Source organism: the organism of the source record quoted next, unplaced genomic scaffold (assembly GCF_019419815.1).
Source record: "Pyrus x bretschneideri cultivar Hongxiangsu unplaced genomic scaffold, Pyrus_bretschneideri_v1 Contig4, whole genome shotgun sequence".
Lineage (NCBI taxonomy): Eukaryota > Viridiplantae > Streptophyta > Magnoliopsida > Rosales > Rosaceae > Pyrus > Pyrus x bretschneideri.
This window is the reverse complement of record NW_025999723.1, coordinates 776,140-911,980: the sequence shown is the minus strand read 5'-3', so window position 1 is coordinate 911,980 and position 135,841 is coordinate 776,140. Positions and strand designations below refer to the sequence as shown.

At 37.4% G+C, this 135,841-nt stretch overlaps 24 protein-coding genes, 1 long non-coding RNA gene and 1 pseudogene across 29 annotated transcripts in view; 13 read left to right on the top strand and 13 right to left on the bottom strand.

Annotated features, from left to right (window-relative positions):
* Positions 1-1,382, bottom strand: part of LOC103951645 (protein IQ-DOMAIN 17) — a 2,763-nt gene extending 1,381 nt beyond the window's left edge. The window contains exons 1-4 of one of the 2 annotated variants that reach the window (XM_048565585.1): positions 1,223-1,382; positions 959-1,118; positions 358-672; positions 1-233 (exon numbers count right to left, since the gene is read on the bottom strand). The exon at positions 1-233 is cut by the window's left edge and continues 7 nt beyond it. In XM_048565585.1, the coding sequence (XP_048421542.1) occupies positions 1-233; positions 358-672; positions 959-1,084 (674 nt within the window). In that variant the 5' untranslated portion in view covers positions 1,085-1,118; positions 1,223-1,382. The remainder of the gene's footprint in view (positions 234-357; positions 673-958; positions 1,119-1,222) is intronic. The other variant, XM_018648467.2, reaches the window with a different exon arrangement.
* A 2,007-nt stretch (positions 1,383-3,389) lies between these two features.
* On the top strand, positions 3,390-5,416 carry LOC103951596 (small heat shock protein, chloroplastic). The gene is made up of 2 exons (XM_048565079.1): positions 3,390-3,841; positions 4,842-5,416. Exons 1-2 carry the CDS (start codon positions 3,598-3,600, stop codon positions 5,276-5,278), a joined length of 681 nt encoding a protein of 226 aa, XP_048421036.1. The 5' UTR covers positions 3,390-3,597; the 3' UTR covers positions 5,279-5,416.
* A 494-nt stretch (positions 5,417-5,910) lies between these two features.
* LOC103951595 lies at positions 5,911-6,587 on the bottom strand. Its single transcript, XM_009363015.3, has one exon. The coding sequence runs from the start codon at positions 6,525-6,527 to the stop codon at positions 6,147-6,149; it is 381 nt and encodes a 126-aa protein (XP_009361290.2). The 5' UTR covers positions 6,528-6,587; the 3' UTR covers positions 5,911-6,146.
* A 4,551-nt stretch (positions 6,588-11,138) lies between these two features.
* Positions 11,139-12,773, top strand: LOC103951594 (probable RNA-binding protein ARP1). Its single transcript, XM_009363014.3, has 5 exons — positions 11,139-11,376; positions 11,526-11,664; positions 11,900-12,008; positions 12,097-12,136; positions 12,288-12,773. Exons 1-5 carry the CDS (start codon positions 11,182-11,184, stop codon positions 12,504-12,506), a joined length of 702 nt encoding a protein of 233 aa, XP_009361289.2. The 5' UTR covers positions 11,139-11,181; the 3' UTR covers positions 12,507-12,773.
* Positions 12,774-13,251: 478 nt separating this feature from the next.
* LOC103951593 (polyadenylate-binding protein-interacting protein 11) lies at positions 13,252-16,607 on the bottom strand. Its single transcript, XM_009363013.3, has 11 exons — positions 16,256-16,607; positions 15,514-16,137; positions 15,101-15,211; positions 14,960-15,004; positions 14,796-14,868; positions 14,587-14,699; positions 14,406-14,465; positions 14,278-14,325; positions 14,122-14,190; positions 13,706-13,767; positions 13,252-13,572 (listed from the first exon to the last, which is right to left on the bottom strand). Exons 2-11 carry the CDS (start codon positions 16,042-16,044, stop codon positions 13,515-13,517), a joined length of 1,170 nt encoding a protein of 389 aa, XP_009361288.2. The 5' UTR covers positions 16,045-16,137; positions 16,256-16,607; the 3' UTR covers positions 13,252-13,514.
* A 9,408-nt stretch (positions 16,608-26,015) lies between these two features.
* Positions 26,016-30,993, top strand: LOC103951590 (serine/arginine-rich splicing factor SR34A). The gene is made up of 12 exons (XM_018648497.2): positions 26,016-27,873; positions 28,310-28,375; positions 28,500-28,574; positions 28,671-28,782; positions 28,908-28,954; positions 29,033-29,090; positions 29,262-29,311; positions 29,391-29,447; positions 29,692-29,771; positions 29,881-29,964; positions 30,061-30,109; positions 30,653-30,993. The coding sequence occupies exons 1-12, from the start codon at positions 27,787-27,789 to the stop codon at positions 30,671-30,673; spliced, it is 786 nt and encodes a 261-aa protein (XP_018504013.2). The 5' UTR covers positions 26,016-27,786; the 3' UTR covers positions 30,674-30,993.
* Positions 30,994-31,496: 503 nt separating this feature from the next.
* LOC103951591 (60S acidic ribosomal protein P1-like) lies at positions 31,497-32,957 on the top strand. The gene is made up of 3 exons (XM_048565867.1): positions 31,497-31,713; positions 31,867-32,074; positions 32,592-32,957. Exons 1-3 carry the CDS (start codon positions 31,645-31,647, stop codon positions 32,822-32,824), a joined length of 510 nt encoding a protein of 169 aa, XP_048421824.1. The 5' UTR covers positions 31,497-31,644; the 3' UTR covers positions 32,825-32,957.
* Positions 32,958-34,243: 1,286 nt separating this feature from the next.
* LOC103951584 lies at positions 34,244-35,785 on the top strand. The gene is made up of 2 exons (XR_667799.3): positions 34,244-35,409; positions 35,484-35,785. It is a non-coding gene; the product is annotated as an uncharacterized LOC103951584 (long non-coding RNA).
* A 37-nt stretch (positions 35,786-35,822) lies between these two features.
* LOC103951585 lies at positions 35,823-38,835 on the bottom strand. The gene is made up of 6 exons (XM_009363005.3): positions 37,805-38,835; positions 37,409-37,571; positions 37,113-37,289; positions 36,947-37,030; positions 36,691-36,772; positions 35,823-36,565 (listed from the first exon to the last, which is right to left on the bottom strand). Exons 1-6 carry the CDS (start codon positions 38,131-38,133, stop codon positions 36,099-36,101), a joined length of 1,302 nt encoding a protein of 433 aa, XP_009361280.2. The 5' UTR covers positions 38,134-38,835; the 3' UTR covers positions 35,823-36,098.
* A 4,295-nt stretch (positions 38,836-43,130) lies between these two features.
* Positions 43,131-45,892, top strand: LOC103951586. The gene is made up of 3 exons (XM_048565304.1): positions 43,131-44,164; positions 45,189-45,289; positions 45,386-45,892. The coding sequence occupies exons 1-3, from the start codon at positions 43,310-43,312 to the stop codon at positions 45,528-45,530; spliced, it is 1,101 nt and encodes a 366-aa protein (XP_048421261.1). The 5' UTR covers positions 43,131-43,309; the 3' UTR covers positions 45,531-45,892.
* A 150-nt stretch (positions 45,893-46,042) lies between these two features.
* On the top strand, positions 46,043-47,956 carry LOC103951587 (transcription termination factor MTERF8, chloroplastic). 2 transcript variants are annotated; one of them, XM_009363008.3, is made up of 2 exons: positions 46,043-46,484; positions 46,556-47,956. In XM_009363008.3, the coding sequence occupies exons 1-2, from the start codon at positions 46,199-46,201 to the stop codon at positions 47,881-47,883; spliced, it is 1,614 nt and encodes a 537-aa protein (XP_009361283.2). In that variant the 5' UTR covers positions 46,043-46,198; the 3' UTR covers positions 47,884-47,956. The 2 variants fall into 2 exon arrangements, with proteins under 2 accessions (XP_009361283.2, XP_048421260.1); XM_048565303.1 differs by having other exon boundaries at positions 46,294-46,480.
* A 135-nt stretch (positions 47,957-48,091) lies between these two features.
* LOC103951588 (ribosome-binding factor PSRP1, chloroplastic) lies at positions 48,092-50,166 on the bottom strand. Its single transcript, XM_009363009.3, has 5 exons — positions 49,797-50,166; positions 49,008-49,151; positions 48,644-48,904; positions 48,441-48,549; positions 48,092-48,340 (listed from the first exon to the last, which is right to left on the bottom strand). Exons 1-5 carry the CDS (start codon positions 50,037-50,039, stop codon positions 48,210-48,212), a joined length of 888 nt encoding a protein of 295 aa, XP_009361284.2. The 5' UTR covers positions 50,040-50,166; the 3' UTR covers positions 48,092-48,209.
* A 4,006-nt stretch (positions 50,167-54,172) lies between these two features.
* LOC103951583 (two-component response regulator-like APRR5) lies at positions 54,173-57,974 on the top strand. The gene is made up of 8 exons (XM_009363004.3): positions 54,173-54,496; positions 55,192-55,353; positions 55,457-55,587; positions 55,683-55,823; positions 55,944-56,112; positions 56,209-56,551; positions 56,655-57,402; positions 57,524-57,974. The coding sequence occupies exons 1-8, from the start codon at positions 54,286-54,288 to the stop codon at positions 57,638-57,640; spliced, it is 2,022 nt and encodes a 673-aa protein (XP_009361279.2). The 5' UTR covers positions 54,173-54,285; the 3' UTR covers positions 57,641-57,974.
* A 3,939-nt stretch (positions 57,975-61,913) lies between these two features.
* On the top strand, positions 61,914-62,968 carry LOC103951582 (NDR1/HIN1-like protein 26). The gene has a single exon (XM_009363003.3). The coding sequence runs from the start codon at positions 62,066-62,068 to the stop codon at positions 62,699-62,701; it is 636 nt and encodes a 211-aa protein (XP_009361278.2). The 5' UTR covers positions 61,914-62,065; the 3' UTR covers positions 62,702-62,968.
* Positions 62,969-66,040: 3,072 nt separating this feature from the next.
* LOC103951581 lies at positions 66,041-67,181 on the bottom strand. The gene has a single exon (XM_009363002.3). The coding sequence runs from the start codon at positions 67,096-67,098 to the stop codon at positions 66,274-66,276; it is 825 nt and encodes a 274-aa protein (XP_009361277.2). The 5' UTR covers positions 67,099-67,181; the 3' UTR covers positions 66,041-66,273.
* A 2,969-nt stretch (positions 67,182-70,150) lies between these two features.
* LOC125468950 (RING-H2 finger protein ATL1-like) lies at positions 70,151-70,675 on the bottom strand. Its single transcript, XM_048565781.1, has one exon. It carries the CDS (start codon positions 70,673-70,675, stop codon positions 70,151-70,153), a length of 525 nt encoding a protein of 174 aa, XP_048421738.1.
* A 7,743-nt stretch (positions 70,676-78,418) lies between these two features.
* Positions 78,419-79,279, bottom strand: LOC103951580 (E3 ubiquitin-protein ligase RHA2A-like). The gene has a single exon (XM_009363001.3). The coding sequence runs from the start codon at positions 79,133-79,135 to the stop codon at positions 78,584-78,586; it is 552 nt and encodes a 183-aa protein (XP_009361276.3). The 5' UTR covers positions 79,136-79,279; the 3' UTR covers positions 78,419-78,583.
* Positions 79,280-88,609: 9,330 nt separating this feature from the next.
* Positions 88,610-91,927, bottom strand: LOC125468954 (annotated as a pseudogene).
* A 7,204-nt stretch (positions 91,928-99,131) lies between these two features.
* On the top strand, positions 99,132-103,782 carry LOC103951523. The gene is made up of 5 exons (XM_018648484.2): positions 99,132-99,580; positions 100,565-100,758; positions 101,311-101,595; positions 102,103-102,341; positions 102,446-103,782. Exons 1-5 carry the CDS (start codon positions 99,390-99,392, stop codon positions 103,364-103,366), a joined length of 1,830 nt encoding a protein of 609 aa, XP_018504000.2. The 5' UTR covers positions 99,132-99,389; the 3' UTR covers positions 103,367-103,782.
* Positions 103,783-104,593: 811 nt separating this feature from the next.
* On the top strand, positions 104,594-110,247 carry LOC103951524 (altered inheritance rate of mitochondria protein 25-like). Of its 2 annotated transcripts, none has more exons than XR_007251170.1 (12): positions 104,594-104,862; positions 105,338-105,988; positions 106,338-106,424; positions 106,901-106,942; positions 107,029-107,073; positions 107,301-107,366; positions 107,465-107,521; positions 107,634-107,695; positions 107,820-107,940; positions 108,196-108,339; positions 108,473-108,550; positions 108,646-108,708. XR_007251170.1 is itself a non-coding variant. In XM_009362930.3 (12 exons), exons 2-12 carry the CDS (start codon positions 105,386-105,388, stop codon positions 110,038-110,040), a joined length of 1,299 nt encoding a protein of 432 aa, XP_009361205.2. In that variant the 5' UTR covers positions 104,594-104,862; positions 105,338-105,385; the 3' UTR covers positions 110,041-110,247. The 2 variants fall into 2 exon arrangements, 1 of the variants encoding a protein (XP_009361205.2); XM_009362930.3 differs by lacking the exon at positions 108,196-108,339 and adding an exon at positions 110,010-110,247 and having other exon boundaries at positions 108,646-108,752.
* Positions 110,248-111,357: 1,110 nt separating this feature from the next.
* On the top strand, positions 111,358-112,786 carry LOC103951525 (gluconokinase). 2 transcript variants are annotated; one of them, XM_009362932.3, is made up of 4 exons: positions 111,358-111,504; positions 111,682-111,724; positions 112,083-112,162; positions 112,243-112,786. In XM_009362932.3, exons 2-4 carry the CDS (start codon positions 111,684-111,686, stop codon positions 112,671-112,673), a joined length of 552 nt encoding a protein of 183 aa, XP_009361207.2. In that variant the 5' UTR covers positions 111,358-111,504; positions 111,682-111,683; the 3' UTR covers positions 112,674-112,786. The 2 variants fall into 2 exon arrangements, with proteins under 2 accessions (XP_009361207.2, XP_009361206.2); XM_009362931.3 differs by having other exon boundaries at positions 111,358-111,541.
* A 110-nt stretch (positions 112,787-112,896) lies between these two features.
* Positions 112,897-116,041, bottom strand: LOC103951526 (cell division cycle 20.2, cofactor of APC complex-like). The gene is made up of 5 exons (XM_009362933.3): positions 115,091-116,041; positions 114,541-114,810; positions 114,156-114,425; positions 113,480-114,061; positions 112,897-113,381 (listed from the first exon to the last, which is right to left on the bottom strand). Exons 1-5 carry the CDS (start codon positions 115,187-115,189, stop codon positions 113,241-113,243), a joined length of 1,362 nt encoding a protein of 453 aa, XP_009361208.2. The 5' UTR covers positions 115,190-116,041; the 3' UTR covers positions 112,897-113,240.
* Positions 116,042-116,170: 129 nt separating this feature from the next.
* Positions 116,171-118,610, bottom strand: LOC103951530. The gene is made up of 3 exons (XM_009362936.3): positions 118,366-118,610; positions 116,940-117,142; positions 116,171-116,684 (listed from the first exon to the last, which is right to left on the bottom strand). Exons 1-3 carry the CDS (start codon positions 118,459-118,461, stop codon positions 116,345-116,347), a joined length of 639 nt encoding a protein of 212 aa, XP_009361211.2. The 5' UTR covers positions 118,462-118,610; the 3' UTR covers positions 116,171-116,344.
* A 1,254-nt stretch (positions 118,611-119,864) lies between these two features.
* LOC103951529 lies at positions 119,865-121,979 on the bottom strand. Its single transcript, XM_009362935.2, has 6 exons — positions 121,701-121,979; positions 121,244-121,465; positions 120,811-120,977; positions 120,615-120,699; positions 120,284-120,352; positions 119,865-120,196 (listed from the first exon to the last, which is right to left on the bottom strand). Exons 1-6 carry the CDS (start codon positions 121,833-121,835, stop codon positions 120,026-120,028), a joined length of 849 nt encoding a protein of 282 aa, XP_009361210.2. The 5' UTR covers positions 121,836-121,979; the 3' UTR covers positions 119,865-120,025.
* A 1,978-nt stretch (positions 121,980-123,957) lies between these two features.
* Positions 123,958-127,380, top strand: LOC103951527 (late embryogenesis abundant protein At5g17165). Its single transcript, XM_009362934.2, has 2 exons — positions 123,958-124,126; positions 126,778-127,380. The coding sequence occupies exons 1-2, from the start codon at positions 124,023-124,025 to the stop codon at positions 127,052-127,054; spliced, it is 381 nt and encodes a 126-aa protein (XP_009361209.2). The 5' UTR covers positions 123,958-124,022; the 3' UTR covers positions 127,055-127,380.
* A 5,225-nt stretch (positions 127,381-132,605) lies between these two features.
* On the bottom strand, positions 132,606-133,187 carry LOC125468949. Its single transcript, XM_048565777.1, has one exon. The coding sequence runs from the start codon at positions 133,185-133,187 to the stop codon at positions 132,606-132,608; it is 582 nt and encodes a 193-aa protein (XP_048421734.1).
* Between the last annotated feature and the right edge of the window lie 2,654 nt (positions 133,188-135,841).

The window sequence follows — 135,841 nt, the reverse complement described above, 5'->3', positions numbered from 1 at the left end:
TCCCTTCTGTCTGAGAAATGTGATCCCCACAAGCCAGTGGGATCACTGAAAATGGACTCTGCGCTGCCTTCGTGCGAAAGCCTCTTCGTTCGTTGGTCAAGAACACGATCTTGCACTCGAACCAGAGCCTGCATGTATTGCAGAGTCATCTTTGCCCTCTTTCTAACATTGTGGCCTCTCACCAGTGCTTGAAGCTTCACCAGCCCCTTCAGCGCCCGAAGAGCTCTTCTCGCCTTCAAAACCGGAATCAAATTAGTTAATGCTCAGTTGCACCAGCTAGCTAGCAAGCAATGTCACATTTAAAGTACTCTAATTCACGGGAACTTCATTAATTTATGACTAATTGTAGTTAAGTACCAGATATCCTCTGAAGGCAGTCTGAATAACAACGGCAGCATAGTCTCTAACGAAAATGGAAGGCCTGCAATTAGACTTAGCAAGACGAACAGCTTTGACAGCCGCTTGCACCATGACAACTGCTGCCTGAGCCGCCGCTTTCGTGGCCACCGCCATTGCAAGAGCATCACCAGCCTCACCATGAGCTGCCATAGTTGCATTTTGAGCGGTTGCTCCGCCATCAGCAGCGGAGTTTGGACTCTCACTATGTTGTACATGTATAAACGTTTCTTGGCTCGTATGCTTCCTAAAAATCCATCTCCGCTTTCCTCTCTTCTGCGAAAATCAAACCCGAAACAAAACTCATTTACAGATCTCATAGAACCAATCAAGCAACTATTTTGGTTTTTAGCATACTTCAAAAAATATAGAGAAACATGTTGAGAAATTTGGTTCGGCAGATATTTTCACTCTCCCTTTTACTCCTTCTGCACTACTTCTCTTGTTCTCTGATTCTTCTTCGATTTATTCAATTCGAAGGTTATTAAAGGAGGAGCGCAAAAAGGAGACGAGAGTGCGAAAATCGCTCTTCTGCATACAAAACCTGCAACGAAGTTCGTACCTTTTCTTCTTCCTCTTGTTCCTGCAGTTCTTCTCTCCTCCTAGTGTTGATTCTGTCACTCTTGGTAGGAGACCAGAAAGCCCTTTTGACCGCAGTCAACCAGGAGCTCCCTCCAGTCTTCCCCATGAAAATGCTGACCAGTAAAATAAACCTCAAGAAACTACAAAAATGGTAAATACCAGATGATGAAACAATGAAGCGTGAGGATTTCTTTATAGGAACTTCTTGTTTGAGAAGTTGATATGTTTTGAATATATGCTTTACCTTCAGACGCAGAGATGTAATTAATGAGAGGGGAATAGAGAACAAATTATGGCTCTGCAAGTGGGGTTTTGCTTCTGCTAGTCCATGCATTTAGGAGCAGCAGCAGCTGCAGTGCAGGCCTTGTACTGTACATATATATATATATATATATTGTATGCATATATATACATGTAAGTGTAACGTTAATATATGTTGTAGTATATATAATGATAACGGGAAGGAATGGTGTTTTCTTGTGGCATGGAGGATTTTAATGGGGCACTGTGTCACTTGTTAGAGAGAGAGAGTTTATAGACAACAAGAAAGAGTGAATGCTCTCGATACTGCAGAAAGCTGAAGCAAAGATGGGGAGGAGGGTTTTTACCCTTTGCTCTTTTGCTTTATACGTTTTTTCATTAACAACTCACTGAGTCATGAAAGAATTGTACCCTAAAGTAGGGGCGAGATTTACATGAAACAGAGATGTTAAGATCATGGTGCCTCAGACCTTCAGGACTATAAGTGAGTCCTTCTAAATCAAGAAATAAACTTGTGTAGAGGCGCTCAGACCACATCATTGGTAAATTAACTTTTATGAAAATATGAGACATCATGTGATTTGGTCCCCACCCAACTCCATGTTGCTCCCAACCAGTATAAAAATTATCCTAATCAAACAGCACAATCCAAATTTCTCAAGCAAATCATTGACCATGCTACGAGTTTGTGTGATAGACTTGGGACAGATGCTGCAAGCCTACAGAAGTGTAAGATAATTAAAAGTTAGTACAGTAAATTGTGATTAATCATACAATCATCAATTTCTTACGCGTGTTTCCTTTGAGGATTTGGATTTCTTGATAAGAGTTAAAGATGAGATGCAGTTCGAGTGCAGGGTTTTTGGATTGCAGAACAGTCAAAGTTTATCGGATTCTCTGAACTCTCTGTCTTCTTTGTTTCTGTGTGTTTAAAGGTAGGTGAATATTTAAAGTCAGTCGCTGGACAACAGTCCTTCCATAAACATCACCAAAGAGAAACAACAAAACAATGGCCAGTGGCATATCGTCTGGAATTCAGATTCATTCCGAATCTCACGTTCCATAACTTATAGACCGAGTAATTCAAACCGTTTATTAGTTCATCTAACTACTCCACCTCACGCACATTCTCTCTTCAATACCTACATATCTCTCTCTTAACCGATTGGGATTGCCCAATTCATAAGTTTCAGAGTGTGAGATTATACGAGGATCTGAATTCATCTAATTTGTGCCAAGTGCCAAACCAAAAATTAAAAACTTCAAAAAAGAAAAATTAAAGAAAAAATTTCCGGCCATAAAAAGCAAAAACTCTGCTGACTCATAGATGGGCCCCAAATTGTCCACAGGTGGTCAAGTGGACTCAGAGTAGCTCCTATTGCTAGCTCGTGAATGATTATGTCATGTTGATAGGGCACTATAATGCCTAATTAACTTTGGCAAATATCCCCTATAAACAAATCAAGCATGCCTCTAATGTCTAATTAACTTTGGCAAATAATTGTTACAGGCTTACAAGTGTGTGTTAACTTTCTTGCATAAATCTATTTATAGACATGTGGTATATTCATTTTCATGAAAATATTTTAATATCATAACATTGAAGTTTGCACGAAAGTTCTTCTTTTTCATGCTTATTAAAAATATTGACACGTAGTATTTTAGTTGTACGAAAGTTATTCCCCTTCCGGCTACGAGAGTTACCACTTATACTTTTCTTTAATTGGGGATGTTCTTATAACTTTCCATTACATGGGTAAAGAGATAAGTAGCAAAAAGACAGAGATGGATTTGTGGAGAAGGCAGAATCACAACCTTGTGCTGAAAAACACACTACAAAACAAGGGTTCGTTTGAGAGGAAATGGATCATTTTCGGATCCTTCTTTTTAATTCATCAAGTTCGGAAATCTAAACCATTAAAATTTGATCTAACGGCTACAAACAAGGATCCACTTTAAAAATTATAATAATTTTAACCGTTAGATCAAATTTCAATGATTTGGATCTTCGAACTTGATGAATTAAAAAGAAGAAATCGGGAAAGAATCCATTTCCTGTTTGAAAATATCTTAAAACTAGAAGGGTCTAATAACAAAATCACAATCTTTATCCATACAGAGATGGATCCTTCCAGACGGACCAAGAAAAATGTAAAATTTACAAGTGTTCGGTCCATAACTCTCTCCCTCACTCTCCCTCTCTCTCTAACATTCAAGACCCTTCTCCAAGCTTTCTTCCCGCAATCCCGTTACCTCTATATATACACAAAGATAACTCCCCACCACACCAAGAAATCTGAAGGTTGTGCTTACCCACAAAAGAGAAGCTTGCTAACTTTCTGTGTTACTATTAGTTACATGGCTTCAACATTGGCTTTGTCTTCTTCGTCACCTTTGCTTTCAAACAAAGCAAGGTCTTCAATCACAGCAAACGCCACTCTGCCATCCTCGGCCGCCTTTCCGTTGCGGCGGAATAGGCTGCCGGTGGTGAGAGCTCAGGCCGGTGGAGACGGCAAGTTGGACGTGCAAGTCAATCAGGGCAACCAAGGGACTGATGTGGAGAGGAGGCCAAGGAGATTGGCCGTGGACATTTCTCCTTTTGGTAAGTCTAACACCCTCAATTTTGACTTTTTTGAACCGAGGAAAGTCGTGTGATGGGAAAACATAGGAAGATTAGTCCGGCTATAAAACTAACGTCCATTTTTTATATAGAACGAATTATTTATGTAACATGTGACATAGTATCTATCAAAACCTATGATGCATACTCAATAAAATTGATATGATATCCACGCATGAATTTCTAAGTTCGTCTTGGTCTTAAACTTTTCACTTGAAGTCGTACAAATTCTCTGTGCACAACGTTTTGTTTTTAACACTGTGAAAACTTCTTTTATGCTAAAAAAAAATTTAGCTTTTGTATCATTTATTACATGATTAATTATTAGCGGTGGATTTGTGACATTATTTTTTCGACACAACTTTTCACACACATTTTTCTTATATTTTATAACGATTAGAATGGTTTATCTTTTAGAATATTATTCATAAATTATTTATAAAAAAAGATAGATGGATTTAAAAGTATTACGACATTCATTTGTAATGAAGAAAATAGACAAATAAGATTGTACAAATAATGATTTCTAGGAAGACCAAAAATATAATCGGTTCGGATGCTTTTAAATATTACAAATTGGGCTTCACAAAAACATGTGTATAAAAAAAAAAAAATTGGTGCCATTGGATCCGGATAAGGATTGTCTGCCGTTCCATTTTCGGTGTCTTTACGTGTCTTCATGTTTGTGTGGTCACAGTTAAGCTGCGTTAATATTTTATATTACTATTTATTTTTATCTTATTATCTTTATAAAAAAAATATAAAATATTGACGTGACTTAATCGTAATCAGGCAAACAATTCTTCTCCATTGGACCTTGATTATTTTTAGGTGATTTAAGTTGCCAAAATTTGGTACTTAAAACTTAAATCCAAAGCTTTTAACTAATCAGATAATTTAAAGTTACAACTCTGAATTATCCTAAGCCATCAAATACTGCTTAGTAAAAATCATCTAAAATGAGGTGCCAATTAATTTGCAGGTATTGCAGGTCTATTAGATCCCATCTCCCCAGTGAGAACAATGCGGCAAATGCTGGACACAGTCGACCGGCTTTTCGAAGACACGGTGGCATTCCCGGGAAGAAACAGAGCAGCAGGGGAAGTGCGCGCGCCTTGGGACATCAAAGACGACGAACACGAAATCAAAATGCGGTTCGACATGCCGGGGCTTTCGAAGGAGGACGTGAAGGTGTCGGTCGAGGACGATGTGCTAGTTATAAAGGGAGAGCAGAAGAAGGAAGAAGGTGGCGACGATTCGTGGTCGAGCAGGAGCTTTAGCTCCTACAATACCCGCCTTCAGCTGCCGGATAATTCGGAGAAGGACAAGATCAAGGCGGAGTTCAAGAATGGTGTTCTCTACATAGCCATTCCTAAGACCAAAGTTGAACGCAAGGTTATTGACGTTGCAATTCAGTGAAAAAGCCTAAGCCTCCTCTGGTTTTGTATGGACGTACACTAGATATTGTGTGTTGTTTTGGTCTGTTTTCTTGTGCTTTGTTACATTGTGTAAAGTTGCTTCTAACATGGTAATAAGTATTTTAAATCCCGAATTAAATCCAAGATTAAATTATCAACCATTTATACGGATGACAAAATGGATGGAAAAGTTGCTTAACAAACGATATTATTTATGTTAAGGGAGAGATGATGTGCTTAGAAATAATATCGTTCAAACTTGCTTTTGACAATAATCGAATTTACGATTTCTCATTTACAAATGAAAATAAATATCATTAAATCGTAATACTAAATGACATGTTGTGAGCTTAATTTGGATCTCGAGGCCCAAACCTGCAAAGTTTGAATTTGCTGTGCTAGATTCAATTTTTACTGTTCTAGATTTATATCCATTACGTCCTCCGATGGGCATCTTCAACAATTTTACCTTCTAAAAATGTTCCAAATACATTGGCAAGAACGTGAATCCATCTAACCTCTAATATTTGGGGAAAAGCCAAAAAAACATGACTGATTTCTTTGATAATACCTAAAATCAAACTTGAATTATTTAAAGGAAATGTTTAAAAAGCACGCAAACACTTCTACTAATTAATTGTTAACCATAGATTTTGTGTCTCGCCGAGTGCTTACTAAGATCCAACCTAACAAGTCCACAAAAGATCGTGCTGCATGACTAGAAAATATTAATGGCCATTCATTCATTACGTGTTTTACAAGAAAGACTAAATTAATGAAAAGCTAAGAACGTTTGACTCAAAGGTGTATATGATCAGCCATAGATCATGAACATGAAGATTATACGCCGGAACGTAACCATAGTTACTTTACTCGATTTCTTCGGGGATGGATCTGAGCTTCGGTTTCCAAATTTTTGAATCTGAAAGTACCTCCTGTACTGATATTTTCTTTGTCAGTAGCTCTTGAAGCTGTTGCTTTGTTATGACCATCTTAATCCTTCTTGTAGCAGCACTGTCATTTTCTGCAGAACCCGGAAGGGGAGTCATATAGTAAACCTTCCCAAGCTTCAGTTTGCAATCAGGGGAAAGCTGCTCCGAAGCTTGCTTTGATAAACCGATACCGACGCCCGAAAAGTTTGATAAAATGTCCTTAACTAGGGTTGGTGCTCTGAATTCTAAAACCTTCCCGTCTGTCTTCAAAACCCTCAAAACTTTGTCCTCCTTGGAGAGAACTAAACAGTTGCCCATTTTTTCTCCACGGCTAGAGCTAGTGACAGAGATGTTAAATATATATAGCTAGAGGGAGAGAGAGAGTATTAACAATCGGTGGTGTGAAGGAGCAAGGGTGACACGTATAGTGTGTGAGAGGAGGAGGAAATTAAGGCGAAATATATTAAGGGAAGGGCAGAAGGAATGAGGGGGTTTGTTTGTTTTGTGCGGAGTGGAAAGAAGTAGGCAAAGAAAACTGTCTCTTTGAGAAGGGCAATTTGGAGTGGGAGGGAATGAGATATTTATAAATATTTGGTCTTGGTCTTTTGGAGTAAAGAAGATAATAAGGAAAAGACAAATTTGTCAACACGCATGCACAGAGAGAGAGAGAGAGAGAGAGAGAGAGAGAGAGAGAGAGAGAACGTGGTGGGTGGGTTTTTTTGGGGGGTGGAGTCGGTTAGTGGAGGGTGGTGCATGGCATATTGCTCATGTCCATGGAAGCTTTGAGCTTTATTGATTTCTAGTACTAGAAGAAGTTTAGGTCATGTTTGTTTACAAAGAAATAGATTTACAAGGATTGAGTAATGTATAATTTGTATTCAGTATTTGTTATTAATCAAGGTTTTGAAAATGATGCCTATTTACTAACAAGGAATGAGAAGAATGTGAATCCCCAAGTACCTTATACCTTTATATCTGAAAATCAAGGTATAAAATTATTAAAGAGGAGTTTGTATATTCCTTGCCCAATGCTTCATATCTCTATCAAAATATAGAATTATTGAAAATTACTTTATATATTATGCACTCAATTTTTCATATATCCCTATTTATTCTGGTGATAAATAAACTTGTCCATAATATTACTGTCAAAAGTCACATAGGCAATCCATCTCTATTGATTTGTTTTATTTGTTTAGTTTTTATAATGTACAAGTGGCATAGCAATTGTAGGATGGACACTACTTTAGACTGTGTGAGTTTTATATTGAGGGATGGACCAAGGGAAATCTTGTGTTGAAATTTTATACAGCTTATTTGGGAGGCAGGCATATACATCATCCTCATCGTTTTGGTGATGTTAAAGAACAAAACAAATGCATATCTATATATCATAAGGGTTATAATTTTTTTCTTTCTTAAAGCATAATTCGCAGGATTAAATGAGATTAACTCTTTTGTAATAGTCGTGTGAGAGAAATCAACTCTTCTGTATAGGGGCGAGGACCATTACATTCAGAAAACCCCATACCCTCTCTTCATCGGCCTAATTTTTTTTATTAATAAACTAAAATAAAAGAACTAGATATTCAAGTGGGGTGATCGAACCAAAACCCTCAAGGAACAGACAATCAACAAAAACGAAAATAAGGATGCAATAAAATATCTTGAGCATGGGCATAGAAACACAAAAAGTTGATTACATTGTTAATGCACTTTTTAATAAAGATGGGTTTTGTGCTTGTATAATTTATCTTTTATTAGATAGTGTATCACCAGTGTGATCATTTTTGTGTTTAAGTATTATTACTCATTAATGGAATCTGATTTTAATTGGTTGTACTGCACTGAGTGCATATCATCATCAGATTAGGAAGAAAGAAGTGAAATCAGAAGACAAATATCTCCTATAATTATGTAGTTTAGTGAATTGTTAACTTACTAGGTTATTTAAAAGGAAAACTAATGAAAATAGTTTGAAAACTTTGAGTTTTAACGATAATGACAAAATAAAGGTTAAAATAAATAGTATCAGGATTGACTTTTTAGTGTAAAAATGTGGTTTTTCGTTAAAGTGAATAGTACCGGAAGTTTTTCGTTAAAGTTCCCATATTTAAATGGGGTGTGTTATCTACACACTCCTTTTTACTTCTCATACATCTTTTGTTAATTTATGTCATTTAATTTTCTTCAATTCCTCTAATCCGACAACCGAAAATAAGAAGGATGTGTGAGAAGTAAAAAGAGGTGTGTATATTACATCCCTATTTAAATAAGTCCATCCCATGAACCTAATCCTAGACTTTGGCCTTCTCATGGGTCATCCCATTAAATTAGCTGGCGATGTGCAAATTCGATTTTATTATTAGGACACCTTGTGGACGATTTTGATACATGAATAAGGATATATTCTTTTGTATGTATATCTTAAGTTAGATGTAAGAGTATATATCTTCGATTTTATGTAAGAATTACTTTGATAAGTTTAATTGAAAGACGAAACAACTGCATACGAAAGCAGATTTCATGAAATACGTAAAATCTGTTAAAGCTAGCTTTGAGCTAGGTTGCCACATCTAGAACTTGGAATTGGAAACAGAAGGGAAGATGGCGTGGAGGAGCCTATGCGTGAACGTTTTAGAAAAGCTTAATTTGAAGGCATTGTACCGACTCACACTCCAATTTCAATGAATCTAGGATTAGGTTAACTGGCTAGGGTAGAGAGTTTAACAAGTTTGAATTTTCCAATTTTATAGATTTGAGTAATTAAGGGTGGTTTGATAACATTTCTTTTGTAGTTTTTTTTAGTGAAAACTCGTTTGATAATTATTTTCTATTTCAGGGATGAGGATTCTCTTTAGATTCTTTTTGTGAGGATCCTAAAGTTTCTCACATTCTAGCCGTTCATCATACATCATACAAGCAATTTTTTTTTTTTTTTTTAATTAGAGACATGTTAGGATTACATGTGGGTGAGGCTTTGGAAAAAAAAAAACAAAAATTTGGTTGTGTGAAATTACATTTATGCCCCATATTTCTTATTCATGTTCTGTTTTAATTAGAAGGTTAAACTGATAATTTTATAGGATTTTGGTTGACAATGAGTATTTTATTAATTAGTAGCGTAAGCGTTTTTGAAAAACTCTATTTGAAGGCATTGTACCGACTCACACTCCAATTTCAATGAATCTGGGATTAGGTTAACTGGCTAGGGTAGAGAGTTTAATAAGTTTGAATTTTCCAATTTTATAGATTTGAGTAATTAAGGGTGGTTTGATAACATTTCTTTTGTAGTTTTTTGACTGAAAACTCGTCTGATAATTACTTTCATAAGTTTGAATTTTCCAATTTTATAGATTTGAGTAATTAAGGGTGGTTTGATAACATTTCTTTTGTAGTTTTTTGATTGAAAACTCGTCTGATAATTACTTTCATACTTTAGGGATGATGATTCACTTTAGATCCTCTTTGTGAGGATCCTAAGATTCCTCACATCCTAACCGTTCATCGTACATCGTACGGCCAATTTTCGTTAGGTACTACTAGCATATAGGCACATACAAAGTGTGTGAGAAAAATTTTTATTTTTATTTTTTTGAAATAGAAGGAGAGAGAAAGAGAGTGATAGAGAATGTGAGAGGGTGAAGTTTTTTATTTTTTATTAAATATATGTTAGGATTACATGTAGGTGAGACTTTGAAAAGAAAAAAAAGAACAAAATTTGGTTGTGTGAAATTACATTTTTACCTCATATTTCTTATTTATGTTCTGTTTTAATTAGAGAGTTAAACTGGTAATTTCATAGGGTTTTGGTTGCCAATGAGTGTTTTATTAATTAGTAGAGATTTGTGTTTAATTTTATATTTAAAATTTAAAATAATTTTTGGCCGCACGATGTATAATGAACGGTTAGAATGTGAGAATTCTTAAAATCCTCACAATTTCGATCCAGATGGGATCCAAATCCAATTTTGAAAACTCAACAAAGTAGCTTTCAATTTTTATTTATTTGAAAACTCTAAACTGAAAGTAATTAACAAAGAAGTTAAAAACAAATGTGAAAAATGAAAACGAAATAATCATCAAACCCCTCATTAGAATATTGTCTTGTTAAAAAATATAAAAATTCAAGCCAACGGACAACTTAAAGTTAGTGACTTTTTTGTGTGAGTGCGCAACAGTATGAAGGATAAATTTTTTAGTTTGTCAAAAAACAAGACTTGGTACACCAAGTGTCATAATACAATTGGATGAAAAAAAAATTCTTCAAGTTTTCAACCAATTGTACTATTACACTTAGTTTACCAAACTGTATTCCAAACACACTAAAAAATCTTTCTAGTATGAAGGGGGCTTTCAGAAAACGAAAGAACTGTGGGCCTGTTGGTACAGTATAACAAGTGATTTTTTAGTGAACACATCCTGATAACCAAGTGTGTTATTACAAGTTGTTTGAAAATTGAAAAAAAAAAAAAAAAAAAAAAACAAACCCAACCAATTGTAGTATGATTCATGAAACTTGGTGCATGTGGACAGTGTTTTAAGCACGCTAAAAAATTTCTTCAGCGTAACAAAAAATGGACATTATTCAAATATGTAACTTAAACTTTCACTAGAGAAAATTCTCAATGTGTATATGCTCTGGTAATTTCCACTTTAGTTACCTCTTTTCTTACCTCCTTTTATATTAATATCTTCACCTTTCCTAAAGCATATCCATTAATTTTCTTGTTGAGGGTATCTTTGCTCTCGAATCTTTGGCTTTACGATGAAGATCTAGTAAGTTATGCGAGAAATAGCAAGAAGAAAACACAATACGACAAAAGATTAACTTTCCAAAAGGTTTGATTTGAACAAACGGATATCTATGACTTTTAAAGCTTTGCTATATTTATATATATATATATATATATATATTTGTCCCGACTCTCTCAAAGCCAAAAGCGTATGCCATAGGTCCATATCAGTAAGAATGATCAAGGTCGGAGCAAACGGTTACAGTGGCAAACAATTTGGTGATACAACCAAAACCAAGATCTTTGTCGGAGGATTGCCGTGGGAGACTCGAGTCGACACCATGAGACGCTATTTCGAGCAGTTCGGGGAGATCCTGGAGGCCGTTGTCATCACTGACAAGTTCACAGCAAGATCAAAAGGCTATGGTTTTGTAAGTTTACTGCTTGGTCTGTTATGTTACTGCTTTAGGTTAAAGTTTTATAGGTACATATCGATACAGATTGAACGTCATGCACAAAGAATTTATGTTTTGAGTACTCCCGTTATTAGTTTTTAGATATATTGTTGGTTGTTGATTAGGTGACGTTCAAGGATCCAGAATCAGCTGTGAGAGCTTGTGAAAACCCTAATCCTATCATCGATGGAAGGCGAGCTAATTGTAATCTTGCAGTCCTCGGTGCACAGAAGAATCGTCCAACCACTCCTCAGCCTCAACATGGTCTATCTCTTCTTTAGTTTCTATGTTTTTTGTGAGAAAAACTTCCATGCTCTAGGGATTTCGAGGCAACAGTATCTTAAGTCAGTCACATACATTGTTAAGCCGTTATACAAGATGGTTAAAACACGTGGAAGTGCGTTATTGACTTGAAATACTGTCGCCCTAGCATTCCAGGTGCACGTAAGTTTTTCATGAACTCTAGTTTGACCTAATCTGGTGTGTGTTAATCTTTCAGAAGTTGTTGAGGGAATGAAGAAAACCAGATCATCATCCATACCTTTCATCAACACCTATTTCCATCACTCCAACCCCCAATATGCATTAATCCCTTATTCGACTTACGGGTAAGAAGATATAATTAGTGAAAAGTTAAGACACTTAATTACCTAATTATCTTCTTAGTTCTGATAATCTGATCCTCTTGGCTTTCAGGCATCCAATTTACCAGCAAGACAATAACTTTACATTAATGGTTAGTTTCCTTCTGTTGTTTAATTCATCTAACGTGGATTAGACCGGTTGGTCATGGCATTGTGCCTGCCTCCCAAGTTCGAATTCCCGCCCCGCATCTGCACTAATAGATTCGTTTAAGCTGACAAGGACTTTTAACATATGAAATGCAGAATTATAATTACACCGGATATGGTGGCTGGGGGCAACAGCAACACTACTATCCTTATCCTGGGGTGTACTATTATCCGTGTGTTCCAGTACAAGCACAACCTGGACATAATAGTCCAACAACATCCAATCCCAGACCCAAACTACAGAGCTTACCACTTGCACTTCCTACTACTACAGTCACAGGTACTTACTCCAACTTTGGTCTCTACTCTAACTAGTCCAGTGCATGCTAGTTATATATCCAATGCCAGCACAATCCATTGCCGGAACCGCCAACAACTGCCTCCGATTCTGCGAAGAGTTCATCGACTAATGTCCGGTTACAAAGTTGGGATAGAAAGGGCCAAAGAGATGCAATAATACATTCCCTGTTAGACTATGTTCTTTTAGCTACTTGATTCATTCATACATTTTTTTTCATTGTCAATAACCAAAAGGGAGCTTATAACAAAATTTCGTAGATATTTTCGGTTTTTGTTTTCAAATACTGAGTTTTCTGTGGTCTACTTGCCCCTTGAGGGCGTTGTTCGATGAAATTTGGAGTCCAATGATCAAACCCGGTTGGAAAATAAAGGATATACGACCAGGTACAAGGCAAATTATCTCAACAAGAGGACAGGGAAGATGAAGCCGGTTAGGCAATTGTCTCACTTAGACCTACGAAACCACTGGTGCGATATCATAAACCAATAATGCACTATCTTTTGTTTAAATTTTGATATTTTTGTGCGTTATTAGTTTTGGACACTGCCATGGTGGCCTCCCAAGTGTAGGTCAGTCTCTCCCACAAAACCTACCTCCATAGCAAGTATGTGGGAAGATATTTGGGATCAGGGATCTCAATGTCAACCCAACTCTTAACAACTCGAAAGCCAGATGTGGGTGAGATTAGAATGCCAAAAGAGCACCAAGAAAAGTTATGACCGGCGAGCTCTTAAGAGTTTCCGGTCGTGAGAAGCATCATAAGCATTTGAGATTTTCAGGATTATCCCTCTAGATTTCATAACAAAGTAAAATTAAACCATTAAACTCCTCAGTAATCCATCCAACTCTACAAGTTTAAAATAAACCCACAGATAACCCCATGTAGGTCACATCGATACCTTAACAGTAACCTAGACAAAAGCATAGATAGACACGATATGCCGAAATACAAGTCTCTGTGTATGCTTACGGTTGATATATCTATCAGCAGCAGATTAGTCAAGGAAACATGCAAAGGTGGTTCACTGCAACGGAGAACGAGGGGTACGGGGTCGAACTGGTGTCTTTGAGGGGCTTACCCTGCATGCATAATACATAAGAATGACTAGGATGTCCAAAGTAAATTGCTCCTAAAAGAAAATTTGAGGTGTGGGAGGTGGGGGATGTTGTGGGGAGATGTAACGAGTTAAACTAAACAATCTGCGAAACTGACCTTATCGGCAGCGATCCCAAAACCACACCACTACAGTTAAGAGCTGCAATTGCGCTTTCAGCCTGCGAGAGTGAAACCAGATAGCACAACAGAAAGTATGAGTAGACTAAAAGACAACCTTTAATCTAACCGCACTTCTTTAAACAACAGAAGGACCATTTCCTTGTTCAAAATAGTTTATGATCTTAAATCAAAATATTATTGGTGACGGTGATTCTGAACATGTATATGTGCAACAACAGACCACATCAATGATTTGCAATCAATTCGGTGTTAGCCATGCCCATACAACTCCATTTCAGCATGTTTGAAGAGCAGATCGGATATGCATACATGCTTACAAAGCACAGAACAGAGTGAGGCTGATGAGTGCTCAAAAATCCAACTTACATAGAGAAGGGCCACTAGATACTTACCACAGTAAATTCAACAAAAGCAATACGAGTGGAGTGCTGATAGTCACCAAGCAGCCTCAGGCGCTGAACCTACACGAGCCAGAAAAAGTCCATACGATAAGATTGCAATTTTAGAACAAGAAGTAATCAAAGTTTGTCACAGAAAGAAATACCAACCTCTCCACAAAGTGATTCAAAAAAGAGTTTGACATCAGCTTGAGTAACCTGCATAAACAAATAAAATCAGGAAAAGGCACACCAGTTCTGGTCCTAGAACCCAAACGAGATTGGAAAGTTGAAATTACCTTCTTGTCAATATTCGTACAGTAAATAGTCCTTGAGCACATCTCACGCTCATCCTCAGACTAAATAATATAAACAGAAGAAACCCAAGTAAGAACAGGTAAAGTCAGCGCAATTCAATGAATCACTTTTTAACACTCTTGGCAAAAATGTTGATGACAAGCGGTAAAATATGGTCCTCACCCTTGGCAAAAATGTTGGGTTAACAGGTGCAATTGCAGTTTTTGAAGGCAGCACCCTTACTGGGTAATAGCCAAGCATGGTTCCTGACAGAGTTAGAGCATTCCTTGCACCTTCTGCAAGGGTAGATAAAAAAGTTGATTCAGCACATCGAAATCATAACAAGACCCAGACTTATCAATGAACTTAAGTATGTCAGATTTTGATAATACCTTCATCTGTGAACTCAATGAAGGCAAATCGAAGAACTGAATTTGGATCACCGCAGACACGACAGTCCACAACCTTTAGGAAGGAAAATTCAGATTATAATCCACCATTCTAGCATTATCTATATAGAACCAGTACAAACAAGAAAACGAAAAACTTTAGTTACCTGTCCACAGCCAAGAAAAAGAGCAGCCAGGTTCTCTTCAGTAACCTGATACAAAGTAAATCGAGTGTCGGTCATACAAAGATTAACATTTGCTGTATAAAATTTTTAAAATGTGACAACAAACTACAACGCAACTATTACCTGTTGATCAATGTCAGATACATACACAGTCCTCCTAATCATTTCCTCCCTCTGAGCCAAATTCAATTTGTAATAGTTCTTACGCCGACCTTGACTATAACCATTCTTCTTCTGCAGACGAAGAAAAAGGAAACAAACAATAAGCAAGGCACAATTAAACAAAAATTGGTAGTTGATCAATGAAATTTCTAGATAACTAAAAGTCGAAAAAGAATAAAAAATTTCATATGAACCATCATCATGCAATGACCTATCAGTGTATCTTTCATTTTTCAGAAACCAAACACAAGGAAAAACAACCAAGCAAAAGGAAAACAACACCACTTTGTTGGTCAATTAATTTCCTGCATTTTCTCAGCAACCAAACAGAAAAATTTTAAACTTTGGTAAGGAAATGGAAGAACCTCACATACCTTCCTACCCATTAGTCCATTGGCATTGCCAGAGTTACTGTGCAGTACAAAACCATTAGTATATCCAAACCCACCAGCAAAATCGAAGCCGCCATTGTTGTTGATAAGGGAAGGAGGCACAAACTCCTCAGCCATGGGATTCAACTTAGACAACAAGTCCGCCAAATCTCTCATATCACGGTTGTAATTCTCATCGCCTTCGCCATTCAACCTCTGATCAATCACATAACCATCAGACTTGGCCTCCTCCGTCTGATGGTTATCGACCCCATTGGAATCAAACCCATTTGGGGTCTGACCCGATGGAGCTTTGTGATTGTTAGTGGCGACTGAGAAAGTTGTCACTTTCTCCTGCTCCTGAAACTTCCCCTCGACACTTTGATCGTGTCCGTTGGACTGTACATTGGGCTCAGCACTCAGAGCAACAGAGGAATCGACTCTGGGTTTTGGGTTTCCGAGATCGTTCTGTGCATTCGAGTCTGACGACACTGCTGTGTTGTCGAAATTTGGTGCATTCTCAGCAACCGCCATGATCAAAGAACAGCAACCCTTTTATTCGATTCAAAGACTGGATTTTTATTCTTCTCGAAAATTTATCACACCAACAAAGACCAAATTGGATTTCTGCAAAATTGTTACCCAACACTACTGGTCATAAAAATTAAAAAAATTTAACACCAACAAAGAACAAAATTGAATTTCTAAACAGACCCAGATGATGAATTTCACGGGAAAAACTTACCCGGCTTTTTCTAGACCAACTCCATTGAAATGAAATCAAACCCACCTCACGATCGCTTAAGTACAAGAGATTAAAAAGGCAAAAGCAACAAAAAGAGCAAAAAAAGTCTGCAAATTTGATAAGGAAATGGGTAATAAAAAACAGAGCACTACCTTTTCTTTTTTTTTCTTTCTTCTTATTCCCTCTTATTTATATTAAAAGATTATAAATTTCAGTAACGATGAGAGTCTCGAGAGCGAGAGAGGAGAGAGAGGAATAAAGGGTGTTTGTTTTTGGTGCTTGGGATCGTCCGTTTTACGCAGAGGAGAGAGAGCGAAAGGGCACTGCCTTTTTGGACCTTCTCTTCTCTCACAACGTACCAAAATGTTGATGATGATGACGATGATGCAAAAATTTAGATGATTTGGAAAGAAAAATACCCACCAACCCAATTACCATTTATTTTTTTTTTTTAAATTTCCATAATAACCCATGTGTTTTCTTTTCTGTACTTTCCCCATATATTTATACACAATTAAATAAATATTATATTCAATATGTAAAAATTATATATTATTATTTCTATTAATTAATAAAACACTCATTGTCAACTAAAATCCTATGAAATTATTAGTTTAACCCTTCAATTAAAACAGAACATGAATAAGAAATATAGAGTAGAAATATAATTTCACACAACCAAATTTTGCTTTTTTTTTCTTTCAAAGTCTCACGTACATGTAATTCTAACATATCTCTAATTAAAAAAATAAAAATAAAAATAAAAAATAAAAAAATTCTCACTTCCACATTCTCGATCATTCTCTTCCTCTCTTCTTCTCTTCTTCTAATTAAAAAAAAAAAATTCACATATTTTATGTGAGCCCATATGCTACTATAGATAATGAGATGCTTCAAACATGTGTGACCTACATACATGCGTTGAGATGGATTAGGGAGAGCAGATATGGAAAGAAATTAAGTAGGCTTCATATTACTTGCCATATCAATAAAGTTTTGGATATGCATCCATCCCCACAACGTTTTTTGCATTTTTCTGGTCAGAAAAATAATTTTTTTAGTGAGGTTGTTACGTTATAATCCAAAAGAAGTTGTCAATTTTAAATTTAAATTGCACCAACAACAAGGTTTTAACCGGTTAAGTAGAGTTGGTCGTATAAATCCTAAAACGTCAGTAAGCTTGGTTTGCTCTATGTCTTTCCAACGAAGGATTTAATGCAAAATAGAGCCTACTAGTGTTCTAGAATTTATATAATCGACCGACTCAACCCCACTTATGATATAGTGCTTTGTTATTGTTGTTGGTGCAATTTAAATTTCAAGTCAACAACTTCTTTTCGATTATAACTAAAAACCTCACTCAAAAAAACTATTTTTCTGACCTGAAATGTAATTATCATTTGGACCAGTGATACAATTTTATTTAAGGAAAACTAATGAAAAAGACTTGAAAACTTTGAGTTTTAATGATAAAAACAAAATAAAAAATAAAATAAATAGTACTAGGATTGACTTTTTAGTATAAAAATGTGGTTTTTCGTTAAAATGAACAGTGTCGTGAGCTTTTCATTAAAATTCTCTTTTATTTATTTATTTAGTTTTAAGCATCTCACAAAAGTATAATTGTTTTATTTATGAAAAAAAATGGAGAAATCGAATACAGAAGCATGTTGGAGTTTTTACATGCTTGAAAGTTGACGTTGACAATGGAGGAATATGATTTGCTTTGGTTTTTGTTTTTGTTTTCGTAGGTGATCAAAACAAACTTTGGATTGTTATCTGTTTTATTTGAATAGAAAACAAATGCCCCTTTAAAAAAAAAAAATAGAAAACAAATGAAAATTTGACCATGTCGCCTACCAATTTAAGTATTATCTTTTCTGTTGTTGGAATTTAAAGTAGGGTAGTAACATTTACACATTTATATTTACTTCAAATATATCTTTTTTATTTTTGATCGTCGGATCTAATAAATAGAATATAATTAATAGATAAAAATTAACGAAAGTGTGTGGATAACACTTTCTTTTAAAGTATAGTTGACAAAGAAATCAATCCAGCAACAAATGATATGAGCGGTATAGTTAATATAGAAACAAGTAATTGAATCTAAAATCTTGAATGTGTAAGTACCCTGAACCAATTGAGCTATATATCTTTACCTACTTAGTTTATTTATTATAAATTTTGTGCATATAAGTGTGTATAATATAATAAATAAACAATAACTACTGTTGCTTAGTTCAATTTCACAATTTTTCAGGCAAAAAAAAAATAATGAAAATGACTTAAAAACTTTGAGTTTTAATAATAATGACAAAATAAAGGATAAAGTGAATAGTACCAGAATTAACATTTTAGTTTTAAAATATGATTTTTCGTTAAAATGAACAGTACCGGAAACTTTTCATTAAAGTTCTAAAAAAAAAGGATGTTAAGATATAGTGGCTATGTTTGGGTATGGGAGTTCCAAGCCTCCACGGATGGAGATCAAATTATTAAGAAATGGACCATAAAATGTTAGATGGAGAGGATTAATCTTTCTCATATCTTTGTTATGCTCATGGCGAGCATTTTTAATCGCCTATATCGAACAAATTATAGTTATTTAACTATCTTGGAATTTGGAAAATATCTGATCCAAGCATAGGGGATAGTACCTGGACAAGCACTAGGTCAAGTCTGTTGGTTGGAAAGGGTTGTGACTCCATCCGTCGAACGATTCGACCTACTCAAACTTTGATGTTTCAAATTTTAAGTCGGCTGATTAGAACACATTAGTCATTTCATCTATCAAGAAGTTGATCAAACCAAATTGGATTATCATGTAACAACAACTCGACATTGCAAGCTCGTTCCTGCGTCTTTGTTTTATCTCTATAATTGTTCATAAACAACCAAACAAAAGCATAAATTCAAATTGAAATTAAGCAACAAATAGATCAACGCTATTGAATAGGTAACATATCTAGAAACATTTCTTTAGCACAAGAAACAAGATAAATAGGTAAACGGACAACTAAATCAAGAGAGAAAAACTCCCGGAAAAAAAAAATCACAAATCATAAATACTTGAAGAGTGATGAAATGATAACTCGAAGAGTTTTGATAAACAAGGAAAATTTGAAAAAAGACATTGAGGAGGCGAGGAGGAGAGCAAACATCAACCCTAGATAGAGGAGGAAAGGTGTTCAAGCATAGCGGTGTATATGAGACGAGAGAAAATAGAGGCTATGTTTTAGGGTTAGAAGAGTGAAGGTCATACTGTAAGGAGATGACCACTACAAGAACGCATACCCAATAGAAACACGACGCGTGTCGCAAGATTCTAGAAATGAATATAACTAGTAAACCGGTTAGGTTCACGCACTTAACAAAAGTGAAACTCATTATTCAAATTGCCAACAAATGTTACTGTAACCGTGACACCAACCTTGTTTTACTGTATTAGGTTAAACTAGTTAAAATCGAATTAGACGAGTAATTTCGAACCTTTGCACAACCCTATCACAAGTGACACTTGATGTGAAGATTTTATGACAAAGTTATCATCCACTAAGGAAAAATGGAAAAATGTTTACAAACGTGCTAGAATGAATTCATAGAAGCCTTTATCTCAAATCTCCATAATTAATTTGACATCATAAAAGAGAAATCCATAATTTTCTTGGAGAGATTTTTTAATGTGCGGATAACACGGCCAAATACACCAAATATCATAATACAAGTTGTTCGATATATACTTACAAAAAAAATTTCACCAACTTGTATTATAACACATGACTACAACCCATGTTTCCGGCATGCTACAAAATTTTCTCATTTGCTTGTTGGTCATACTTAAATGTTTCATGTGTTTATTACTTGGTGAAACAAATGGTTTTGTAATCAAGAAGTAATTATTCTACTTATATATTATGGCATAATTTACAAAAAATACATGTCGATAATTAGATGCCGTTTTGAATTCCCAGACAGAATACCAAGTTGGTGCCCGACCACCAAAAGAGAAAGAAAACAAAATATATATCATCACAATGTTCCCAAATTTATTTTCCTAAACAATTACAAAAAAATATTGAAATAAAAAACACACAACAAATAATATAATTTGCGTAATTTTATTGAAATTTGAAGGATAAAATTTCATCGACAATTGAAATAAACGCTCGATGGAAGAGGGCGGTTTCTGCAGGCAGTGGTCCTTCACCTTGTTGCTGGTACTATTCAACGACAACAAGATGAACTCAGTCATCATCACCCCCATCGCCGAAACTTCCACAAATTTTATCTTTATTTTTCGTCTTTTTAGGCAAAATATAGCAGCTACGAATTTGGATTCTCTCATTTTTCAGTTTCTCTCTCCTCCTTATTCTCATCTTATTTGATTTTTTCAATGCAATAGATAAAAAACCATAAAAGTGCGCATAAGTGAACAATAATGTGCAGTAATCATTTTTCATTGGACCTGGCCTCTCTGTTTTCTCATTTTTCATACACTTTTATTTCTTTTTATTTGTACGATATCGGTTAAACCACGTTAACATTTTATATTATTATTGCTTTTTATCTTATTATCTATATAAAAAAATGAATATAAAATATTAACGTAATCTAACCGTGATCGCACAAAATAAAAGAGAATGAAAGTGTATGAGAAGTGGAAGGACTGAGAAGTCGGATCCTTTTTCATTTTCAAGACAATAAAACATGTTTAAAATGATGGGCATTTTGGGTTGTGGTGGGGGGGACTTCTTAAACATGTTCTGAATTTTATGATCCATCCATTTTCTTGCTAATTTGCGATCACAAAATCGACCATATTTGTTTTGGTGGGGGACCACGCCAGATAATGATGGGGGCCCTGCCAATATTTCAGTTGCCCTAAATTTGTTCAAGGGTTACCTTATTGCCACGTAGTCCAAAGTGTTCTTGCTTATTTCTTTAAGGCAATGAATCTGACTGTGACATCCAATTAGTCGCCATGCTAGATTATCCACTCACGAAACAAAATTAACCAAAACTAGTCGAACCAAATCTTTTGGCTTTATTGACAAGACTAGTCGATATGCATCCACATATCCTTCCTGCGCTTTCATGCTGGTGTATCGAAGGGTGTGTAGTGCTTTGGCTTAGGTGTTTACACCGTTACTTTCTATATGTTTGTTTTTATTGGCACTGTTGCATTTGTGCTATGTATTCCCATGAGCTTCTTGTGTTTTGTGGAGGCGGTTTGTGTGGTGCTGTTTCAAAGATGATGGAGCTCTGTGTTCATTCCTTCTTGGGGGCATCGTTTGCTCGAATTTTAGGTTGAAGTCTGGTGGTGGATCTCCGATACTATGGTGGCGGAAGGGGCTATTGATTACTTAGGGTTTTTTTTTTTTTTTTTTTTTTTTTTTTGTTTTGTGCTGGGATCTAATGCTTAACTTGTCTCGAGACTTCTATATTTATACTTGTTCTTCGTTGGTATAAAATTTACCCTATGACCGAAAAATAAAACTTATGCCTTTTACTGCCAATTATCTAATCAGTTGCAACTATAAAGCCAATTAACATGTAACTAATCCACCCGAGTAGGAAAAGCCAGAGTGAATTTAGCAAACCAGTGATCTAATGTTGGAATTGGCAATGATCTTGGCAGCAAAAATTGATCTTTTTTATTTATCAAATTAACAATATTCATCGAAAAATCTCAATAAGAGTGTAAGACATGAATATCAACATTAGTAAAATACAACAACTGAAAAGCAAAACTAAAGTACGAAAACTCGATTGTAAAGGTTTTAAGTGGTGTCCTTTTCAGACCATATCTCATTCATATTGAAAAATATTAAAGTCCCACTTCAGAGGCATAACAAAACTATATACAACTTAATTTGAGTTGTTCCACCACTAATTGCATTAATATTTTGTTGTTATAAACTCTCATACCTATTAACTAGTAGTATAAATCTTTATTTTTGTGCCCACTCACCCTTCTGTTTTTTCGCCCCTCCAGGTCCTAGATAGCTGAATTACTTTGTGGTGTACAATGATTAGGCAGCGATTCTGACATATTCCTATTAAGTGTAGGAACTTATCCCGTTGTGTATTAAGTACTTAATTAGTTTCATCTACGCTGCTTGTGTTATCTATGCTTTGAACATTTGTATTCTTTGGGTTCCACCCACTACTGCACACTCACTTTAGTAGTTTAAATATGTTCTAGTTTGGTTCTAATTTATTCATATTTTTACATCATTCACGCTTTGGTTACATCACCTTCGGGTGATGGCCACCATACCTTGACTCCGGTCAGGGTGTGTCAGTTTGGTATAACAAGTGATTTAGTTTAAAACAACATTAGTGGTGAACTAATTAGCAGTGGACTATTAAACCACTAGAAAATTAATTCAGCAGCTAGCTAAGGAGTTGAAATCCTTTTCGGATCTCTGTGTCTGGAGCAGCTGGAGTCGGAAATTCGAGTCGTTTAAGAGAGAGATCTAGGCCGTTGAAAGATTTCATTTTCTGTGAGATGAGTTAGTGAGATGGGCTAATGAAGATTGCATAATTTAGATTAAGCAGTCTGGATTTTTGAATTCAATTACTCCGAACACAGAAATCAAAAGAGAATCTCAACTTCTATCTGGGGGTCCTTCTTGGGTTTAGCCAACATATTGCAATTTCCCAATGCATGCAGTTTGAGGCTAATAGACAACAACTGAAAGTGGGCTGGTCAGGTGGCTTCTCTAGCAACAGTGTGCTTAAAATGGATCAACGATTCCGATAGTTTCACGCATGGCTTCTGCATTGCACCATCAAAGCAAAACATCAAAATGTAAATAAAAGGGGTTGTAATTTGTTGTTACCGAAAAATATGTAAACAAGGGGGTCACTTTTCCTCGCACTCAGTCCCAACTCTCGGTTATTTTCGAACTCAGTTTGCACTACAAGTAAAAGGTAGGGGTAAATTTGATACTCTGAACGTTATTGTAAAGGTTAATGAGAGGTCTATCCACGCATCTATTTTTACTTTTTACACATTCATTTCAATTTTTTGCTATGGATCAAATACATATTCAGTCCGGTAGAACATGGGTCTCCAAAATCCGACGTCGTAGGTTCAAATCCTACACAGTGTGATTCCATCTTCGTCCCAAGCTTCCATTGTTGGGCTTTGTCATTGTACCACTATCTTTGTATTCTAACACGAGCCTGGCGATGGCAGGCGCGGGAGTAAGAAACCTTTGAACAAAATTAATGACAAAAAATTAATAATGATGAGTAGGAAGTGAAAATAATGTGTGAATAGCATTATCATAGTAAATCCGTGTAAAAATGATTCATGGAAAGGAACTGTTTGGTTTGAAAATATGTAAACAATGCTCAAGATTTCGGTGTATAGTACACGCTAGAAAATTCTAATAAATAGCGAAAATTCTACCATGTTACAAGAGACGACGTACTGGAAGAATGAAATATTAGATGTGCAATTAAGAATGTAACAACTAAGGATCCAATCGACTAAGAATTCCAGTGTATGCTATACGTCGGTGCATATTAAAAAAATTCTTTATATAGCAAAATTTATGCTATACTTTGTCTTAGACATACTATGAATAAATAAATAGTTAGACGTGCAACTAGTGATTTCGGTTTATACCCTACACCGATACATACTATAAAATTTCTCTATACAGTAATATTTTCATATGTATGGTCTATGTAGGTCGATTTTGTCTGTGTAGGGATGAAATTATTCAACATTCCGCGTACGGTGATATGCATGCAGGTCAAAAGTATTCCTCATGAGGCCAAGCCGTTTAAGTTAATTAAGCTTACGTTAATATATAATAAAAGGGTGATTCAAAGTTAATAAGGTTATCTGCTTTGTGAGGGCTGGAAGATAATTTATCGTATGCAATCTTACCTTTATTTTATAAAGAGACTGTTTTTCTGACTCGAATATGACATTTCGATGATAAAAGAACAACATTTTCATTGCATTAAAACTCGTCGTTTTTACATTAATGATATATTGAATTATTTAAATGTCCTCCCTCTCCCATTTAAATCGAACCCGTTGGATGGATCAACTTGTAAGCTGATAATTTAGAACCAACACACAAGGTACGTGGAATGTGGATAGTCTTGGAAAAAAGAAGACTAACTTGACAACCAAGACTTCTTATATGGTTAACTTTTGTTAACAAACAGATTAATTGGGGAGAGAGAAGGGGGGGGGGGGTGGGGTGGACATTGCAAGTCAAAAACTTTGAAAAACGTTCCCAAGGGGACCAGAAGAATAAGAAAAAAGAAGAGGAAGCAAAATAAGGGATGTAATGTTATATTTAGTCAATAAGGATAAGTACAAAATGACATTAGTTTTCAACGATGACTAGGTAATTGGGGACAAATCCAATTCACACGACACGTCCTGAGTTCAATTTTTGGCATCATTGAATCACACGATGGTGCCCAAGAGGATGTTGAAAACCTCTATGAGTCTTTCCAGTCTCTCTTAAATGGTAGACTACCGTGATGAAGTTACCAACTGGTCCCCTTTATTAAAAAAAAAATGACATTAGTTTTCACGTGTTACTTATTTGACTTGGGTACCGAAACAATTCATATGATTTTCCTTACATTTGTTGACACAATTGAAATTAATTTGATTTTCAATTTTTGTTGCGTAACACGCAAAATAAAAAAGTATGTGAGTTTCTTATCATAAGTAATTTAATACTTGAAAATTTTGAAAAAAAGTTTGTAACTCAAATGATTAAGAATATTTACAACATTCAAAGTCTTACGCTCGAATTCCTAACTAGGATTACTTTCTAATTCATTATCCTTCCCATTTTTTTACTTCTCCGATTCATGAAATTCATCTTTGAGTCGATAAACATGAATTTCATTTTTTTTTTTTTAACTTCCACGATTGAAATTATTTTGATTTTCCATTTTTGTTGCATAACACACAAGGTAAAAAAGTATGCGAGATTCTTAGCCATAAGTAATTTAATACTTGAAAATTTGAGAAAATGTTTCTGGTTCAAATGATTAAGAGTATTTATCCATGCATTAAAAATTTTAAATCCGAATCCCTAACCCAAAATTACTTTATAATTCATTACCTTTCATATTTTTTACTTCTCCGATTCATGAAATTCACCATTTTGAGTTGGTAAACATGCTTTAATCCGGTGAAGTGCTTTTAGCAAGTGCTTATCAGATAAGCATTTCAAACTGGATCTTAGTTTTGGGTCACACAATTTATCTCATTTTAAGGCCCAAGGTCCTTCACCCAAGTTGATCTTTAAATTTTTTTTCTTCAAACGATGGATTTTATTAGATTAGACATTAGACTAGTCACCAACGGGATTTAAACCCACTCTGTCATATAAGGGTTCAACACTTTTCCACCACTGTAAGGTCACTTGCAAGTTGATCCTGAAATTAGGGCCAACATTATAATTTTGCTATCAGGCCCAAAGCCGAAAGTTGATATCAGGCCCAATATACTCACATAATTACTTGATTACCACACCGACCAACTAAATCAGAAAATCGACCTCAGTTTTTCTCTCTCTTGCAGTTTACTGTATAAGCCCAATTTTCTCCATCTCGTTTCTCGACGCAGCAAAAGCGGAACCCTAGCGATCACATCTCAAGCTCTTCGGCTACTTCGCACGCTCGCCAGCTCTCAAGCTCTCCAATCAATTCCCGGTTTGATACTCGTCCTGTTTCCCCATCTATTTCTTTCTGTTCGCATTAGTGCAATTAGGGTTTTTAATTTGGGGGGTTTTGTGGGATTAATTATACTGTATGTCTAGGGTTTCGTAGGCGCTGTCATTGTTCATTGGTTCGATTCATGTCTTGTTTGTTGAAACTGTGCGCAATTGTGTTTCAGGTTTTCTGCGACCAATAGGTTTTGAATCTTTGATTATTTATGGGTTTTGAATTTGATATCATTTTGTGGTATGTTTCTCTGACTATTGCATACAATACCTGACATGGAGTAAAGTATAGTAAAGTTTGAAACTTGATTGCTGTTGTAAGTGGGTTTTTGATATGTAGGAATCTCGATTTACAATTGGTATTTACCTCCTGGACTCTTTCTTTTGTCTTTGATATTGAAAGACATCAAAAAAGTATTTATGATTTCTGTTACCAATGTTGCTGTACTGTTCCGAAGTGACTTCATTTTGTTTTTTTTACATGTAATTATATAAGTGGTCAACCCATAGATTATTTTTGAAATATTGAATAGCTTTTGCTTTATCTAGGTTACTTTATTATGGCTTACCAAACATAAGACTAGGACAAGGGGTTCGGTGCTGGGTTGGTGTTTATCCCGAGGACACTTGGATGTGAGGTGGAAGGAGATATTGTTCATATCGTCGCCTCATTTACTGGTCTCAGACAGTAATTGTGGGAGTAGATATTAGACAAATACCTTGTAGGTTCAGCAACTATGGGTGATAGATTTAGGGAACTTCTACCGAGCAGGGTTCTTTACATTTCTAGGTAAAGTGTTATTGTTTGATTAATGAGTTTCATCTTATTCACTTATTCCCATGCATGCAATACAATATTATATCCTTCTTGCCTTTCCCGGGGTTATGTATTGTTTTGAATTTTTCAGATTGGAGCATCAATCAGGATGATGGACTTCCCTATTATTGCTTCAACTAGTACAGCTTGTAAATTTTCTTTGGTTACGCTGGAAGAATTTTACACCCTTTTCATGTCCTACATGTAATTTAATGAGAAGTTGGGTTAAGAAACAGAATCCATTAAGCTTGGAAAGTGCAACATTTCACAAGCTTTTCCATGATAAAATTCAGAATGTAGTTATATGATTTATCAATTACGTGAGCCTACAGACTCATATCTCGATCCCCTACCCTGGATATGGTATATATTTATGCAACTCTGCAAGAGTTAGTGAAAGTGAGTTAACTAAGGGATATGAATTAATTTTCCAGGGTTTTCATTTTTTTTGTTTTTCAATTTTGTTAAAGAGGGCTGAGTAAGGTAAATTCATAAATATATGTCAGTCTTGCCTGATCTCATAACACAGATGCTTTCTTTATGATAGATGGCAAGCGCTTGGACAAATATGAGCTTTGCAATCGTACATAGGGATATAGAGAGGGAGTGGGAGAAATCATTTTGGACTTATGGGTATTATTTTTATTATGGGAGATTCTTGCTCACTCTCAGAAGATCTATACATCTGCTAAAATTCTGGAGAGGATGAGGAGATCCAATTTTATTTCAATATAAATAATGCTTTGGAGCACTTTTGGAGCAAATGAGCAATGGAGCTTGTGGAGCACGGCTCACCTCGAGGATTGCTCTCTTGGTTTGCTTCATAGTTTGGTTTTGTTTTTCTTTTGATATTGTCAACAGAGTGTATGCAGATGATAATTGGACACTGAAGTTGTAGTGTTATTCTATTTTCAAATTGTTGGACAAAACATTTATCGGAATTGTTTTTTTTAATGCAGTAAAAAGTTTTGAGCCGGAATCTTCTGGTGTCAAAAATGAGTGGGCGATTTTCTCGCACAATCTATGTTGGCAACCTTCCCTCAGATATAAAAGAATGGGAGGTTGAAGATCTATTCTACAAGGTTTGCATCAAAATTTTCCATAGAATTTCGCTTCTTTTTTGTATTTTAGCATTACCAGTGCATTTCATCATGGTGTTTTGAATTATGTCCAGTTTCTGATGCATATGAAAGTACATTCAGTGACTTCCATGCTTAATGTACTTAACAACACATTGCTCAATGTATATGTATGATATGCAGTATCAGTTTTTGTTGAAAATTAAAAAATTAGTTTAGTTCTTGCACTTTATTTTCATCATATTCTTGTGCTATTCATCTGATTCGTTGATGTAAAAAGTTGTTAATTGATAATAGTGTTATAATATAGAACAATATAAAACACATATCTTTCTAATGCTTCCTATAGAAAAGATGTTATATGATAGTATTTTTGTTTTGTTTGTGGTGAGGAATGGTTAAGGTAGTAAATCATTCTAAAATGGATTTACTCTTGCAGTATGGCCGCATAGTGGATATTGAACTGAAGATTCCACCACGTCCTCCATGTTTTTCGTTTGTTGAGGTACTTATAATGGTTTGATGCATGCATTTGGACCCGGTTGGTTCTCTTATGGATTACTCTGTGTGTGGTTGGCCACCACCTGTTATATGATTGCTAGTAATCTCTGCGTGTGTTTGGTTTTTAGTTTGAAAGTTCTCGGGATGCAGAAGATGCAATAAGAGGGCGTGATGGGTATAACTTTGATGGTTGCCGTTTAAGGGTACTAAAAGATCCCTAGGCTTACTAAAACAATATGTTTGTTCTTTCATGTCTTTGGTTGCTTCATTTATTGATGTCTCCTTTAATCTCAATACAGGTTGAACTTGCCCATGGTGGTAGGGGACCATCTTCAAGTGATCGTCGTAGTGGATATGACCGAGGCAGTGGTGGGGGTCGGTTTGGCGTTTCACGTCATTCTGAGTATCGAGGTGTGTTTTCTAGGATGGTACATTACTAAATGAGTTAAACATGCTTTGCAATTGTCTAAGTAATGTTCAGTTATATTTTTCTTAATCGTTGTTTATTGCTTGACTCATAATTTCATTTTGTCCAGTTATTGTTCGTAATCTCCCTTCTTCTGCCTCTTGGCAAGACTTGAAGGTGTGGAAACTCTTAGTCACAATTTTGTTTTCAAATAATGTCTGCAATATTGGTGTCCTAACTGGTTGTTGATTTCAGGATCATATGCGTAGAGCTGGTGATGTGTGTTTTGCTGAGGTTTCTCGTGACAGTGAAGGTATAGATATAAGGATCAGAGAATAAAATGTCTACGGTCCCAAGAGCATATTACTTTATCGAAGATGGACATTACTTAAGCTCTGATTACCATGCAGCTGATCTTGGTCCTGAATTGATATGCTTTGAAATTTGTATCTTCTCACCAAATGGTATTGTTGTTTGTATGCAGGGACTTATGGCTTAGTTGATTATACCAATTCTGATGACATGAAATATGCTGTGAGTTGTTGAAATACAGGACCTTTACCTGCCATTAAGCTGAACGCTAATTCACTTGGTTTTTCTCTTTCCTTTTCAGATCCGGAAGCTTGATGACACTGAATTTAAAAATCCTTGGGCAAGAACTCATATTCGGGTAACTTTTATGTTTATGGAAGTTTTCTTATATATCCTCTCTTTGGGATAGCTGTTTCTATGCTTCCTAGACCATCGTAAATCCATGATTTTTGTGTCAAATATATTTCTTTGTAATCCTGGAATAAGTCTTTTGAGAGGTCTAGAGTAGTTTATGTGCTTAAGCATTACACTAATGATGCTGACAGCTGGACATAGGTGCACTGTAAGAACATTGTCATGTTGTTTGTGCATCAACTGAACAGGTTAAATATTACGATAGGAGCCCCTCAAGGAGCCGCAGTAGAAGTCGTAGCAGAAGCCGGAGTGTAAGAAGGGATCGGAGGTACCGGAGCCGTCCCAGTTCTTTTATTTATTATCCTTTATCATTATTTTTCTCTGTTTTTCTTGCTTCCATGTGTGCCACATCTTGGGAGTTATTCTGTATTATGCAGCAAGTCGTTGGAGCGATCTGTATCAAAATCGGTATCAAGATCAGTATCAAGATCTAGGTCTCCATCTCCTGTTAAATCTTCCAGGTATTTGGCTTTGTTATACATTTTCCACTAGGTGGTTCTGGTCCTTTAATTCTTGTTTTTGTTTATGATATTTAATGCATGTCTATATTATTGCAGGCCAAGATCAATATCAAGGTCAAGGTCAAGGTCAGAATCACCTCGTCCTGTAAGTGGAATCTTGCTCTGATAAAACTAGTTTGTGTGGCACATAACATAGGAAGGCGATATTTATAAACTTGAAAGTGTAATCTGAAAAACAAAAGCAGATTTTGCAGGATATTTTTGGTTCGGGGTAGGACCGTAGGGTAATAGAATTTTTAGAAATGACCTGGAGCAACTAGCTATTGGTGGCACATAACATAGAAAGGTGATATTTAAAAACTTGCACGTAATCTGAAAAACATAAGCAGATTTTTGGAGGATATTTTTGGTTGGGGATAGGATAATAGGATTCACAGAATGACCTAGAGCAACTAGCTGTTGGTGCGAGATGCACTCAGACCCATGGAAGCAAATGTGAAAGAAATACGCCACACCAACAGCTAGTTGGAAGCAAAGTGCATAGAGAAATGGAAAAAATGATAAATAAAAGAAAAATCGTTTATGCTTTTATCAAGCTTTATGAATTTGAAAGCTTGCCGCATTATTGAGACATGGCAACATTTATGTGATATCCTTGATGCTTACTTTGAACTTGATCTGTTTTCAGGCGCGGTTGGGTAGTGCCTGATTCTCTGGCAAGTCATCTTCACGGCTTCCTTGGTGTTAGATGCGAGGATTTGTTACGTCCGACTTGTTGAAAATGTCACGTTTAAGAACCTTAGTTGTCCTTATTGTGGCCAGTATGTGGTTTTTATAATGCTTAGTGATTTTACATTTAATGGAGGCGTAATGTTGTCGAGAATACTTGGTCTGTTTCGGGACATCTTCCCCAAGGTTATGTCGTCAGATTTTCTGTTGCTTGGTTGTTTTGATTGTGTGCGCCCAAAGCAAAACAAAGATCTATTGGTTATGGAGGTTGTGATGCTACATGTACCTTTTAAGCTCTTACCATTTTGGACTCGCAACTCGGTTGCTATTTACTTACGCTTTATCGATGGTTGCATGCTTTTTTGTGTTTTAATACGGGAAGATGGAATTCAAACTTGGGACATCTAGAGGAGAAAAAAGTTACATTATACGGGTGGTTTTTTTACGGATTTTTTTATTCGAGCGACAGTGGGAAGGTGAATTTGAACCTGGTACCCCTGTTGGTGCAAATGCTTTTAAGCTCTTGAGCTTTATGCCTATTACATGTGTTTATAAGAAACACTTGTTAGAAAGCGCTTTTGGCTCCTTCAAAAGCAGTTTCAAAACAGAGCTAATTAACTAATTATCTTGATTATTGGAAGTATTTCTGAAGTACTACGTAATATTGAATGATTGATTAAAAATAGAAGATTTAATCAATTGTGAAAATTAAATTTACCGGCTAAAACACTTATATCATTGTAGCCGCATCTGATTACCTGATTGCATTATTACGTGAAAATTGTGCCCCCATAGAAAGTAAAAAGAAAATTGGTCCTGTTGACAATTGCCGTGGTACATAATTATTTAAAAAACCGTGATAAATTCCTATACAAAACCCCATTTCCAAAACCCTAGTTTCCTCCATGGTTTCCTTTGCTTGTGCGTTGTGCCACCCAGTCTTTCGATACAATGTCGACCGCCGAGCTTGCTTGCTCCTACGCCGCCATGATCCTTCAGGACGATGGCGTCTCAGTCACTGTAAGTACTGCTCCTCATTTCTTCCTTTTTACGAATATATATACACCTTATAATTTTATCTATATATTTATTTGTGCAGTTTATATTTTACTTAGGACGTAGGTTTTCGAGTTTCTTTCGTTTATAAATTTGTTTTACGCTGGATTTAAATAGGCTGAGAAGATCGGCGCCTTGGTGAAATCTGCTAATGTGTCGGTGGAGTCATGCTGGCCTGGCCTCTTTGCCAAGCTCGCAGAAAAGAGGAACCTCGAGGACCTTTTTTTGAATGCTTGCGCAACCGGTGGTTCACCTCCAGTAGCCGTGCCCCCTTCTGCTGCTGGTGCAGGTGGTGCTACCAGCGCCGCTGTTCCTGCAGTCGAGGAGAAGAAGGTGAGAATTTCGTCTCCGCTTAGATTTTATCCAGAATCTAACCTGCATGCTACCTTTGAATTCGAGTTTGATGTTACATTGATCTTGTTATCTAAGTTCTCCGGTTCTGTATTTGCAGGAAGAAGCCGAGGAAGAGCGCGATGATGAAATGGTATTCAGCTTGTTCGATTAGAGATTGTCTTAACCGTTGCGTTCTTTTTTACCTTAGGCAATTCCATGAACAATTCTATTCCAAATTTTAGTTTGAAACTGAGAAAAATTCTTATCCAAAGTGTTTGTTCTCGGAGTTGATTTCCTTTGCGGTTTTATTTGCCTGATCGCGAAAGAGCTAAATTGACGTACATTAATTGAGAACGTTCAAGTTTTCCAGAAACTCCTTGAAAAGCCTGCAACATAAACATGACGTTGTACGTTGTTGCCTCCTTGCAAATGAATTTCGAATTTTCGACATCTTCCTCGTTTGCTTTTCTCAGCAAGAGAGCATAATAGCCGCTGCCCAACTTTGTCAAGGGATGATTTCCGGTTGCTGATATTGTGCCCGCTACTTCGATTGCGACTGCCCGTACCCAGGGCGCTAGCGTTGGCTCTGGCTACGACGTTATTTGTACGGAATGTGGCGGCGGTGTTGGTAGCCACTTTGGTGTGCGTGGTGAAGACTGTTTTGAAGGATTGTGATTATTGTGGAGCGAGTGGCCATTGGTTTGTTGAATGCGAGAAACATGCCATGTTAAAAAAAATCTAAGATTTCCCACGTACAAGTGAAGAAAATATCAGTAAATTGTAGTGTTAAGTAGATAATTGTACTTTCTTATGATAGAGAAAATAGAGTTTGAGAATCTCAGTCTTAAAATATAGTTGGACCGATGTTGTTGATATGTCATAGATCTAAGGACTAGTTTAGGATTGCTATGCAAGTAAGTGTTTGGTAATATTTAGCAATAGACGGGGTATTATATCAATATGAAAGTTTCATTAAAGATTACTGTTTACCCGCCTTATATAAAAAAGCACTTTTTTGAGAAGCATGATTAGAGTTACTTCTGTTTTTTGCTAAACTCATGATTTTGAAAGAAAAAAAAAAAAACTTTTGCCAAGCACAATTTTAGCTCTAAGTTTTTTAAGAATCTGCTTTTAAAAAAATTGAACAACCCCAAACCAACCTTAAGGTAGATTATTCATAATTTAGATTCGTGTCATCATCATTGATTGATATGATCACGTGGCGTGGGGATAGAAATGCGGTGAAGTGGTTAATGGTCATGATCATGGATAACACATGTTAGGGAGACTAAATTTTGTAAACTAAATAACATGGAAATTGATGATTGAATTATTGCTTAACTGTTAATTAACGTGTTTATTTCTTATTCATGACATGTCATTTAGTTTGCAAATTTAGTTTACAAATTTAATTTTCTAGCATTACTCTTAATAAATAATGATATGTGGTTAGCATTTCTGGTACGTACGACTCTCATCCAGAAGTCATTAGGATTTGGACACGACATCATTCAGAAGTCATTAGATATGCACATAGATGGAGTAGTCTCTCCCTTTCTCCCCTCTTTTCACACATTACTTTTTGTCAATTAAAATTCAATATAAGATATAGATATGGCTTAAATTAGGAGGGAAGGGGAGGAGAAATAGATTAGGAGAGGGAGAGAATCCTGAGATAGACACAACTTCATTGTGTGTAACCACAACATGTTAGACCGAACAAATGCGATTTGAGCCATGCACGTGGCAACTTGTACCAAACGTCCTCCTAATTCCCACCAACCTTCTTGTCGGCTCTCTCTCTTCTGCTCTCCCTTCCCTGATACCTTTAAGTACCCGATTCTACTCGTTTCTTTGCTTCAAATAAGTCAAGAATCAGATCAGGGCCGTAGATTTTGTTGTTCAAGGTGACAGCGACGTACGATGATGTCCTTGGATACGATTCAGAAGCTGGGATGGAGCTTCTCCAAGGACGGGAAGCCCAAGGCCGAGGAAGATACTTGCAATAATTCAGCAGCGGCGGCAGAGCCCGGTGGTAAACAAGCACAGCAGCAGAAGCAGCAGCAAGGACGGCAGCGGAGGATGATGCCGTTAACACTGCCGAGGTTCGCGCCGGAACTTGATGGGGTGCACTGTTTCGAAACCATTCTTCCTTACTAAATCCAAATCAAATCTGTCGCTGTCTGTGCAGGTTGTCTTTTTGTTGTGGCTTTGCACAAGAAAAGTTGGAATCATCGTTTGTAACGTAATGATTAATCAATGTATGCACTACAAAATTGCCAACGTAATATTATTAAAATCATAATTTTGAAAGTTTAATGAATTAATTAAAGTCTGCAAGTCCAAAGTTGCTTAGACCATGGAAAGAATCGGATGCATGTGGATTTGGATGTGGTCGGCGGCACGTACGATAGTGGCGGGGTCACCGACTCTTCTACTTTAACCCATGTAACACTCCAAAAGCTAACCTCATCAAGAATCAGATTAATCGAATCGGATCATTACGTTAAGTCAGGGTTAGTTAATTTTGGAAGATTTTAAATGAATGAGCATTTTTAGTGAAGATATTTTTCCTTCCAAAAACACCAGTTATGTGTTTCTTGCAGGAAACACTTCAAGTAATATTTTATGATTAACTTGCATTTTTGTTAAGGATTAATTTTGAAAACATTTTCTTTAAAAGCGCATTTAGTCATATAAAAACAATTTTGAAACAAGCCGTTCATTAATTACATGTATATTTATATGGAACCAGAAGTAGAATTATTTATGTAGATCACTAGTGAATAGTTCCCTCTTTGGTACAACGAAATAGTTACTCTTTTGTTGACTGAAAGGTCATGGGGTTCGAATCATGATTACAACCTCTTTGCAAAATAAAGGTAAAACTATGTACAATAGACGTTCATCTTCTCCTCGACCCTTTCAAGGGTGAGAGCCTTGTTGGTTGGAATTACCTACTTGTGAATATTGATCATGACATTGGGTCTTTACTTTTTCCTCACTTTACCCTCTTTCACAGCTTCTTTTATATTTTCCCCACCTTCCATTCTTTTGACAACAATCTTTACTTGTCCTGACCACCAAGGCATCTCGCATTCCTTCGCTTTACTCTCTCTCCCGCCTCTCTTTCGTCACCTTTTCTCTCTCTATTCACACTTAAAACCTATACATATTTACCCACAAATTTATCATCACCGATCCACCAACACCTAAAGAACAATTATTTCTTCTCAGGCTTCAATGGCTGTGTATGTGTCGATGCCTTTTCTAGTTGCTGCCGCAACCGGGATATATTTCCTCGACAAAAACCATTACCAACCAAAGGTTAGTCCACCTCTCTACTAATATTTCCGTTATTGATGCTTTCGCCAGCTGATATTTGAAAGTTCTTGAAGCAGGAACTCGGAGCTGGGATTCGAGCAACCATCCAAGATGTTGTAGCAAAAGCGAAGGCCAAGGTGAACACCACTCAGACGCCAAAATTGGCACCCCAATTTGACGGATTAGACTCCTTTGAAACCTTGGTCGGTCGTTAGCACCCCTAAACCCTGTGCGAAAGCATGAGTATCTGCTCCTTCAGGCTCTTAATTTACTTAATGAATCGTAGCAACACATGACTGAATCTTTCAGCTCTTGCTATATCTTCCCTCCGTTCATATTTCATCCAATATAAAATATGATCGGTCTACTTATCATCCAATATTTTAAATTTTCCTGCAATATCAAAGAAAAAGAAATCAAGAGCAATAGCTAGGTATTATTATATCTCCTCATCATCTAAGATACACATGCTGAACTCCCTAAATTCATCAGCCTGCTGGAAACTTCAAAACAATCTGTTAAGTTTATGTACAACAAAATATCTCTGTTTTCTGGATACAACTCAAACGTAACAGTTACATTGTTTATTCAACCGAAAAGCAATCTTTCATTGTTTCTTTCCCGTTGAGCAATAGGTAAAAGGTTTTATTCAGGATCATTTACCAAATACCAGCCAATGTTCTTGGTTAGGATCAACTTGAATCTCGATCACTCTTTGTTTGCAATTTCTTTCCTACCTTCGCAAGCTTTCTGCCTACCCCAAATATCACCGCCTTCATCAGGTGTCCCCTATTAAGAGTGCAAGCAATGATTATTGCCCCCCCAACTATTAAGAGCTTGGGTATGTGCCTACCCGCAGGCTTCTTGGATGCAATCACCACCTCAGTTTTTGATGAGTCTTCTGTGGCTCCTGAGGATTTCAGGTACCCGGGATGTATTTTCGTGTTGATCTGAGCCATAAAGGCTGGCCGGGAAAGTGGTGATCCTGCTGCTCTTTCCTTCTGGTAGGCACGTAAGCCAGCCTCAATCTTCTTGACTGTATCCCACATCCCTTTTCGTAATCCAAGTTTTACAATTTCCCATGGGAGTCCCATATCTTCGTAATGTAAGAATATAACCTCACATGCAGTCAGCTGGCCCTCAGCCCTTCTTGATTCCACTGGTCATGTACAAAAAATGTCACTTTATTACAGATTGAACAGCTCTATCGACTCTAACATAGTCACAAGCCGAATATAAACATATTATCTTGATGAAAACAGATCAAAGATTGGCAGAACTTACCTGCTTGAATGCACCAACTTGAGAAGTACAGATCTACGCGTACTTGCTTGTCATGTCTTGGAACAGAAGCATAGGGCACTCCCTGAAACATGAAAGACAGAAAGCTTCTTATATTTCATCAAACAACAATTGAGAAAGTGCTGCTATCTTTTAGTTCGATTTGTCAATTTATATCCGGTGTACAAACAATGTGTCATCAAAGGAGTGTAACAAGAGTGCATCGATGAATAAAAAAAAAAAAATCCACTCCGCTTACCTTTGTCACGCAATAATACAACCTCCCAGATTCCCAAATTCGACGACCTATGATGTATTCTCTGTCTTTACAGAAAAACGGGAACTGCAGAACGGAAGGCATGGCAGAGATAAAGAATATGCAAGGGAGAATCAACCAGTTAGAACATACAAAAGGGAAGCCTTACCTTCTTAATCCACTGCGTCACCATGGTTCCTGTGGTCGGGCATTCTTCTATGGTTTTCGCATAACTAAGCATGTCATCCCACCTTAGTCGAAACTCGTCATCCCAGAAGAAGTCCCTCACTAATTCCGGCGTTGCATCCTCATAGACAGTTCTGCTACGATATTGAGGAGGACCGACCTATCGAATCCCCAACAAGAAGAATACAACAAAACATTGTGAAAATTGAATGGTAAAATCAAAGAGCTCAACAAATTAGCGGTTGGCCAAGAAAGCAAAAGTTAAGGGAAAACCATTACCTTTGGATCCCTACGCCAGCCTTGGTAGGTCATAGTTGGGGTGGAGCGATCCATCATCTGTATCCATCGAGGACCTCCATCTTTCATATCTACAAGCTCGGATAAAACCTCTAAATCCTCCTCAGTCACTACTTTCGGCTTCTCGTCATTCAGCTGCGATGTGCTGGATAAGTACATTCAATTAGTGAGTATTTTCACCTCATACAAAATCTATCCAATCAAGACTAGAAACTTCAAGACCATTTTCCTTTTTTTATAGTAAACGATATTTATTAGATAAACTTCAACCGTACATCAAAACGTCTACAAGACATCAAAGACGCCCAACAGTAAAAGTAATAACAAACAATTGTAATAGCATGGTAACAAAAGTATGTTCTGACAAATACCAAGTACCTGCTGCCCTCATCGAATTCGGTAGCCGGAGGCGATACAGAAGTAGTTTTCTGAATTCCCTTACCCATGCAGCAAGCTTCACAACCTTGGGAAACCAATGACTCAAAACAATTCAAGCATGGAGCTGACGAAAACCCCTTTAAAGGGGACCGGGGCGGCGAAGAAGGCTGCGAAAAATCAAAAGCTTTAGGCACAGGGCAGCCTAGTTTGTCCTTGTCATTGCCAGAGAATGCCCACTTTGGTTTCCACGACCATCCGATCAAAACTCCAATAAAAAATGCCATCGAAATACCCAGAAGCACCATCAAATCCAAACCTGCGACCTCCATTGTAGTATCTGTTGGTGTTTCCACTCTCTCCAATACCTAGGACAATCTAGACAAAACCTCCATAAAATCCATACATAACAACAACAACCTACGAAACCTAGGAAACCCCACCAAGAAGAAATACCAGAGAAAAAGAAACTAAACAGAAAGCTGCATACTTTTTTGAAAGATTTTATCGAGTTGGTTTTTTGCTGCCGATAGATATAAACCAAAAAAAATGCATAAAGCTTGAAACTTTGGAAGAAAAAGATCAACCCCAGAAGGAGATATCATAAAACAGTAGGTGGAAAATCAGGGAAAGTTATTGAGAGGCGGGAAGGAGGAATTCAGGGTTCATGTGACGGCGTCGTTTCAATGGCATACACTGAGAATTGCAGGAGAAAAACGAGGAAAAACAAAAATAGAAGCAGCAAAAAATAGAAGAATTATCAGAAGGAAAAAGAACACAAAAAAAAAAACTCCAAAAATCGTACGTTCGTCGTTCTACATACGAATTTCCGAGCACATATCTTTGCCTTCCTGCCACTGCAAGCGGCTCTTCAAATTTTCTTGGATTTAACGTTGGCTTAAACCCTTTTAAAAATTTGTTCTTGTCGTTTAAGTTGTGGCGACGGCATCATCTTCTTTGACTATTTTTGGATTTTGGGGGGCAAACTGTTAGAATTCACGCTCATGGAAGGAGCTAATGAAGGCTCACGGGGCATATGCCCCACTCAAGTGATTAGTTTGTTAAGTTACCGACTACAATTATAGAATACATATATGTTATCTTTAAAGAAAATGGTCTTTTGATATGGGTTCAAAGTAACTAAAAATTGGATCTATTTCAAAAGTCAAAAGTTACTAAAAATTGGATTTATTTCAAAAGATGTGGCCTATAAAATTGGACCTATCTCAAATTTTCCCTTAAAGAAAATATAGGTATCTAATGTCCAACATACATTTATACTGCATATAGTTCATATCAATTATTACATGTGCAAAAGTGCTTTTGTTCTATCATTAAAACCGAAAAACCTCTCTCCTGCGTAATCATGTATTAATATTTTTCTTATCACTCTGCCACTTTCCACTACTATACTGAAATTTTTGTAACATTAGAATTGTGATACATCATCATTTGAAATCATCTCTATTATCATACTGGGTATAAGCTATACTGTAATAAGTTTTTCTTAATTGATTTTCAAGTTGTCCCATTAGAAGAAATTTCTAACTCTGTCCTGTTGACGCTCAACCACTTGTCTTCTCATATTTTTGTCTGTAATAGTAAATATGATGTGAAGTTTGTTAACTGTGAAGTGAATGATTGATTATTTGACGCCAAGTATGTAGGGTTGTATAACCAGTATTTAGGCTACTTATTGTATGCCGTGTGATCAATTTCTTGTTAGGCGAATCGTAGTTGGTATAAAACTATAAATGATCAAATTTCGGGTGGCAATTACGAACGCAACACATTATACGGCTCGAAGTACGAATAAATAACCTGATGTGTATATAATAAATACAAATCAATTGTGTTAAATTATTATTATTATTATATAATTTTACATGTTGATCAATACGTGGGTTAACACAAACGTAAGACATAAACAAGTGAACAAGAGACGATCCATTGCCACCAATTTTGCTTCCAATTTGTGCAAGTTAATAAGATGTGAATTTGGTTAGTTTTAGGAGAAAGACTTATATGAAATGAGTTTATTGTGATATTGGCTTTCCATTTCGATAAAAATGATGTGCGTAAGTGTGACGACCTATCCCTACTTTTCACTGTGATTTCTTTTTCTGTTGGTGTGAGTTGACAATTTTACCCTTTTTGGACAAAAGTGGAATCTGACGTGGACGTGGTTTTCGGCTTTCAGTTTCATTTTCCTGGTTTCGTACTAAATTAGTACTCGTTGCTACGAACGTGTGAGCACGTGTTAGACTCGAATTGGATCTGTAACAAAAAAGTTACGCTTCATTAAAGTACGTTAGTTACGGGTATTTTTGTACACACGCGTACAAATTATCAGTGTTTGAAACATTGTAGGGAAGCAGATTTTGTACATTAAAAATTGTACAAAATCCACCCATCCCTTCCCTAATTGGTGGATCCGGTCCCCCTTTCTTCACACAAACCACCAATCAAACTTTTGCATTTTCCTTGAATTCCTCTTCACCTCCCAATCAATTGCTTCCCCTCATTTGAAAGCAACCAATTAGATCATCACCATCAAACCCTTCACCTAATCAGAGAGCACCATTTCTCTCTCTTTCTCTTCTCCTTGTCTCTCTCAAACTCGAAACCTCTCTCACTCTGCAACTCCCTCAAACAGACACCAAACCTTACAAACGTGACCTGAAAACCACACCATCGAACTCATCTCACCACCATGAACACAACCGTACCCTTGGATCATGGTTTGATTGAGTTTTGGACGTCAAACGCAGAAGGCTCGACTTGGTTCAGTTTTTCCCTAAGGAGTTGCGAACGAGTTACGAGTTTTTAGGAAGTCTAAAGGGCTCCATTCTACTCCTTGAAGTCTTTGGTGAAGGTTTGAGGAAGAATTGATGTTGAAACAGACGAGTTTCGAGGGGTCGAGTTTAAACCGAGATTATCAAGCCAATTTCAGGTCTTTTCCCGTCCATTTTTGGACTTCTAAAAAGGTAACTGATTCTACACTTCATAAGCTTCATTTCCATCTAAATTTTGTGAAAATGGTTGAGAAATGAATAAGATATGAAGGTTTGAAATTTTATCCAGAAACCGGCGAAAATTTCTAGATTCCGACGAGTTCAGAAGGCGGCGCATGACGGTGACCAGCAAGGAGGAGAAGACGACGGAATATTCCATCAAAGTTGATGGAATATTCTAACGGCGTCAGGTAACGCCGTTAAACTCTGTTAATTATTTAACAAAATATTTTGTCAAACTGACAAAATATTCCTAATGAACGTCAGAGTCTCGCCTGAGCGTGGTGGCATGTATGGTCGTGCCGTAGCTAGTGCGTGGTGGCAAGTTCGACCTCCGATTGGCTTTCTGTCAATTTGTGTAGGTCCATGACGTCGAGTAGATCGACTTCGTATATTCAAACCCTATGTTTGAGCAATCTACGGAGGTTTTATTTAAGTTTCCATTTATGTGTTATTAAACTAAGTTAATTAGTAATTTCACATATAGGGGAAACGTATCCCGAGGATGTACGGGGTCAAGCAAGGCTTAGAGGCTTCGTTTCGACTGCGTAATTGTGAGTGGGTCATTTCTTTTTGTAAGTATACGCGTACTTGCTAGTTTCCGGTTATACTTTGAAAAGAATTTACTACGTATGCCTTGCTTAGACTAAAATTACATGAAGTAGTGAAATGACTGAACCTAGGGAATTATTCTGCGCCCTATAGGTTCACAGGTATACACGAGATACCATGATATTATATTTACATATGTGATTATTACTACGTTGATTAGAGTTATCAAATCTTTGTGGCATGATTTTATTTATGTCATCTACTCATCATTGATGCACCCCGGAGTTAGTACTTCGCCTAGGGTCAGGGCCAATCTTTCACGTGTATGTTCACATCCACACCGTTTGTTCGCCTTAGATCCAAGTTAAGTGCCAGTCTTGTCATACAAATTGCATTAGGCAATTTCGACTCGTATGTGATCGCGCTTCGGCACCAACCTTCACGTGATTGTAGTACTAGAGCACATTTATTACACCCAGTCCTATCGTACAGGTTGCATTAGCCAACTCCGACTCGTGTGTCAGCATGTGTCGATGAGCATTTGTTATGTTATGTTTACATATTACAAGGTTATGTTATATTGGTCACCTTGTGCTTAATTATTATAGTTGTGCCTTATTGATTTCTTGAGACTTTGCAGGCTACGGTAAATATTTTCTTACTATATGTAGTACGTATATATTTTGGAAACTATACTTGATTTTATGGCGAGGGATTATAATGTTTTTGAAAAAGTTTTTACTATTTTCTGACCCACTTAACTTTGTTTTTCCCCTCTAGGTTTAATAGTTGTGCTTACGTGTAAACGAGGATTTTGGCAAATCTCAGGAGATGGTTATCTTCATTGGCATAACCCTCACCCTAATTACTGTGTTGTTCTTATGCTCTGCCATCACGTATGAAATGAGTTTAATCCCACGCACTCTTTTAATTAGGCACTTGTAGGTTTTAAATTTATTTGTATTTTTCCACTACACTACACTTTATGGCTTCGTCATCCTTCAGGTGTCGGCCAGCACAACTTGATTCGGAGTCCAAGTGGATATTCTGGGTCGAGGTGTGTCAGTAAGTTTTTCCTTACATGACATTATATTCTTAAATTAAGGTGTCACGTGACGGTAAATCTGTATCATATAAGTTGCTCTTCGATCGCAAATCATTATGCTTTGGGCCCACCCGATAATGTTCCTGTTACTTTTGAGAGATGAAAAGGATGAAAGCCCTTTTTTTTTTCTTTTTTTTCTTTTTTTTTTTCTTTGAATTTTGGAATGAGAGATCCTAAATATATTGGTCTCTTTTTTGGGCTTACTTGAACTTTGAGGTAGTATTGCTAAATAGAGTCTAATAATCTATTTGATCAATGTGTACTGAGTTTAGGAGAAATTATCGAGTGCAGATGATCGGAACACATAGTTGTTCATTTACATACATAAAGCACCCTAATTTGGTCTCACCCATTCCCTCCATTGACTCCTTGTGTATGATGCTCATGTATATATATGTTTGGATGAAAGATTTACTTGTCACGTCTTTAGAGGTCGAATGACTTTTGGACAATAGCATGTGTCTACAAATCTAACAAAATGAGATCAAATCAAGAATATATAATATATGTGTCCGTATTTCAGACTCACCAATTTAAGTGACAGTTTTATTAAAATGAGTAATGTTAGAGAAACTAAAATTAAAACTTCCATGAGATATCGAAATAGTACTTACAAAACCCACGTGTTTCATGCTTGATAGTAAAAAGTAAAAGCAACTTCACCCACCACCACGTAACACGAAACAGACCGCGGAGCTTCTCTGGGTCGTTTCAAGTTTCAAGCTTTCAAATTCGAACTCAGAAAACCTAATTTCTCTCCTTCTCCGCCTGCAATTGTCGGCGTCGAAGCCCATCGAGCTCTATCCACCTGGCCAATCAGATCCGTCCACCTCAGCAATGCTCTGTTCGGTGCCCGCCACCAAGTCCGGTTCGAACTGGCTGAACCGGCTCCGGTCCAATAAGGGATTCCCGACCGCCGACAATTCCGACCTCGACCACTTCCTTACCCGAAACGCAAACTCTCTCTCTGAATTCCCTGCTCCCAATGTCGTCTCATCGTCCACGGATTCGACTCGGCCGGATTCGGACCGTGTCGGGAATCGCTCCGAATCCTCGTGTCCGAACGGAGACGAACAGGGAGGGGGAATCATCGGAATGATGAGCAACGTTCTATCGGAGCTATTTTTCATGGGCGGCGCCGACGAAAGTTCCAGACTTTCCGGGAAAAAGATTCCTAGAAAGCAAGCAAACCCCAGAGTCTGTGTCGGTTCCACGACCAACTCTAACGGCGACGCCACCGCCACTGCGAATGCAGCGGAGGAGAAGAGCTCGGAAAGTGAAGGAAATATCGAAAATGCCCTCGACAAGGTGGCGTCGGATAACAACAGCTTGGTGGGGAAGAAGAAAAAGAAGGAACTAGGAGGGAATGAGGTTGGTGGGCAATGTGAGGGGGAGGAGGATGAGGAGGAGGAAGAGAAGGGGGAGATGAAAGGGTATTCGAGGAGCGAAGTGACGGTGATTGATACGAGCTGCGCGGTTTGGAAGACGGAGAAGTTGGTGTTTAGGAGGAAGAATGTGTGGAAAGTTAGGGAGAAGAAGGTCAAAGGGAGGAGCTTTGGGAGACATAAGAGGAAAGTGGTTGTTGAGGAAAACCTTGGTGATGACATTGACAAGAAGAAAGCTAAGATATCGGTTTCCGCGTTGGATGTTGAAGCTGGTGTGGATGAATGTATAGCTCTCAACTCCATTCAAGTAAGATACAAAGATTCTGTCTTGATTAATTTGCTAATTTGGTTTCATATTTCCTTCTCGATTGTGCTTAATTTTTGTGATCTTTGTTTTTCTACGAATGCGAATATCGGATTACCAATTATTGCATGTGTTGATTTGTTTGGTATGGAAATGAAGTGGTTGTGTGGATGGCGCTAGCATTTTCGCTGCGATTCTTCGATTGCTTAATGCTGTTTTTGTTACAAAAAATGTTGCACTCTTGGCGGCAAGATCTTCGTTGGTTCTTTCCAAATGCAACATGTGATGTCATCTCTATTCTCTAACGAGTGTGATAGTTCGTACCTATAGCTTGTGATTGCATGTGTTTTTCTGTTTGGATTTTAGGATTTAGTATGATCATCGCCTTCTCTTCGTCTACATATACTGTGATTGCATGTGTCGTGGTTCATAATTCACAGAGTTATATGAGTCTTCTAGTTAAACTTTCAGTCATGGTTGATCCGTTTTCCTGGTTTAGCCATTTTTCTATTAATTTGGTACACTGGATAAGTTTAACATTGAAAACTTTAAGGCTTGAATTGTGCCCGAGTAACCTCTCCGGGTTTTGTTCATTAGGAGTTCTAATCAGTTAATCTCCGTGCTCTTTGTTATTGTATTGATAACAACTATTAGTATCGAAGGGGAAAGGATGTCACTTCAACTGATCTATTTGTGTGAATAATTTGTTCATCTGATTTAAGGCCGTGTAAAGTAGAATGCTGCGGGTTCTCTAGAGAGTATGCATGCATCTCTGAATCTTTCTGTTTTTGCACCCCTTAAATGCTTTGGATGTAGCCGGCTCCACCTTCTGGTTTTGGATTTCAAGTATTTTGCTGAATAATTGATTAGATTTTATGTTCCAATTCTGAATTTAGTGTGCAGTTGTTGCTTAATGTAAATAAGTATGAATCACGGCGTGTGATTTGATGCCATAGCCGTAGAGTTGCTGTGCATAATATTATGAAACAAAGAAATGTAAGTTTGTTGCCCTTGCTTCATTGTTCAGGGACAGAAGCCACAGAATGACACCCTAGATAATCTGAATGACAGAGGGGAAGAATTCGGCAAACACCTGCCGGAAAATAAAACCAAAGATATAAGAAAAGGGCAAGTGCACTTGAAAGTACTATCTGATTTTGATATTCTGTGTTGCTGCCTGCACGCACCTAAGTGTTTATTGTGCTCTTGTTGAATTTCATGCAGGTTTTCTTTGAACCGATCACCGCGAAATTTGAAAAAGGGCGGTTCCTCTGTTATATTAATAAAAGGCCTTCCTACAGACAATAAAAATGGAGGAAAGCTTCATAAAAAGACTCTCAAGGACAGCCAAAAACAATACAAAGCGTGATTGAACCAGAAACCGGAAAAAGAGTTTTGCACCAGAAAGAGCTAGCCGCCGGCAATGCAACAATGTAATACGATGGCACCGGCATTGTTTCTTTCGGTATAAAAATTTAGTTGACCGTGTCATCTCCCTCTCCGAAAGAGTGTAGGAGGTTCCGGGTCACGCACAGGGCTTCGAGATGGCGGTGCCCGTGATGATGCTGACTTGGGATTCAAAATGTTGTGAAATAGTGAACTTTTTGTATGTGTTTACAAATGTCGTAACAGAAGCTATTTTCCCCAAAAGGATTTGTCTGTTTTTCTTGTTGCAATTTTTACAATCGTATTGATACAAAACGGGAAATGATTACACGCGCCCCTTTTCTCCTTCTACGACCCTCACCCTGTATTTGTTTTGTTACCATTCTTGTATAATTTATTCAATCGAAAGGCCAGAAATTACCAGAGTTGTGCATTGGGAGAAAACAAGTGTATGGAAATGCCATACAGAATTCCCTTTCAATGTAGATAATCATTGGGCCTATTGGGCCTATAATACTATTGATTTCTGGCCGTATGAAAGGCCCATGTAGGTAAGGCCCGGACATTGTCTTCACCTCAGCCACAAACCGACTGTAAACAAATGCTCAATCTTTCCGAACGCCGAGACGAAACCATTTTTTTATCAGGAAAATGGTCGCCGTATACGCTTTGTTCACTCACCCTTTTCCCGCTTCTTCTTCCTCCGATTCTCTCTTTTCATTCTCACTAGCTCCTCCTCCGCCGGCCGCCGCTTATTTCTCGCCTCCTTCACCTTCAATCTTCCGCGCCCGTCAATGGTTTTCTCCGTTGAAGTTCACCAAAGCCCAGAATTTTGAACGACAACCGTCGTTAACCCAACTGGGTCTCCGTCAAAATCAACAGTTTCTTCTCCAATGCCGTTATATGAACTCCCCTGCCAATGTCCTCGCCGAAGTAGGTAAGCAACTCTGAGAGGCCTTTTATCAAACACATTGCCTGCATGAGTTTAATCGTTATATCTTGTGCCAGGAATGCTGTTCTCGTTCTTTCAAGAAATTGGGGTCGGCGAGGATGAAAGCCGAGTGCTTTTGGACAAGAATCCAGCTGTGGCGTCGACATCTTTGGATTCACTGCGAGCTCGGGTTCATTCCTTCCGTTCTGTTGGAATCGACGGCCTTGTGCTTTCTCAGTTGATTATAAAATCCCCAAGTCTATTAACAGCTGAGGAAATAGGTCCGTTTCTGCAATTTGTTCTCGACGATTTGGAAGGGAAGATCGAGCCGCTGCAGCTGAAGCGGCTTTTGAGAACAACAGAAGCAAGATTTTTGGTGGGTTTTGATCAGAAAGTCAGATTGCTTCTTCACCGCGGAGTTCCAGTTGACAAGATTTTTGATATTCTCAACAAGGTTAATCTGTACAAGGCATTGTGTCTCAAGTCACTTGAAGAAATCGAAAGAACAATCGCATTCTTCGACCGCATTGGTGGCATTGATTTGATAGTAATGCGCCCGACGCTTCTCAATTTTGATCTGGAGACTCAGCTGGTTCCGAGAGTAGGGTTCCTGGCGGAGCTTAGTGGCGGAGATGATGAGGCCACGGGGACTCTGTTGGGTAAGCTCCCTGCAATCTTGAGCTATACCGTGGATCACACGAAAGGCCATGTCGATTTGTTGAGGTCGAATGCCGGCCTAACTGACGATCAAATCTTCAGGTTTCTGCTTGTATTTCCCAACGTGGTGAGTGCCAGTCGGGAGAGGAAATTGCGTCCGAGAATTCATTTTCTCAAGCAGTGCGGGTTGAGTTCGAATGACATCTTCAAGTTCTTGGTCAAAGCTCCATTGTTTCTAGGGTTGTCTTTTGAAGACAACATTGCATTTAAGCTTGCATTTTTAGTGAAGATTGGGTATAAACATAGAACAAAAGACTTGGCGGCAGCAATGGGATCCGCCACCAGAACAAGCTGCGATAATCTGCAAAAGGTGGTCGGGTTGTTCTTCAGTTACGGGCTTTCGTGTTCAGACATTGTTGTCATGAGCACCAAACATCCTCAGATACTGCAATACAGCCATGCTGCTTTGGAGAAGAAGATGGAGTACTTGATAAATGGGATGGGTCGTGAAGTCGGAGAGTTACTGAACTTTCCGGCATTCCTTGGTTACAAGCTTGATGACAGAATCAAGGCCAGGTATGAACTGAGGAAGAAGGTTTTGGGGGAAGGAATGTCACTGAACAAGCTCTTAACTGTTTCTTCCGAGAGATTTTCGACCAAGAAGACAGCGTATGTTGATCTAAACGAAGAAATGAAAGTTTTGTCGGATCATCTAAATGAAAACGTTTGTAATACAAACGAGTCATGATACAAATTTGAGCTGTTTACTCATGGTAAAATCTTCTCAGCTTCCTTGTTATGAAAGCTATACCTTTCGAGCAGTTTGCATATCGACTTTCTACGTTTTTCTCGTTGATGTTTTGTTAAATCTGAATTAACATGAGGCTCTGAAAAGAGATGCAGAGACGGTTAACAAATTAGTTCAGTCAGTCGAGTAAAAGAAAGGCAGAGGCAGCTGAGGAATTGATGTTTATGATTTTAATTTGCTCATAAGCTTTCATTCGTACGTTACAAAAACTACGCCCCTCAAACTTTAAGAAACACCGCTGTACAAGACTGGATACCTAGGCCTCTTTATTCCGCCAAGGAGCGTTCTCTAGCTCGCTCTACCACCACGTGCTGTGACTTCTCCGCTTTACCATTTCCTTTCGGTATAATAAGTCCATAACCGCCTTCTTCTCGTTTGTATATTACATTAATCTCACCTAAGTAAGAACAGAGGAAAACTTCAACTACTGGATGACAGAAATCGAAAACTGACGTTCGAGGAAATGAAGGCAGTAGGGGTGTTTTGTAGTTTCTTACCAGTTTCTTCATTTCGGAAAGCATAGAAGTCGTGATCAACATTTTCCAGTTGATCAACTGCTTCAGCAACCGTCAAAGGCGGCATGTCAAAGTATTTCGTTCGAACAACCTAGTAAAAATGACCGACCAATGAGAATACGATGGAGAGAATGGCATTTCTATAGATAATCAGCAGATGCGTAGTGAAAGTTCCAAGTGACAACCTCGTCAATGAAGTCTTCTTCCTGCTCTTGGGGAACTGCCTCTGCCTCTTCCTCTTCATCTTCCGCCAATGCTTGCATTGCAGGCTCCCTAACTTTCGATCTGTTAAAGCCTTTCATGTGCCGCCCGTGATCCGATTCCTTCTCCTTGATTTTCCTCAACTTCCTCTGGATAATCGAAGATGCCAAATCTATGCTCGCGTAAAGTGTCTCAGCTTCTTCCTCAGCACGGAACACTCCATGCTTCTTCGTGAACAAAGTCACCTAAACAAAACACAAACACACACAAATGTGCTTCACAGGAACAAACCGTATGCTGCAATTGCAGATAACCTAACAGTTCATGAAATTCATCAGACGGCAATACCTCACATCTCCGAATCCTGGGGCCTTTTCCAAGCTCTCCACCTCGAACAGACAACCGAACATCGGCTTCCCTCACTAGGTGACTATGCTTTTGAACTGCCTTGCCAACCTTGTCTTCCACATGCTTCTTCACTGCCTCCGATAACTGAATTCACAGATTGAAAATTTCTCATTCAAATTCCACATTGATGAAAAAGTTTCTAATTCTGCGGCCGACGTCCTGTGTTCGAATCTCCCTCCTCCGCTATCACTTGTTAAAAGCAAAAACAAAAATTCCAATTTTCCACAGATAATGCACTTCCCGCAAATAACAATACATTAAACAAATCAAGTCTTTTTTAAGCCAAAAGTGTCTCTGAGATTACCATAACTCCTCACTTTGATCTTTAAGATTTAAAATTGACAGAAGTAGTCCATGAGATTGTCCGTCAATCATTTTGATCATTATGTAGAATTTTTTTTTATTAAATTGAATATACGGGGAGGGATTGATTTAACAAAAATATCATCAATTTAACGGAGATTTCTAATAAAATGACTCAAATGATTTGACGATTGATAATACCATTTCGATTGATTTTAAAGCACATAGACTAAAATGATGAGTTATGTCAATTTCAGATATATTTTGGATAACAAGCCAATGCAAAATACAATTTAGATTCCCAATTAATGGTAATTTCTACAATGTTTTGTCCAAAAACACAAAGTTCATTAAACACATCACTGCAAATCTCAAAATATGCCAAAAGTAACCAAATTTAAACCTCAAAAACCGATAAAAGAGTACCTCCAAATTCTTTCCTTGTATGATCAGCTTGACCGAGGAGAGCGGGCCGTCCCAGGACATCTGCACGGAGAGCGACTTGCCGCGGCACTTTCGGGATCGAATCGCAATCGCAATGGGTTTCAGATTCTTCGACGGATTCAAGAAATTGGAAGAGCTAGACGATAATGTGAAGATTTGGGGCTTTTGGAAAATCGGCGATGAGAGTGTTGCCATTGATTGTGGAGAAGTAAACAGAGTTGCCATTGGGTTAGATTAACGCAGAACTTAGGGTTTGTGGTAAAGCGATAAGGAGTGTTTGGATCGATGGAAAATTGGAAGGAAAGTGCGAGAAAATTAGGGGGTTTAGCAGCTGTGGGTTTTACAGAGCGAGCAAGCGGACAAGGTGACAGTAATGGATATACTTCGGCCACACGTGGCAATCTCTTACGTTATCCACTTCATCCTCTGTGGTTCGGTGCAAGGCACAGAGAAACCTCAGCCGTTTATCTTGTTCTCATGGTTAGATGGACGGTTTAGGTTGGATGCAGCTCTGCATTTGTTTGGGCCCACTCGTTGACTTGCACGTGTTCATTCGTAGTATGGGCCTCATGGGGGGTGGTTTGGATCTCAAAGCCCTACCAATTTGGTCAGGGCCCAATTGCTTTTGTCCAGTTCTTCCGTTTTGGATAGGCATGCCTCTAGATACTTTCAGTCCAACGTGTTTATATGGCACATGAAATTAGATTTTTATCCGCTATGAGAATGACGTGCCGAATAGGATGTCTGGTTTTGCTTAACTAGGAAACAAGTGTCAAGAGTTTATGGAGATGGATCAACGACTCCTTACGAGGAATTATCATGGGGTGGTCCAATAATTGAAAACGAATTATAGACATGTTTATTACACAACACATTTTGAGTTCGTTTTCTGATACTGGTGAATCACATGATGATGGTTATGAGAAATTAAAATGCATCTATGAATTCTTCAGATTCCCGAAATTATATATTGACGTGACAAAGCCACCAACTTTTGAAGAAAAGAAAAAAAGACTAATTACAAGGGTTGGTTTCGGTTCGGTAACTACGAATTCGCTTTTGAGCATCCTCACCCCCTAACCCGCACCCTCTAATTTGACTTACACCGTGCCATTTTCTGAATTTTGAAGTTGCACCACGAATATTAGTTTGTTCTGAAGAAGGAAAATAAGTTATTGACCGTGAGAAGTTGGAGTGAAAAAGTAGTTGTTGGCCTTATTTTGAGTTTGTTAGGCAACTTGTTACTTCAAGGGCTCACGCAAGGGTTTCTTTTGTTTGGACTGTATATAAGGAGTTTGTTGTTGCCCATTACAACGATTGCTCGAGTGTCTAGATTGGTAACTGCTAGAGTGACGTTGTGTACTTGGTGAATTGAATTTCATTTTTGTTTGAAAGTCCGCTACTGACATTAGGGAAGTTTGCACTAGCATTGTTATTGGTGTTGGTATTGGCATTGGCATTGGCATTGACTTTACATTTGTATTGGTTTTGAAATTGGAATTTTGAGTTGGCATTGGCATTAGAACTGCCATTGACATTGGAATATTGCACTTGCACTGGCGGAATTTTGTATTGAAATTGGCATCGGAAATTAGGATAAGTTTTCTTCTTGGCAAACTCATATTGTTTACGAACATGAGTTTATAAAGGGGTGTTGGAAATTATATTTTATTATTTGTTTTCTTGTGGGCCAATGATTGTGATTCCTTGCCCTTAAGTGTTAGATTCTTCGCCTATTAGATTTAGGTTTAGTTCTCTATAATTTTTGTTAGAGATAATAAGCTTGTTACAATGTAGTTTTACGTGTTATGTAGCTTTATTGGCAAATCTTATAATGTTTCTTTGTTTTCAATAATATTCATAGTTTTGTTATCCGTTTGTTTGTTCGTCGTCATACATGCTCAGATTTTCAACTCTCTATTGCTTGAGGAGATTCACACACTTAGAAGAGGGTTCTCAAATGCTTGCTTGGAAGCTTGATATCTCTAAAGCACATGATTACAATAAGTGGGACCCAGATGTAACAACTTCTTACATGAGTGAGAAAAGAAAAAGATGATTTGTCTTCATGACATACAAGTTTTTCTTCACGTGTAAGTTTAAAAGAAAAGAAAGAGCTTTTGTCATTTTAGAGTCGAACGAGTGGACCAACGAAGACATTGAATACATAAACACTCTTAACATGTTGGGCCAACATGCAACTATCGAGCCAAGGATTTTGGAATATTTGTTTACAAAAGAACACGCGTAGAATTCTTTGCTAGCACATAACGCAAGAGTTGATAGAATTAAGTCTTTGTTAGATAATCATAAGGTATATATAGTGAAAGAATATGTGATTGGTGTGGCCAGAGAAACTGAAATGCATCTATAAGTCTTTTCAGCTTTAAAAAAGATGGATTGCAGTGATGATACCACTAGTTAATCGTTTTTTTTTTTATTTTTAAAGAAGGAATGTGTGATTGGTGGACTACGTAGACTTTTTTACAATAATTTTTGATTGCGACTTTAGAACATAATCCATTATTTTATGATTCTAATTACTCCATTAATTATACAATACCATTTTGTGCAAATACGACAATCGTTCCATCAAAAGTGAAATGATATAAAATGCAATGTGTCAAAACGAAAATCAAACAATTTTTTTTGAGAATGTGAGGATTCAATTAGTAGGTGCCATCTAGCATGGCCCCATACAAAAGAATCAAACTTTCTTTGATCTTTATCTATCCACTAAACAAACAATATTAGTCGTTATGATGAAGGATTAAGAGCCACTAACGCGGGTCTAAATTTCTACACCAACTTCTGAGGCACTAACCGCATGTTTACCGACCTTGTGGGGTATGTTTGCTATTTAGAAGTTGAGAAATGCTCAAAAGACTAAAAAAGTGGGATTATTTATGAACTCCAAGTTATTTATGTTATTTTATGTTTTTGGTATAATATTTTACAATGTTAGTACATAAATTGACGTTAAATTATGAGATTACAAAGAGTCTATGAATATTCCACTTTTGATATAGTCTTCTTAGTATTTCTCTTATAAGTTTTTCAATGTAGCAAGTGGTAAATTGCCCTGATAATTAGAGTTTTTTTTTTGTACTCAAATGTTATGAGTTTAAACTTTTCTTTCTCTAATTTAGTGTAGATTAATATTGAATATTATGTGTATTTATATAAAAAAAAATTAATGTAACTACTACAGCTCCGCGTCATTTTACTGATCTAGTGATTGTATATTAGTTGAACTTATTTTTTATCTTCTTAGGACACAATTGTTCCACATGGACACAAAATATCACATAACGCGATGGTAAGAGCTTTTCGTAGGGAGCAATGAATTTTTTAGTGTGTCGAAATACAATTTAGTATATTAAGTGTAATAATACAATTCGTTGAGTTTTTTTTTTTTTGAAATTTCTAACTAATTGTATTGTTTTACTTGTTGTATCGGGTCGTGTTTCTAATACACTGAAAAATCTCTCTAATATAGGTAACTAGATTAAGATAATGTTATATTATCAAGTCATTGGTGAGGCCAAACCAATCAAAGGCTAACAACGAGTGAAGCCAACCCAATCAAGGGCTAACAACCACACGTTTGCCTTCACCAATAGGAAAGCGAGTACACACATAGAGAGTACCAAAATCATAGGCAATTAAAAAAGTAAGATGCCCATTTGGTCCGAGACCTACTTCCCAAAGCCACAAATCTGAGTCCCCCCACTTGCACTCCACGTGGCCCGATTCTACCCATTAGATCCATCGCTTTCCAAGCACTAAAAAATATCTCCAAATATCCCAACACGCCAGGCCTCAGCTCCCTGCCACCTGTCCCCTCCCAAAAAATCTCCCGGAGAAGAAAACTTATTTCTTTTAAACTTGGAATCCGGATCCTCGTCGGATATTCCGGGGATCCGTTAATTTTGTACGTTTATAGTTAAAAATTATTTTAAATATATTTATTTAAAATTAAATAAAAATATATTTAACAAAAACTAATTACATGATATACAATAAATAAATATACGATGAATAGATACGATTCACGGATTTTCAAGATTCTCGTTTAAAGAATCCGGGGAGTATCCTGTTGGTTGAATTTGGACCACACGATGCGGAAGCCAATGACGTGGCGCCTGTCGATGATTTATGGCCCTCGTCTAAGATTGGGTTGATGACGTGTCAGACCGGGTCCCACCCGCACACAGGGGTGCAGATATTTTCCACCCCATTGGTAGGCTGAGGAAATATTCACCGTTAGATTGATTGGGAATCGGCATATTCGCCGTCCGATTGATTTGGGACTTGGAGTTTCAGATATTTGTACAGACAAAAAGGTCTGAACATTGAGGGAAAAAGGACGAGAAGAAGAAATTGAGACATTTTCGAAACTCTCCAGCTTCACTGCAACATTGCGAATCTCTGTTTCCTCCGGTGGGTGCAAAGAGAAATTTGGAGAGAAATGGGCGGGGTGGGTATGAATAGTGAGGACGTGGAAGCGAAGTTGAGAGCACAGGCGGCGGAGAAGGACGGCGGCGAGTGCGATTCTTCCGTCGGGACGATGCGGTGGGAGAAGCTGCTGCCGACGATGAACATGCGGGTGTTGCTGGTGGAAGCTGATGACTCCACCAGGCATATTATAGCTGCGCTTCTCAGGAAATGTAGCTACAGAGGTTAGTGGGTTTTGCTTTAATTTGCTTAAAGTTTTGGGTTTGATGGATTTTGTAGGGGATTTTGCTGAATGATGATCTGGGTTTTTGTTTAATTTGCTTAAAGTTTTGGTTTTGATGGGTTTTGTGACGGATTTTGATTAATGATGAACTGGGTTTTTGTTTTTGTTTTTTTTTGGTGATTTTTGGGTGTCGGTTTGTTGGTGTTTAGAGTTTTTGTGATCAGTGAGTTGGATGATTTGCTGCTTTTCTCTTTTTTACTTTCTTACCTTGTTGGATAAGAAAAAGAGTGAAAGATTTTGGGATGAAGATTTGAATATTATTGTTGAATTAGCATGAAGTTGAAGCTTTTATATTGGCTTATCTTAATGGAAATAAATATAGGCCAATTAAAATCGATGTAAAAGTCTGTAAGATCAACTATATATTGTTTGCTATTGAATCTAATGAACTTTCAGTTGTACCAAATTGTTAAGTTTCAAAAAGACTGTAAATTTTGTAAAATTAACCGTATCGAAGGCGTTACATAAAGAGAATGCTATGTTTTTAATACCATCTGTTCTGAGTTCAATGAACAAAGGAATTAATGATTCGAGTCACTTGCTTTGGCTTTCGTTTGTTATTCACGACAAGGCGTATAGTTAAGCATGAATGTTTTGAGGCTGTTCTTATTAAGGTTCCTATTTTTGTTTGAGCAGTTGCTGCTGTAGCTGATGGCTTAAAGGCTTGGGAGATACTGAAGGCACGGCCTCATAACATAGATCTCATACTGACAGAAGTCGATCTGCCATCGATATCTGGATTTGCTTTGCTTACGCTAATCATGGAGCATGAGATCTGCAAAAACATTCCTGTTATAAGTAGGATACGAAGAACGAATAAACGTGGATTTGATTAATAACTGATTTGATTTTCCACAATGGTGGTGCTTAACAAATTTGCTCTTCTTTTGTGATCTTGCAGTGATGTCCTCTCAGGATTCAATAAGCACGGTTTACAAATGCATGACGAGAGGCGTTTCTGACTATCTAGTCAAGCCTATTAGGAAGAATGAGCTGACGAATTTGTGGCAGCATGTTTGGAGAAGACAATCTGTATGCCTGCTCAACTTTCTGTTCTGTTATTTGGTTTGAGCTTGTAAATTTTGTCTTACTGTTTCTGATTAAATCTAAATTTTATTGTCTGTCAGTTAGCCCGAAACGGCCCCCTTGATGAGAGCGTTGGACAACAAAAGATCGAAGCCACTTTTGAAAACGAAGCTGCAAGCAATCATTCGAGTGGCTATATGGCATGTGTTAAGGAAAACATGGGAAAAGGGACCGATTCTCAGGTTTGGGTTTCATAATTTCTAAATGGCACAGCAAAAGCATTCCTAACATGTATATGAATTCAAACAGTGTAGATTTTTATGAAGTTTTCAGTAGACTGACTACGATTTATTCTCTTGCAGAGCTCTTGTACAAAGCCAGACTTCGAAACTGAGAGTGCCCCTGTGGATATGCAGGAATATTCACCGCAAATACAGGGAAAAACTTCTCTTGGTGACTTGAGAATGCAGAAAGATGAAGCACACGCCAAATTTGGTGAGAAATTGCTTACGCGTGAAAATGCAGCTAGAGGTATAACATCCATACCTTTCCAATTTAGTAGCTTCTTGTCTGTTTAGTTTTGTATGAAGGCCTGCTAACATTTTATGATTGTGTCAATCCAATTAGGAACAACTGAGGCTGCCGATGAAAACGGTGACACAGCAGTTTCACCAGGCAAGGGTGCCAAGGCAGAAAGTCAGAGGAGGGATGATAATATGACTAGTGAAGCTTGTGACAACAACGATCTACTTGTCAACTCTTCTAGAGATATCACTGACTTCATTGGAGCATTCAGTAAATATCCAAGTAGCAACCAGAGAAATTCTTCTTCAAGTCATACACCTAGCATGTTTGATTCTGCTCCACAGTTGGATCTATCCTTGAGAAGACCTGATTCCAGTGGCTTTGAGAATCGAGTCAATGAGAAAAGGCACGCCCTTGGCCATTCTAATGCTTCCGCCTTTTCAAGGTGAGTTTCCATTTTCTACGCTTGGAATTTTGTGACTTGTGCACATCAATTTTGCTCTTTTGCCAGATTTATTTTCTAATTCAATCAACGACCTGTCTTGCAGATACATCAACAGGCCAATGCAGCCCCAGAAAACATCACTGTGCGATCAGCAAAAGGCATATGAAGCTACATGCGAGATGCAAGCATCTAATACCAATGCTGATTGTGATACTCCTCCTACAACTTTAAGTACTCCCAGGAGTATTATCACTCTGGCTACTGGTCAATCTTACCAATCTGAAATTGGAACGTCACGCCCTGAGCAGAGATTATTTCCTCATCCAGTTCCCGTGAAAGGCATAAGGTTTAACAATCTAAGCAATGGGTACGGTACGGTACTACCTCCAATGTTTGGTACACAATCAAGTCCATCGCCAATGCCTAGTTCAGCTGCCCAGCAGGAACCCTCGTTCCTAATGAATACATTTTATCCCGCAAATCTTCAGAAAGATAAAACTGAGCAAGTTTACGGCACACTTTATCAAAATACCAAGGGTACCGTGGACCAAACAATGCAGAATCAGGATCAAAGATTTGATGAGGATCGAGGGCATATGTCCTCAGCAACTGATCAGAGTGCGAGTAGTAGTTTATGTAATGGCAATACTGGTCATCTTAGTAGCATGGGGTATGGAAGTGCTTGTGGAAGCAACAATGTTGATCAGGTGGCTATGTTTAGGGCTGCGCCAGAGAGCAAGAATGAAGACAGTTTCCTTAATCAAAACGGAAATTCTTATCGATCCATCCAAAGAGAAGCAGCTCTAAACAAGTTCCGCTTGAAGCGCAAAGATAGATGCTATGACAAGAAGGTACTTCATTATCTTTGTCATCCTTTCTACCATTGCTCTCATTTTTACTACTACTTCCTGCCTCTCCCACCCTAGTCCCCAAAGAAACTCGCATTTTAACACGATATGGTTCATTTTGCAGGTTCGCTACGAGAGCAGAAAAAAACTCGCAGAGCAGCGTCCCAGAATAAAAGGGCAGTTTGTCCGTCAAGCGAGTACTGATCCTTCACCTGCAGAAACTGATGGCAATATATTTTAGGGTTAACTACTTAAAAGAGTTTCTTGTACTTCAAGTTAAGATGGCACTATAAGTAGAGTATATAGCTTTGTTACACCATTGTTTCAGTTTTTTATGCCAAGAAACACAGATGAGCAGAGTAGTACGGGCCTCAAGAAGCTTCTGACATCACTTCTACGTTCGTCTTGTTAGTATATATTGTATCAACTCATTTGACCAATGTATCCTTTGTAAAATGGGGTTGTGTATTTTTGTTCCTAGGGATGTTTTAGTCAAACTATATTTGTTTGTTATCACATAGGTTTGTTCATTCAAGATTTCAAATCTCATTTGGTATACAAACTTCATTTGATCATTTATGCTTGTGTTATTATCACCAAGTAAATAATTTGAGGGAATCCACAAGGTATGAGTTGTATATTAACCGGAGTTCATTACCCCTTTGTTAACATCGAGTGCCCCTTCCGAGTGTGAGGAAATAATTATCCACATTGGAAAGTTAAAAAAGAAGTTTGTAAGCGCTTACAAGGAGTTGACCCACTCTCCTATTCCTGATTAATTTTTGGGTTGAACTTCAATTTCTTTCGCAACGTCAAAGCATGTTCACCTATGTGTAAGGTTTGAACTGTTGACAAAAAAGTGTTAAGGATGTGAAGAATAATCCCACTTCGAAAAAGTTGTAAAATCTTGCAAAAGCTTATAGGCAATTAATTTTAAAGTCGAACCTCAACTTTCTTTCCCAAAATTTCAACAACTTAAAATGGCGGTGGCGTTTTCAAACAGCGACACAGTTTGAGTGCTAATTTCCGTGGTGTCGGCTACTTTCTATAGGTGCTCATTTCCATAAACAAATAAGCATTAGTTGTTTTCGTAAGTTTAAATTCTGATCGTGGTGAACAAAAAGTGAGTGCTCCACCATGCAACTTGAATTCATAAATATCATTTTCTACCACCAAAACAGCCTACTGATATGATAGATACGTCGTCGTTTGGATACAGCCTACAATTACATGCATGCTGTCCAAAACCAACCAAAAGGACTTGTCAAAGCCGTCGTCGGTGTCCACAAATCGATCATTGCCTTCTTTCTTTCCCCACTAATTGTGGTTGGTAATTTCCCAACTTGTCAACAAGTCTTTGTTTATAGGCAACTCAACTCGAAGGCACGCTCCAATCCATCTCTTTCTAGTACTAAATTTGGCTTTATTAATAAATAGAAGTATTCATCAATTTACTCTCTGAACTTGTAAGGATTGGCTAATTTCCTCTCTCAACTTTAATTTTGGTCAATTCACCCCCTCAACTCTCATAATTAGTCAATTTGCACCATACTGTTAATTTTTTTAATTTTCCATCCATTCTTCCGTTAAATAGGTATCCGCATGACTACCTTTAAAGGGCAAAAAAGTCATTTTCCCTACACCTTCTATCTTCTTCCTTTTCTTCGAACTTTCTCTTCTTCTTCCTTTTCTCCAAGCCGAGCCCGTGACTGAGGCCAACGCCTCCCTCCTCCGCTGTTTGCAGCCCAGTCCATTTGATATGCTGCTTTTGCAGTTTGCAGCTGCCCACACCCTGTTGCCTCATCCCTCAGCCTCGTCTACCTCTAGTAATGTGTAGGGAAACCTATTTAACGGAAAATGATAGTAGGGTGCAAATTGAAAAAAATGACAGTATGGTGCAAATTGAAAAAAATGACAGTATGATGCAAATTGACTTTTTTCGCCCTTCAAAGGTAGTCATGCAGATACCTACTTAACGGAAGAATAGATGGAAAATTAAAAAAATTAACAGTAGGGTGCAAATTGACTAATTATGAGAGTTGAATGGGGAAATTGGCCAAAATTAAAGTTGAGGGGGGAAATTGGCCAATTCTTACAAGTTCAGGGGATAAATTGATGAATACCTCTAATAAATATAACATCACTAAGTAATGCATGCCGTGCTTAAATTGTGCAGTGAATTAGTTGAAACAATGCATGGGATATATTTGCAGATGTTGGGATAGGAAGATACAAATGCATATGAACAACAACATCAGTCTTTACCACCACCAATTTGCAGGTATGTCATATGGTCAGCTTCCCAATGCCATCATTCTGGGCCCAGCTGAACAAACGAAACACTCGGCATATCATTGTGATGGTATCCTGTGTTTTAACTTTTAAGTTTCCTATATATATTTGAGTGTTTTAAGAGTTTGGAATTTCACTACAGTGGCAAGATATCTCAGGTGTAAGTAAACTTCAGGGAAAATAGGGTCTTTCACTTTCTCTCAAAGCCCCCAAACCCCACCCCGCATCCGGCCCTACTTGTATCGATGTGGCAACTTTATAATTGCCCTACATGCCCGGCTATGCCGCGCACCTACTGAAGTTTCTCTTCCTCCTCAGTTGATCAATGACTCAAGACACACTATTAGCCTGGATTGGCTGAATATGATGGTGGTGGAACAAAAGGGCTACTATCATATGCCCCCAGAAGAACATGCTTATCTCTAAACAATCGGTGAAATGAAAAAACCCTAGGTCTTTTTAAAATCAAAGTCATAAAGGGCTTCCTTTTTTTGGACCCAGATGGAGAAAGAAGCAAAATTTAATATACAAAAGAAGACTAAATAGATGAGTAGATGAGAAATCACTCAAATGAAAAGTTTCGAAAAAGCAAAAAAACAACACGCCTCTCAGCTTTCAAACGATCGAGCAGCAACTGTAAGTCATCTATAATATTCTCTTCTAGATTCTTAACAGGAGGGTCCCTCCTAACAATAGACCAAACCATAATACAAAGTAAATCAGTGATATTTTCTGTCAAGTTGCAAAACTCGGACGTAATTAAGTTGATTAGAATAAACTAGAATATCTCTCGAATAAAAAACGATATTGAGGCTCATCAACTAACAGCCCTTTAGTATTTCCTTAACTCAAAAGCAACAGCTGCATAAAGACATAAAAATCCACAAAAAATGAATGATTGGTGATGTCTCCCAGTGGTTTCCAAGAAGCCTGTTTACGGATTCTCCATGTCTTCTCTCCCTTTGAACTCTTTCTGATAAATAAATTTGAAAACTCCCTCTCTTTCATTGTGTTTACACTTTAGACCCTAGTTAAGCAAGATCTGCACCGTCAATCAGTCATCTGTTAATCCCCTAATCTCAAAGTTTTAATGATTAATCTTCCATTTACTAGAACAAGGGAGGACAAAGCTAAGAGAAGGGCAGGCCCCTTGGCGATATTGCACCATTTTCTTCTCTCTCACGCTCGATCAATGAGACAGGCAAGCCTTCACCTTCCTCTCAATTATTCCAAAAGTGCTTCCCAATATCATCCATCTGCTTTTTAATTTTGATCGTCCTCATCATGGTACCCTATATGTATATTTTACATTATATTTGGTGGTAAAGCATAATCAGATATGAGAAGCGTCCATAAATTCAACTCTTCAAACTTTGTTGCATGGCACACATGTATATTCATGAATCATCACGCATATCTTGAAACCTACTCAGTGATGTCTGTTCCCCACATATATTTTTTTTTCTTGACAAGGCGATAACTTAAAATTATTTTATTTACGGGGGTTTAGAAATCAAACTCGGATGCAAGAATGCGACATCCGTGTAAGTCAACTGACCTAACCCTCATTTGCACATCTATGTTATGTGTGGGAATAGTGACAATAATATGAACAACCTAGAATATTCATGAATTAATCAAAACAGATGATGGATGAAAAATTGATTTGATTACTCTATTTTCCTAACTAACAACTTTTCCACCCTAACCCTAACTAACTCTTAAGTTGTTTTGGACTCTTAAACCTATATTTTCATGTCGTTTTCACGCAGCACTACTAATATTCCTTCATGCAAACTTTTGCATTTGCAAGTTAGTAAATAGACGAATATAATCCAGTTTGCTTTTAGGAAAAGGCTTCCCTCGTCCCACCCCTGACATGGCCAATTCGTGTATCATCCCACAACAACCCTATCTGATGTGCTACATCGATCCACAGCAAGGCACATCAATCATGAAGCATGATCAACCATCCAACATCGATTAACAGGTGTACAATGATCCAACGGTTAATATATGTGCATGATCTTACCTAAAAATGTAATATTTTATCCTTGTTGGATATCTAAACATGTTATATGTTTTTAACAGTCAATCTAATGTCACAGAATATACTTAAATTAACAGTCATACAACATAATATTTTCATTTACCCTTTCAATTAGAAGCGCATTCTATAAGTTTACAACTACATAACTTACAGCCACTTCCCACCGCAATATGAGGAAGCTGCCAGTCAAAAGTCCAAGGGAGAGCAAATTATTGCTGCTTTTTGCACCCTTTATTAACCCCATGACCTCCCTCCTCTTGCTTAACCCTGTAAACCTCCTCTGTCTAACTCTTTCTTTCTCTTTCTAAACATTTGTAGCTGCAAATGTCTGTAGCCTCCACAAAATCTCCTAAACACTGTGGCCACAAACAAGGACTTAACATTAGCAAGCTCTACAGGAAGCTTTTCTTACTATTCTCTACATTTGCCACCACAATTCTCTCCATAATACTACTCGTCTGGCTCATCCTTCGCCCCACGAAACCCGAGTTCTCCCTCAAAGAAGCCGATATCTACCAGCTCAACCTCTCCGGCGGTCACCTCCTCAACTCGTCCGTCCAACTCACCCTCCTTTCGAAAAACCCTAATCAGAAAGTCGGGATTTACTATGACGAGCTTAAAGTCTATGCTGTATACAAGGGCCAGCAAATCACTCTTTACACTTCTCTTCCTCCGTTTTACCAAGGACACGAAGACAGCAATGTCTTGACAGCTTCTCTGGTGGCAATAGGTCTGCCGGTGGATCCCTCGTTTGGCTATGAAGTGGGACGTGATCAAACGGCTGGTAGACTGGTTTTGAATCTCAAAGTGATAGGACGAATTCGATGGAAGGTTGGAACTTGGGTTTCCGGGAAATATCGGGTTACCGTGGATTGTTTTGCTGTTATGGCTTTTGGTCCTTCTGTTCCAACTGGTCCTCTCACTGCAAGGCAAGGGACTCAATGCTCTACCAACGTCTGAATTACGAGAGAAACTTCCCACATCAGGACTTGGATAACGCCTCAGTGGCATAGAGAGAAGTTCTTCCCTAAACCACCAAGACTGCTTCGTACTACTGGCATGTATGTTTCTTGATTTGTTTTTTGAATATTTGCTTGGTCATGTTTGTTGATGTTTAGTTCTGCGCCTAAGTTTTTGTAAATTTGTATCAATTAATCATATGATTGATATATAGGACTGGAAGTAATGATCATATATGAGTGAGAAAGAAAGGCTTGCTTAATTGTATTGTCGATCTTATCTTCTTTTTAGTTTCTTTACGATATATACAAGCGATACTGAGTCAGAATGTATTCAAACACGGGACCCCAACAGTAATGATAAAAGACGACTCCAAGATCAACAAGGTTCTCCACTTTGCGAGGATCGAGAAACGTCTGAATGCTCTAAACTGCTTAGAAATGGAGAACATGTTCTCATAGATTCTTTTTCAATAGTGGGTTTTGGTTTTGATTTTTCTAGTTTGGTGGTAGTCCTGTGGGCAGAGAAAGGAAAGAGATTGAGGGGGGAAAGGACATAAAAGAGTAATGATAAGTGAGATGCCAAGAAGAAAGAAAAAGAGAAAAAAAGGAAAATCCATTATTTTCTTCGTTAAGGAATCTCCAAATTTACACTTCAACCCTTCACCCTTAATAATCATGTGGACTTGTAAATTGTAATGCATGGAAGCAAAGTCGCGACAGAACCTTTGAGCATAATTCTATCAGCCTAACAATGGAAATGAATTTGTCAACTGAATATACATCAGAATGTGCTAATACCGGTCGAAAAGAATAGACGGAAGGTATCTGATAGAGTTAAAGGGAAATAGATTCTCTCCTGAGCATCTACTCAGATCATATTGATCCACACACAAGGATCGTTGGATTTTATAATTATTATAACTTTAAAGGGACCTTTCCTGTTTGTAGCCTTGGATTTTCATCCAACGACCCTTGTGTGTGGGGGTCAGTAGGATCCTAAACCATAAAATAACTCTCGCGTTTGAATTGAAAAACTAATTCATCTATAAAACTCTTGGTTGTTGCAATTAAACAAAATGAACTTGATTGATTTTAATTCTTTTAAGATATCAAAATGTTTTTAAACTGCAAATTTGCACTTAGTCAACTAACTGACCACTTTGAAACAACCACCTAATTATGGGAGAAAATATGACCAAATATGGTTTGCCTTTACAGCTTTGTGGTAAGCCTCCAGTTTCATTGGCTTTATGTTAACCTTTTTAGTTCCGTCAATTAGCAAAGGGTGATGCTATTTCTACACTTATTTTTACTTTATACATACTCATCAATTTTTTGTCGTTGGACTGAACGAATCGAAGAAGATCAATAACAAAAAATTAACAAGACTGCGTAAAAGATAAAAATAAATGTGTGAATACCATTATAGTACCCTTCTTCATCCAAGGACCCGAGACTCCACGTAAACAGCAGCTGAAAGCAACCATTTATAAATAAAAAAATTCCAACGCGGGACAAATCTTGCGAGATAGTTGCGGGCTGGCCGATGGCTGTCACGCAAGGTTGTCCAACGTAAATTTGCGAAAATGCCAACAAATTAAATATGCCTTTGAGGGTCTTTTAAGGACCCTCCATATGTTTAGTAGAAGATCTTTTTCTGCCTACTAATTATTTAATGTAATGAATGCTGGGCATCTTTCAATAGATTATTTTGACAACACTCGACAAATTCTTTCTATATTACTCATCAGATTGTTTCGACACATGTCGATATTTGTTGAGAAATGTGCAACATAAAATGGCTGACAACAAACCCTCCAAGTGTTCGACCTTGTTTCGACACATGTAGATATTTGTTGAGAAATGCGCAACATAAAATGGCTGACAACAAACCCTCCAAGTGTTCGACCAAATGTCTCAGTGAATAAACTGATTTTTTTTTTTTTTTGCGCGCTTCACGCTCTGTTCTTATATAAAAATAAAAACTTGTATTAACATTGGAACTTCCCAAGATTCAAATACTAGAGAGCTCCTAAGGACGCCCATCTTGGCATATCTTGCAATACACAAACGCTTCAATACTTAAAATTTAAGACGTTGACATGCATAATCTTTCAGTGCGTCCTCAAAAGCAAAAGAAGAAATAATTGTGGCCAAAAAAATCTAGTCCCACAAATATCAAAAGTAAACCCACTTTTTAACGATACGAAAGAGAGCTTGCGTCTCCAACCTAATAACCTAATAACAAAACCACACAAACTTCGCAACAACGACGCTTCTATAATTTCGTTTCAACATCCATCGGGTAAATTCTATGGACAGTTCAAGAACTTGAAGAAGTTTTACATCAATCTTACAGGAGAAATCTACGAGAGGAGCGACTTTGATTCCCCGACGCTTAAAGGTCTAAGATGAAACACAAATAATTGAGATGATAAATGTCTACATTCTACAGAGAAATACTGCAGCAGTTGTTAGTTGGCCAACAACTTAATGAACAAGGTGATCAATCTTTTGAGTAGCAACAGCGAATCAAAGTCTACAGCAAAATTTCCAAAAAGCTGACCAGATTCAAGGGTGAGCATGAACTAGAATGGAAGAACACAAAAATCCATTTCAAATCTTGATGCAAGAAACACTAAGGAATAAAAGACCTAGACATAACCAAGCACTAAATTAGGATATTCAAGACCTTTGAGTGCATATGTTATAGTCAACAAGAGAACGCAACGCACACAGTGATTTGTTGTGCAATTTCATATAAAGATAGTGAAACAACATCAACAACAACAACAAAGCCTTATCCATTAAGTGGTGTCAGCTGTATGAATCATAGAACGCCACTACACTCGTTTTTGCACCAAGTGTTCCGTTAGCTCCAAGTACTCCATGTCTTTTCTTAGAGTCTCTTTCTAAGTCTTCCTAAGTCTTTACTCTACTTTTTTTTACCTGAGCCTCTGTCTCATAATCGCATCTTCTGAAGGAAATTACTAGACTACTTATAACTGTCTTTCTATATCAACTAGTAGCCAGGCTACTATTCTGTGAAGCTTTACTTGCACCAGAATTGGACAACATTCCCAGACACCGATCAGAAACTGTTAAATATTGCCTAAGCTAATGCAATACGGTAATTTTAACCAAAAATCCGTTCTCATTCTCTTGAACACAAGTAACCCAGCACCCTGGTCAAGCATTCTTTCGTACAATGTCAAGCACTGTGTGGGAACTAGCTGGTCAATCAAGCTGCATTTTTCGGTTAGCAATTTAATTCACAATTGGATCATAAGGCCAATACGTTCTCAAGTCCTTCCTGAACAAATAACAGCTCCCAAAAGAGACAAACGAGTTTGATAAAGCATTCAAGTAAAAAATTACACAACCAGTATTACGATGATTAAAAGTAAAAGTAATACACATCAATATGTCCTCTCATAAACAATAACCAAAAGCCTCAAAACGACATTTTCTTACAGGATTGCTTTAATGTCAAGTATCTTTATAAGTAGTATATCATAATCCCAACAGTTCAACAAATCCAACAATTTATTGAACTACATTGTGAAGTGGTTAATTTATGGAATCAAGACTAACCCATTTCCAAAAATGCTTCTTGACAGACACAGCCTCGTGGGCAATGCTCATTGCTCCGCCATTCGGATACTCGTGCTCCTCCTCGGTGCAAAACTCACCTTCCGGCAAGCCCTCCACCCAAGCATCCACTGAGTGCAGCACGTAACACGCCGGCAAGCCCGGATACGACATTGAATGCCGCTCCTCCACCCTTTTCTCGTAAGAACCTGGAACAATCTTCACAATGCAGCTGCTTGCCGAATTCAATATCGAACCAAGCTCTTCCATAACCGCCCGGTTCGCCGCCGATTCGTGGTCCTCTCCGGGTTTCATTTTCTCTGACAGTGGCCGGCCTCGGCTCCTGACGCTGCCATCCGATAATTCTTGGTGGGCTTCGATCAAAACCCGGGATTTATCGTCGATGATCCGGACCGTGACAACGTGAACCGTCCGAACCGGCGGGGATGAATCGGCTAAAAAGCTTTCGCCTTCGGAGAGCTCGAGCCAGAGGTTGTGGACGTTCTTGGTGCCAGGCTTGACCCCCCAAGAGGCGAGAGAGTCGGAGAGCAATCGGGGTTTGAGCCACTCAGAGAGGGACTGCGGGGTGGCAAAGCGGTGTTGCTGGGTGTGGTGGTGGAGAGACATGGTGGGGATTTTGAAAAGGCGGCGAGGGCAGGAAGGTAAATGGGAAAATGGGGTTTTGGAGAAGAGGGTAGCTCGGGCGGAGGAGGAGAAGAGGAAGGAGATGGAGAGCGCCGTCAGGAGGAGATCGGGTAGCGTTGGGAGGTTGTTGCTGATCGGTTGTTGCGGCGGCGGCGGCATGTCAACAATTGCGAAGATAATGATAACAATGGCGATTGGAGATATATGTTGGGCGAAGGGATGATGGAATTTTGGCGATCAGCTCCATTCTTCTCTTCGGTCTGAGTCAAAATCCAAGATGGATAAGAGTGAATACGAAATCGGGGAAAGGGTTGTGTTGGTGTTTTGTAGGGGAAAAAATAAGAGGTGGGGAATTTGAGCAAATCCACAAAGATGAACCGGTTCAACAGAATTATATTAATTGTGGGCTACAATGGTTGTGGTCCATAAGAAACATTGGGCCTTCAAGAAACTATTTTACAAAAGCCTTTAGATAGCCCAAAGTTTTTTTCAGTCTTTGCATGTATTTATTTTAGGATGGCAACAATACTTATGTATATACGATTATTATCTAATCGTCGAGATGATGATTATATTAAATACATGTATATACTTTGGTTAATTCCGTTTATTTATTTCGAGAATGATGGAGTAATGAATGAGAATGATACACATTTTTATACATGATTGTTTCCAAGGACGGATCCACATAGGGACCAGGGAGGTCTCAGGAGCCGTTGCCAATCCTAAATCGTTGCTATAAATTTTCCGGGGACCCCTCGTACTCGAGCATGAGGTCTGTGTAGGTTGCAGTGGTTGTCTTCTTCTCGGAGAAGATGACCGCGCACGGAGAAGAAAGAAATAGGGACCCTTCCTGCCTCTCTCCTCCTTGCTTCTGCCATGGTCTCATCCATCGGTGCCACCCACTTCTCCTCCAACCTTTCTCTGTCGTCTGGCGGGAGCAGTACATAAGCCCAAACTTTCCCAAATTATTTCAACCATCTTAGTAATTTTTCTTATGGGTGAAATTTCCTTCATAAGGTTAGTAAGATGGATATGATCTGTCATGGGTTGGTGAAATTTGGTGGTGGAGCTACCATGGCTTCGGGAGAATGGGGAGGGAGGCGGTTGGTGGAGGTATGGCAGCTTTGTTCTTAGTGAGAGAGAAGGTGGATGTTTGGAAATTTGTAAAAGAGAAAAATGGTGTGTTTGGTTAGAAAGATAGTGGGAGTTTGGGGAGAGTTTTCTTTGACCGGTGTTTTAAATTGGGGTGTGATATCCACACACCTTCTTAATTTGCGGCCGTCGGATCGACTGAATTAAAGAGTATCAAATGACAGAAATAAACAAAGGGTGTGTGAGAACAAAAAGGGGTGTGTGAATAGCACACCCCTTTAAATTTAGTGCTTCATATTAGATAATCAATAACTTAGGTACTCCCTAGTAACTTATGAAACCTCGTAATGGACACTTGAATTATGATTTTATAATTTGTAATATTGTTTTGCATATGATTTTTGAATGAAATGTATTATATTTAAATTTTCAATGTTATTTTTGTCTATAATTTTTTTGACCTTTATAATTGGGACCCCCCGAGTTTAAAATCCTGGATCCGCCACTGATTTGTTTCAGCTTGAATAATTTTTCAACGTCAGACTCACAATGTGTCATGAAAAGAATACTCATACCGAGTATGTCCATTCTTGGTAAGTACCATGTCCTTTAAAATATATAACTTCTTAATGTAAACAATATCGTTATATTAAAAAATCGTCTTGTAAAAAAATTATATATTTTATGAAGGTATTGTATAAGATTCGTTCATAAATAGATACATTTAGCGTACCATGGATAAATTGATACTAGTAACACCACATTACGTTGGGTGGCTTGGGAAGAGATATTTACTTGAAATTAATTGGTATTACCATTCGAAATGTTATGATATAGGTGGACTTGATGGTGTTCCGAATATAAAAAAAAAAAAATTATTGGAACTTGGAGGAGAGGAGAGATGCATGGCATTGAGAAAATTTTCTTGTGAATCAATCTGATATATCAAGTATCATAATATAAGCAATTCAATTTTTTTTTTAATATCTAATCACTTGTATTATGATACATGAAATATCGGATCGTGACACACTGATAAATCTCTCCTGGTTACCATCACATTTGGTTGTAAAAGTGTGGAAAATTACAGAAGCAGACTATTTCAAACCTATCGATGTTTACCATGCATGTGGAAGTTTCAGCATCTTTGTGAAATCTAAATTTCGGGAAATTAATTAGATCACGAGAGAAACTATGTTTTCAAGAGATGAACATGTGCTATGTGGGTACACTGGGCAATTGATTTCGAAAGGTAGCGTCCAAAAATAAAATGATGGAACCTAGAGACCTTAATAATCTTGAATGATGAGGTCAGCCATTTTCATGTGTACCTAACCTCACGATTATAGGTGAAAAATATTCTAACAAGTTAACCACTAATCATATACGTACGGACATAATAATGTTAGGGTGATTAAATTTTGTAGATAAAATTAGTAAACTAATTAACATAAAAATTGATGATTGAATATTACTAAGTTTGTAGATAAAATTAGTAAACTAATTAACATAAAAATTGATGATTGAATATTACTAAGTGTAGATAAATGTCCTCATTTCTTATTGGTGACACATCATTTAGTTTGCAAATTTTATTTACAAATTTTGTTTTCTTAGTATTATCCTAATATAAGAGATTATCTTCCGAAGTCCTATGGTTTTCTTAGTATTATCCTAATATAAGAGATTATCTTCCGAAGTCCTATGTAATATATTAATCGAACGTTGCAGGAGCGGATTGCTCTATATTTAGCCACGCCACAGTAACCCCCCAAGCGACCTTCATCTAGTTGCAGAGCGAAATCCTGCAGCCAATTGGGGCTTAGAATAACTAGCCCAGCAATAAGTTCAATTCATCTATAAAATAAAGGGGAGGGGTTGCGTCCGAACCGGGTGAAATGAGTGCACAAGAGTAGTTCTTGCTAAAACTCTCTCTTTTTTATAGGTTCTACGGCAACTACTTGGAATTAAGAAAGATCGAGCAAACATAATAATCTACAAACAAAAATTAACTAATGAAAACTTTGAGTTAATTGGCTTGAGAGTTGAAACTTCAGATAAGAAAATGCAACAATTAATATTCTGATTTCTGAAACAAGATCGGCTTAGTAGCCAGCTAGCTCATGAAGTAATCATCACCAAACAAGTAAACCATCCTCTCCTTCCTCCATGGATCCTTATCTTTTGAGTTTGGGGAAGTACTACAAGTTTTAGGTAATAGCTCCGATCTACAGAGAGGACATGTTAGCTGACCTTGATCAATCCAGACATCTAGGCACTCCTTATGAAAACCATGCGAACAATTGCATGGCTCTCTCACCGCTTGGCCTTCCTCCATGCTATCCATGCACACTATGCACATGTTCACGTGGCAGTCCTGTTCTTCTGCTTCTGCTTGCCTTCGTGTTTTCATGAGAGTTTCTTGGTATTGCAGCACCGGGAGTTGGTTCTTGACGGATTCAGCTATGCAGTGGACCGGTAACGGAACCAACCAAGGTGAAGGCCGCCATGAAGGAGTCTCTGCTTGTGGAGGCGGTGGTGGGAATGAATCATTCTCCAGCGGACGATGTTCATAAATATGTAGCTTGTTAAATTGTTGATGACGTTGTTTAATGAGTAAGCAGTAATGTAACTTGATCATGTTGAGTAGATCGAGAAGAACGAGTAACAATTTGGAAAGCAGGTTTCTCGGTCGACCCATCAGATGAATGTAATGTGAGAGAGAGAGAGAGAGAGAGAGAGATAGAGAGAGAGAGAGAGAGAGAGAGAGAAACAGAGAGATCAGAGTCACAAATACCAAGCAAACGTAACCGATATATAGCGGAGGAAGACAGTGAAGGGATCGTTTACTAAATAACAAAATGGACAGGTGGCCTAAAAAAACAAAATGAACATTTTTATTTTTATTTTTATATTTCACAAAATGGACATTTAACCTAACCAGTTTTGCTAAAAAGGAAGAGCTTTGGAAACAGGTAGGGTTTGACCGGGCAACAAGGTTGATAATTAGAAATTAATTAATACTAGGAAGTACATCACGTGTTATTATACAAATGATGAAATATATATGTTAAAAAGTTAATAACTTAAGAAATAAAGTTTTTTATTACTTACATAAAAATATGTAATATATCATTCGTATTCCTGTCACAATAAAAAATTTCTTCAAAAATGCCCCCAAAATATAATATAATATCACACACTACAAGTAGATAATTTTCTTATGCTCGGGCTCGGGCTTTATAGGGGTATGGTGGCACCAGACAATAGGATATGATGCATGATGGATGCTCTGATAATTAAGCCCAGAGAAGTTTATAACGAGCTCGCGTGCGTTGATGTATTTTAATTAGGGTTACGTATGTGGTGCCTTTTATTAGCATCACACGTCAGTTTGATGTGAAGTCAACTATATATATGATTATATTAATCAACAACCACCATCCAGCGAGGTACTGAATAATATTGATATATAATCTAGGGCACGACAAAGCAATTTGAGTAATTAAATTTTGAGAAATTTTTTGAAATATAATTTATACTTATTTTGGATAGAAAGCAATTTGAAATATAATTTATCGTCCAGTGTAAAATCAATGATTTTTTAGCCAAAATGATCTATGAGATTTCAAATCAATAGAAGTGGTCCCTGAGATTATCCATCATCCATCATTTTGGTCATTCTGTTAAAAACTCCGTTAAGTGTCCTGGAGCTCTTGGCCGGAAGTTTGGACAATTTTCGAAGCTTCGCAACTCAATCGTTTCTTAACCAAATTCGACCCATAATATATCAAAATGAAGATAGGAAAGTGTAGAATAAGATTATACCATTTGAAAGCCCAGTGGTTGCCGGAGATGGTCGAAAAATAGCCTCAAAGTTGACTGGTCTAAGGGAAAACTGGAAAACTCGCCAGAAACTGGGCAAACTTTAAACGTTCATAACTTCTTCAATACTTAACGAAATCAAGTGATTTAAAAACGAAAATCATACTTCTCGATGAGAAGAAGATAATGGTATCTTTTTCAGCAGCTAAATCGCCGTGGTTTGGCCGAAAAACGGTTCAAAAGTGGCTCTCTTGGTCTCAAGCTGGCCATTTTCGAGCCATTTTCTGGCCAAACCACTGCAATTTAGCCGCTGAAAAATGTACCATTCTCTTCGTCTCATCGAGAAGTATGATTTTCGTTTTTAAATCACTTAATTTTGTTGAGTATAAAAGAAATTAGGAACGTTTAAAGTTTGCCCAGTTTCTGGCGAGTTTTCCAGTTTTCCCTCGGACCAGTCAAATTTGAGACCATTTTCCGACCATTTTCGGCAACCATTGTGGCTTCCAAATAGGTATAATCTTATTCTACACTTTCCTATCTTCATTTTGATATATTATGGGTCGAATTTGGTTAAGAAACGATTGAGTTACGAAGCTTTAAAAATTGCCCAAACTTTCAACCAAGAGCTCCGGGACACTTAACGAAGTTTATAATGAAATAACCAAAATGATGGATGATGGACAATCTCAAGAACCACTTCTATTGATTTGAAATCTCAGAGATCAAAGTGAAGAGTTATGCAAATCTCAGAGACCATTTTGACTAAAAAGCCAAAATCAATTTATCCCATAAATAAATAAACTTGTGAAAAATGGGGTCAAAAGTCCAAGATAGCCTTCTTTTGAATAGAAAACTTAACGGAATGAAGGTGAGACAAATTAATAATTTTAGAAATTCATATGACAAATTACTAAAATTTTAGTTCATATGATAAATTAAAAAAATATATGCAAGTTGGTATGACATTTTAAAAACTTTCCTTATTTTTGGGAATATTGAATGATGCCCGGTGTAATTAATAAATCAAGAAGCTCCCGTTGAATTTTTTGGCGCCCGTACGTTAAGCTGTCCTCATTTTCCTTGCTAGACTAGATAATAAGTACAAGAACATATCCAACGATACATAAGATATTCTTAATTAAATATGTATGGGATTAATACGTGTTGCTTGCAAATTTAAGGAATCAATTTGAGTATTGTTGAATATTGGATGAAGTTGACTGTAATTAATCAACCAAGGAGCTGCGGATTTTGGTTAATCAAGTTGGATAAAGTAATGTGCTTCTTTCTTTACACTTAAGTTCGAACCTTTCTTTCTTGTTTAACTTTTTGGAGCTCACGTAAAGTCATAACTCGTAATCATTGAAGGAGCTTTACCGACTTCCTTGGTAGACCAGATTTGATGGTCCATGTTGTCAAATTATGAAGACTTTAGAACAGACCTAATGAAAGTTACGAACATTAATCGAGCTATATACAGTGATCAAGTGATGTTTTTTTTTCCTACTTATTCATTAATTTTGTGTGTTCACTTTGTCAACTTATGGATACATTTTGGGAACTGGTAAATTAAAGTCGCATCTTCTGAGGGTCTCATCTTTTTTGTATTAGAACAATGAGCAAGTAGGGTATGTTTTCTGAAATAATGCATGCTAACGATGATAACGATGATAACGATGTCTTGGTAGGTGCGAACACATTCACATCTCCGCCCATTCAATCATGTGGTGCTTCGCTGTGAGACAACGAGAGACGGATACAGAGAATCCATGCATAAAAATGCACCAAATTAACCATCTCCTAGGAATCTTACTCCTAAGTCTTTCTTTTTTTATACATCTATTTTTGGTTAAGATATATACCCAAAGTAAGTCTTTCTTTTCTTTTTATATATATATCTTCTACTTTTAGTTAGGTACCCTAAGTCAGCATCAGTTTATGGCTACTGTTTATATTTTAGTACATTATAAATAGATCATTCTTACAAAATTTAGACAAATTCAAAACTATTAAGACATTCAATTCTAGTGAACAAACTATAAAAATACAATTTTCCAAAGAAAAACACTATTATAACTACCATTTAATCCAACAAAAAATGATTTCAGATCAACCGGTTCATCTGCCAAACAAGTCCAAGAAAGTAGGCAATATACGAATAACGTACAAATTAATTGATGCTTGTTACTCAAAAAGATTTAGAGATTTTGCCAACAAAATGTACTCCTTTGTCTGTCTACGTCTAAGAGGTCGGTCCGTTTCCTTTGTCTGTCTACGTCTAAGAGGTCGGTCCGTTTCCTTTGTCTGTCTACGTCTAAAAGGTCGGTCCGTTTTTCTTTTTCCATTCACCGGCCTTAATCTTGAGTCAGTTCGATCATGCATGGGGACCATTGAGATGTGCTAGCTAGGGCGACAACGCTAGCTGGTCCGTGACCCGTTAATCCGTGATCTTTGATGACCCAACGGGTTGCGAATTACTTCTAGTTGAATCTAGGTTTGGTTTTCTTTTAACGCACGGGTAAAAGAAAAGTAAGAAGAAACTGATATGATGCATGGGTACCGTTTGATTATCATATATCGTTTTACTCACTTGTAAAGTGATGAGTCAATATTATACTATATATTTTACTTTATTTTAATATATTTTGGTATTTGTTTTGACCATATTTTGATTTTTTGAATTATAATTTAATTGCAGGACATGCAACCCCCCCTTTTGAGCAAAAAGTGACCAAGCGGATGAATTATGGCGTGATTCCAATTGAAGGACATTCGCAAGTCTTTCAATTTGTTTGTGACAAATTTGCAAAGTTTTCTACTAAGCGGTTAATTTATGGCGAGTACATAAATGACCAGTGCACGAAACTATTAAAGTGACATTTTGGGCTTAGTTAGCTTTTTTGGCATTCAAGATGTCGTTTTATGGCAATGGGCTTTTTTGCAAATATGTTCAAGACATCTCAAGCTTTAAAAGAGTTGTCTTGTGCCTGTTTTGGAGGTGTCTAAGGTCCTCAACGTGGCTAGACAGATTTCCCTTAATTGATTAGGATTATGTTTCATAGTTTACTTTAACTTATTTTGTTTCCTAGTTTTTAAAAGACCTTTTCTATGAAGGATTTTATTTTTTTTCTATGAAGGATTTTATTTTGTAGTAGCATAAATAAACCTAATTAGCCATTAGGGTTCTCTACACATCAATTTGGAGAAGGAGCCTTAGCATGAATATGTAGTCTTTATTTAACTGTTTATGATATTATGCATGCATACTTTGAATGATTAATCATTATGTTTAAATTGTCTCTACATCTTAATGCTTAGCTATTATTATGATGTTTAGATAAGTAACCGGATGCAGTTTCTTGGAATGCCCCCCGGAAATTGAGGAATGTTTCTTGTGGTTAATAATTGTAAGTTTACTTAGGGAAAATGCCATGACTTAAGCGTTGCATGGTTTTTCAAAGGGTTTTCACAAATCGTAATTAGTCATGCATGTTTATAATTGATCTGAATGTCACAGATGGATTGCATGTTTCATATACATTCTATCTTGAATGCCACAAGTAGAATATGCATTAAAAAAACCTAACATTCAAAGTTGCATGTATAATTCATAAGTAATTGGTAAAACTACAAATGATTATTAAGGTGACAGCGGAACTGTGGTGTCTTTTTATCATTCTTTCAAAATTGTTTAATTTCAATTTTTTTTTTGAAAATTGTTTTCTTGTTGATTTCTTTTATTGTTTCTATTAAATTCGTTTTATTATTTTTAGTCACAAAATCAACCTTTTTCTAAACCTTGTTTTCAAATAATTTCTTAAGATTTGGTTTTTATATAAATTGTTTTAAATAATTCATGTGAGAATGACCTTGCATGAGCATTCTTACTATAACTATGTACCTTGTACTCTTGCAAGTATTTTGTGTATTTTAACCCTCTTTGCAAGTTCTTCCTATTCACTCTCTCTCTCTCTCTCTCTCTAAGGCAAAATCCTAACCTTGCAAACCTCAGACGTCGGTCCATTGCTTAGGCTTGGGACGGTGGTAACCCCTCCCACCTCCTTCTACCATTCCCCTCCTCCTAGCCTCTCCACCCCTTGCTCATTCTTCCTACTCTTGCTATGACCCACCTCCCACCTCCCCCCTCCCCCAAACCCCTTCCATTCGCTGCTTTTTTTCTTCTCTTTTTTTCTCTATTTCCTTGGTATGCCTAGTACCCTCTCCCCGCATTCTTCTGTGCGCACCCGGTTTCGATGGCGAGCCTCTGATCCATTTCGCCGTTTTATTGTCGCATAGGGCTCATGTTTTGGGCTTAGATCTGCGGTTTTGGGTGGGTTTTTGGGTTGTTTTGTGGGTATTTGAACTGTTCTTCTTTTTCTGTTCTTGCCAAGTTGGTGGCGGTCTCACCTTCGGAGGTTTTGTTTATTCGACTTCGTGTAACTCCTGGGTGGGGTTTGCCCATGGAGCTTCCCGGTGGCGGCTTCTTGATCTCCCGCTATGTGGGTGTGCATATTTGCCAGCATTTTTCTCTCGGTTGTTTGGACATCCGAGGGCTCTGCACTTGGAACTATTGTTTTGTCATCTTTAGGTTCGTGGTGGTGGTTAGGATGGCGGTTCAATGGCATGGGTGGTCTTGGCTTGGCAACCCACCCTATCCCCGCACTCTTTTGTGCGCACCCGGTTTCGATGGCGAGCCTCCGATCCATTTCGCCGTTTTATTGCCGCATAAGGCTCATGTTTTGGGCTTAGATCTGCGGTTTTGGGTGGGTTTTTGGGTTGTTTTGTGGGTATTTGATCTGTTCTTCTTTTTCTGTTCTTGCCAGGTTAGTGGCGGTCTCACCTTCGGAGGTTTTGTTTATTCGACTTCGTGTAACTCCTAGGTGGGGTTTGCCCATGGAGCTTCCCGGTGGCGGCTTCTTGATCTCCCGCTGTGTGGGTGTGCATATTTGCCAGCATTTTTCTCTCGGTTGTTTGGACATCCGAAGGCTCTGCACTTGGAACTATCGTTTTGTCATCTTTAGGTTCGTGGTGGTGGTTGGGATGGCGGTTCAATGGCATGGGTGGTCTTGGCTTGGCAACCCCTTTACCACCCATGTCATTGTCGTTATTTCTTGTCATTACTGCGACCAACTCCAGTTGGTGGAATCTATGGTGGTTCTCGGTACTATTTTGTTGGTTTGGTTTGTGGTGGCGTTCCAATAACTTCGGTAGCTCTAGCTGGAACCCTTTTCCTCCCCACCTCTCTCAGTTCGTCCCAGCTACAGCTGGCGTCACCCTCCTCCCGACATTTCTGCATGTGCCCTGGTTTTGCTCCCCACACCTACTACCAACTTGCAGCTGCACCGCCTGTTTATTTTCTTTTGTTTTTTAGTTTAGTGTTTTATTATTGGTCTGTTGCTTCGACCTTCGTGTCGCTTATGCGAATTTGTTGGTAGCCTCGCTGTCACGCGTAGGTTTTTGTATCGTTTACGCGGTTTTGTAGCCTCACTGTCTCGCGTAGGTTTTGGTGAGGGTTTCGTTGCTTGGTATGTCACGTGTCTATGGGACATATCAATTTCGGGATTCCTCGTTTTAGTGGTGTGTTTTGTGTGATGACCGTATGAGGGTTTTAAAATCATTTGTATTTGTGCTTATTACCTTTAGATCAAGAAATTGATCACTGGATATATGTACCCATTTGGCATCCTTATAAGTGGTTTGTTATGTTAATGAAAAAAAAAAAAAAAAAAAAAAACCCTCTTTATGCAAATACTAAATAACCTATCATAAAGCCTCATTAATGTTTGTTAATCATTTCCTGTAATTTTTTTTTCTTTTTTTTTTTTTTTTTTTTTAAAAACCTAAACCTAAAATCTTGTTTGATTATTGTTTTCAAGTTTCAAAAGAACAATGAAAACTGAAAACGAAAACCTTAACGCTACTTTCTAAGTCTTACGATCATCATTGCGGATATAATTTCTAACTTAGTAGGCCATCTATTAGGTATGGGGTTGAATCATAAAATGTGATATTAGTAACGTCCACTACAAAGTGTATATTATTTTGTGTTCAATGCGACTTTGTTCTCCAACATAAACAAGTTTCAATTTATAAGAAAATAAAAAACTAAAAATAAAAAACTGAAATGATTATCAACATCACCATATGTTCATATATTCATGTTTTCATGCTTTCTTATTTATTTATGCTCATAAAAAGATGATCGATAAAAAAAATCATTAATAACAATTAATATACTATATTCAAATACGTACATATATATATGTATATATGTAGCTAGGATTTTCAAATAATGGAGTTATAGTATCAACCAAAAAGTTTTATTGGGTCATTTCGTCGAGCACCTAATAGGCACTTGCCAATTCCTGTCAACATATGCCAAAAGATTATGCCAATATATGTCGATAACTACTATTATTAGTAGAAGCTTGTTGAGGGTGGATACATGATATTGTAGAGTAATATTGAAGACTGTCAAGGTTTTTCAACTAAAGCATTCCATACAAGAAGAGAGAAAAGAAAACAAATATGATAGAAGAAAATAAAAGAAGTAGGAATATGAGGTTGTAATTTAGTTTGCCTTAATTGTTAATTATAGGGGTCAAATACAATAATACAAACAAATACACATGGAGTTTTTAGAGTTATTGGCATCAAGGACAATCAATTAATGACCTCATGCTTGCTTCACCACTGAATATCTACTACATCCTAACAAAGCCAGCTACCTCATGAACTGGTAATCGTCACCAAACAAGTAAATCATCCTCTCCGCCCTCCATGAATCCAACTCCCGTTCATGACCTTTTGGTTCTGGAGTAGTACAATTCTTTGGCAATAGATTGGATCGACAAAGAGGACAGGTAAACTGACCCTCATCAATCCAAGCATCTAGGCACTCTTTGTGAAATACATGTGAACAATTGGAAAGCTCTCTCACCCTTTGCCCTCCTTCCACTTTATCCATGCACACAGTACACGTATCGGTGTGCGAGCCATAATCCGAATCCTGCGTTTTGCCTCCTCTATTTTGCACCCCCGGGAGCTGGTTCTTCACGGATTCAGCTATACAGTGAACCGGTAACGGCACCAACCAAGGCGAAGGGGTTACTTCCAGGAATAAATTATTGTGATCTTGTAGCACAACACGATCAGAATAACTTATTCCGGGAAGCTTGTGATATTGATCACCACGTAACGTAATCATGAACGAGTAGTAGTGTGTCTTGATGATCCTGAGGAGATTGAGAAGGGAGAGTAACATTTTGATGAGCATGTTTCTTGATTGCTCCAGTTCTTTATCAGATGAATAAAATTCTGGAAGTATATAGAGCAGAAAAAAAGAAAAGATTAGTTGCAGAGCCTTTAAGTAGTGAAAGGATCGTTCACCAAATTTCTTTAACAGAAGAAGCTAGCATTAAAGATAGTAGGGTACGTAAGGTTTCAGCGGCGGCTGCAATTTCGGTGGGGATAAACGTATGCCTCTGTGTGTGCGCCTCGGCCTCCGCTTATATACATGATTCATGAAGTTACATGAGTTGAGGGGTACGGTGACAGCAGACAGCTTAACTTTAGGGTACGTGTGATGTTAATTTACTGTTTTTGTTGGTAAGTCTAATGTTTGATCAATTCATACTTGAAGAAAGTTGGAGTTCCTTCCACTATAAAATCAATTAGCAATTTGAGAGTAGCTAAACTATTTATAAGCACATACAAAATTCTATTTTTCTGACGTGAGATTCACTCTCAACCATACTATCATGTACTTAAAAAGGGCTGAAAAGTGATTTATTAATTGACTGGTACTGAATATCATATAAATGAAGATGATGTCCAGTCCGGCCTTTAGACTACATCAGTTTACTGACTCCAGAAAAAGAAACCCTAAAAAGAACAAGAAGCACCGAGATATTATACGTACTGTAGCTTGTACAGACTTGAGAGCATTGAAATCTTATCGTCAAATATTTATATCTTCATTGTTGTCAATGAGCAGGTGTATATCACAATCATAGATTATATTATATATGTACATGTGATTTGACCATAGACTTTTTGAGTGCATCCAAATAATCGCTTTCGGTGGCCGGTAAGAATGTATATATGCCTCAACTTTCTTCCATCCATGACTCTGCAAATTAGGAAATCGTCCGAAAAATTTATCAGTGTCTGAAATACAGCACAATATGTCATTATTACTATACAATTTGAAAAACACTTGAAAACAAATAGTTTTCTCAAATTATTGTTTTTTAGAGCACATAAAATAATTTATTCCATTGTTAATGCCCTAAAAATGTAGAAAGAAAACCTTATTTTTTCGTATCCATCGAGATGCATATATTTGTTAGCTATATACAAAAAAGCTTCACTTTCCGTTGTTGTCTACATATGCATATATATATATATATTTTTTTTTTTTTTGTTTTCAAACCTACATATGCATATATGTCTATGATTAGTTTGTAATTTACGTTCAGAAAGAAATTAAGAACGCAGAAAAGTCTAAGTTCCGACGTACGTCCGCGAATCGGTATCGAGAGTCGACGTCCACCCTCGGCCAGGCATATATAAATATAACCATATGTACTTCGACTAATGTTTAAAATATTGGTATCGGTGAAAATATTAATATGTAAATTTGTGGAAATATCGACGGATAGATTGAATATCGATATCTATTGCTTTCGATGGAAATGAAAAAAATTTGAAATGAAATTTTTGTCAAGCATTAGTTTGGACGAAATATAAGAGTTTCTCTGATATTTAACAGCTCGATAATGTATATCGATTTTAGCCTAAACTTAAAGAGTTTCTCCGATATAAGGTGAATTTTAGACTTCATTCCCCATTTCCATATCTTTCTATGATTTTTTAGATAGTTTCATAGAAATATTGACTGTATCGAGGAAATTTTAAACTCTGACCTCAACGCTGGTCCTTTCATAATATATTATGCAATATCAGATAGACTTATTTAATTAAGCCTAATCCAAACACAGCGCGCTTTCTCGAATCAACTTTCAGTAGTTGTTACACGTTTATTACAATTACCAAATTTTCTTCCTCGTGAAAGCATCGCAACTACTCTTCCACCATGAGTCTATGCTACTGTCCACTTCAAATGAACTCATCCACGAAATAAACAATGGTCAAAACTAAATGAACGTCATTTACCATATATTTGTCGATGGATTTTTCGTTACGAAAGTGAATGTACGGAAAGGAGATTTTGACCCAAGCATAATTAAACAAGCACACTAGGCACCCCCTAGTCAACTTGGCCTAACCAAACCCATGTTTGATGCATCAGAAAATTAGTAATTAATGCACCTGTGGTTTATCTATTTAGGTCGGATTGGATTATTAGTTCCCGTGGTGATACGATAGTTGGATGATAGCTTCTGTGGTAAAAAAATTAGGATTTAAGTTCTTGTGGTGAAATATGTTAGGGTTTGTGCTCAAAATTGAAAATTATGTCTACTTTCTATTAATTATTAGCAAGTGAACCACATATATAAGGTTAAAACATAACTATTCGTTAATTGTTAGCACGTGAGGCTTACATGTGAGGCTAATTTTGACTTTTTAGCCTCACATGTGAGCCTCATGTGCTAATAATTAACGAAGAATTAACAAATTTTTCAAATTTGGACATAAATCCTAACAGACTTTCACCACTAGAACTTAAATTCTTATTTTTATACCACATGGACTATATTCCGAGTACCCTATCACCACAAAGACTAGTAATCTATTATTTATTATTTCAACCAATACTAATGAAAGAAAAGTAACGTTTTAGTTCGTTTGTTCTAGTTGAAGCAAACCAAAACAAACTCTTATTGCTAATTAGTCATCGACCATTTGGTTGGTATTTAGGGTTTGTTTGGGACTTCTTCTAAATAACTAAAAGTGCTGTCTAATACCAAAAATTACTCATGACTATTTGACATATTAACTTAAAAAGAGTTTTGTGTGAATTTTAGAAGTGCTTCCTAGAGAAACATGTGCTTCCTTAGAGCATTCCCAATGAGGAGCTTTATATGTGTTTGGAAAAGTGGTGGATATAACCTATTTTAGAGCTTCGAGGAATTATTGGGGCTTTATAAAAGAATATCTCTCAATGAGGGGCTATTTACTTTTAGGCTCTATATGGGGCTATCTATATTTATTTAAGTAGTAATTTGATTACGCGATCAAATTTTTTGTGTGTTAACTTATCTTAAGTTTATTTTTTGATGTGTTATCTCAAAAAAATTATGAACATTTCAACCTAAAAAAAATCATTTTCTGACAAAGTTGGATTTTATCACTTATGAACCATTGGATTAGGTTCTCTTATCTTAGTTTTATCTGTTGGTTTGTTTCTCTAAAATTAGACAAGATAGGATTTCATCTCATAACTCAATTGTAATGCCCTTGCAATTTAGGTATGTTGTTTGTTTATGTTTTCGGTTTTGGTCTCTAAACTTCCAATGCCATTTTAATATGTAGTGTGTTTGTATTTAGAAATTAATAAAAGTAAACTCTTTTAGTAGAACATCTTATATCATTTTAGTGGAACATCTTATATCATTTCATGACCTTTGGAACAAAAATATGTAAAGAAAAAGAATTTAAAAAAGTATTAAAGAAGAGTATAAGTGTATTCGCAAGTGGGGTGAGAGTGACAAAATTTGGCTCACATAGGTAGCTACTTTTCTCGTGGGATCCACTGCTTTTAGGGGCTACATGTAGCCTAGTTTTTTGCTGTCCAAGAAAGGGAGTTGCTAGTCCAAGTGATGGATCTAACCCTATTTTTCAGCTCATTGGAGATAAAATTTCTTATTAGGGCTTCAAATATAGTAGTTTCATGGAGGATAAAACCCTAATTGGGATGCTCTTAGGAAACACTTCCAAGTGTATTTCAATAAACACTTGAACTTTTAATAAAGTTCAACTTGTTGCCTTACTTTTAATAAAAGTACTTAAGAGCAAAAATGATTAGAAATGGTCCTAATTTAAGTATCTTTCTCGTATATATATATCAGATGGGAACACGATGCTAAGACCAGAGAGATATGTTGATTTGTGATGACAAGGCCCAAAGGCTTCGTGTCATGTAGTTTTCTTATTACATTTGAGCCGACATTTGCTTTCTGGACTTGTGATTCTTGCCGCTTAATATTACTGTTTAATAGTATTCCTTATCATTTATAAGTGAGAGATCTTAGGCTTGATTCTCGATAAATGCGAATTCGAGCTAACTTATTATAACTAGCTCATTTATTAAAAAAAAAACAAGTTTCACTTCTCTTATGTGATGAATGAGAGACGAAATAATTGTAACCAGTAAATCCATGGAAAGAACGCATCTCAGCTCAGCAGTACCTGGCTTTTGGTTTCCACAATCTCACACATTGCAAACGACTACAGAAAAACAACGCGATCACGTTTGATCTGGAATCGATATCGAAATAACCTATCCTCACTTACTCTGCAAAGTGTATAGCAAACCTTTCCCCCCACTCATTTTATATATAGCACCAATCAAAATATTCCGACAACTTCCTTTTTCCTTCTTTTCTCAATACGTAGAGTATTGTCAAACACGAGGGCATAACATATGCGATACAGGAGAGGTCAACACTAACAGGTACAATTAACATTGGATCTAAAAAGGTGCGAACCGTGCGAGGGGAAGATACACTACTCACATTGTGGGTCCAGACCAAGACTAGTTGATAATCAACAATATATAAATAGATCTCTAATGAGTTCAAAGCTAACCATATTCTTTTTTAAACAAGCCTCACAGCCAACCATATTCCTTGATACACCCCTCGCGCGGCCTGGAATCCGCCCGTCCAGAAATGGTGTAAACCACCGCTTGGTTTCCACAAGGTTAATGTCGATGGTGCCTGGAGGGAGTCAAGCAGGGTGGGGGGAATTGGGGATTGTTATTCGTGATGAGTTGCGGTGCTTTGTGGCTTCTCGTTCCATGTCCTTCGAGTTTGTCTCGTCACCTCTTCACAGTGAAGCCCTTGCGGCTCGTGAAGGGTTACCATTGGCTGTTGGGGTTTAAAAAATGCTTCACTACTTTGGAGATGTTTATCTCACAAAGGAGAATGTAATGCAGCGGAATTTGATAGGCAAGAGAAAGAAAACACTCAAAGTGTTATACAAAATTTTTATTCTCACACAATCTTAATACAAGAGGAAACACTCAAACACTCTTACACTTCTTCACTCTTTTTCTCACTTCCTCTACATTCTTACATAGCAATACAATCTCTATTTATAGCCTTGATTAACCGACTCACCATGTCGGTGGAATTGGACTAAATTCCTCCTAGCCACAAGTTTTGTGGTTCTAGATATTTCTGCTTGCAAGCTTACTTAAATATTGCAAGAACTCTCCAGATTTTTTAGTATGCATGCCTAATGCACCGACAACCTTTTGCTAGAATTTTCTAGCACATTTCATGAGTTTTCTATGGGCTGGATCATCTTCTTGGGCTGAAGACAAGATTACCATTCAACATCCCCCCTTAATCTTGTCTTGTGACGCCGATTGAGTTTCTTAGTCTGACAAAGTCTTCTTGTTTGAGGGGCTTGGTGAATATGTCTGCGATTTGGTCTTGAGACTTCACGTATTCCACTTGCACATCCTTTCTTGCAATGCACTCTCTTATGTAGTGATAATGGGTATCTATATGTTTGCTCCTGTTATGGAATACTGGATTCTTTGCTAGAGCTATTGTAGACTTGTTGTCGACATAGATCTTTGTTGGCTCTTCTTGTTGCATTCTTAATTCTTTCAGCAAGTTTCTCAGCCAGATTGCATGGCAGACACATGAAGTAGCAGCTACATATTCAGCTTCACAGGTAGAGAGAGTGACAATCGGTTGCTTCTTCGACATCCATGTGAATGCAGTGTCTCCCATGAAGAACACAAATCCAGTAGTGCTTTTTCTATCGTCGGAATCTCTTGCCCAATCACTGTCGCTATATCCAGCAAGTTTGTAGTTATCAGAACTTGAATAAAACAAGCCAAAGTTAACAGTACCTTTGAGGTATCGAAGAATTCTTTTGGCCGTTTTCAAATGTGTAGTTGTGGGATTCTCCATGTGGCGACTGATTAATCCGACAGCATAGAGAATATCTGGTCTTGTGCAAGTCAAGTAGCGCAAGCTTCCAACTAGACTTTTGAAAAATGTTGGATCTACGCTTTCTCCTTTGTCATACTTGGTTAGTTTGACTCCGCACTCCATTGGCGTGCTCACGGGCTTGCAGTCGTCCATTTTGAACTTTTTCAGTATCTCCTTTGTGTAGCTTTCTTGGGAGATGAAAATTCCTTCTTCGTTCTGCTTGACTTCAATGCCTAGGTAATATGTCATCAACCCGATGTCGGTCATCTCAAATTCTTTGGTCATCACTCTCTTGAACTCTTCAAACATGCTTGGATTACTCCCGGTGAAGATTAGATCATCCACATATAAGCACACAATCAAAATATCTCCATCTTTGACTTTGACGTAGAGAGCATGTTCATGAGGGCACTTGATGAAGTTGTTTTCTTGAAAGTACTTGTCGATGCGACTATTCCATGCTCGTGGCGCTTGTTTTAACCCATAGAGGGCTTTCTTCAGCTTCAGAACTTTGTCTTCATGCCCTTTGATCTCATAGCCTGACGGTTGCTGAATGTAGACTTCTTCTTCAAGGACTCCATTTAGGAAGGCGGACCTCACATCCATTTGTTGAATCTTCCAACTGTTTTGAGCTGCCAAAGAAATTAGTAATCGTATAGTTTCCAACCGAGCAACAGGTGCGAATACCTCATCATAGTCGATTCCGGCTCTTTGACTATAGCCTTTCGCCACTAGTCTTGCCTTGTATCTTTCGACCTCTCCATTGGCATTTTTCTTTGTCTTGTACACCCACTTGACTCCGATGGCTTTGTGTCCTTTCGGAAGAATAGCGAGTTCCCATGTATCATTCTTCTGGATTGCTTCAATTTCTTCATCCATTGCTTTCCTCCACTTAGTATCTTGCACTGCTTCTTGGAAGTCGACTGGTTCACAATCAGCAAAGAGACAGAAAAGTGTAGGATTATCAAGTCTTTCAGCTACCTCATAAAGATCTCGTATACTTCTTGTGCGTGGTACTTCTCTTTCATTTAGACTCCCACTTGACAATGCTGATGCTGATGAATTACCATGATTGGTTGATGTTGGTGAAGCAGGTGGAGTAGTGGATTCTTGTTGAACCTCTCTTGCTTGCTCCATCATCCCTTGTTCATTCTCTTCTTCAAATTGAGGAAAGAAGTGAAGATCACCTGCATGCGGGCTAAAATCCCATTCTCCTTCTTCATCGAACATCACGTCTCGACTGATCACCGTCTTCCCATTATTTGGATTATACAGCTTATAGCCTTTTGAATTGGTGTCATAGCCGATGAAGATGAACTTCTCACTTTTGTCGTCGAGTTTGATTCTCCTCTCGTCTGGTACGTGTACATGGGCTATGCTTCCAAAAACTCTTAGATGAGAAATACCTGGTTTTCTTCCACTCCATGCTTCTTGTGGAGTTTTTCCCCACACACTCCTTGTTGGAGACCGATTGGATAGGTAGACAGCACATGCTACAGCTTCTGCCCACAATTCCTTAGGCAATTTCTTGCTTTTGAGCATGCTTCGAGCCATGTCGAGGATGGTTCGATTTTTTCTTTCCGCCACTCCATTTTGTTGAGGGGATCTTGGAACTGTCAAAGGTCGACGAATTCCATTTGCTTCACAAAACTCTTGAAATTCCTTCGAAGTGAATTCTCCTCCTCGATCAGATCTCATGGCTTTGATCTTGCAACCACTCTCCTTTTCTACAGCGGCTTTGAACTTCTTGAATGCTCCAAAGACTTCTGATTTCTGCTTCAAGAAATACACCCAGGTTTTTCTTGAAAAATCATCAATGAAGAGAAGGAAATAATTATTTTTACCCAAAGAGCTTGGTTTTATTGGACCGCACACATCGGTGTGAATGAGCTCGAGTGGCTTCTGGGCTCTTGTGGTCGACTCCTTTGGAAAGCTTTTCCTGAACTGTTTCCCAAGTAAACATCCTTCACAAACTTGATCAGGGTGGCTGATGCACGGTAAGCCTCGCACCATCTCCTTCTTAGATAATAACTCTAATCCCCCAAAGTTAAGATGCCCAAAACGAAGATGCCAAAGCCAAGATATGTCTTTGTAACATATCTTAAGACACTTTGCAACATCGTTTTGAATGTTCATGGGAAACATTCTATTTTTTGACATTTTCGCCTTGGCAATTAATCTTCCTTTGTCATCTCTAAGAAAAAGGATATAATTTTTCGTATGAAAATCATAACCTTTTTCTAAGAGTTGACCCAAACTCAAAATGTTGCTTTTCATATTGGGCACGTAGTAGACATTTGAAATTAATTGGTGACCACCATTTTCCAAGGGAATAAGGATGTTACCTTTTCCTTTTACGGGTATTTTGGATTCATCTCCAAAAGAAACGTTGCCACTCACTGATTCATTGAGCTCTACGAAGATGCTTCTTCTTCCGCACATGTGGTTGCTAGCGCCGGTGTCAAGGTACCATGTATAGTCTTGGTCTCCATCATTGTTCTTGCATGCTAGTAGCACAACACCATTCTCTTCTTTCTCTTCTTTCACATAATTGACCTTCTCATCAAGTCTGCTGTTTGGAGCTCTACATTCCCAAGCATAATGCCCAAACTTTTGACAATTATAGCATTGAACATGAGATTTTTCATACCTCGAGTTTGAGCGTCCTCTTCTGCGACCTTTTGTTGAGCTTTCTCCTCTTTCGTAGTTGCTATGGTTGTTTAAGTTCCAACCACATCCACGCCCATGTCCACGTCCGCGACCTCGGCCACGACTTCTTCCGTATCGGCTTCTCTCGTTGTCGAAGCTTTCTTCTTTCTTCTTTGGCTGAACATGCGTCTTAAGGAGCTGCTCATCATTCCCTTGTCTCTTCTTATGTTTCTCTTCATATGCTTGTAGCGAACCCATTAATTGCTCTATACTAATTTCTTCCAAGTTTTTAGTTTCTTCAATCGTCACAACAATGTGCTCGAACTTGGGGTCCAACGAGCGTAGTATCTTCTCCATAATTCTAACATCTTCTAACTTTTCTCCGTTTCTTTTTAATTGATTGGAAACGGCTAAGACTCTTGAGAAATAATCAGAGATTGATTCAGACCCTTTCATTTGTAGAGATTCGAACTCACCTCTTAATACTTGAAGACGAACCTTTTTCACTTGTTCGGCTCCTTTGTAAGAGGTTTGAAGCTTCTCCCATGCTTGCTTGGCAGAGGTTGCACTCGAGACCTTCTCAAAGCCATTGTCATCTAATGCTTGGTAGATGAGATAGAGAGCCTTCTTGTCTCTCTTTCTTGAATCTTTCAAACTCTCCTTCTGGGGTTGAGACAGAGTAGCTTCATCTTCTGGCTCAGTGTAGCCTTTCTCCACGACTTCCCAGACATCGTGTGCACCCAAAAGGGCCTTCATTTTGATACTCCAATTATCGAAGTTGGTGTTGTCGAGCACTGGAACTTGGAAGGCTGCCATAGTGTTGCTAGCCATAGCTCTGGTACCACTTTGTTGGGGTTTAAAAATGCTTCACTACTTTGGAGATGTTTATCTCACAAAGGAGAATGTAATGCAGCGGAATTTGATAGGCAAGAGAAAGAAAACACTCAAAGTGTTATACAAAATTTTTATTCTCACACAATCTTAATACAAGAGGAAACACTCAAACACTCTTACACTTCTTCACTCTTTTTCTCACTTCCTCTACATTCTTACATAGCAATACAATCTCTATTTATAGCCTTGATTAACCGACTCACCATGTCGGTGGAATTGGACTAAATTCCTCCTAGCCACAAGTTTTGTGGTTCTAGATATTTCTGCTTGCAAGCTTACTTAAATATTGCAAGAACTCTCCAGATTTTTTAGTATGCATGCCTAATGCACCGACAACCTTTTGCTAGAATTTTCTAGCACATTTCATGAGTTTTCTATGGGCTGGATCATCTTCTTGGGCTGAAGACAAGATTACCATTCAACATTGGCTACGCATAGGGGTCTCCAAAACTGTATTCTTGAGACTGATTCTCTCCCCATCTATTCGGCCTTGCTCTCACCTTCTGCAAACTCGTCCTTCATTGGTCATCTTGTAGAAGATTTGAAAGCTCTGATGTCCGGGATCACTGGAGCAACTGCTGCCCACACGCATCGCCAGTCCAACGAGGCTGCTCACCAACTTGCTCACTATGCCCTCTCCTCTCCTTGTGAATGCTCCTGGTTCGAGGAACCACCCGATATCCTCCTGGATAGGGTGGTACCTGACTTTTTGTATTTATCTCTCCATCTTTTGTTATTTCGAGGTTTTTGATGTACTTCCCAGACTTTTGTTGGTTACCCGGAGTTTATTCTCCTTTATGAAATACATGCAGGCTTCCATCAAGACAGAATGCCTGCATCAAAAGAAGTCAAACATGCAACTTATCCCGTTAATCAGGAGAAAATGACTGAACCAAAGAGAATGAAAAAAAATAACATAAGATCTATTGTGATCAAAATGAAATCAGACTAGGACATATGATTATAGCAGTTAACAATAATGACTAGTTCATCAATTATTAATCAAGGGACGTAAAATTAGCGGGGTATGTGGGAGGTAAAAAATGTGTGTGGGCAACACCACCTAATTACTAATACATGCGGACAGCTACCATGCGGATGAAGACTTCACTGTCGAGGTTTCAACTGTACATCACAGTGTGCCATAATAGTATACAGAGAAGAAGCTCATGAACATATTGATAAGGTTGGAAATTCAAAGGAACCGTTCGCAAACAGACCAGAAGGTGAACAATGAGACCAAATCATCATAGAAGAAAACGTGAAAAAAAATTGTAAAAGACGATGGATTGCTCCCATAAATGTAAACTTTTTTCAATAACTATGCAACAGATGCACACGAACATCTATCCCAGATCCAAATGTCTGCGACATTTAATAGTTTTAAACAAACTAATCAAGCAAGCAATGTGATGAATTCAATAGTTTTAAACAAACTAATCAATTTAGCATAAATTACATCAGTAGAGCAGTTATAAAACCAATAAAGCAAGCAAAAACTTGAATGAACACTTACATTCCATATGAGAAAACAAGCTATCCAGCTTCCCGCCCTCACACCTTCAAAAGCTGCACCTTGTTAGAAAATGCAATGGAAATCCAATCAGGCTGTGCAGCAGACCACTGCAGCTGATTAGTCTCCGCACCTGCGGAGTACATCGACATGGGATCGATTCCATTCGGCCCAGCAACCGTGGGCAGGTCCCAAATGAGCGTCTGAGTGTCATCCCCAGCAAAGCAAATGTGCCTAAAACTTTGGGGGCCTAAGCAATAGCATTCACACTACCTCTGTGCCTTTCTAGCTCCGCCACCGTTAAAACAGTAAAACAGCCGTAAGCAAACCTTAGGCTGGGGTGTGCCGGCCAAAGGCTCTCCGATGGTCAAGTTAGTGAATGAATTTAGACTTGAGCAAGAGAATTCAAGTGTATAGATTGCGTTGCTATAGATGAACCTAGAAGAGTTATACCATGGGAGAGAGCCTTTTTAGGATATAATCCTCGTTCTAAGACGGGAGAATCCTAGAAGATATCTAGTAAGTAAATATTGCATCCTCTTAGGAGTGTGATTACTTATGGTGCATGCCTATCCCTAGGTTGTAGGGACTTCAAGACTTATAAGATTTGATTATGTCCATATCGGATTAAATCACGTGTCTTGTCGAACAAGCATGGTCATCCAGCGTAGTCGCTAGGACTCCATCTATTGCCCCGAAGTAGAGTGATGATGGCACCTTGCTCTGTTTGATACAACTTCGCCCGAAGCTGGTGAGTTCATGATCAGACTTCTAAGGTGACAGTATTTGGATCAACCTTACTCCAACCCTGGAAACTCATGGTCCCATTGTTTTGTTTTCATTCAATTTTTTATTTTTTTTCATTTTTTTGAAAAACCTAAACCTAAAACCTTGTTTGATGATTGTTTTCAAGTTTCAAAATATATATCTACTGCATGCTAACAAAGCCAGCTACCTCATGAGCTGGTAATCGTCACCAAACAAGTAAATGATCCTCTCCTCTCTCCATGGATCCAACTCCCGGCCCGTTCATGACCTTTTGATTCTGGAGTAGTACAATTCTTTGGGAATAGATTGGATCGACAAAGAGGACACGTAAACTGTCCCTCGTCAATCCAAGCGCATCGAGGCACTCTTTGTGAAATACATGTGAACAATTGGAAAGCTCTCTCACCCTTTGCCCTCCTTCCACTCTATCCATGCACATAATACACGTATCGGTGTGCAAGCCATAATACGAATCCTGCAGGTTGCCTCCTCTATATTGCACCGCCGGGAGCTGGTTCTTCACGGATTCATCTATGCAGTGAACCGGTAACGGCACCAACCAAGGCGAAGGGGTTACTTCCGGGAATTGATTATTGTGATCTTGTAGAGCAATACGATCAGAATAACTTATTCCTGGAAGCTTGTGATACTGATCATCACGTAACATAATCATAAACGAGTAGTAGTTGAAGCAAGTTGAGGTTCCATCATAAAACCAATTGGCAATATGGGGAATTACACGTATGACCGTTTGGTTTCATACGTGTGACAACTTGCTCTGATATTATGAAGGAAGTTGAGGTTCCATCATAAAACCAATTGGAAAAATGGGGAGTAGCTCAACTTATTTATAAACTTATGCAATGTCTCTTCTCTCATCAATATGAAATTCATTTTCAACAGTAGTGTGTCTTGATGATCCTGAGGAGATTGAGAAGGGAGAGTACCATTTTGATGAGCATGTTTCTTGATTGCTCCATTTCTTTATCAGATGAATGAAATTCTAGAAGTATATATAGCAAAATAAAAAAAAATAAAAAATAAATAAAAAAAGTAGTTAGCCTTTAAGTAGTGAAAGGATTGTAACGTTCAACAATGAATGAAAAGATCACCTAATTTCTTTAACCGTAAAAGCTAGCATTAAAGATAGTAGGGTACCTAGGGTTCAGCGGCAGCTGCAATTTCGGTAAGGGATAAATGTACGTCTGACTTCTCCATCGGGCTCGCCTTTGGTCTAATTATCCGAGTGGGCTGGAGTGTTTTGGAGAGAAATGAGTGTGGATTGGGTTGCCTATCCCAGTACAATAAGCAATGGTGGAGTTGCTCTAAGAGGAATATTGACATTGATGTTATTTTACTGTTTTTGCTGGTACGTCTAATGTTTAATCAATTCATAGGAAGAAGAAAGTTGAGATTTTACTATAAAACTAATTGGTAATATAGGCAGTAGCACAACTACTATAAACACATGTAATGACCCTTCTTTCCCTAATGTGATATTCAATCTCAACAGTACTACCATGTACTAAAAAAGGGGTGACGGCTTCCCACTTTACGAGGGTCGGAGGAGAACATTTATCATATACAGTCTTATCCTTACTTTGCAAAAAGATTGCTAAATACGGTAAATTGTTCAAATTCACATACAAACTAAACAATATAATAAGAAAACATTTATTCAATTTATACATACATATATATTTTTACAATTCACACACTAGCTAGATAGTTGGATAGTAAAACACACTTTGAATGTGGTCCCTAACTACCAACGTTATTTAATTGAAACCTTTTTGGTTTTTAGTTTTTGATCGAAGTCCTTGACATTAATGTAATAATGTATTGTATGAAGGTTATTATATTTTTGAATTAAAAATGAAATTTGTAGTTATTTATATTAATGAGATTTTAAATAAAACCCATAATTTATGTGATTAAAAATATTAAACATAAATTATACTCTCCAATATATTGTGTGTGTGTGTGTGTGTGTACATGGGTACATTCATCAAAACTAACCAAAAAATTATTGTACCAAAACATGGGTATATTTTTCAAAAAAAAAAGATATTAGGCTTAATAACATTATTAAATTTCTTCTATTAAAATTGATATGAATACATTCTCAAATCAATGAAAAAGAATGTATCCATATAAGTTTAAAATTTGATTAGAGAAAAGATTGAATGAATTTTATATAAAAAAATGTGTACATTTTATATTAAAAACGGGTACATTTTATGTCACATCCCGGCCCGGGTCGGATCACTTTCCGGGCCCGCTCCACCACCATAGCACAATATTGTCCGCTTTGGGCTTACCATTCCCTCACGGTTTTGTTTTTGGGAACTCACGAGCAACTTCCCAGTGGGTCACCCATCATGGGATTGCTCTAGCCCCCTTCTCGCTTAACTTCGGAGTTCCCATGGAACCCGAAGCCAGTGAGCTCCCAAAAGGCCTCATGCTAGGTAGGGATGAGAATATACATTTAAGGATCACTCCCCTAGGCGATGTGGGATGTTACAATCCACCCCCCTTAGGGGCCCGACGTCCTCGTCGGCACACCACGGCCAAGGTTAGGCTCTGATACCAAATTGTCACATCCCGGCCCGGGCGGGACCACTTCCCGGGCCCGCTCCACCACCGTAGCACGATATTGTCCGCTTTGGGCTTACCATTCCCTCACGGTTTTGTTTTTGGGAACTCACGAGCAACTTCCCAGTGGGTCACCCATCATGGGATTGCTCTAGCCCCTTCTCGCTTAACTTCGGAGTTCCCATGGAACCCAAAGCCAGTGAGCTCCCAAAAGGCCTCGTGCTAGGTAAAGATGAGAATATACATTTAAGGATCACTCCCCTAGGCGATGTGGGATGTTACATTTTATATTAAAAAGGGTACATTTTTCATATACCAAATTGGTAATGGGTACATATCAATTTTTTTTTTATAAAATTTAATGGGTACAAACTTATTCTAATTTTATTTTTTATATTCTGGAAATGTTTGAATTGAAAATAATTAGGAGTTTAATAATGATGTGAGTATTAAAACTCTAAATCAATTACTAATTTTTATTATAAAAATTATGTAACTTACATGTAATTCATTAATATATTAATGTTAGAGACCTTGATCAAAATTTAAAAGTTGATAAAGTCTTAGTCAATGAATATTAGAAACTAGGAACCTGATACAAAATTTTCCATCAAACATTTACTCAGTTCAAATGCATATTATATAATGACTAATGAGGCTATGCATGATGCATTCCTTTCAAAATATTTATAATAATAGACACACCACGTCGTAGTATAGTAAGGATTGGTACGTCGTAGTGTAATAAGGATTGGTACGAATAATTGATTGGGACTGAATATCATATAAACTAGCATATGATATGGGCACACATGTGAGAAATTTTTTTATTTTTATTTTTAAAATAGAAGGTGAGAGGAAGAGAGTGATAGAGAATGTGAGAGTAGAAAGTTTTTTTTTAATTTTTTTTTAATTAGAGATATGTTAGGATTACATGTAGGTGAGACTTTAAAAAAAAAAACAGCAAAATTTAGTTATATGAAATTACATTTCTGTCTTATATTTTTTATTCATATTCTGTTTTAATTAAAAGATTAAATTGATAATTTTATAAAATTTTAATTAATAATAAATATTTTATTAATTAATAGAGATCAAGACGAAGTCCAATCGAGCCTAAGGCTCAGACCACATCAGTTTACTGATCACTCAAGAAAAAGAAACCCTAAAGCACTAAGATATTATTATTGCGTGCCGTAGCCTGTACGGACCGAAATCTAATCTTCGAATATATATATGAATGTCAAAGCACGGCAGGTACATGTCACAATTCATATTATGAAATATAATATATTATATATACATGTATACACGTATGATGTGATCACAGACTTTTTGTATGCATCCAAATGATCGCGCGCTTTTGGCGGTAAGAACATATATGTATCAACTTTCTTCCATCCATGACTGTGCAGGGCGTTTGTTTGCCCTCATTAACTGTCATTAGACTAGACTGGACTAACTATTAGTCCACTTTGGTATTTGTTATTATCTGGGACTAGTGTTAATGAGACTAAGCCGGACTTGCCTACACTAAAGGCTTCACTAAAGATTCTTAACGAGAGTCCCCGAAAACCATGGGACTAGTTAAGACTACTCCCTACTCTCTATTTCACTCTCTCTTTCCTCTCTCCTCGCCTTGAACTCCAACCCAAAATCAGGCAGATTCGTCACTCACGGCGCCGTGCATCTCGTGTTTATCATCGATCTCGTAGTCGAGAGGCAACAATTCTCCTCTGCTTAGATCCTCGGCTTGCTCGACCTCCGCTCAACCGCGCCTTCATCCGCCACGACACCATCACCAAATTCCATGGCGCCCACCAAAACCCAGAAAACAAAAATCAATTACAAAACCCATATTATATTCTTCAAAAATGCTTGAGTTGTAAAAAGGGTGGAGTTTGATGATAATAGTGAAAATGAATGGAGTTTGATGGTCTGCAATTTCAACATCCAAAAGATGGCTTTTTCTGATAATAGTGAAAATGAATGGAGTTTGACGATGAAGGGTAAAGTAGAGGAAGAGTGAGAAGGAGTTGGACGGGCAGGGGAAAAAGATGGAGAGCTTTCGGGAGTGGGAGAATTTTTTAAAAATGGGGGAAAAAAAAAAGAAAAAGAAAAAAAAGTAAAAGATTAGATTTACTTATTATTTTATATTATTTTAGTTATTTAGTCTGATACTGCACCAAATGCTTCACTAAGTTAGTCTAGCTTAGTCTAGTCTAAACCAGTCCAACTTAATTCCTGAAGCTAGTTCAGTCCGAGACAGTCCAGTGCAACAAACGCACCCTGAAAGTTCCGAAACTGTCCACTGTTAATGCCCTAAAATGTAAAATGCAAATCTCTTTCCTTTCTTTCTTTTTTTTTTTTTTTTTTTTTTTTTTTTTTTTTTGTATCGATCGAGATGCATGTATCATGTATGTATGCATATATGCATATATGTCAATGATTAGTTTGTAATTTACATTCTGAAAGAAAGGATGCAGAAAAGTCTAAGTTCCGACGTACGTTGGCCGATCGGTATCGATCGAGAGTCAACGTCCACCCTAGGCCACGTATATATACACACACACGATCATACGTGCCTTAAAGTCAACGTTGATCCTTTCAAGTCCTTTGGAAACTCTAAGTAGTTCTTACATTTTCATTACAATTACAAAATTTTCTTCCTCGTGAAAACATCTCAACTACTCGGTCACTATGATACTATCCATTTCAAATGAACTCATCCACGAAATAAACAAAAGGTCAAAACTAAATAAACGTCATTCATCACATGACTTTTTAAGAATTTTTCGTTACGAGAATGAATGTACGAAAAAGGGAATTCGACCTAGGTATAATTAAGCAAGCACACCACGTACCCTAGTCAACTTGGCGTAACCAAACCCATGTATGATATCAGAAAGTTAGCGATGCACCTATATGATTGTGTTGTGGATTCCCTTATGTTTATCGATTTGTTATTTCAACCAAAACTAATGAAAGAAAAGGAACATTTTAGTTCGTTTGTTCTTGAAGCAAACCAAAACTAACTAGTATTGCTAATTAGTGATCCGCCATTTGGTTGGCGATGAGGGTTTATTTGGGACTTCTTCTAAAATAACTAAAAACGCTTTCTAATAACAAAAAAATATCCATGAGTGTGTTTGACAGATTAGCTTAAAAGTGTGTGAATTTAAAAGTGCTTTGTAGAGAAACATGTGCTTCTTTATGAAGCACTTCCAAGTGTTATTCAATAAACACTTGAACTTTTAATAAACTTCAACTTGTTGCTTTACTTTCAATAAAAGCACTTATGAGCAAAAATGATTGGAGAACGTCCTAATATATGTATCTTTCTCTCACACATATCAGATGGGAACACGGTGCTAACACCAGGGAGAAAGGCGGATTTGTGATGACAAGGGCCGAAAGGCTTCATGTTCTCGTTTTATTTTAGTACCAGCATTTGCTTTCTGGACTTGTAATTTTGACTTCTTACTAATTAGTACTACAGTATAATGATATTTCCTTTCATTTGTACTACAGTCTAGTCATGTGGTCTTATGTTTAATTCTCAACAAAAACAAATTCAAACCAAATATTATAACTAGCATATGGTGAAGTTTAGCCCACATCCTCACCCTTTAGCTTAGAGACTATCAAAATCTATTGGAAAAACAATTTTCACTTCTGTGTGCTGAATGAGAGACGAAATCATATGCAGCCAGTAAAGCCAAAGGAAAAACCGCATCTCAGCTCCGCAGCACCTCGTTTATGGTTTCCCCAATCTCACACATTGCAAAACACAACAGAAATACAACGCAATCATGTTTGATCTGGGAATCGATATCAAAACAATCTAGCAAACCTTGTCACCACACATTTTATATATAGCACCAACCAAAACTGTCCGACAACTTCACTTTTCCTTCTTTTTCAAGTAGGGTACTGTCAAACACGAGGGAATAACATATGCGATACATGAGAGACCAACATTAACAGGTACAATTAACACTGGATCTAAAAAGAGGAGAAGCGTGCAAAGGGAAGATACACTACTCACATTGTGGGTCTAGACCAAAGGTTGGTTTGGTATTGCTGTGTTTTGAAAAAAAAGCTGCTTCTGCTATGCTATGAGAATAAGCAGCTGTGAAATAAAACAGCAGAGTGTTTGGTAAACTTTTTTGTAATAGTGCTTTTGAAAAAAAAAAAAAAAAAAGTATTATACTGTTTGATAAACTTTTATGTAAAACAGATGTGAAAAAAAAACCAGTTTTTCAAAGCTGGGTTTTGCAGCTTCTTGTTTTTGGCTTTTTTTCACCCAAAACTGTGAAAAAAAACTAAAGCCGAATGTTTACCAAACACAAAAACAGCTCCCAGCTTTTTTTGATACCGGCTTTTTTCAGAATCACCTCAGTACCAAACCAGGCTCAAGACTAGTTGATAATCAACAATATATAGATCTTTAATGAGTTCAAAGCTAACCATATTCCCTTATAAACAAGCCTCACAGGTAATTGAAGAACTACTTCCAACTAACTCCCCCTAGTGATCATCACTGCTTCCATCAACACACGATGCCTGCATCAAAAGAAGTTAAACATGCAACGTATCCCGTCAATAAGGACAAAATGACTGAACTGAAAAGAATGAAAAAAAAATAATACACGAACTATTGTGATCAGAATGAAATCAGAGTATGACATATGATTATAGCAGTTAACAATAATGACTAGCTCATCAATTATTAATCAAAGGACAAAAAATTAACAGGGTGTGTGTGGAAGGTAAAAACGGTGTGTGGATAACACCACCCAACTACTAATACACACAGACAGCTACCATGCGGATAAAGACTTCACTGTCTATGTTTCAATTGTACATCAGTGTGCCATAATAGTATACAGAGAAGAAGCTCATGAACAGATTGGTAAGGTTGGAGTTTCAAAGGAACCATTCGCAAAAAGGCCAGAAGGTTAACAATGAGACCAAATCATCATATAGAAGAAAACCGTGAAATCTGATCATGGTAGCTCTTCTGTTAAGTTAACGAGTTATCTAATTATCATATTGAGTGCCTCAGTCCATCTTCTATTGATCATATTAGGTTGGATCCAAATTTGATACTGTTTAAATGTATGGAATTAACAAAATGTGAAAATTGCACTTAATCAATAATTAGTCGAGTGTTTAATTTGATAAAATGATACATCTGCACTAAGGGGTCAGAGATAGGTGAGTATTTATGCCTATATTATGACATGCAAACTTATAACATTGTGCAGCGGTGTCAGTCATGTGACCTAAGTCAAATTTTTTCTATTCCAAATTCTTCACTATGTTACTTTTCCCAGTTCGTTAAACATCGAAATTCAATTGAAGCAACATCCAATAAAATTAGAACAATATAGAGGAATAACAACGGGACTTGCTCAAGAACCTGAATTTTTTTTGGGTCAAAATGTTTTTGGGCTTAGAAGTTGTAAAAACTGAAGCCCAAACATATCACCGTCCACGTGTTGAAGACAGAAATGCTTTCGCAGCACGCGTTGATTGGGACCAAAAGTCGTCCGATTTCCGCAAGTGGTATTAATCCCCCCACAGACGACCACAGAGATGCATGACACAGACCCACTCTTTACTTGCTCAGCCAGCCCACCTTCTTCGACAAACCATCCAATTTTTATTATTTTTTCCATATTTTTATTTATTTATTTATTTTTTTAACAGAGAGAAAACAAACAGAGGACAAATAAAATAAAGGCATAGAAATGAAAAATCCCCAATTCTGAATGGAAACCCTAGCCCTAACCCCAATTTCTCAAATTGGACCCTCCATTTTCGTAATTCTTCGGATCTTCCCTCCCGCACTATTCTTTGCTGGAGGCTGAGCTCAGCTCCGACTTCCTCCATTGTTCGCCGACCGAGAGAAACACAAGAGAGAAAGAAGGGAGAGAGAGAGAGAGTGTGTGTGTGTGTGAGTGCGTGCGTTTATGTGTGTTATGGGTAGTGCGGATTCAGGTACGGGCGATTTCAGCGTAGGATCGATCGTCTGGGTGAGGCGGAGGAACGGGTCCTGGTGGCCGGGGAAGATAGTGGGCCCGGAAGAGCTCTCCACTTCGCATCTCACGTCGCCTCGCTCTGGGACCCCCGTCAAGCTTCTCGGCAGAGAAGATGCCAGTGTGTATGTCTCTCATCATTTCCCCTTTTCTGCAAAATACTTGTTAGTTTTAGCATATGGTTGTGATTAGATATTTATCTAGAAATCAGCAAAATAATGAAGTTTAGCGAGTGTAATATCATGTTTTAACGTTTTATTGTATGAGTGAGCCGTAAAGAACGCGGTTTTTTCTATTTAACTTGAAGAAATCACAACATATTGGAGCAGAAGTAGAAACCCATGTCAGAAAATTACTGCAACTTAGGTTTATAAGGCATTGAAGATGAGATTATGGAATGGAAAATATTTGATTAGTTGTACAATTCGGAGTCAAATGAAATGTTAAATGCCAGGACTTAAACCCCATTCTATGCATACCTTTAGGTACACCCTGTCATGAAATACTTTGGTTATTTGTCAAAGGATAAAGAACCAAGCTCCGAAAAATCTAGATCTTTCATATAGAGATGAGAGATTTCTGGCACACGTCTGAACTTTGAGCATATTATTGTCATAATTATGCCTTGTTTGCTTAAACATGTATTTTGATGATAGATAAGGTATATCCTTATGTTGAGAATTTATTTGTTAGTCAGTGAGTGTTTGGAGAAGGGTAACAACAAAATCACGAGAGCAGTGGATTCTCAGAGATGTTGTACTAGTACCTTGGAGGCCTTGTCATTATTTCCATGCCATTTTAAACTGTGTTTCAATGTACATATGATTGGTTGTCGTGTAGAACTATTTAGCAGAATCCTTCAAATGGTTCAGATCTCCAGAGAATGATTGCATACTGATGACTCTTTTGGCCTTATCTACCTAGCAGACATTTTTTTTGTTACAGATTAGTGAAGATGGATTCGATTAACTATGTTACTTTTATGGAATAGTCTTCTCTTGTCAAACTGGAGTCTGTTCATACTTGCTGATTCTTCTACTCATGCCTTCTTTGGTTTTATGGTTTTACCTACTGCTATAGTAATGGATATTCTGTGGTATTTCTCTCAGTGACTGGTACAATCTGGAAAAATCCAAGCGTGTTAAGGCATTTCGATGCGGTGAGTTTGATGATTGTATTGAGAAGGCCGAATCAGCGCAGGGTATGCCTATAAAGAAAAGAGAGAAATATGCACGTCGAGAAGATGCTATTCTTCATGCGCTTGAACTTGAGAAGCAGTTATTGAAGAAACAAGGAAAGTTAGGTATAACTTCTGAACGCTTGAACAATAAATTATCTGATGCTGTGAAAAAGGAGTTAGTTATTTCTTCTGGGAGCTTGGGAATTGACAATGTAAAACTTGCAAATTCCAAATCACCTACGTCTCATAGAAATGACATTATAGGCAGTCCTATGTCTTCAGAAAGAGTCGAAGAGGGAAATCAACTAAGTGGTGATGATGATCATTCTGAAGTCGTGCCTCGGATGAGAGGCTTGCAAGACTTTGGTCTCAAAATTGCCCCTTTGAAGCGAAAAATTTCTTCTATTGCTTTAAACGGTTCTTTGAAACCCACACTTAATGGTAATGTTCAAGCTCTTAGTCGTGGTGGTCTTAGCATGGGAGGAACAAGTCATGTGAATGGTAAACATTCTTTAGAGCAAAGGAAAAGGTCACATGATGGATTAAGTGATGAAATTTTGGTCAAGAGACCTGATAAACGTCGTCCTCTTGTTCAAGTTTTGCAGAATATTGCAAAATTAGCAGTCCCGCAGTCCTTGCAACCTGACAGTACTACTCTTTCTACTTCTGTTTCAGGAGTGGAGCCAACGGGAGTTATTTACAAGGCAAAGAGGAGTAAAATTGTATATTTGCCAGCTGAGTCTGGTGAATCCTTGGGGTATGAAGCATCTCCTTCAAACCATGTAGAGATCTCAGCTTCCCCAGTTGGTGCTCGTCCTCATGCTGAGTCCATGATTTCAGAGAACACTTCTGGTTTTACAGAGGATGACTCTGATTCTTCTGAAACTGATACTTCTGAGTCCGAGTTGGATTCATCTGAGACCGAACCAGATATGGATGAAGACATGCCTTTACTTTCAGGTTCAGCTTTTTACTATCTTTATATTTTGAAATTCCATGGGTTATTAGTTGCCAGATCGTCTGATATAAAATAGTCCCAATGTTCATATTTGTTGGAAAGTTAAGCTCTATGATTCTTATTTATAATATGTATGTTACATGATAGTATGAATTCTTTTTGCATTTACCTCCTTTAATGTTTGGTACGCGTATTTTGATCTTCCAGGGAAGATGTGATTTGTAGCATGTTTCTCTCATCTCAATGCACAGATTGTGATTCAGCAGTTATGCTTTTAAGCGTTTGCACTCCAACTACAATCTATTGTTTGAACTTAAACGAAGTCTATCCTTCTTAATTCTTCCTTATTTTTATTCTTTATATTTGTAAATGTGTGCTGTTATAAATTTTGGAATATGCACTTTATGCTATTGCGTTGGTCTCACTGAGCTTTGGCCTCAAGTGTTCATGATGGCTTCGCCACTTCTTTGTCAACACCCTCTAAGTTTTGTATGTACATTAATCTACAGAACCAGAAGTGGGAAGATATGAAGCACAAGAACACAGAATCATGGTTGGTGAGGAGCCTGATGAATTATCGCATTCTGGTGAGATGTCTCACCTCTATAGTCATGACTCTCTATTTGCTAGTGGAGCTGTGTCCAAATGGCAGCTGAAAGGGAAAAGGAATATCCGCAATCTTACAAAAAAGTCTATGGATGCAACTTACGGAAAAGGCTATAATTATGGACCGTATTCTGAAGAAAAGGTATGTGCTTTCATCTAAAACATTCGTAAATCTCAAGTTTATGTTGATACATTGATTTTAATGATTATCATCATAGGGCTAATGTGGATAGTAATGATTTTCAGGCTGAGTTTGTACTGGAAGATGAATACTCCATGGCGTCAAGAGCTTCAGCAAGACGTCAAAACAGTGTTGGTCGGAATATGATTGATTGGGAGGACTGGACCTGGGAGGATAGGTCTGCTTGGAACGAATACTGGGACATCAAAAGAGAGCGCTTTCACCCGGTATATGATGGCCGTCATCATTATCGCAGGAGGCCAAAATACTTGATAGATGTTGACTTGAAGGTCCAGGCAAGTTACCAAAAGGAGCCTGTTCCAATTGTTTCTCTGATGAGTAAGTTAAATGGGAAGGCAATAATAGGGCACCCAATCCAAATTGAAGCCTTAGAAGATGGTTCATCCAACTCGCTTCTTTCAACAGTTGATGAATTTGGTGAAGAAGCAATTGACAATAATGGGGTTGCAACTCTTCCACACGCATGGAGGACGGCAAGGAGGACAGCAAATGTTCGAGTCCCACGCCCTCATTTATCATCTGCATTGGATGGTGATGAAACTGCTAACTACCCTCCCTTTTCAGATGAAGAAAGCAGACCGCCATTTAAGAAACTAAATATAGGGAGTTTCAGTAACAAGGCAAGCCAGGGCAAAAGGAGCCTTCCTTACAACTCTCGGCTTCCCACTGATAGAAAGTTCTCAAAAAAGGCGGCCAAGAAAGTGATCCTATCGTCAAGCCAGAAAACAAGGACCATATCTTCAATACCCGTTGAACAGAATTTTAGTAACAAGCGAATGCATCATGATAGCAGTAGTTATCAAAGGGAAGGGCTGATCAAACCGGAGTCTTCTGGGGCTGCTACTACTGTAGCTTGCATACCGGTGAAATTAGTATTTAGTAGGTTACTTGAGAAGATCAATAGGCCTCCATCAAAAGCAGTTAGTACGGTTTTATTGAATAGCGAAAAGGAGAGAAATTCGTGATAGATTTTACCTGTACATTGTTATATAGTACAATAAGTTCATACTGCTAGCACCATATTTTACTGCTATTCTCTTCTTTCTGGGCGAGCACTACCCACCAGGGTCCAGGACACTAGAAGAAGACCGAGTTTTTCTGCCGTCTTTTGGAATAATCAGATGAAGCGGGTAACGGACATGAGGAAGCAGCCATGGAAGTACACGGGTTGTTAACTGCATTGCATTTTGCTGGATATGGAATTCTGAGGATGTGAAGGAACTAAGGTTATGTTAGGGAGGAAGTAGGTGATAGATAGAATTCATAGGAAAATGTACATTTAATTCCATACAAGGTTATTAATATGTATCTTGGCTGTTTTTCATTGACTAATTTAAGTAATAATATATAGCTATGAAAGTGGGGGAATGTGTTCTGTGAATTTCCAGTTGTCACGTTATCATATTAATGTGTGTGTTGCTGATATTTCATTCCTTTAAAATGCTCAAGCATTTCGAATAGGAAATGATTTCTGCGCATATAACCCTTAAGAAATGCTAAGGACTCTTAAAAAAAGAAAAAGGGACTTTTCATGTAGTCTTTGCTATTTGATGTTTTGGGCACAATGTTTTGCAGTGTTGGCTAGAACTGATGTTAAATTGTGAGGTGACAGAGTACTCACATAAACTCCTACTTTGAAAGAATCCACTTAGCATTTCTCATAGTATTTTTGCGCACCCTTTCTATTTTCTTACTTTGATTTTTGAGGTATATATTTACAAGTAAATTGGATTGTCAGTCGCTAAACGTCAGCTTTGTTAGAATTTCTTGAATTAAAATTTGTAGGGATTAATTTAGTTATGGTTATCAAGTTAAAAATTCATTAAAATTGATAAAATATTCTGTCAATTCCGTAAATAAATTCTTAAAAAATTGTGCAGGTAAAAAAGAAATTTTTAATACAAACGATATTACTACTATGAAATAACATTATAAAGAGGAAAAAAATAAATAAACTCAATATACAATGAATTAAATAAGTAACCATCAGCCACTTAGTATTACGATCTAGTGATATTCTTCTTCATTCGGGAGTGAGAGGTTTTAGATTCGAATTTCTTAAATGACGAATTCAATATCAAATTATAAGTTTGCGTGCTTAAAATTTTCCTTCAAAATTGCATGTGTTAAAATGCAGCCCAACCCATTTAAGTTGGGTTGATTTAGACGGTTGGCACTGAAATTACGATATTGTGTCAGGCCAGCTTTTATATATCAATTACAGCTGACACGGATTGGTTCAATACCACACTGAATACAAAAACGTTAAGAGTCTTTGTCTCGTTCACAGGCAGAGAGAGGAAGTTAGAGAGAGAGCGGGAAAGCTTGGAACTTCATCGGGGAGAGAGAGAGAGAGAGAGAGAGAGCGGCAAAGCTTGGAACTTCATCGGAGAGAGAGAGAGAGAGAAAGATAGCGGGGAAAGCTTGGAACTTCATCGGAGAGAGACAGAGAGCTGCATTGGTGAGTTCGTCTTCCTCCATACTGCTCACAAGAATGTTGTGTTTCTTGATAACATGTTGACGATCAAAATCTATTGCGATCAAATGTGACCTGCGTTCTTCGATTCTTCGTTTTTTTCTGAATTAAATGTTGGTTATTGTACAGAGGATTATATGTTAAGCGCTAGTGGATTAACACTTCATTTTCTTTCTTTTGGTAATCTCATGGAAAACAATCGATGGAAAATAATGATAGAGCTTCAGAAAGTTCACTTAAGCATTGGGATTAATTGTGGTTTTTTGCTTATTTCTTTTCTTTGCTCAATTTCATGGAAATTCTTTAGTTTCTGTTAATTATGTATTATGAAGCGTTGGAATTAATTGTGATTTTTAGCTTAGTTTCTTTTCTTTGGCTTAATTTCGTCGAAAGATTCTTTATTTTCTGTTAATTATGTTTATTTTTATAATAATTGTGATTCTGTAATCTGCATACGCAGATATATGCTTCGGGTTCAATCTGTTCAAGAAATTGTAATAGATTATAGATGAACTGGACAAGGTTTTCCACCAAGATTTACAAAACTTGTGCAGCAGATTCCAGATGTGGATCCTCATTCTATCATACTAGAAAATCCCGTCACAATGCTACTGATAACATCGAAAGCATTCAGGTCCGCTGTGGTTTTCAGTCTCAAAGAGGAAATTTACCTGCTACTTCATGGCCTAGGGATGGATCCTGTGTTGCTACCGTGGCGAAAGATTTTCAAGATTCTGAGCAGAGGTTGATTGGATCAAGAAATGTAATTTCAAGGTTTAATGGAAATTCTGTGTGGTCAAAGCAGAGCCTGGTATCTTTGTCTCGTCAGTTTGGACACAAGGCTGGTAGTGGTGGTGATCCTGAATTGACTAGGGACTTCTTTGTACACCTCTGGGTTGCAGATAGGAAAATGGAACAGTCTAAAAGAAACGGAAGAGGAAAAGCTGTGAAGTATAGTAAACAAACACCGTACCACTATTCATCCTACGGATGGTGTCCAAGTGCACCTTTCAGTCAAGCAGCCTCTTTTGATGAGGATGAACCCAATATGAAGCAACCGCCTCCAAGCCAATCCATCTCGGGATATCTGAAGCCAGAATCTCCAGAAGAGGTCAAATTTTTGCTCCCTATTTCTTTTTTCGCTCTTAGAATTACAGCTTGTCAGTTTATCCACTTAGATGCAATAACCTAATTTTCCATGCTCCCCTGGTATTGTTTTGTAGTAAGTATCGTTGTTTAACCTTTCAACTAATGTATGCTCTTAAAGAGTAGCAACTGAAATGTGATTTTTGCTGCTGTTATAGACATTCGCTTATATAACTATGCTATAATTGTTTGCCACAATTTTTTACTTATGCTCATCCTTCTAAGTCTCTACTTTCTAGTATCCAAGTCATTCCTTGCTGTGCCTAGTTTGAGTAACATGAAATGTCTTACTTGCCTTTCGTTTTATTTTTTAGGCCCAGGTGATGCCTCTTCTTGCTAGATCAAATCTGCTGATTACTAGGGAGATAGAGTGGGTAAATCTTACTCTTGGATTTGAGCAGGTGATTCTTTGCCCTATTATTGTTCTTCCAGGGACTAGTTTGTATGTACATATTGTCATGGCCAGAAGGCTAAGATTATGTACTTCGGTGCTTGACATATTTGCTGGTTCTAAAACTGTTGACTTCTATTAAAAACTCTTGGTTTTCTTTCTGTTTGCCCCCTTCCCCTCAAATTGTTGGCCTTGAATGTTCAGAAAATATTTTATAAATTTAATAGGTCTGATGTGTTTTCCACATATCTTTTGAGAACCAAGTCAGTTGTAAAAGTTTGTAGAATTCTTCGTCTCAGCATCTCTCTCTCTCTCTCTCTAAACATACATACATACATACATACATACATATATATATATATATATATATATATATATATATATCATTTTCACTCTATCTGACATTTATTGGGCATTTTATTTTTCAGTTCGTCTTCTTGCTTCTAGTGGTATTCTAGTTACTAATTGTATTTGACATAATTCCAGGAAAATCGGTATGCAATAGTGGATGTGTGCTACCCAGAGTCAGTGAGTAATCATTCTAGTTCACATCACTCAATGTTTAGGTTTTAAACTAATGGACCATTTCCTGTTACTCAATGTTCTTTTTGTAGCCTGTTGGTTTTATTCGTGAGAAGAGTCAGTTTATTGGTAGACAGGTACTTTCTAACCCAATCTTTACATTTTTGGCTGATATTCTTTCATGTACAGTTATGCAGCTTGAACATGACATAGTTATTTAGTTACTTCATTTTGAATATTAATCTTGTTATTGATATGCTGATTCAAATATAAAATTACCTCCTTTTGACTACTGATTGCTTCTTGTGCTTTATGTTATCTTATAGAGGTTTTTCTGTGCTGATGTTTGCTTTTCATTTTGCAGTTGCTTCGCCTCAGGCGCCCTTTTGTTGCTCATGTAACTGATGCCATGTGTAATGAGCTCTTTAGGGTGAGGATATAGAACATTTATTTTTGTCTTTTTAGTTGGAAAAATGCATTCTGAATATACTGACATATCAGTTTTATCTCTCATTTTGTCTTATTTAGGTTCGCAGGCCTTTTTGGTGGATAACCAGCTCAATTTATGTAGAGATCAACAGTAAGGTTGGAAAACTTGACATAACTTCTGTTGGTCGCCACAGCAGTTAAAGAGATTGTTGAGCATGTGAATTAGCATTCAGATTGTTGATGGTGTTGGATATCTGTTACTTTCTAGGAAATCGGTGTGGTTCACAGACGATGGCATCTTTGGAGGAGGGTGTATGATTTGTACCTAGGGTAATTTCCAAATGCTACTTTATTTTAATGCAGTGTTTATTTGATTCAGAATGAGTTACCTCATGTAGTCAAGGTTAGTGCCCTATACTGCACATTGTTGCCTTATGCTACATGGTTGTTGTAGGAATAAGCAGTTTGCAGTTGTAGAAAATCCTGGCTTCTGGCATTGGACTTTTACTTTGAAGGACATTGACGACAAAGTTTTGGCTGAGATAGATCGTGAATGGAGGGGTTTCGGCTTTGAGGTTTGTTTTCTTCTTTTTTTCTTTTCCATTGTATCAACGTATATAACTGCGGTCAAACATACAACATTAATATCTTATGAAGAAAGTATTTTATGTTTTGGAAGATGCATTTAGGGACCTAGATATCTAGTGATTATTTATGGTAAACTTGATCTTATCAAATTATGAATCTTTTAATTTTGGTTCAGTCTTTATGTGCATATTTGGATTTTTTTTGTCAAATTTTCTTTTTCATTGGTTCCTTAAACCTCAAAGCATAAGGTATCATATTTGATCCCGCACCGATGTGTACACCCTATGGGCCTCCTCCGGTTGTTTGTGCCGGCCATCTGGATTGGAGGGTCTACACATGCCCTTGGGGATATTTAGTTGGATTGAAGACCGAGAAAGCTTAATGATGTATATCTTCTTTTACCAAAGATCTTTTATATTTGTATTTTTCAGTTAAGCTATTAGATTTTATGTGGCATTGTTTGCAAATTATGTTGTAGATTTACCAACTAATGTTTTACTATACTTCCATATCATTCAGATTTTCACTGATGCGGGGCAATATGTGATTCGGTTTGGGAGTTCTGATGCCAGCTCCATTACTGGTTCTGCTAGATTGGTAGAGTACCCAATCAGAAAAACGATGTTCTGTTTGATTTGATTTATTCCATTTAATATTCTTGCTACTTTTTCTCATTAATTATTTTATGGCAGATTAACGAGTTGGAAGTCATTCGACCACTGACTCTGTTAGAGAGAGCTGTAACTGTTGCCCTTGCTGTATCGTTGGACAACGACTATTTCTCAAGACACGGTGGATGGTAAGCCAAAATCCAAATGACTGTTTCTTAAGAAACCATGTCTAGAATGTTCATTGTTAGCTCAGACCTTTGCGTGTATCTGTACATCCTGACTTGGTACTAACCACTGGCGTGTGCCATACAAATTTAGAAAGTTCCGATATATAGACTCAGGCACTCCAACTTCTGTCATCTTCCATTGTTTTCATAGTCCATCTTTGAAATCTATGGGAAATTTGGAAAAATAGCCAAAATTTGGCTTTGTCTATAATTTTGGCCTTCCGTTTTGGCTTATGATAATTGTAACCGAAAGTTGGCATGAAAGTACTCAGATACCTTAATTATTAGAAACTTATTTCCTTTTCTGTCATTTCCCCTTCCCCACCCCCTCTTTATTCTCTTCAGTGCCGACCAACTTCCATTTTCTTGATCTACTTACGCAAACTACCGCCATAACTGGTACCATATTTCCCAACATACTCCTCTGAACTCTTCCGATCCTTCCTGCGCGTATGTATACCTCTTCAGCTATAGAAGGAACAGACTTTATGATTTTATTGAAAGAGAGAACGAATTAACAATCAACATAGCTTTCATACTAAAAAATCTAAAACAACGGGAACACATGGCACCCAATTAACTTGCAGTAGCATCTGTATAAAGCTTTAGATATTTCTAAGTCGATCATTGATTGATCGATAAAGATGCAAGCTTTGTAAAACAGTAAATATACGAAAACATGTAAAGAAGTAACAGTGTGTCATTTGCACATGACAATTAAATTGAAATGTTACTCTACAGAAACAATCAACATACCTTAAAATAATCTTGTAGTATGAATGAGTTTCTTAAAAATTAACTTTCATGGCGAGTGTAGATGGTAATACTTAGGATTACAACAGTAGGGAGGATGAGAAGGAAAGATGCAGCTGATGAGATGCGAGGGGAAACAAATTAAAAACTAAAAAAAACTTGGCGGTATAAGCGTGCTTGAAGAGGGGAAGAGAGATGTGGTTTAGGGTAAGGTTATCATAAATCAAAAGAGTCGGCTAAAATTCTAAATGGGACCTAAATTTCAACAATTTTCCAAATTTCCCGAAATCTTATGTTCGTTTATTCTTTATACAATGTATGTCTTGGAGTGTTGGAGTGTTGGAGATTGTTTCAGTACTTAGAATGCCATCTCTATCCTCGTTGCCTATTGAACGAGAGTTGAAAATGCAGGCTGATGTTTTTTGTATGTGTTGTGCGTGCGTGTTTTTCTTGTTTCGGTTCCAGGGGATTGCCATTTTATGAAGTAGGAGAATAGGTGTGGCTGGCTGTATGCAGACGAAATGAAAATCCATACGTGTTCATTCTTAATATTCGAGGGCTCTCAAAGACAAGGCCTTCCCGGCTGCTTTTAGACGGGCGACGGCTGGTTTGGTATTGCTGTGCTTTGAAAAAAAGCTGTTTCTACTGTATTGTGAGAATAAACTCATTTTTGTTACTTTACGTTTTCAATTTTTTTTTCCACCTGAAACTGTGAAAATAAGTTGTTTTTAAGTGTTTACCAAACACCTTTTTGAGCTCAACTTTTTTTTATACCCACTATTTATAAAAGCACTTAAGTACCAAACCAGTACTCTGGTAGGTGATACGCTGTTTTTCTTGTTTATTTATGAACACATTATTGTACTTGAAGTCGTGAAGTGCCTGCCTGTGATGATGAATGAGGAAGAATTGTAAATTGGCATATCTTGGTGTTCATAGTGGATCATTTATCTAATCCTCGATTAGAAACTTCTTATTAACTTCAAATTCCGACATCATGTCCTTAACTCGTACAAACGTGGCTTGATTGTCCCGTTAACTCAAACTGGAATTTGGGATTTGCATAATACCAACTAGCAATATCTCAACAACATTGGCAATATTTCGACTTGCATCCAACCTTAAACACGTATCAAGTTCGGGGCGTATGTCCGCTCTCTAGCAACCAAGTTCGAATCGACTTATACTTCTGTAAAATTAGAAATAACAAAAGGAAAAAAACAAAAAAAGGACAAATTTGAAAATAATTTATTGAGGACAAGTGTAAAATCCAATTGGCTGATGGCTATAAACAATTTGTTGCACCCTTCACAATCATTCAATCAGGAGGCGTCTATTGTGTTTACTATTTGGCCTCCGAAATCCCGCGGCAAGAGAAATGCTAACAAGATTCTTTAAGTAGAAACTTGTATGAATTTTCTACCATATAATATCTTAACGTGAATTTTCGTGCTAATATTATAAAAAATCAAAATACAAAAACATAAAATGGCAAAAAGTCTGCCAATCCCACTTTTATGAGAATTTTCTTATCATTTCCCTTCCTGCAAATCAAACCAAACGTGTGGTTACCATTAACTGTCAAATTGTCAACCTTTATGCTCGTTACCAAACATTTCCATAGCTGGCAACAAAGCAATAGCATTGGGAGCAGGATTCTTCCCTCCAATTCCCTTTCCCTTCGGGAGCAATTTTTAATTGTGACGGAAACACAAGTGATACATTACGTGTTTTAATCTGATGTACTGGTCACGTTGAAAAATCTCTCATCCTCCGGTCTTCATATTTGAGCCGTCACCATTAAGCTGCGTCAAGATATTACGTTGACTTTTGGGGAGAAAGACAAAGCAAAAGGTGAGAAAGGAGGGAGGCGAGCCGTCGCGTGTAAATTCACCAACCAACATATGATTCATGAAGTTTGAAGAAGAAAAGCAGCATTCTTTGTAGATTCATTTGATCGGTAAGCGCGACAAACATGGCTTCAGATCTTGGCGGAGGTATTGCTTTGCTTTGCCTGAATTTAAAATTTATATTTCTTTTGTAAAAGTTGGGAGAATTTTGATATCTGGGTTTGTTTGGAAATTGGATTTAATTTCCAATAGCGTCTCGTGAAATTGATTGGTTGTGAATTGTACAGGGATGGTTGTTGTGATCATGGGAGTCAGTGGTGCTGGCAAATCGTAAGCCTTTGATCTCACCTTTTGTTATTTTTCATTTCTCTGTAAATATATATGTAACATGGTAGCGTTCATGAGTTCATCATATCTTTTGTTTTCGAGAACCCTATCAAACTTGCATTTACATGCACCCGAGGTCCTGAGTTCGATTACCCCTCCCCCAATTTGCTTGTATATGGAAAAACAACTAACCTTCTTCAGAAGCACAACCACATACCGGATCCTAGTGACTTTCTCAAGTGCCTTGGCGTGATTGGATTTAGATATATCGGCATCACTTAAGAAAGTTGCAGTTTCTTATATTCGATCTTCGAATGTTGTAGTTTCTGCTTCTTATGCATTCTGTTATGTTGTTCAACAGCACGATAGGTGAGATGCTGGCGAAAGAGATAAATTCTAGCTTTATAGATGCAGATGATTTCCACCCTCAATCAAACAAAGGTAGGTGCTGGTGTGTAGTTTATATTCGATGATGGCAACTTTTATAGTTTCTAATCGATCTTTTATCTTCCTGTAATCAGAAAAGATGCGTAAAGGGATCCCTCTCACAGAAGAAGACCGGATTCCTTGGCTTGAGACACTTCGAAATAGCGTAAGGGACAAGTTGGTCGCTGGAGGAACTGTGATTCTTGGGTGTTCGGCTCTGCAGAAGCGATACAGAGAAATTTTAAAATCTGCCGACCCTAACTATAAACCGGGAAGTTGCACCAGTTTGGTGAAGTTCGTCTTGTTGGATGCTCAGGCAGAGGTGCTGGCTGCTAGATTAGAGAAAAGAATTGCGGAAGGGAAGCATTTCATGTCACCTGCACTTTTGCAGTCTCAGTTGGGGTTGCTTCAGATTGATGATTCTGAAGGAATACTTAAAGTTGATGCCACTTTAAGTCCTCAAGAAATTGTAAACACCATTCAAAGATTGCTTTTCGATTTAGGAGTTCAGAATTGTAATCATTAGGCCTGTTTAGCAGCAGCCTAGTACGAAACTGTAGATTTCTTCCGGTTCAAAACGTTCTACAGATGTGTAATCCGAGTATTTCGTCAATTAAGATGCATTCCTGTTCCCGTCTCTTTTTCTGGTTTAACCATGGACGGGAAAAAGTGTCACAAGTGCTGGAAAAAAAAACCTGTACAAATGAAACGTATGTAGCAGAAGTATCCAACTTCAAGAGAGAGAGAGAGAGAGAGCACAAACACACAAAAGTTACGTGGTTCGGCAATGTGCCTACGTCCACAGGAAAGGGAGACTGAAAATTCATTACTAATTAATTACACGGATTTCCTATTTTCTATCACCCTTTGTATACAGGGGAGTTGTACAAAGAACGTGGACTGAGATTGCCCTGTGCTGCAGTCTGAGACTATTGATGAAGAACAACTAACTTGCACTGCTCCGAAGTACGGATATAATTCCTTATGTTCTTGAATCTTGATCAGCGGTATGATTCTCAAAGAAAGAATACTGCAGCTCCATCTGATGTAAATGTGCAAATATGATTCAAGGGAGCCCTTCTCTTGTTCTTGATCAGCGAATGCGGTTCAAATGAGCAAAGGGCTCAGGGTTAGCTTTGGGAGCTGGTTTAGCCACCTCTGGGACCCCAAAAACGTTCCAAAACCTGAGTGTTTCATCACCAGCTGCTGATGCAACTGTGCAACCATCGGGGCTCTGCAGATAATTCACAACATGAAAGGATTTAGTTTTATGTCTGTAAGGGAGCATAGCTTATATACTCAATTCCATTATAAGGTTGTCAGATTAATTACCGGAGCCATATAAAGAACTCTAGAAGTATGGCCAGTGAGCTCGGCAATTTTAGCCATCGACGGGTATTTCCAAAGAGTGAGCTGATTCTGAGTAAACCCATGTGAGCTAAGCAATTCCCTTTCATTCTTGTTCCACAGCAAAGAACAGACCTGAGAGCCAGTGTCGACCGAGTTCAAGCATGCACCTGTGTGAGTGTTCCAAAACTTTATGCACCGGTCACCCCCGCCTCCACCAGAAGCCAATAAATTGCCCTGGAAAGGACACCAAGCTAGGGCTTTCACTGCAGCTGTATGATCTTCAAGTCTGTGAAGCCACTGAGTTGGTGAATTTGAAGATGCCACTGATCTGTCCCATATATGGAGAAGGTTGTCGTTTCCTCCGCTAGCCAATTGCTGGCCTGAGGCCGACCACTTCAGTCCACAAACCTCTTGCTCATGTCCTCTGTATGTCTCAACAATGTGTGATCTAATTCTTACATCATTGTTCACAATGCAACTGTCCATCCCTCCAGTTGTAAGAATGTGGTTGTTCCATGCCAAAGAGCCTACTCGTGATCGGTGGCAACCTCTCAAAGTTCTCAGCTACAGAAGGAAACAACATCACAAGAAATGTTAGTAAAATTGGCCACAATGTAACATAAAACAGAAGAGGAAAATGACAACCAAACCAACCAACCTGCTTGTTAGCAGTCGAATCCCATAACTGTACTTCAGAATTGTCCAGTCCAATAGCAATGTGGCGCCCATCAGGAGCCCAACTGACGCTGGTCACAGATCCAACTTCATCCTCAAATGTGACCAGTTCCGAAGTAGAACCATTGGTAGCATCCCACAAATAAACTGTGTTTGCAAGAGCTATGGCGAGGACATTGCAGCTCCCCCAATCCAACAAATTGAGGTAGTAATCATCCACAAGGTCCGGAGCATCCAATGTCTTCTCTGAGGTCTGAATATTGCAACAAATCATTAGTAGTCAGTTAAACACCACAACAAATTTTCAGAGTAACCAATAAAGTTTAAGCAAATATGTTCATGAGATCAGAATAAAAACATATACGCACTTGAGGAATGTGTCTTCGGGGCTTTGCAGGTTTATCCTGTTGCAGAGAAGAGAACTCGCGCGGGAACATCTCAACAGGGGCAGGTGGCTTGTTCTTGAATGCAAGGATTCTAGTCCGGTTCATGTTCATTGCCTCTGCCAACTGCTTCCGATAGGCCTCTCTGGATGGGGAAGAGACAGCTGGGTTTTCCTTACCTTTCCTACCTTCTGTTAGCATCATGTTAGCGAAATCAAAATCCATTGCTGACCTGTTTGGTATGAACCTGTCCAACTGGTAAGGTAAATTACAAAAGATGCATATCAGAACATCGGTCAATTAAAGAACCCTAATTACAGAAATCAATTAGATATCAGATCCCAAATCTAGATGAACCCCAAGCCCAAACATATATACCAACCAATAACAAATATCCAAATCAAAGTAAAACAAATATCCCAAATATCCAAATCAAATTGATTGAACCCTAATAAAGAACAGAATCCCAAATTTCCGAAATCAAATCAATTGAACCGTGAAGAAAAATCTATTCGGTATAAAATTAAAAACTCACGTTTTCCCGAGAATTCATTCGCTGAAGAAACTGTTCTTGAAGAGGGCACCTAGACTGCGACTTCAAGTTGGGTGAAGAACCCATTGATCCTGCATCCATTATGTAAAAATACCCACACAAAATGTGTATATATATGCGAAAAATAAAAAAGGAAATTTTAAAAATCCTGCAAAAAATATTAGTTAATTCACAAAATCAATTCTGCATAAAAGGGAATGATTCAAGAAATCCCAAATAAAGAAAATTGGAGGGCGCGAGATGTAATAGATCTCTGAGCGTTGCGAAGAATTGCGATTTCAGAGAGAGAGAGAGAGAGAGAGCGTAAGTGAGTAATGCTAGGTTGAATTAGTGGGTTTATATAGCGATGAGATGAAGGGGATGGCAGATGAGCTAGGGTTTATGGAAAGCTTGCAACGGCTATGGGTCTAGAGAGCCGTTGAAAACTTGTGTGACGGAAATACCCGTGCGTTTGGTCAGATACAGCACACCGTTTGAGTTCCCTATCTAGTTATTTAAATTTTTTTTTTTTAATGAAAAATCCCTAATCATAATTATTAAGGATATCAATTATTCAATTGTGTCTCATTCACCATAATATTGCAAGATCTAGCATTATTATTATTCTTTTTATGAAAGTGAAGGATCTGGCATTTTTCAAGAAAATTAAATGGGAGATACACGATAATTTTTTTGAGGTGTCAATAATAGTAATTTTTATTTATTTATTTTAATTTATAGCTTCACAATTCTTTTTAATTTTATCTATTTTTGAGTTAAAAAAGATCAACTGATCGTTTTGCTAGGATAGTCTACCTTTCGAAGGTCGAGAAGACTCACATAACATTTCTTTTCAATTTTATAGTTTTTTTTAATGATTTCACACGTTTTATATCATATATTGTTATATGCTTTCTGCATTAGTATGCTCCAATATTGTATTAATAATTGTATTCATTATTTCTAGTTTTATTTATGTATTATTTTGTAAAGAAAGAAAGCACGTGAATCAAAGTACGTCATTTGGTCCATTTCTGCCAAAATCAATAGCAAAACCAGGCTTATGAATCAAAACTCAGTCCATCCATGTAAAATTCGTAAATCTTAAATAATCCATCCAGCTGGTATTCAAACACATTCGGTTTCTTGGACAGTACGTTATGCACAAAATTAAACCCCCTTAGAATTCCAACTATTACATCTTCAGAGACTGATCATAGGCTCATACCATAAAGTCTTACCAATGTGAGCCCCAGATCATGTGAACTGCCGCCTCATGTACGTGTCTTCATGGACGAATACTGGTTCTTGGGTAGTAGTACTCTGCGGTGGCATCTGGGGTTGCCCCATAGCTATTGCCCCTTGATTAGGAGTGGAACCAGCCCATGAAGGATCACTGTTCTTTGCTGAATTTAAGGTGACATAGTAGACAATTCCGAGTGCCACACTTGCAATTGACAGAAGGGCACCTCCGGCAAACACTCCGGGTTTCACAACGTAACAGTAGTAGTTGCCAAAGTACATGCTTTCTACACCATGTCGGTCATTGAGTGCGGCACCAGTGAGCAGCAGAAGAAACGCTATAACAAATGTGAACCTGCACCAGCGTGGAGAGTGGAGTAAACGGAAAACAGAGTCATTGTTAATCCAGTTGAAACAGATAGATAAGTTGCCTTTTTCTTGTAGAAAAAAAATGCGCATGTGCTTTTTAACCAGAAAAACAACAGCAGCAACAAGAATAGTAAGAAACTGACAAGATAACAAAACGATGAATTAACCAATCATGCTTTTGGATTAGCAGCCTTAGTCATTTTCCTCATGAATGATACAACAAGTTGTGGTTGAGAATTACCAGGAAAGAACAAAGCAGAACAGTGCTACTGTCCAGTTAGAGTTGGAAGGCTGAGGGCTCCTTTTGCAACAAATGCACCCAGAAAATACATTTATAATGATTTGAGCTAACATAAGAGCCATTGCAGCAGTTACACCAAGTCCAAGAGCCGGACTCCGAGGGTATTCACATTTAACAGTTGAGACAAACTGAACCTGAGACACCTGCACGTTAGAAAATGAAGTAACAGAACATTTTCAGCATCGACTCCACTATGCAAACTGAATGCCAACAAAACTGGAAAAAGCCGGAGAAGAAAATAAAATAAAGTAAACTTAGCATGAAGAGGCACTTGCTTAAAGGTTCTGAACAATCACTCCATACTGAAAACTGACAACTTGCGAGCATATTCTAAACAGTTTGAGTCCATCGACAATAACTGCCGAATGGAGAGGGAAGGCGTAAATCTCTCAGTCTCTCCATTAATCTCCATCTCAGATTCTCACATGAACACAACTCTTTTGACATTAGAGTTCAAAATGAGCTATTAACATTATGTGCAACAAACGAATGATTAAAGGAAATGATAGAGCCTAAAAGATGACTGTTCTTGCTCCAGATTTGAGATTTTTAATGCATTTGTAAAGAAATAACACAATTCCAAACTGCGTTTTCATTTACCGAAAAATGGGCAAATCTTCATTGGCAAACTACACTAGTGAGTTTCCGCAGAGTCATTTTGGAAGCCCGAAAGTTGAAGCATTGAAGTCAAATAAATAATTGAAATTTGGAAGTTAAGGTAAAGGCATCGGAAGTCAACACTACATACGATATTAGTTTTAAGTCTTACCTAAAAGGGGAAATGTAGAAGTCAGCTAAACAAACAGCCATTTTCTTAATAGAAGGGCTGGGTTAGCCACTCAGTACATGTATTCCTCTTCCCTTGGAAGTGAGATAGGTGTATTAGGTTCAAATCTTGTGGACGACAGATTCGATACCTAATTAGGCTACTATGGTAGCCAAACTCCCTCCTCTTTTAGTGTAAAGTGTAAAAATATCGGTGTACTTAAAAAAAAAAAAAATAAAGGGCTAGGTCTAGCCCCTCTGAAGTTAAAAAATGCCTTGGATTTCGAACAGATACAGTGGAAACAAGAAAAACAATAGCAAAAGAGAAAATTAACTGCAATCCCCAAACAACTCTCCGTTCGTTGAAGCAGATAAGAAATTAAAGCTTCAAGCTTTGGAATTTGCACCCTTCAAGGATGAACAAGACAGATTAGTTAGTAATAACATGAATCCCTCTTCTACTTTTCTTAATTTCCCAATTTTTCCCAGCAACCGAACAGAGGGTTAGAGTATAATCAAGCAGAAAGGAAGCAGATTTAGACGAACCCAAGTGAAGAAAAGAAGATCTAAGCAAAACCCAGATGAGCCCTTTAGCTTTTACCTTGATTCTCGTGCCCTCGGCGCCGAAACCTGTGGCGGCAGATAGCAGCCCCAGTAGTCCCACCGCGCAGCAAACCAGAAGTACTTTTCTCTCCATCTCTGGCTTCTGGGATCAGCCAAAAGAATCTCCCCACTAACACTCTTTTTTCTGTTTCTAGCTGTTGGGCGTAGATTTTGATAACTTGTCTGAAGTGTGAAGAAGAAAAGACGTAAAGTTGGCTGCGTGCCTAGATAGCAAATACTTGGATGGGAGAAATTTTTGGGTGTGCCGGGAACACCATGGCATGGTGTTCCCTCACTTATAAAAATTTGATTTGATTTATTTATTTATTTATTTATTCAAATTTTTATGAGTGAGGGAACACAATGTGTCCATGGTGTTCCCGGCACACCCAAAAATTTTTCCTTGGATGGGAAGCTCCGGGGAGGGTCGCAACGAACAGGACAGGCTTAAAAAAAAAAAAAAATACATCCATTCTTTTTCACTTGTAAATAAAATGTTTTAAATTTGAATCTCGTAAACGACGAATTCGATATCAAATTAAGTAGTTCATTATATGGCTTAACCGGACTTTCCCTTAAAATATATCGTTGTACTAATAAAACAGTGCCAAAAACAAAAAGTTAATATAAATTATCTATTATATAACTTAACCGAACTTTTCATTTCACTCAATATAAAATATATCGTTATATTAAAAAAAAAAAAAAAAAAAAACACGTCAGGAAAAAAAAGAAGTTATTGTGGCTTTCGTTGATTACAATTTACAAGATTATTTAAACACCAAAAAACAGGCCCAACATGAAATGTCAGCCCAAGAAAAAGCTCAACTGGAGAAAACAAAATTGCAAAAATACATTTAATTAGGGGTGACGTTCAAACCGTTAAGCCGAACCGGGAAAGTACATTCGGCCATGATACGTTCGGTTTTCGATTTTTAGACTTTTAAAACCAAACTGATGGGCCAATATAATTTTTTATTTGTCTTCTACACTAGTCTTTTTTATTGGACATCCTACTCAAATTGTAGAGCCGACTCTTATAATTTCATCTATTATTTATTTTTGTCTCTTCTTCTCGTTTGTTTTCTTTCCCAAATTTCACAAAAACAAAACTTATGGAGTTAAATCGAACTAAACCAATTATAAGCATGTATCAAACTTCTCGTTTGTTTTATTTTTCAAATTTTACAAAAAAAAACTTATTGAGCTAAATCGAACCAAACCAATTATAAATATGAATCAAACTGAATTGGACCAATTAGGTCCAACCAAAAACGTCTTTAAAACAAAGTATTAATTGCTTGTTTTTGTATTTACAAGCCAAACCAAACATTAAGTAGTATAAATTGGAGCCTACCCGACTCATAGGTTTGTTTTTGGCTCGTGATTAGTTAGTTTTGTGCGTTTATAGTTACAAGAAGCTATTATTAAGATTCCAAATATGTTATGTTGCATTCAAATCCGTAATTCATTCAAATAGATACCAACCTTACCCTCTTAAGAAAGAAAGACGCTACCCTTCTTGAATTGATAATTTAAATCTCAAAAACTCCATGGTGTTTTTACGTTTTCTAGAATATATAGGCCTGTTGCAACAACTGATACATGATCGAGGGTATTAGTATAATTTAATAAAATGCAAGTATTTAGCTGTGTGCTCATTGAAGACCATATACAAGCAAAGCTCCGACGCCGGCAAGACCAACCGCTAGGCCAATGATGACGCCGATCGGAGGCAAACCGCCGCCAATGGCTTTCCCGGTGTTGACATCGTATTGTGCAAACCGCTTCTTTGGTGCTATACATTGAGGGCATGTGTACGAATCCGGCTGCAATTGCATGAATGCATCAAAATCACGTACACAAACTTGTCTAATCTAATTGGTAATTGGTGAAAACGGAGCTAATTAAATTACCTGCTCATCAAAAGGCTTCTGTAATGTGTATATGAATCCACAGTCAAGACATATGTGGGTAGCTCTGGCCTGAAAATTGTTCATGGTGCACCCAATCAATAATATAATTCATAGGGCGCGGAATGTAGAAGCTTATGACAAATGAAACATAATAGGCTAGTAATAATGTGGGTCAATAGGCTAGCAATAATGTGATTCAAATTCGTTTTTGACGAGAATCGAACTTAAAACCTCTCATTTACCAGTAAAGAGAAATACCACTAGATAATGAATCTGAGTAGCACTAGTAATAGTGTCATTCCGCAGGTTATGTTAATAAAGTGATGCTTGCCTTTTGAGCCTCGGTTAGTTTCCGTCCAAAACGAGGTGGAGCCGGACGCTTTGGTAGGCGTTTAACGTCGACAGCAGCACCACCTCTACATTAAAAATTACCACAATTAACTTCATTTTTCCGACCTAAAACAGTGTTATTAATTCAATAAAACCAATTTATATTCTAACATAAAATTAAGAAATAGATAAACAACCTGCTAACAACAAAGTAAACAGAGTCTGGCTTGGCATTGATGGCAGTTTTTGTAAACCCTAGTTTATCTGCTGGCCATAATTCATCACCAAAGAAGCTGCTGGTGTAGATCACCTGGTCCCCTGCCTTGAGCCCTGCCTTTGCTGCATTCCCACCTCCATCCACAGCCTAGACATATTATCAATACATATATTACAAGATTAAACTCCTAATTGTAAGTGACCATCTTCGTATGGAAATTATGCGTTAGCACTCCAAAATAGTCATCCTGCAATATATGATCCCTTTTTAATCTTATCACAACTGAGGGGTGCATGTGACTATTTTGGAGTACGACTAACAGCTCCATGTTCGTATAGCCATATAAATGGAAATTTGTACAAATATATATTGCAATTGGAGATAGAAAAGGAAAGATAATAAGAGAAACTGACAGTGATGGTAACAGGACCTCCGGGCTTTTGCCCCAAAGTGAGGCCTAAAGGCTTGTCCACCTCAGCCTCGATCGACTTGGCTGCCCCAGCAGTTCTTGCTGTAACCCTAAGCCCTCTTCTTACGTTGTTGCCTAAACCACTCCTATTGTTCAAATCTGCTACCAGAGAATATAGCACTCCCCGTTTGGCTTCTCCAAGTGACAATCCTTGGAAGCTAGATTTCTAGATATATAGAATATACAACAAAACAAATGTAGAGTCATAAAGTTACATTTCTTGAACAGCATGATTCGGAATCAAAACATATCCAAACGGTGTGACACCGTGGCAATATCACAAACCAATCACGCACTGATAGCTGATATGATCACTACTTTAGAATACTGCCACAATGATTTACCCGTTGCGATAGATATTCTTGTGGTTTGAGGCTTTGAGCATTAGAATTGGTACCTACCTGGCATTGAATTGATGGCAATTGTTTTGGAGTAGTGACCTGTGGAGTTCTTGTCGAGTGGTGCCTGTTGAAGGTGGGGAAGCAAGAGGAGGAGGAGGAGGAGGAGGAAGCAGCTGCAAGCACCGCCTGTGACATGTTTGGTAGCGCTAAATTGTGACCAGACAGAGAAGCTAGAGCGAGGCAGGCACACACTCTTCTAGTTTGATGTCTAAATGAAAGAAGCTCTTGTGCACAGGATTGCAGGGCCAGATAAATTTTGATTGGCCACGATTGATTTTAGTGGCCACTGGCCAGCCACAAACTACAAGCACCAACTTTCTTCGAAAAATAATTACATCTTATAAAAATTGCTGGGTCGAATGCTAACCAAGCCGGGTCAACCGCGTACTCGGGCCATCCTTGCAAGCCCAAGGTAAACAAGAAGGATTCAATTACACTAGACATTACTGTGACGTCTTTATTTATATCACAACACTTTGTGTTTGAACTTTCTCATACGGTACCACATCATTATTTTGTGACATTGTCGCCTTATAATATTTGTTTCATATAAGTTATTTTTCAAGGTAACCTCATGACATGCCAATATAAATTACAACTTGCACGCCTTCGTCCTTGTATACGTGTGTTCCGCAAACCAAACCCGCGACATGGGGGATCGCTTGCTGCAATTAATTTTCCAATTAACGACTGAAAGGGGTTGATAACTATTGGATATTGATTTTGTCACGAAAATGAACTGTCACTGATTCACTGTGCAATGCGCACATTCGACCCCGCCCTTTAGCATGCCTTGGCTCCCACATGTGTCCCCTCGCGATATTCTTCCCAATAATGTCTTAATTCCTGTACTTTTGGTCAGCAATGCATAATTAAGTAACACCCTTTTTACTCCATATGTTTGTTTGTTTTGGTGCCCAATAAATTCTAGCGTTCGACACTCGTGATTACTTGGTTGTACGGTACTAGTAACAAAAGAATGGACCATTTTTTGGTTAATTTCACTTAACAATTGGTCACATTTGTGAGAACCATAAAATCTTTGCTTCTTAGTTTTTTTTTGGCATGCACACTTGTTAGAAAAGTGAAAGATATGCTTATTTTTGAGCTCGAGATTCATGCAAACATAATATTTTAAGTAGTTCTTTATAAACTTGTAAGAGACTCAAGACTTGATGATGAATGCCTAAACATGTGGGTTTTGGTATAATGCCATGCTTGCCTAATATACAGGGGAATATTCGAGTTCCATCTAAGCATAAAAAGGACTTTCAATTGTTAATTAGCATTCCTTTTGTTTTTCTAATAATTAAGTGATTATTAAACTTGAGATTTAGAAATACATGAACAAAAAGATTCTATTTCACTCAAGTGGAGAGGTTGTTGGTAGAGTTGTTAGCCATAGTTAATCAACTAGCAGTCAATAACGATCACTGGACTTTGGAGCTTAAATAAGAATTGACAAAATATTTGCGGAGATAGGTAATTGCACTAAACTTAATGATTACAGTTATAGAAAACTGTTTATATAAATACATGATTATGAGTATAATTATTTACATGAACATGGATATTACCAGCTAGTACAAACGACAATTCATTTAACCATGTGTACATGTCAACCTCCATGTCTTATGAACCTCAATAATACAAATCACGTTGTTAATTACGTATCTGTTAAATGTGAGTTCTAAATACACAAAACGTGGTACAAATATATGCACTCATACATTTAGCATCAATGGGGTTAGGGGAAATTGAAATGTCTTTGTGAGTCTCTTTTGCCCTAAAAAATGTAGACTGTTGTGGCGAAACCATCAGTTGGTCCCTTTTTTTAAGAATAAAAAAAAATTACACAATATCTAATAGAGGTAAAAAGTATCATTTTAGACAAGAGGGCGTGTTATTAAAAGTGTCGATTTTGTGTGTCTAAATAGTTTTAAGACAGAACTCTATAACTGTAAAAACACCAGCCAATGACCAAACGCCACCACATAATTACAAACGCCTCCAAAAAACAGCGTTAAAGCATTAAAGCGAGAATGTTCGACCAAGTCCGCGTCTTGGACGCGTAAAACAAACCAACACTTCAAGAGAACGACGCCGCTTCGTACTAGCAATTAGCAAAGAGTACGGTGGGCGGGTTGGTGGCATACAAAAAAGCGAGTCTGCTGGGGCAGGTGGACGTAAAATATTAGACACCACCTCCCAGGCTTCCGCTATATAAGACAGACTCCTCATCCAAATCATTTTACACATAAAAGCCGACGATCGCTCACTCCGTCTTTCTCTCTATACACTTGCGCTTAGTCTTTTACTTGTATGGCCGCCAATTCGAGCAGTCGAGGGATCGCGAGCTTGGGAAAGCGACTTATCAACGAGATCCGAACGCGCGATTCAGCTCAGCTCTCTGCTCTCACTCTCAGGTATCCATTTTGCGTTTGATTCGAGCTTTTTCGCGTCTGTACTTGCGTTTAATTTCTCTAACTTCTAGGAAATTTTGATCTGTTCGTTAATAATTTCGTGTTGAAGAAGCTGCGATCTGATCATCTGAGTTGTTTCGCTAGTTTACCGTTTGGAAAATTTGCTTTAATTTCTGCAAAAAAAAGTTGAAATTTACTAAACAGAATATATGATTAATTAAGTGTGACTTGTGAAATATATCCCTTCCTTTTTGGTGATTGTGGTGTGAGATTCTCCTCTGCGTGTTCTGGCTTTTTAACCGTTAGATCATTTAATCAAAAATATGATGACGAAGATCTAACTATTAAATTCTTTGGAATACAAGATGCTCGGAAGCACGGTAGAATTTTAGATCTATTTTCAGCTTCGTTTTTATCGATATTTTATTGTTTTATGACTAATCTTTTTTAGGGAAGAAAAGAAAAAAGTTTAGAAACAAAGTTAAATAATGTTTATGGGCATTTTCGTACCAAGGGCCTGTTAGCCGTGGTACTCGCTTGCCGCGGGGTTTCGATAAGGACACGCCACTGACTAGGATTCTCATTGGACAATCTCCACCGTTCATTAATACAATAAGAGGAAAAAGATGTCACTTTTGGTTATTTAGCGACATAATTACGATTAGGGTTTCTTTTTTGGAGTTAACTATGGTGATGATCATATTTGGAGGACTGAGATCCTTTCCGGATCCCTTCCATCCGGATCCTTTGGATCAAGCTGGGGTGAGAGATGGAGGAGAGAAGATAGAGAGAGAAGAGAGTCAGAGAGAGAGATGAAGAAGAGAGTCGGAGAGTGAGAGTGAGAAGAGGAAGAAGATGAACAGTGAAAAAGGAAATTAATTCCTAACCGTTCAATTTTTGATTGAACGGAACGACGGGAAGAATCCAGAAAAGATTTTATTCTACATAGAAGTGTTATTGACACTTCAAAAATCTATTATACGCTCCTCATAAGTGTATTTTTTTTCTAATATAGAAAGTTTGGAGGGTAGAATAAGATTTTTGGAGTGTCAATAACAATTCATATTTTATATTAAGAAATCTTTAGATTTTTTGCGGATCTATATCATAGGGTGGTTTTGTTTTTCAAATTATCTATGTGGCAGCGTTAACTTTCAATAATGACATGTGGATGTGCATATGCCTAAAATCTAGTGTCCTTTTCATGGCAGGATCTTTTGGTGAAATATCAACTTATAAATTTTTATGTCCCTAGCTTGCATTTGCAATTTCAGATCGTTTTTATTTCTTTCTTCTCGAGATAGATCCAATTGTATGACTAATCTGTTTTTGTTTTTGTTTCTGGGTTCCGATATCTTTTGTTTTCTACTCATGTGCATAAATACAGACACTGTTAATTGTGAAATGTTTCCGATATTATTTACTTTAATTAAAAAAATATATATTTTTATATTAAAAAGATAATCATAATACTATTCACATTATTCACCGTCCACAGTATCATACTTGTCGCCTACTTGGGCGGCTCAGATATTTCTTGATATATGAATGCTGCGGTCAAACTGGACTTTTGGTAGCTTTTGACATTAACATTTCCAATCCGCTTACTCTGACCATGAAGATTTTCAATTTTTCTTTCGTCGGATATTTGGCTTATAATTCATTTATACGTATGAATGACCTTATTCGCATGCCTGCTTGAGGACAATAGGCCGGTGAAGTGCAGTGTGAGAAATACAATATCATACTAGTTTGTTTTTTTTTTTTTTTTTGAAAACAAACGATATTATCTACAAAGCAAGTGGGAGAGTAAGCTAAACCTTACAATGGACTAGCATTAATGTGGTTCGAATTCGTAAGAATTGAACCTAAAACCTCTTATATACCCATAAATAGAAATATTATTAAATTGTAATACTAAGTGATAATATTTACATGTATTAACATTGGAATATAAAAATTGTTGGGTCAGTAGGTAGGTGGTCATTATCTTTTATTAAATAACATGGGTTGGGGTCATGTGACTTGAATATCTTGTTTGGGTGACACCTATCATGGTTGGCATGACATCGATACCTACCCTTAAACAAATCCTTTTATGCATTGGCCATTAGGGAATCTAATTAAGATAAAACGATGCCCAACTTGTTTGGTAAGCAGGTAAAGAGTACAAAAGATTGTGGGGGCATTGTTATCCTTTGAAAAGTTGAAAATAACTGGCTAGATGGTGCATTTGTGGTAAGGCAAAGCTGTCTGTCCTGTCCCTGTCTTTCAAACATGCTAGCTTAAGCTGCAATGTTTTTATATTCGCTTCCATACCCTTTGTGTATATTTCTAATTGGTTCGTTCATCCTTTCTTAAGTGGCGTTTTGTTTAATATTGGGAAGAAATCGTGCTTTAGGACGTCATTAACAACAGTGGGAAATAAGTGCTTTTACTTTTAGTTTTCTTTTTCTTAGAAATATAAATATTAGCCATCAGGCGCACTTAACTACTGTCTCAATTATGTTGTCTCAATTAAATCTTACATCTGAGTGACGTGAATCTTATGACATAACCAAATCGTTATGCTATTAGAATAATCTTTGTGAGTACGTTTCCAATGGTCAAGTATGTACATAGTTGATCATTTGCTTGTATGTATTGATATTCAGGAGGCCTGTTCACACCTCAATCTATGACAAGAACCCAGAGGAGCAGATTCGACCTAGCTTTGTTCCAGATGATTTGATCCCGCCCCAACCTGACAAGTACTGGGCTCCAAACCCCCAAACGGGGGTATTCGGGCCTGAAGCTGAACATACTTCTTCCGTAAGCAGGGAGGACGGTTCCTCCCCAGTGAATGGTGGTGAGGGATCCTCGGTGCTGGAGCAGAAGGCTTGGTTCCGTCCTACCAGCATCGAGGACTTGGAGAAGCCTCACCTCCTGTAACTCGGAGACAACATATTCAAGTATTGAATATATATTATAGATAAATAAATAAATAAAATATATGGGCGTGCTGCAGAATGCCTATATGTATGTATGTAGGTGTAGTGCTTAAAGTTGTAGTATTCTGTGTGTTTACGTATAGAATACAAGCAGTAGTACTGGGTTGATGTTGATGCTGATAGAAACATATTATTCTATAGTTGGTAGCAGAGCTGGAGCTTACTGCGTTACATATTGTATGCAACTTAATGGTTATGTACCCATGCCTATGTGCTGTGTATTTGTACGGTATATTTTCTATACAAGGGATATGCTTCTGACCTTAATACTATTTTCACGAGTAATGTTGGGAAAATTATATTTTTGTACCATATTTAGTACTATCTCAAATTCTCAAGTAGCATACAATTAAAATTCAATAATTAACGTGACATGTACACAATATTTCTCGCATAAAACGTACACAAATATATTACAAAACTATCATTTACCACATAAAGCGTACACAAATTTACTACAAAACTATCGTCTCCCTAGTATTTTTCTATTTTCCCTCCTCTCTCTCTCTCTCCCCAGATTTAGCATGCGTAAAAATCAGGCTTTGGGACGAAGCACCAACCTCGAACGGGGTGCGGGTACATTTTTCTACTCTAAAACATTACCTTAAAATTTTGATTGCTCCAAGAAAATAATCCTAGATGCTCATGAATTCATTTTTGAGGAATTCTAAGGAGAGTCTCTCTAAGTGGGCTTCTTGATGAATTCTTTGTCAACAGATGATCACACCATCACCTTCCATCTGTGTGCCGCTATTGGCACTGTTACTTGTGAGATGTTTCTCTCACGAGTTTCATTCACTTGGTGGCTGTAGGTTTGAGTTGTGGCATGATGGAAGAAGGTAGAATCTTCTTCTTTTACGATTTGGAGGCTATGTTTGGTTGGATACCGGTGAATGCAAGGGGCGGTAGTTCGTGGTCGGTGGTGTTAACGACTTCTAAGTAACAGGGTTTTTTTCGTTTTTTGCTTGTTTGTTTCGGCTCAAAATTTGGGTTGGACCCGTTTGCTTTGGGATCCATATTTTAGTTTTGGGCTTTGATTGTAATTGGATCTCAATTTGTAAATGTGTTGGTTATGAAATTTACCTTTGTACCAAGAAAAGAAAATTATAACACTCAATTAGCTATATGAAAGAACTCCGGATAATCTTGCCCTTCACAAATTAACTCTAAAATAATAGGAAAACTAATGAAAATGACTTGAAAATTTTGAGTTTTAATGATAATAACAGAATTAAGGATAAGGTGAATAGTACAAAAATTGACTTTTTAATGTATAAATATGATTTTTCGTTAAAGTGAACAATACTGTCAACTTTTCGTTAAAACTTCCTAAAATAATAGTACAAAAGCATACCATCAAATTTCTGGTTACCATCGTACCTTCACCAGTTCGCCTGTACTTTGCCCCACCCCGGACCCTGATCCCAAGGGTGCGGAATTTGGATTAAGATTCGGCCATGGCTTCGTTGGAAGTGAGAGATTGCGGGCGTTGTGGTTTAGTAGCTGATAGATAACTGCCCTAGGGTTTCGAAAACTGTAAGACTACCCATTTTGAAAAGATAATCAGTTTCAGGCCCACTTCCTTTTTCTTGGGGGAAATAAGTTAATGCTTTTCAAAGCCCTGATTGACTGTTGAGGTGTGTTTTTAGGGAAGAGGATCCTCTCCTGAGCATAGGATAGGAATCCTCTGATCACGAAATCCGGACCTTTCAATTTTAATCCAACGGTTGCAATTATTATAACTTTTAGGAGACCCTCTGTTTAGACTCGTTGGATTAAAATTGAACGGTCCGGATTTCATGGTCAGGAGGATCCTCATCCTAAGCTCAGGAGAGGATACTCGTCCTGTTTTTAGGGTTTTTTTTATTTTTTTTATTTTTATTTTTAAATTAACATATCTACACTAAAGATGAGTAGTAGACTTAGCCTCATAATGGACTAGTAATAGTGTGGTTCAATTTCGCCTTCCGTGAGAATCGAGTTTAAGACCTCTCACTTCCAAGTGAAGAAGAATACCACCAAATCTTAATACTTAGTACTAAGTGAAGTGTTTATAGGTGTTTTTAATATGACTAAAATATTTTTGATAAAGTGCTTTTAGAACCAATTATTCCTTAATAAAATGCAAGGAAATTCAGAAATATATTTAAAGTGTTTCTTGTAATAAACTCATAATTGATGTTTTTTTAAAAAGCGTTTTTAGTTAATTTAAAGGAAAAATTACATATAAAGTATGCTTTTAATTCTTAATTTCACGTTGAGACAACACTTTTTAAACATTTCAAGAAGAGAAAAATTAATACATGTGAAAGATGAGATCATTTACTTTTCTTTTTTCCTTCTAGAGTGTAAGTTACAAAAATAGCCTTTATCTATTACATTTTTTCACACTTCTTTCTCCTGCTCCCTTATCTCTCTTTTTTTCTTTCTCATGCTCCCCTATGTCTCTCTTTCTTTTTCTTTTTCTCTGTCTCTCTTCCTTTTTCCCATTTGATCAGTAAACAAACAACAAATATCGATCCATGCACCAATAAAATCACAATTTATGCATGTGCCTGATAAAGAAAACACGGTACGGTGAAGGACAAACCATTCTTGACGATTTGTCGCAAGGTCATCTTCAAGAATTTAACAAGTCCAAGTAAAAAATTTGAACTGAGGAACTGTTGCAGAAGCTAGCTAGAGCAATGTTAACCTATGGGTTTGTCTACCAACTCTTTATATTTATATAGAAAAAATGCTTTTCTCGAGGAGCTTGACCACTTGGTGAAGCACCGAAATCCTCTTAAGGTAAAGGAGACTTCCCATATTTGAAGAGATTTCTTCATTTAGAAATGAGTTAGTTTGCTAATTTTATAGAGATTTATAGATGTTGAAGTGGATCTTAATTTGAATTCTACTATAAGTTAGGAGGTCGGTACCAAATAGTTGATATTTGTACAAGAACAACAGCATTGAAATTCATTTTTCTTTACTTCGATTAAATTATGGTAACAAAATAGGGTGAAATCTTTGTAGTTCTGTACTAACATATATAGTTTTGTTTCATTAATTTGTACAAAAGCATGCTTATTTTCTAGTTACTGAGCTTAAAGTGAGAACTATATGTTTTGTTTCTTCTGTTTATTTGCTTTCAAGTTCAATATCTGCTGATGAAACAAATAAAGATTCATATGCAAGGATTAGTGAAATAGAGCTTACTTTGTGTTGAAATTTTGTTGTATTTTCGTTGGCTTGTATAGGGAGATGGTTTTGCAAATGAATCTATTAAATGTGTTTCTTTTGGCCTACAAAAATGATCGAATACGGGTTGAACTGATTATGCAAAAATAGTCAAGGACGGGTTGAACTGATTCTGCAAAAATGAATTCAACAAAAATGATTAAGGACGGGTTGAACTGATTTTGCAAAAATAGTCGATGACGGGTTGAACTGATTCTGCAAAAATGATCGAGAACGGATTGAACTGATTCTTCAAAATAGTTGATGACGAGTTGAACTGATTCTGTATATAGTTTCAAAACTGATTCTCCAAAAATAGTCGATGATGAGTTATGCTTATGACATATATTAATTTTGTTGGAGTTGTGAGGGCTGAGTTCTATTAACAGCCCTAAAGACTTAGGGGCCGGTATGACTAATATTCTAAAACATTTTTTTCATGTTTTTGGGCTGGACTTTAGTTGTTTTCATGTTTTTGTCTCTTATTGACATGTTTAAAAACTAGTGGAGTTACTTGGAATATAATGAAAGTTTTTGTCTCTATTATATAAAGCTCCCTAATTTAAATTTAGTTCCAAAATTGCCTTTAATGTAGTTATTTATTTATTTTTTCTATTACATATCTAACAAAAAAAATTGATTTCATTTCACTTGGTTTGGATTACATCGGGAAATTTTGACTGCCTGGGATTTAACTTTTTCAATATAATCAATTAGGATGTCAATTTTTGACTGGTCATTGGCAGTTCAATCTTAACTGCTGAGGTTATAGTTCAACCAGCCAGTGATGAAAAGAAAAGAGGTATTCATCAAATTCCCCCCTTAACTTGTGACCATTAGCCAATTTCCCCCCTCAACTTTAATTTTGGCCAATTTCCCCCCTCAACTCTCATAATTAGTCAATTTCCCCCCTCAACTTTAATTTAGCCAATTTCCCCCCTCAACCCTTATAATTAGTCAATTTGCACCCTACTGTTAATTTTTTAATTTGATCATAATTAAACAAGTGTGTGTAAGAAACTAAATAAGATGTATGTTAATCATGTTCCTATATCTTTATCCTATTACAAATAGATTAAAATTTAGAATTTTACAATTTATCATAGATAGTATTATTAGTCATAATAAATCAGTATGGAGTAATTTTATTTGATTTTTGACTATACAAAATTGATAACGAAAATGATTGATGTGTAAATTTTTGCATGTGAATACAATTTTCTTTATTAAAGTGAAAGCTAAGTTCAAGTAAATTACAGAGAATCGAGCTTTAGTGAAAAAAATGGCTAGTCTATTCATAATTTTCGACTCCTTATTAAGAAAAACTCATTTTATTGAAATAGGTCTGATCCATAAGTTTAGGATTATTATTTCTTTTTGTTATTATTTCTTCTTCTACATGCTTTAAACCCAATTCATAACTTTTTCTTATAATCAACTCATATCACATATTAATTGTATTATGTTTTTGTATATTTTACCCTATATTATGCAAGTGAGTTTATGTTAATTTTAGTACTTTGTTGGAAGTTATTAGAAAGATTGAAAATTAAGAAAAGAATAGATGGAAATTTTAAAAAAAAAAAATTAACAGTAGGGTGCAAATTGACTAATTTTGAGAGTTGAGGGGGGAAATTGGCCAAATTAAAGTTGAAGGGGGAAATTGACTAATTATGAGAGTTGAGGGGGAAAATTGGCCAAAATTAAAGTTGAGGGGGGAAATTGGCCAATGGTCACAAGTTCAGGGGGGGAATTGATGAATACCTCAAAAGAAAAATGTGTTGCAATTTGAGTGAAACAGTAGTGTCTTGTGATCCTACCCACCAAAATATCACTCTTTTAGTGCACAAAACCCACAAATCCAATTATTAACTAGTTAATGACAAAAAAGAAAAAAGGAAAAAAAGAACTTATTAACTAGTGGATTTTATCCATTATATCGATTGTTACTAGAATTATGGGATCGTTCTTATATGATAGATTTTTCAGTGCGCTAGAAACAAAAATATTGCAGTTTTTCATATGACCAGATTGGAGTTAACCTAAAACATTAGCCGAAAAAGGGAAATTATTCATTCTTACATTTCCAAGTTTAAAGATCAAAGTAATACATAATCAAGACACATCTCAGTTGTTATTGTTAGATAAGATGACTGAATTTCAATCATCGAATCCAAACTAATAGCTAGCTTAGCTTACAACATGAGTTTATTACAAATCAAATATTATTGATGCAAGCATAATATTAAGAGGTTTGTTTAGTAAAGATATCACTTAGTCATGTAGGATGATTGAGTGGGACGATCATCATCCCCCTCCTTCTCCGTTGTCTCTATATACTCGCGGTCGTCTAACAGATCTTCATCATTGACATCCTCCTGCTCGTCATCATGTTTCTCGTTGAGCTTTCTAAGATGGGCTATAATTTCCCTGCAGGGCAAGTTAACATGAGTTTCAATAGTTTGTTTCAAAAGCATGTACTTGTCTGGATGATGAATAGACACGTCTTCCAGAAGCCTTTCCACGTTATGCTTCACAAACGCTTTGAACAAGATTTTAGCAGAATTTAAGGCAGAAAATGCCTGCCCGCTCAGACGTTTTCCTGTTTTGCAGAAAATCGCAAACGATTCGCAGTTGTTTTCAAACAGGTTATAGTCCCCGAAACCCTGTTCCTTGTTGAGCAATTCCGTGGCGCGAGGTATGACTTTGTCAGCTGAATTGGAACGACCCGTCGTGCAAGTTCCTGGAAATTTCAATAGGAAGTGAGTCTGAGAGACTCCGTATTCGAAGCGGTAAAGCCCATGGCCGTCTAGGAAGCAGTCGACGCAAGTTTTGATCACTCCTCGTGCCATATCTGGGTGATGCCCGCAGTTTTTGCATTTAGTAATCCAAAACATCCAAAATTTCTTTTTTGCAACTTGTGTTCTGGTGTAGTGGATCACCCTATCTGCCTCCACGAGTATTCCTGAATATGTATATAACCAAAAGCCAAATATGTATAAAATAAATAAAATAAATTATTGTGAGAGTGAATTAGGGGTGTTAGGTCAAATATGGAAGTTAAAATTAGAGGAGTGTTTCTTTTTAACAGCAAAAAATAGTTTTTAACTTTGTTTAACAGAGAAAACTTAGATGTACTTCTGACTCGTAAAAACACTTTAAAGAGAAATCATATACCAAATGCCTCTTCAGAAAGTATTTACGCTATTCCACAAGACACTTGAACTTTTTATAACAAGTTTAACATATTTATATAGAGGCACTTAGAAACAATGACAAACATGCTCTTAATTACTGACCATGGTGGGAGTATGTGTGCCGTGCTCTATAGGTATAGACGTGATCTCCTGGCTTGATCCGGGACTTATCAACCTTGTTTGAGAACAGTCCCATCTCTCTCTCTCTCTGAGGGTTGCTAGATCGATCTTTTGAGAGACAAGTGTAACAATTACTGTGATTAGCTAGAATCAGCTGTTACGACTTTTTATAGCCAACAATGGGGCAGTCAAATGGTCTTACAAGAATCAATAGGACTGATTAATAATAATGATCATGATAATTAATTAATCATACTAGAAGCACTAAAATAATCTAATTAGTACTGTTGGTGAGAGTGGGATGAAACCGTGTTACTTGTACAAATTAACTAAACATACAAACTGCCAATTTGCCAAGTTGGATTTTATCTAAAGCGCAAGACTTTGAAAGAGGGAGTTGACCTTAATTAGCTATTATGCCCGCACTGATCAATATTTGTGTATCGGTTTACTTAATTTTACAACTTTGTCACAAAAATATTGCATACATGTAGTTGCATACTTTCTAAATAGTATTCATCCTATCTCGTCATGCCATAATATATACAAAAATAAAATAAAAGCCAAAAGGTAAGTAGATAAAAATAGGGATGGGGCTTGAGTTCAAATCACTAAATACATAATACACAAGTAGTTGCATACGTTCTAAATAGTATTGTAGTTCAATCACTGATACACATACTTCCTATCACTTGTTCATTTTAGTTTATCTACTGGTGAAATATTAAAAACAAATTTAAAGACTTCGCCAGACGAAATGGGACAAATTTCTTCGGACGAAAAAAATAATAAAAACTTTTAAAATATTACTTGACGAAACAATAAAAAGTTTGTCGGTCAAAGTGAAAGTATTTGTCGAGCAAGTGTGTATTTTATGATTTAGGGTTTATAGTTTGTCGGGCAATATGTAACCTTTTCGCATAATCAATTTCTTTGAAGATTTTTGCAGTCTACCAAATTAATTAATTTCAACAATCCAACCGTCAATTAGTTGGTATATACTTCAAGTTGGCATATGCCAAAATCATCCAAGGATCATGTAACGAGACCAAATCTTTCGACAATTAGAAACATATAATCACAATTTAGCGGTTTTAGTTTCAATTTTTTAGAATACAATAAACGAACTCGATCATCAATTTAACATATTTACATATTAGTGTTTACCACAAAATGCTACGTTCTACTTAATAAAAGTATATAATAAACATTAAGTGTTTGTTGAATCTATTGCATGTTTTAATTGGATACGTACTCCACTAAACTAATTTTCACGATTCAACAGTCAAACTTGTTTAAATATAGTATGAAATCGCATACGCCAAAATCACGAAAAACAAACTTTTAGGGACGGTTTAACGGTTATATCACCCTTGATTTTGGTGATTTTTTTGCAAAGATGCTAATTGAGGATAAAATCACTCACTGAATTGACCTAATTATCAAATTTGATGATCTATTAATCATTTGAAAAATAAATATATAAATAAATAAAAGGGGAAAATTTTGATTTTCTTTTTGTTTTCCCGACGAAATTGGTAAATTACGTCAGGCAACAACATTGAATTCGTCGAGCAAACTTTCAAATCTCCTTCACTTTTTTCTCAAAAATTAATTTTCTCCCAGATTAAAGGGTTTGCCTGACGAAATATGTAGAATTCGTTGGGCAAAGGTTTGTTCCAACCATTTTTTCGCCAAAAATTAAACTGGGCGAGCATTTTTGTGCAATCTTTGCACGATGAAAAACAAGTTTATAATAAACATGTCACTTTTTTATGAATTCCCGAAGAATTGGTTCGTAGGACAAAATTCCTAATATTTTATAACAGTCCCGAGAGCCTTCATCTTCTTTGCGCTGCAAACTCCTCTCTCTGCGCAAATTTCCTCCCTCTCTGCAAACTCTCATCCCCCTCTCAGCTCTCTCTCACTCGCCATCTCTGCTCTCTATCTCTTTCGCCCTCTCACTCTCGAGCTCTCACAAAATTATGTGAGAAGAATTTGGCGGAAGGTAAAGGATGGGTATGGGGAAGAATTTGGGGGTTTTGGGGAATGGAAGTGGGGACAGTGTGGGGAATGGGGGAACGACAGGGCGGGGAGGGTGTGTGGGACGGGCTGGGCTGGGCTGGGTTGTTTTTCTAATTTTTTATATGAAAATTATAATTTTTAGGATTTTTACAGTTATTAAAAAA

Excerpts from the sequence above, each read along its gene's own strand:
- LOC103951530 (XM_009362936.3), bottom strand. The coding sequence starts at position 118,461 with ATGGAGAGAAAAGTACTTCTGGTTTGCTGCGCGGTGGGACTACTGGGG. Across the intron at positions 117,143-118,365 it reads CCGAGGGCACGAGAATCAAG|GTGTCTCAGGTTCAGTTTGT; the intron begins GTAAAAGCTAAA and ends TCTAACGTGCAG. Across the intron at positions 116,685-116,939 it reads TTCTGCTTTGTTCTTTCCTG|GTTCACATTTGTTATAGCGT; the intron begins GTAATTCTCAAC and ends ACGCTGGTGCAG.
- LOC103951595 (XM_009363015.3), bottom strand. The coding sequence starts at position 6,527 with ATGGGCAACTGTTTAGTTCTCTCCAAGGAGGACAAAGTTTTGAGGGTT.
- LOC103951593 (XM_009363013.3), bottom strand. The coding sequence starts at position 16,044 with ATGGCGGTTGCTGAGAATGCACCAAATTTCGACAACACAGCAGTGTCG. Across the intron at positions 15,005-15,100 it reads TATCTGACATTGATCAACAG|GTTACTGAAGAGAACCTGGC; the intron begins GTAATAGTTGCG and ends ACTTTGTATCAG. Across the intron at positions 13,768-14,121 it reads CTTTTGTTGAATTTACTGTG|GCTGAAAGCGCAATTGCAGC; the intron begins GTAAGTATCTAG and ends TCACTCTCGCAG.
- LOC103951529 (XM_009362935.2), bottom strand. The coding sequence starts at position 121,835 with ATGTCACAGGCGGTGCTTGCAGCTGCTTCCTCCTCCTCCTCCTCCTCC. Across the intron at positions 121,466-121,700 it reads TGCCATCAATTCAATGCCAG|AAATCTAGCTTCCAAGGATT; the intron begins GTAGGTACCAAT and ends CTATATATCTAG. Across the intron at positions 120,700-120,810 it reads GTTTACTTTGTTGTTAGCAG|AGGTGGTGCTGCTGTCGACG; the intron begins GTTGTTTATCTA and ends TTTTTAATGTAG.
- LOC103951591 (XM_048565867.1), top strand. The coding sequence starts at position 31,645 with ATGTCGACCGCCGAGCTTGCTTGCTCCTACGCCGCCATGATCCTTCAG. Across the intron at positions 31,714-31,866 it reads ACGATGGCGTCTCAGTCACT|GCTGAGAAGATCGGCGCCTT; the intron begins GTAAGTACTGCT and ends GGATTTAAATAG. Across the intron at positions 32,075-32,591 it reads CGCTGTTCCTGCAGTCGAGG|GGGATGATTTCCGGTTGCTG; the intron begins AGAAGAAGGTGA and ends CAACTTTGTCAA.
- LOC103951581 (XM_009363002.3), bottom strand. The coding sequence starts at position 67,098 with ATGCCGCCGCCGCCGCAACAACCGATCAGCAACAACCTCCCAACGCTA.
- LOC103951586 (XM_048565304.1), top strand. The coding sequence starts at position 43,310 with ATGCTCTGTTCGGTGCCCGCCACCAAGTCCGGTTCGAACTGGCTGAAC. Across the intron at positions 44,165-45,188 it reads TAGCTCTCAACTCCATTCAA|GGACAGAAGCCACAGAATGA; the intron begins GTAAGATACAAA and ends TTCATTGTTCAG. Across the intron at positions 45,290-45,385 it reads ACCAAAGATATAAGAAAAGG|GTTTTCTTTGAACCGATCAC; the intron begins GCAAGTGCACTT and ends AATTTCATGCAG.
- LOC125468950 (XM_048565781.1), bottom strand. The coding sequence starts at position 70,675 with ATGATCAAGTTACATTACTGCTTACTCATTAAACAACGTCATCAACAA.
- LOC103951590 (XM_018648497.2), top strand. The coding sequence starts at position 27,787 with ATGAGTGGGCGATTTTCTCGCACAATCTATGTTGGCAACCTTCCCTCA. Across the intron at positions 28,376-28,499 it reads CATGTTTTTCGTTTGTTGAG|TTTGAAAGTTCTCGGGATGC; the intron begins GTACTTATAATG and ends TTTGGTTTTTAG. Across the intron at positions 29,965-30,060 it reads TCTCCTGTTAAATCTTCCAG|GCCAAGATCAATATCAAGGT; the intron begins GTATTTGGCTTT and ends ATATTATTGCAG.
- LOC103951588 (XM_009363009.3), bottom strand. The coding sequence starts at position 50,039 with ATGGCAACTCTGTTTACTTCTCCACAATCAATGGCAACACTCTCATCG. Across the intron at positions 49,152-49,796 it reads TACAAGGAAAGAATTTGGAG|TTATCGGAGGCAGTGAAGAA; the intron begins GTACTCTTTTAT and ends CTGTGAATTCAG. Across the intron at positions 48,550-48,643 it reads AAGAAGACTTCATTGACGAG|GTTGTTCGAACGAAATACTT; the intron begins GTTGTCACTTGG and ends CATTTTTACTAG.
- LOC103951587 (XM_009363008.3), top strand. The coding sequence starts at position 46,199 with ATGGTCGCCGTATACGCTTTGTTCACTCACCCTTTTCCCGCTTCTTCT. Across the intron at positions 46,485-46,555 it reads CAATGTCCTCGCCGAAGTAG|GAATGCTGTTCTCGTTCTTT; the intron begins GTAAGCAACTCT and ends ATCTTGTGCCAG.
- LOC103951523 (XM_018648484.2), top strand. The coding sequence starts at position 99,390 with ATGTGTGTTATGGGTAGTGCGGATTCAGGTACGGGCGATTTCAGCGTA. Across the intron at positions 99,581-100,564 it reads GGCAGAGAAGATGCCAGTGT|TGACTGGTACAATCTGGAAA; the intron begins GTATGTCTCTCA and ends TATTTCTCTCAG. Across the intron at positions 100,759-101,310 it reads GAAGAAACAAGGAAAGTTAG|GAGTGGAGCCAACGGGAGTT; the intron begins GTATAACTTCTG and ends CTTCTGTTTCAG.
- LOC103951580 (XM_009363001.3), bottom strand. The coding sequence starts at position 79,135 with ATGCTCATCAAAATGTTACTCTCCCTTCTCAATCTCCTCAGGATCATC.
- LOC103951525 (XM_009362931.3), top strand. The coding sequence starts at position 111,520 with ATGGCTTCAGATCTTGGCGGAG. Across the intron at positions 111,542-111,681 it reads GGCTTCAGATCTTGGCGGAG|GGATGGTTGTTGTGATCATG; the intron begins GTATTGCTTTGC and ends TGAATTGTACAG. Across the intron at positions 111,725-112,082 it reads GTCAGTGGTGCTGGCAAATC|CACGATAGGTGAGATGCTGG; the intron begins GTAAGCCTTTGA and ends GTTGTTCAACAG.
- LOC103951596 (XM_048565079.1), top strand. The coding sequence starts at position 3,598 with ATGGCTTCAACATTGGCTTTGTCTTCTTCGTCACCTTTGCTTTCAAAC. Across the intron at positions 3,842-4,841 it reads CGTGGACATTTCTCCTTTTG|GTATTGCAGGTCTATTAGAT; the intron begins GTAAGTCTAACA and ends ATTAATTTGCAG.
- LOC125468949 (XM_048565777.1), bottom strand. The coding sequence starts at position 133,187 with ATGGCACGAGGAGTGATCAAAACTTGCGTCGACTGCTTCCTAGACGGC.
- LOC103951527 (XM_009362934.2), top strand. The coding sequence starts at position 124,023 with ATGGCCGCCAATTCGAGCAGTCGAGGGATCGCGAGCTTGGGAAAGCGA. Across the intron at positions 124,127-126,777 it reads CTCTCTGCTCTCACTCTCAG|GAGGCCTGTTCACACCTCAA; the intron begins GTATCCATTTTG and ends ATTGATATTCAG.
- LOC103951526 (XM_009362933.3), bottom strand. The coding sequence starts at position 115,189 with ATGGATGCAGGATCAATGGGTTCTTCACCCAACTTGAAGTCGCAGTCT. Across the intron at positions 114,062-114,155 it reads ATTCGACTGCTAACAAGCAG|CTGAGAACTTTGAGAGGTTG; the intron begins GTTGGTTGGTTT and ends TTCCTTCTGTAG. Across the intron at positions 113,382-113,479 it reads GAGTTCTTTATATGGCTCCG|AGCCCCGATGGTTGCACAGT; the intron begins GTAATTAATCTG and ends AATTATCTGCAG.
- LOC103951583 (XM_009363004.3), top strand. The coding sequence starts at position 54,286 with ATGGGCGGGGTGGGTATGAATAGTGAGGACGTGGAAGCGAAGTTGAGA. Across the intron at positions 55,354-55,456 it reads CAAAAACATTCCTGTTATAA|TGATGTCCTCTCAGGATTCA; the intron begins GTAGGATACGAA and ends GTGATCTTGCAG. Across the intron at positions 56,113-56,208 it reads GCGTGAAAATGCAGCTAGAG|GAACAACTGAGGCTGCCGAT; the intron begins GTATAACATCCA and ends CAATCCAATTAG.
- LOC103951594 (XM_009363014.3), top strand. The coding sequence starts at position 11,182 with ATGATCAAGGTCGGAGCAAACGGTTACAGTGGCAAACAATTTGGTGAT. Across the intron at positions 11,377-11,525 it reads GATCAAAAGGCTATGGTTTT|GTGACGTTCAAGGATCCAGA; the intron begins GTAAGTTTACTG and ends GTTGTTGATTAG. Across the intron at positions 12,009-12,096 it reads ATCCCTTATTCGACTTACGG|GCATCCAATTTACCAGCAAG; the intron begins GTAAGAAGATAT and ends CTTGGCTTTCAG.
- LOC103951585 (XM_009363005.3), bottom strand. The coding sequence starts at position 38,133 with ATGGAGGTCGCAGGTTTGGATTTGATGGTGCTTCTGGGTATTTCGATG. Across the intron at positions 37,290-37,408 it reads GCTGGCGTAGGGATCCAAAG|GTCGGTCCTCCTCAATATCG; the intron begins GTAATGGTTTTC and ends GGGATTCGATAG. Across the intron at positions 37,031-37,112 it reads TGACGCAGTGGATTAAGAAG|TTCCCGTTTTTCTGTAAAGA; the intron begins GTAAGGCTTCCC and ends TCCGTTCTGCAG.
- LOC103951582 (XM_009363003.3), top strand. The coding sequence starts at position 62,066 with ATGTCTGTAGCCTCCACAAAATCTCCTAAACACTGTGGCCACAAACAA.
- LOC103951524 (XM_009362930.3), top strand. The coding sequence starts at position 105,386 with ATGAACTGGACAAGGTTTTCCACCAAGATTTACAAAACTTGTGCAGCA. Across the intron at positions 107,522-107,633 it reads ATGTAGAGATCAACAGTAAG|GAAATCGGTGTGGTTCACAG; the intron begins GTTGGAAAACTT and ends GTTACTTTCTAG. Across the intron at positions 107,696-107,819 it reads GTGTATGATTTGTACCTAGG|GAATAAGCAGTTTGCAGTTG; the intron begins GTAATTTCCAAA and ends TGGTTGTTGTAG.